At 33.9% G+C, this 121,896-nt stretch overlaps 6 protein-coding genes across 13 annotated transcripts; 2 read left to right on the top strand and 4 right to left on the bottom strand.

The window, feature by feature from the left end:
* Positions 1–2,697: 2,697 nt before the first annotated feature.
* On the bottom strand, positions 2,698–3,936 carry LOC138322273 (potassium voltage-gated channel subfamily B member 2-like). Its single transcript, XM_069266312.1, has one exon. It carries the CDS (start codon positions 3,895–3,897, stop codon positions 2,698–2,700), a length of 1,200 nt encoding a protein of 399 aa, XP_069122413.1. The 5' UTR covers positions 3,898–3,936.
* A 4,114-nt stretch (positions 3,937–8,050) lies between these two features.
* On the bottom strand, positions 8,051–21,478 carry LOC138321563 (potassium voltage-gated channel protein Shaw-like). The gene is made up of 2 exons (XM_069265319.1): positions 20,873–21,478; positions 8,051–10,007 (listed from the first exon to the last, which is right to left on the bottom strand). The coding sequence occupies exons 1-2, from the start codon at positions 21,368–21,370 to the stop codon at positions 8,904–8,906; spliced, it is 1,602 nt and encodes a 533-aa protein (XP_069121420.1). The 5' UTR covers positions 21,371–21,478; the 3' UTR covers positions 8,051–8,903.
* Positions 21,479–27,262: 5,784 nt separating this feature from the next.
* LOC138321562 (exonuclease mut-7 homolog) lies at positions 27,263–42,164 on the bottom strand. Of its 2 annotated transcripts, none has more exons than XM_069265317.1 (18): positions 41,904–42,164; positions 39,917–40,677; positions 39,488–39,541; positions 38,823–38,962; positions 38,176–38,273; positions 37,641–37,714; positions 37,173–37,211; positions 35,906–36,063; positions 35,412–35,577; positions 34,878–34,939; positions 34,106–34,242; positions 33,619–33,728; positions 32,030–32,255; positions 31,057–31,247; positions 29,351–29,521; positions 28,781–28,834; positions 28,380–28,508; positions 27,263–27,900 (listed from the first exon to the last, which is right to left on the bottom strand). In XM_069265317.1, the coding sequence occupies exons 1-18, from the start codon at positions 42,034–42,036 to the stop codon at positions 27,532–27,534; spliced, it is 3,072 nt and encodes a 1,023-aa protein (XP_069121418.1). In that variant the 5' UTR covers positions 42,037–42,164; the 3' UTR covers positions 27,263–27,531. The 2 variants fall into 2 exon arrangements, with proteins under 2 accessions (XP_069121418.1, XP_069121419.1); XM_069265318.1 differs by having other exon boundaries at positions 27,761–27,900; positions 28,370–28,508.
* Positions 42,165–51,299: 9,135 nt separating this feature from the next.
* Positions 51,300–63,841, bottom strand: LOC138321561 (kinetochore-associated protein DSN1 homolog). 3 transcript variants are annotated; one of them, XM_069265316.1, is made up of 11 exons: positions 63,730–63,841; positions 62,067–62,183; positions 60,886–60,959; positions 59,950–60,016; positions 57,697–57,772; positions 57,019–57,087; positions 55,940–56,005; positions 55,587–55,728; positions 54,786–54,873; positions 52,869–52,971; positions 51,300–51,507 (listed from the first exon to the last, which is right to left on the bottom strand). In XM_069265316.1, the coding sequence occupies exons 2-10, from the start codon at positions 62,161–62,163 to the stop codon at positions 52,889–52,891; spliced, it is 762 nt and encodes a 253-aa protein (XP_069121417.1). In that variant the 5' UTR covers positions 62,164–62,183; positions 63,730–63,841; the 3' UTR covers positions 51,300–51,507; positions 52,869–52,888. The 3 variants fall into 3 exon arrangements, with proteins under 3 accessions (XP_069121417.1, XP_069121415.1, XP_069121416.1); XM_069265314.1 differs by having other exon boundaries at positions 51,300–52,971; XM_069265315.1 differs by having other exon boundaries at positions 51,300–52,971; positions 63,726–63,745.
* Positions 63,842–63,865: 24 nt separating this feature from the next.
* LOC138321560 (multivesicular body subunit 12B-like) lies at positions 63,866–77,165 on the top strand. 5 transcript variants are annotated; one of them, XM_069265308.1, is made up of 12 exons: positions 63,866–64,019; positions 65,823–65,938; positions 66,322–66,429; positions 67,853–67,943; positions 68,236–68,368; positions 68,969–69,097; positions 69,515–69,621; positions 71,399–71,434; positions 72,468–72,518; positions 74,000–74,061; positions 74,490–74,540; positions 74,962–77,165. In XM_069265308.1, the coding sequence occupies exons 2-12, from the start codon at positions 65,861–65,863 to the stop codon at positions 75,019–75,021; spliced, it is 906 nt and encodes a 301-aa protein (XP_069121409.1). In that variant the 5' UTR covers positions 63,866–64,019; positions 65,823–65,860; the 3' UTR covers positions 75,022–77,165. The 5 variants fall into 5 exon arrangements, with proteins under 5 accessions (XP_069121409.1, XP_069121412.1, XP_069121413.1 ...); XM_069265309.1 differs by lacking the exon at positions 63,866–64,019 and adding an exon at positions 64,082–64,143; XM_069265311.1 differs by lacking the exon at positions 71,399–71,434.
* A 3,297-nt stretch (positions 77,166–80,462) lies between these two features.
* On the top strand, positions 80,463–107,288 carry LOC138321559 (large neutral amino acids transporter small subunit 1-like). Its single transcript, XM_069265307.1, has 11 exons — positions 80,463–81,350; positions 86,165–86,290; positions 87,266–87,365; positions 87,612–87,656; positions 95,031–95,154; positions 95,516–95,619; positions 95,950–96,046; positions 96,427–96,576; positions 98,836–98,920; positions 99,399–99,491; positions 101,694–107,288. The coding sequence occupies exons 1-11, from the start codon at positions 80,846–80,848 to the stop codon at positions 101,762–101,764; spliced, it is 1,500 nt and encodes a 499-aa protein (XP_069121408.1). The 5' UTR covers positions 80,463–80,845; the 3' UTR covers positions 101,765–107,288.
* Positions 107,289–121,896: the final 14,608 nt, after the last annotated feature.

Raw genomic sequence — 121,896 nt, 5'->3', positions numbered from 1 at the left:
AACAAATGACTAATTTTCTCGGTGTTATTTTCAGAAACTAGATTTGCGTTACTTTAAAGATCGTACACAAATGAATTTACATTAGCAAATATCACGCAATTTTCATGTATGAAAATTGACTTGCAGTCGCGGTTTTATTTGAACTTATTTCATAATGGCGGAATGTCATATTTATCGCAATTTGTAGCAAAAACGTCCAGTTTTGAAACAAAAACGTGCATGAGAAGGAATGGGATATTCCATCCTCAGGATCACAAAATGTTGCAACATTTCGTGATCGCTTGAAAATATTATAGAGGCTATTTCATATGTGCATATGACGGATAGGGATATTTTATCCAAGGGTCACAAACTGTTGTTTTATAACATTTTGTAATCCCGAGGGTAAAATATCCCTATTCTTCATATCCACAAATGAAAGAGTATTTCTATCTCCTACCTCGACGTTTTATTGCATATTTTATTTTAAAACAATGATATCCGCGACTTTGAAATACTTTTTTTTTATATTAAAACCAGCCTTGTTTCTGAAAAAAAATGTTTCACAGAGAAAATACTTATTACCTCTGTTCGATTCGTCAAGAGCGGGCGGCCGCCGGCAAGGCGGCTAAGTCACTCGATTCAAAGAAAAAGTGCGCCGGTGGCGCGACCGGCGTACGCCGAATCAGCCGGTTTTGATTCACCGGCTACTACCGGAGCAAGATGGCGGAATAAAAGTTAGATATTTTTTTGACGAAACTCTCTTTAAGCAAAACTCATTCTGTTCAGACATAAATTCTCCAGACATTATGATTTTCTTGTTGTATTCATTAACGGACAGGAATTGAAACCTCTTTTGATACGCTAAGGTATGTAGATATCCTTTTATGAAGCGAACACATCGAAACGAGCGGTGATGTATAGACTTAGATATATGTATCCTAGGCGTTTGGCTCTATAGATAATTTTTTTCTATATAATGTAATACGTACGATGTCACAGCATTTTATAGAAGCAAATGCCTGTGCATATACATTTTATTAGTCTGATAATAATATTTGTTAATGTAATGCATATAAGAATTGACTGATTTAAGTATGTGAAATTTCAATGACTTCTCTTGGACTGTTTATCAATAACAATAAAGACAGATTTTTAAGGTTTATTCTGAGGTTTTACACTTTCGAAAACAACACATATAAAGTTTTAATGAGTTGTTTTCGTCAAACACATAAAATTCAGAGTGTAACATAAGAAAATAGATTTATATGTACAGTATTATACCTACATGTGCATTTTACATATATAATTCAGAAAGAATGCTCAAAAGTGAATATGATTTTACGGGCATTCTGTTAATTCCTTTGTCAAGACACGAGAAAAAGAATTCTACTGGTGACATGTAGTAAGAAATTAATAAAATAGTTTACTTAAAGTTACAACATTGCCACTCCAGGGTATCAATTTAAACCCAGTTTATTAAAGTGCTTGGTGTCGCTCTGTCACATAAGCGAGAAAATAAAATTTGTCGCACCGACAGTGTATTTTTGTTGCAGTATCACTCCGCGCATCATCTCACTGTTGCTTCGCGTACTCTCTTGTGATATGTAATTAAATTCCAAGCTGTAATGATAGAAAATTATCTCATATTATATGCATATATTTCTACAACACAAATTACAATGCACCATACATTACATCAAATGTGCATTACAACAGGAACGCGCAGAGCGATTTTGTGAGGTGCGACATTGCCGAAATAGGCCACCATATATTTTTCCTATTTCATAAGAAACCTCAACACTAGAGATTAATGCAGTATGAGGCAATTTCATATATTTGGTCTTTTGGAATAAAACAGCATACACGTACGTGTATATCATATAGAGTAAAGAATGGGGAGGGGGAGGGTGTGTGTTCATTTTCCAAAAGGCGAAACAACAAAATGATATTAGCCAGTCACGGTATCCTATTAATATTAAACTCTAATGATTGATGAATTTGAGCTAAATTTCTTATCGGCATATCGCTTTTTTCCCCAAATACAAATTAAATCATTAACTCTGCCATTACTATCTGAATAACTATCACTCATTTATTACCAAACAGAGACAACCACGCACATGTGTCGACTATTAAATTGCTTGTAATTTGTCAAATATGAAAGTTGTGAACGTATACGTAGAAGTATTTTTCTTACTCGTGCTAACGGTAAGTTTAGCGTAATTAATTTTTACCATAACTTAATATTTACCAAATTAGGATATCATGCTATTTATTAGATCAACTTAAATTCAGTCTTTGATTTGTTTGATGCAAAAATCAAAATGTTACTAAAGCTCTGAAGAAATGTCCGTCATGATGGAATACGCCGGTTATGCTTGTTTTGCCAGGTCGCCCGGTCACGTGACAGGCGTACGCCCGGTAGCCGCTTTTCAGAACGAATCGAGCAGGGGTATTGTTTTAACGGTGTGACGCCACGTGGCTGTATTGCATGGGTAGCCATAGTAAAGATACCAGCCAACATTGCACCGGTTGGCATGATACCAGCCAACATTGCACCGGTAGGCATGATACCAGCCAACACTGCACCGGTAGGCATGATACCAGCCAACATTGCACCGGTAGGTACGAGAGAAGTCTTTATCCATCACATCAAAATTCTTACAGTACATGTATATTACTTCAGATTTCATTTGGTACCAGTGAGTTGTTCTATCAATTGTTCACTGGTTTCACACGAATGCCAACAAATGACTGAACTTTCTCTTTGGTTCCATATTCGGATATACACTCATCTTCATGGTGGCTACTTTCTACGTATTTTTGAACAGATAAATTAATCTTCTCTTCTGATTTACGTTTCAAATTTTTTTCGTAAATATTGGAAAAATCGTACAGAGAAATGAATGTGTTGACAAATATAGGGATTGTGAGTGACAAGCATATGACGCCGGACAGCGCACACAGACTTCCCACGATTTTACCCAGACTTGTCATGGGGACAATATCACCATAGCCGACGGTCGTCATGGTGATTAGCCCCCACCACCAGGAGGTAGGGATGTCGGTAAATTCTAAGTGATCATCGACAAAATAGACAAAATTTCCAAATAGTAGCACGCCAATGAGGATGAAAATGATGATAACGCCTAAATCTTTGTATTTCGTCCTTACAGTGAAAACTAGTACTTGAACAGCAGGAACATGCTGTATGTACCTTAGCACCCTCAAAACTCTAAACATCTGCAAATATAGCAGTATCTTAACCCCTTTCTCACTAAAGCGAAATTTAGCGAAGCGCAGTTCCAGTAAAAGCCCTAAGTATACTGAGGCGAGGATGATGATGTCCAACACGTTCATCCAGGAGGTGAAGAAGCGCCTGTAATTTGGACATGTTGCTAGAAGCAGGAACATCTCGATGGTGAACACAATCACGGGAGCAATATCCAAATATATCAGGATCTTATAAGGTTTTGTTATATCCGGCAGTTTTGAAATCTCTGTCAGTGCCTGCAAAAGCCGAGGTTTTTCTATTTCTTCATCATAGTAGTCATAGTGGTCATAAAGAAAAGCATCGAGTAGTTCCTCGATGGACTGTATTTCATCGTCTTTATTCTCAGGCGTAGCGTTGTACACATTTGTAGGCTTATTGTTAATATGATGGTCGCGGTCTATAATCCGAGTCAAACCTTGCGCCATTTCCCTGACTTTGTTCATACCACTGTTGCAGGAGACGTTCTTCATCAGCACAATAGCAGATCCGTAGTAATCAAATTCTTCAGTGTCTCCCTGTGTGATAAGCTCTAGTAAGTGGTTCCGGTACTGGCAGACGCGCAGAGGCACCCTGAGGTTACTCAGTGTCCCTAGGGACAGCGTTAGGATGGACATCACCACGATGAATATCATCGTCCACATATAAACCTGAAAGGGAAAGAAACAATCAGGAATATTGACGATCAAATCTGCTATATCGTTAATGCTGTCAACCAATTTGTTTTCGCGACGTCATTCGTAAAATCAAACCTGTCCAATACTTTTTCATATCGACTGATTTCGGGATTTAGAGTAATATGTTTATACCGTTTCTGGTTTAATTTACTTTCCACGATGTGTAATCGCCCGTGAAGTTTAGATGCACGCAGTTACAGATTGCTTTTTATTATTGTTTAACAGCCTCCGATACTTCAGGGGTTACTATCACTGTCGTAATATCCATCCATGGACTCATAGGAAATCTAGAGGCAGTTTAGGAGAAAAAAGGACTAATCAAAGACCTGCAGATACTTCTATTGAAGTTTACAAAGACCCAAACTTCAAAGTCAACCACAGTGTAAATACTAATATACTGAACATCAAAAGACTAAATTATACCTGCTCATCTAGTGTTGAATCAGAGCCTTCCGTTTCCACGGGTATAAATAACGAAAGTGATAGTAACCCCTTGAGTATAAAGTATGATCACCTACCAGGAAATATATGAATTATAGAAGTTTAGTTTTTTTCACTGAGAAATCATTAACTGTTACATAATACAGAAAATTCTTCATTGATGTAAGCCAGTCTTATAGTAAACAAAATACAAATTCATCAGTATATACCAAATCAATAATCCTGATACTCTCAAGAACGACTGAGTTAAAATACTTACTGAATGACCGTAACAGACAGTTATCTATATCATATAAGATTCCCCAACGCCGCATAAACGATACTCATCATTTGAACAACAGTTGGTGTTTGCTCATTTAAATAAATTGTTTGTCGTCTCTTTTGTAACTTATGTTATTAAAGAAAAATACTTATTCGTCTGACTCTGTTCTTGATGGAGAAAAATACCATTCGTAACTGTGTAGCATCTTTAAGACTTTTTTTTATGTCATTGTTTTGACCTTAAGGTGATTGCTTGCACGCATATGTGAACACTCGCTTTTTCCACGCCAAAGTTAGACCAGAGTCTCTATTTTTGGTTAGAGCCTGCTTTCGCTGGAACTTGTCCAGCATTTTGGAATTGATACGGCTTCTGGTTAATTGTGATTGTAATGCTACAGCTGGAGTTAGCTATATATTCCTATTTGCCAAACAAAACATACCACAGCCTCCCAAAACACATGCACTTGCCATTCATTATGAATGCCTACAGAGGTTGGCTAGTGCCATTTAAGGACGGCCTCCCTGTAAGTTATAGTGCAGTAAGTGAATGTGGCCTTTTGGCAAATTTCGGTTATGTTCGTGTTGTATCTTAACGTATTGGCGGAACTCTTGTAAATCTAATAGTGCTATCTCAGTGGTCTGTATGATTGGTTGTTTCTACAAGGAACAACCAGCTATTGTTAAGGAATGTAATTTGTGCTTGATCCTAAGTGTATCTATATATAAATATTAAGATTTATAAAAGTTACGAATTTTGTGAGAACATAGTAAACAAATAAATATGAAAGTTAAATTATCTTTTCAAAAATATTGTCTTAAATAAGACAAACTAATTTTGTTTATATTGCATTATTAAAAGAAGTATCACTTTCACCAGCGATGTTTAAGAGCCTCGTTGAAACCTGTTAGAAGTCCTTCTCTTGGCAATTTACAGAAAACTCTCAACTGCACGAATGGTGTTATCTGACTGGAAGTGGGTGCCGGAAATAGATGTTTTCAGTTCGAAAAATATATTGAAATAAACTGAACGATTGCGCAATCAAGTTAAGTCATGACAGTTGTAGTCTGGTGAACAGAGGTATTGATCTGATGATATAAAACACCTTTCCTGAGTCCGCTGCGCTTGAGAATTGTATAACACTTTCGGAGATCATCTAGGTACAATCAGAATAGCGCCAGTATCCTCTAAAAAACCGAGGCCAGAATTTATGCAGCTAATAAAACAGTCCTTGCTTTCTTTGGTGGGAATGAATCAGTGTGCAGTATGGTCCTATAGAATGAAATGATGAATCCACGTTTCATTGACAAAGAAACAATAGTCTAACCTTCCTGCGTAAAATCAAGCCGAACTCCAAAAAAATTACAAAAGAAACTTTCTTATTCATTATCATCATTAGTGTATGGTTAAACACACATACAAATTCGAAAACACATGGATATTGGGAAAGGTCAAATTTAGAAGGTCAAAGGTCACACTAGTTCTTTGAAGGAAATTTAAACAATGTTTACACGATATCAATAGTAAAATCTGGGACGAATAGTCCCATAATTATGACATTATAGGAACGGCGCTGAAGATCAAAATCCTGACTGAACTATACATTTACATATTTTCATGGAACACTCACGAAACACCTTTTAATCATCTTAATATATTAACCATATAAATAGATTATTAGTTCAAGAATAATACCATATTGACGTTTCTTAATCAAGTTACTGTCAGTAATTGGAAAATGATAAAAAAGTAGTTGTATGTATTATCACGTCTTATGATCGTACATGTTAATGGACCTTACTAAGCCTCATCTTCCATTTGTCTGGATGAGTTGGAGCAACTTTTCCCTTTACATTTCTTACAGACTATGTACAGAACACTCTAGTCCGTGTTTCATACAACTACAGCGTCTTGAGTCACAGTCCATTTTGCAATGGCAGCTGATGACCTGAAGCACCCATTCAGGAGCCGCGGGTTTATTTTCCTTTGTAGGCAATAACAGTCCTTTGCCAACTTACCAACCCCAATCACATGGGTTCACATTGACATAATTTGTCCATGCTTGCACTTGAAAGTATGTTCTCATGCTATGAAAACTAGCAGCAGTCAACGTAGACGGTATCGTATGTATTTGGACACAGGTTTTATTCGTTAAAACGCGATGTACAAATTTGACTTTTGAGCCATTCTCATCATACCAGATGTTTCAAATATTGAACTTGGAAAGCTACACAGTTCAAAGGTAAATATTTCAGATCTATCATCTTTGAAATTGTCAGCAGCAGCCATAGATCTCTAGATCAACAGTTGAGGATCTTTTGCTATACTTTCGTCTCTCAACTTGAAATAGACATCCTCGTTCATTCTAATGGCTTGATTGCTTCTCTTAAAGGTAAAATCAGCAACGCTTACGTTGTTCATGGACTCTAAAATTTAATTTGCAATGTCGACATTAATCTTAGAGTCTGCACTAACACCAGTTTCGAAATTCCTCAGCTTTTCGTCTTCAATGAATGGGTCACTTACAGAAATGAAATTGGCAAGCTTGGATATATCTGTAGAGTCGCGCCATTTCATCGACACACCCTCTTCTGTTTGCTGTTCACTGGTTCGGAAATTTATCTGCATTGCTAAGGTCATTTCTGCACAGCCTGACATCGCTAAGATCCATTCAGACATCTGACTCTCTATTGTGCCTCTGCCTGTTGTTCAACCACCAGATATTTTCATGCTCTTTATGAGAATCTGTTATATGGCTTAATCTGTCGAAAGGCCGCACCAATATTTGTCAGATCTTCTGGTGACATGATGTCCACGATTTAAGAAAGAACATACTTCTGAGTAAGATTCGGACATGCCTTGCATATATATCCTTACTGATTTTGCATATAGGTTGTGGCCAGCAGCTGCGAGGTATGGGAGCATTTCTTTCAATGATTAAAGATGAAGCTTCGAACTTCCTGTTCTTTCTGCTCTAATGAAATCTCTAAGGATCTGTACAATACCAATAAATTAGAACCACAGGTTTGACGTTCTGAAGCCATTGTGTGATATCGTGAACTCGTCAATCTTTGAAATGATAAATTGATATTGACAGTGGCGTTGCTGGCACATACCTCCTAGATTGACATCGTACCATTCATTAGAAACATCTAAAAGATTCATGGCCTCTGATAGCTCTTTTTCCGTGGCTTCTGAATGTGAAGCAACAACTCTCGGTGGGTCTGAGGATTGTTGGCTAAAACGTGTCAATACTTACGGCGATACAGGAACGATGGGCTTTAAAGAAACAGAAACAAAGCTACAACTTTAACTTTATTAAGAAGCAACAATTAAACATAATTATGTACATACATTTGTAAAAAACAACTTTTAAATGTAACAATGACAAAGCACATCTATTCTGTGAAAAACTCCATTCTGTGAAAAACTCCATTTGCATATCGATATTGTGACCTTCTCCTCGAGAGTCCAGCCCTCATAGACCAATAAAAGCACATCATGGTTATGATCTCATAGCATAAGATATGACATCACCGTTCGTAACATTGTACATGTAGTTAATAAAACAGCGTAATAACTTCGTAGTAATGGCATCACAAAATATTTAATGGATTATAAGGATTAACTTGAATACATTTTTAATGTTACTGAGGTGTGACAAAATGATACTCTAAATAAACCACGAAGCGGTTTATGATAAGAGTAATTTTTGTGCTTTGTATCTCCATAACAAAACAATCTACATTTAATCCTTTTATAGTATTGTTTAATGTCTTAATCTCTTATGTCACTATGTAACATGATCTGTAATGGACGTTATGGCATACACTACAGTATATGTCGGTTTTTATGTTTTGTACCAGAATGACCGAAGCTACTTGCGTTGCCTACTGTAAAATTTGTATAATGAAGCGGAAGGGAAACGGATAAAACAGCCTCTGTGCTATTATTTTAGGTTGTCGCTCATTCGTCCTGACATGACACAGAAGAGTGAAATTCAAACGGTAACAATATACCATGAAATTGGGATGGCGTTATTTCCATATTCATCAAGATATCTTTACATGACATCTAAATATTTCTTGAATGATATCCATTTCATTTGCAGTTATTGCTCTTTTGTTTGCTCTTTTCAACTTTTCAAGAAACGGATAACAAATGTAAATAAACAACATTATATGCTATTTGAATTTTTGAATATTATTTCCGAAGAAATATATTTTGTAAGCAGATATTCTACAATCACTTCAAATGAACATTATACAAACGCTTATGTAACCTTTTCCGTGGCTATAGCTCTGCTGTTAATTTCACTACTATTTTGTTTGTCAGACTGCTGTGTTACTATGGTAACTGTAGTTGGACTGACCTGGTTCTGTTTTGGTTTTAAATACCTGTTGTGGATATTAGAGATCTGATAAAGAGTAACAAATGTATTTACAAATACTGGAACTGTGATAGAAAGTGAGAGAACTCCACACAACGCGCAAATACAACCCAAAATCCTTCCTATAGCGGTTTTTGGTACGACATCTCCGTATCCAACCGTTGTCATGGTGATGATGCCCCACCACCAGGACTCCGGCATATCTGTAAACGTGCTCTTATCCTCAGCAAAGTAGGCAAAGTTTGATATAATCACGACACCAACCAGGACGTAAAGCAATAAAACCACAAGGTCAGTAAAATTTGATCTCACAGTGTACCCGAGAACTTGAACAGAGGGCACCTTATTTACAAATCGCAGAATCCTGAGCACGCGCAGCATCTGTAGGTAGTAGAGAACGCGGATACCTTTGTCAGAATACCTAAATTTAGCGTACCAGTTCTCGATAACGATGTCAATAAAAGCAGTTACTAATATCAGAATGTCAATGTTATTCTGTGGGCTCATAAAATATCGCTTAAAACTAGGGCACGTACAGAGACGGACAAGGAGTTCAACACTGAAAATCACCATCAAAACAATATCTATAACAACCATCACGTCACTTCGTTTCTTATGTTGTGTAAGACTTTGGAACTTTTTCATAGCGCTTTCGAGTTGTTTTGGATCTTGTAATATAGGGTAATCATCGTAGTCTTGATTACTGCGGTTACCGGGTGTGCCGTTCGGTTTATGTCTGAATTGATCTTCAGCGTCCATGATATATCCAGTGACCTCCTCTACAACACACTCCCAGTCATCGCCACACCCTGTCACTTGAAGAATTTCGATGATATCGTCATAATCCCCACCCTCTTGTGTCATCAGATCTTGGAGGTGGTTACGTAGAGAACTGAGACCAATCCGTTGTTTCAGCGAATCGACAGTTCCCAGTGACAGGTTAAGGATGGAAACGGTGACACATGTCACTAAAAACAACATCACAATCTGAAACAAACAACATTTTGTAGTTATACCAATGTTATACGGTATCACTAAAACAACATCACAATCTGAAAAACAGCACTTCAAAATTATACCAATCACATATGGTATTAATTGCGATTATTCATTGATAACTAAAATTAAAGCGACATGAGTCTTTTTGTGGATTTACCAATTTGCTTAAAGCGTTCATATATTTAGATAAAAAAGAGCACTCAATGAGAGTGCAAAATTTTTATTTACTTTTATATGAAACTTATTACTTTGACAATGTAAACATATAATTAGCTGTATTCGCTCATTTTTTTATGAAAATGCAACATAGGAGATTTTTGCAGACAACAGAAGAACAATAATTATCTGAGAGGAATATTATTTTGTGTATGCCTGTATATATAATATATATCAAACAATAATATGAATGGTAGTGATATTAAAGAAATTGTTGTAAGGATCGGTGATAAACGCATGCAAGGGATAAAATGACCCGCTAATAACAACATATAGGCTTTCAAACATATCAATAAACATGTGAAATATCGAAGCAAAATCAAAGCATGCAATATAATAAAAATATGCAATCTTTATAGATGCTCCATCGCCGACAGAGCATAAACGATACTCATCTTTTGAACAATAACAGATGTATAATCGTGTGTATATATGTCTAACTAACACAAAAAATAATATGAAATAATTTATTTTGCTTTTGGTGCATGTGCAATGAGTTCTTCATTCCATATAGAACATAGAGCTACGGATTTTTTTCGAGATGCAATTAATTATTTTTAATATTTTATCTTGAAGTAAAAGTAGAATCTCAAACTTTTCAATGGTGGTAATGGTGTAAAGTAAGTAAATTTTGTAACTGAAGAAAAATACTAATTAGTCTGCTCCTGATTTTGATAGAGAAAACATACCATTTGTCAGCGGTGGAGCATCTTTAAGTTAAAGTTATATATGCCGTAATTTTATACTCACGAATCAAGAAAAGTCTATGATATGTTATTCACAATGCATAAGTTTTAATTTTACAAAGTTAGATAAGAGCTCAAAATGAACCTTGGCAGTACCGCTAATATCAATATATTTACGGTAAAATAAAAATGACTCCACAAGTTAAACCTAGAAGCCACGTTGTGGTCTACCATTTCATTTAACATCTTTACGATGAAATTAGTAATTATTACTTCATCGGATGCTTTCATCTGAACAACGTACAGTAGGACTCGTACGTATATTCGTTCTAGGTGTTCAATGTATTACTGAAGGAAAATTAGGATATAAAAGTTTGTCCAGTTACGACACAATGGATAATGATAATATAAGTTTATAATATAAGTTTATATTATTCTGTATTTGCATGTTATCTGAATAGGTACTGATTACATAATGTTTTTATGACTGGAACGTCATTTTTGAGAAAACAATGCATAATTTTGCAAACAAAGTAATAATTATTTTTTCTTTGTTTTCATACTAAGTTCGAATTTTCGATTTTTTTTTATATCATTCTGAAAAAGAAAGTTGACATTGCATACTGATTTAAAAGATTTAAAAAAAAATCTTAAAACGTATCCTGACGGAACAATCAAATACCAGGTATTTCATTTGTAATACTGAAATTCACGAACATAAATCGTCGCGAACATGTTTAAAGTATGGGTACAGTGACACTTTTAAACTATAAATCGAGAAATTAATGAGTGGTAAAGAAATCGTTAACGTGATAATATGTTGGTTTACAGAATGTGTCGTAATTAGCTACCAGTACATTACAATGGTAACGTATCCAGAGATTTAAAAATGAAAGTCCCCAGTAAAAAGACCATACTATGATGGCATATTGCTGTCATCGTGCAATGTAAGATCGTGTTTCGGTAACTCGACTATATAATTATGGCGAGTTGTATAACACGACTTGTTGAGAAATGTGTCACCATATAATTGTCCCTTAAAAATAGCATGGTTAAATGGTGTTCCAACTCAATATATACCAAAGTTATACCAAAACGAAATAGACTGGAAATTTGTTTTCATGAAGTCAGGCAGAGCAATGTCGACAACTCCAATAAGTATGAACAAAGGGACTAGCTAACGACCTGAGGTAACAACTTTTTGTTATTCACTCGAACGAACTACATTGAATATGTCTGTATCCCATTGTGTTCATATACCACCTTTAACGCATTCAAAACACTGTTCAATCTCTATGTACAAATGAAATGAAGGAATGTTTTAACCAGTATAACAATATACATGTTGTTAAATTTCATAACATTTATATACATGATATTCTTAAGTAATGATAATACCAGATGTAATATTAATGTAAGGATAGAAATATAGTTTTTTGTAAGAAGTATAATAATAAAGAAATTAGAACACATCAACCATGAAGGAATTACTTTCAACCACAGGATACAGACCAGAAAGTCTATGTTGGCTAATAAGCCGGCGGTCATCCATCTGTGGGATTCAGTAATTCTCCATGACTGCGGCATTCATGATGATGTTTATGATTGATGAAGACAAATCTTTGCAAAAAATTGATATAACAATTTATCTAAATTTACACTTGTCATTACTTCTGTGTAAATAAAGAGTAATATTAAAAATACTATAGATATGTAGATAAGTGAATCAATGTTATACATATATTCTCAATAGTATGATAAATATTATAATACATAATGATAATGATGAAATTTCACGATGAAGATATTTAGTATGATTCGGATAAAGCAAGGATAACATCAAGCAAGGACGGAAGGTTATATTTAGAAATCCTTGGAATTAATTAGGAAATATCAATAGACTGTTATTAAGGATATACTATGCAAAGCACATAAATAACAATGGATTTACACGAATATATGTTTCAGCTGTAGATAAAGGATAATCGTCACATGTATATATCATTACATAATAGGAGGGTACCTTTGGGTGTCTCCTCTTCTGAACGCTTGGAAATGTCATGAATCGAACTGGCAATGATACCCAGTTCATTCTTGTAACCGACAAAAACCATTCATTCCAATGTCGCAGATTGTATCCCCCAATATAGTATTAACTAAAGTTTTGGAATTTATCTTAGAACACTGGAGGGGTCAGTCAGATTACCTAGCTAGTGATCCATCGGGTTGGGGAGGATTGCTCAAGCTCATACATAGTATTCTACGGTTTTGAGTGAAATTACCATGAAGCTACTTAATTTCGAGATTTCCATTTAAATAAAAGTTAGAGAAGGTAATAACATTCATTTACGGATTTAATAATTAAATGCTAATTCCTATCAATATAGATGACGCAGATATTAATTAGCGGAGATAAACTTTCGCGGATTTATTTGGATCGCGGAATCGAATCACACATGAAAGAAAGTTGGTTTGAAGTTAAAAAAAAGAAAATAATTTACTGCTGACGCAGGCTTAATGTGTTATAGATTATTAGCATTTACCATGATAAAGCATTCGGCATTGCTACTATTCTAGAAATAGTTTTCATAATGATATTTTTATTATGATAACTAACTCCCAGCTTCAACCTTAACTCCAGCCTCAACATTTTTTCAGAAAGTAATTTATATGTTTCAAGGTATTCGCATACAGTGTATTCATGTTTGTTTGTTAGGCTCAAAGTTCAACCTATATTTTCTACGATGAACAGTCTTTATTTTTCTTTTTATTGCCCCCAGTCAATTATTTTGTAAGTTTGCTATTGTGCTGATAATTCGGTCTGGAATTTTAAATCTTGTTCCTAGCAGGTTCTATACTGTCAACGCACCAACAATGTCTTGCCTATTTTTTGCCAATGTTTGAATTTCATTCCGGACGACGATTTTATTAAGAGCGAATGCTTCCAAATCTTTGGTGCATGTATAGTAACCAAAGCATAATAATTTCAAACCAAGTGAAACACGTCCTTGATACCCCAGGGGTTATCCATCATATATAAAATGGGCAATTATCTCATACTTACATGTGTATCTCTGGCTGGTCTATGGCAATACACCCATGTCGCCTGAGGCTGTATTACTTGGCTACCCATGCAATACAGCATCGAATTCATTTCAAAATGGCGTATCATAGTAGTAAAATTGCAATAAAATGTTTAGGTATGAGAGAAAAATACTGTTTCATATATGGATATGAAGGATAAGGATATTCTACCCTCGGGATCCCAAAATGTTTTGGATGTTTAAAAACATTTCGATACCATCGGGTAGAATATCCATATCCTTCATATCCCTGTATGAAAGAGTCTCATAATCATAATAGAAAAAACAAGAAGAAAATGATGGTGCCTGAATGCGGATAAACGTGAAACCAATAAAATTTCACTTATGGCATGCGAAATTAAAAACAGGTTTACACTATCTATGGTCTTTTGTTCTTGGTACGTTTATTATCTGTCATGACCATCAACATTTTATTTATGTTTGTTTTCCATATCTAATTGTAATACAAATCTAAATTACAAATCTATTATTTTCTCCTCGACCTGAATAAAAACATTAAATATTTATATATAAATTACAATGTATCTAGATGGTATCCATGTTTTCGATTACCATTGTACTCCTATCATTGGTATATCATCAATATTGTCTGTGTTACATAAACAATTGTTTGTGTTTGGCAAATGGTTTTGCGGTTCACATTCGTTTTTTTTTCTGTTTGTGGAGCATATTGAACGCATCCAAGCGCATCGATATCTACATCACTCATATTTAGTACACTGAACTTTGATAAAATCTATTGAGAAAATCAAGTATTATTATCAGGATTATATAATCTAACATGGATCTGACAAGAGGACATTGGTATCTCAGTCTATATTTAGTAGAAACATGGTGAAATGTCCAGCTTTTTTATAACAGGAAGGTCGTTATGCGTCAAAATTGATTACGTCATCGACAATGCATGCAGCAATTATGCCACGTGTATTGATGACGTCGCTTAACTGTCTAGTGCGTGTGAGCCTTCTTACACCCCTAGTGTAAAATCTTTTCCTTAATAACCACGGAATATCCCTGAGCAGTAAGGGAGGGAAATGACATGATTCGTGTCTTACGATTCCATTCCTTAAACTTCCATAAACAAGAATAAAATAATATCGAAGCGTGTTGGAAGTGTACCATTGCATAATATGGGGAATCAAACTAACTTCCAATAATTGTTGGTAATGAATCGAATACTGCAGATAGTGTCATGTAAATCACGAAGTGAGAATTATCAGTGTCACAAAGTCAATACATATCCCGCTAATGAAAAGACTGTATTATAACGATAACCACTGTCTGTCTGGAATTGGTTCCAGTGTAATTGATTCGGTTCAGTGATTACAGTAAACAGGCATGCCATTGATTTCCCATATTTTAGTTTAGTCCCCATTGGGATCCCCAGTGCTTACCTGGATAATGGCTCTTTAAACTGCAGTTACCTCATATAAATTATACCACATACATACGTAGCGTGATACATTTCCACGTGTGAATAATGAGAATGTGAGTATATGATTCTAATATGGAAACTGGTGTGAGAGGCCTTTTACGAAAGGTTCGTGGGTTGGTTTAACTTCCTATAAACATCTAAGTTCATTTAAGGACAGTGTCTCCTGTATGCAGTGTGTAACATGCGTAAATGTCTATGCATCGGCAAGCTGTGATATATTCGTGTTGTGTTTCTTGACATTAATAGAAACTCCTTTAAAGTGTTATCTCACAGAAACACACTCCGGTCATATCATACTGCCTATGGGCAAACCAGTCGTCCCACTCCCTTTATGTTTAACGCTTGCAGGAGCAGAACTAACACGTTTACTGACGATGGTGTGTCTCGGCAGAACTTCCTGACACGAAAGGATAATTACGATTTACAAAATTATTTACTGGATAAAATAGTTTTATGAAGACAGTATTCAAACGGTTGATGTGAATTTCATAAACTTACCAAGCAACAAATATTTTAGTAAACGTTTGTCTTAATAAGGAAATAAGAAGGGTATCAGTATCAAAACAGTCCATAACGCTGAGGTGATTTGGGAGTTCCACAAGAGAGTCTCTTTGATCCCCACTAACGGGCTACTTTATTCGAGGACATATCTTGTTAAATACCAGATTAAGACAAAATAAGCCATCCCACTTTCTTTGTCTGTGTAACTGCCAGTACATCAATGTATGACTACATAATACTTTCAAATGAACAAAACTACATGTCTCCAAAATAAATGTGTAACAATAGGGTCATTGGGCATAACATTTGAGAAATTACATCGATTTGTGAAATACATTAAATATAATAAGATATTGCTGAATATTAGAATATCAATACAAAGCGTAACTTTATTATCGTAGTGCCTTTCTTTTAGATTAACGCCGAGTGCCATCTAATGGACTGCATTCCATTAATGCAGTGTGTTGCGTGTATGGAATACGTGCGTTGGTGTTGTGACTATTTGTAATAGTGGAACTCTTCCTGTTTTTATAGTGCTATCTGACTGAAACATACTGCCGGAGACACAGAACAGGCTAGAACACCCCTCCCGGAACTATGGTCCATATTACAGAATCATTATTGGTGTAGCACAATCTGAAATTATATACAATAGTTCATTACGAATCCATTAACTATTGATATGGAATTGATTATCTATATCCGATGACTACATCAGATAGCAGATGACAGTACTGTGTGTGTTGTCAGTATCATCGATCCTTATTTATATCCATATTATTCTTAGAAATCATATCTAAATATTTACACAACAAATTGATAAAACAACTTTCGGTTTTATCAGAAGGTCATGATCAATCCAAATTGAGACGACACAGTTGAGGTTGTGTCGAGTAAGGACAACATTTTTTAACCTATGTCCTGTAAACCAATCTATTTTCGTGCCAATTTAATTTCGCGGTTTTTACGCTGAACTACTTTTTCATGATAATATCATTTCACGTTTTTATTCTGAACTACTTTTTGATGACGATTTAATTTTGCGTTTTTGTACCGAACTACTTTTTCATGACGATTTAATTTCGCTTTCATACTGAACAACATTTTTCATGAAGATTTAATTTCGCGTTCATACTGAACTACTTTTCATGACGATTTAACTTCGCAATCGTACTGAGCTACTTTTTCATGACGATTTAATTTCGCGTTTTCATGCCGAATGACCTTTTCACAACGATTTAATAGCTCGTGAAGTACTGAAAATCAAACAACAAACCGACCGCGAAAATATAATGCTCGTCAAAATAAGTTGGTTTTACAGCATTAGCTCATTTCTCAGAATACCTTGGACTGATCTGGGTGGTCCAAAACGAGATTAGACTTATCACAGTGTAACGGCAATTTTCAAATCTAGATAAAATAATGCAAATTTTACAAAAATTTTTAATCACTCCAAATTAAAAAATAATAATTCTTAAACACTCCACTCTTAACTTATTTGCTGATTTCAGTTATAATCACAAATTTTCCAGCAAATGAGAAATTAAAATTTCACTAATTATATCATTAAGCTAAGCATCATTTGAACAACCAGGCCCTGATGTATATTGTGCAACACTTCTCATCCTACAAATGCAAAATTCCCAACAAGCTTGTGTGAAAAGCTTCCATACAACAGATCATGAATTTAATGCAACTAATATACGCATGGGATCGTCACTCTTCATAACGACATTACTATGAGAAACACGACATAATTGATACATGAAGTGCCCATCTGATGTGTTTCAATGTATATCGTGTCCATTAACAAATCCATTAGCGTAGATTTAGTGTTCGAAGGACACACTGTTAGTTTTAAATAACATAATTACAAAAAAAAAAGAATCATCCGCATCACTTGGGATTCTTTTAAATGCCGACCATCACTAAAACTACTGACATTAATGACAGAACGAAATAACAGAGGTGTGTTTAGCACAAATTATTGATTCCAAGAGCAAAACGTTACAATAATATTATGTATTCTTTTTAATCCGAAATCTAATTTAGAAATAAGCAGAGGTGGTTCAGGTATATGTGTAAGTATACTTGTGGCAAGTTTCATGTTTTTTACTAATCCGCTTGCACTATAGTTTTAAATATGGAAATCGATGTATCCAGGATCTTCTTTTATCAGTTGAATGTGAATACTCTATATAAACTCATTATTTTGAAAGACTACTGATATACAAATGCACCATCTTGATACTCCAGGAATGACTTTCATAGTCGTTATATCCCTTCTGTCATAGTGAAGCTGACCAATTAAAGGCATGTAGAGGCGTCCTATGAAGATTATAGAGACAGCGACGCCCAACTACAAAGCCACACAGTCAACCACAGTTACATGTACATCAAAGGACAAGACTATACCTGTCCATCTGATGTCGCACGCAGAGCCTTCCGTTTTGCTATGACATTATCCAGGAGTAAATGTAACGACAGTGATGGTAACGTCAGGAGTATCTTAAATATTGATATAATGAAGGTACACAGATTGAAAATATAGGTAGGGACATTATCGAAACATCTGATACTTGTACAACGTAAGTTATGAATAACATTAACGATAATTCCTCTTTTTAACAGTAACTTCCTATTGCATTTAAAATAGCACTCCAGTAGTTTATTAAGTCCAAATCAAAATCAATAAAGAGCAAGTTAGCGCAATAATCGTGATCCGGTTTCCATAAAAAACACGAGTGAAATGTAGATAATGCAATGATGCGTAAGGACGAAATCGTTGACATCAAAAAAGATATAAGATTACCGTTATCATGTCAAATGTTGACAGGACACCATTACATAATGTAACTTCCTTTATCCAACATCAGCCATACTAAGGTATATCATGCAATCTCTTTTAAATACCGAATTTCTTTTTTATAGAACTCACTTGACTAAGTTTAACCTTAATATGTTTAAAAGGTTTATACCTGTCGAACTCGCTTGACTAAGTTTTACCTTAAAATGTTTTAAAGGTTTATACCTGTCGAACTCGCTTGACTAAGTTTTACCTTGATATGTTTTAAAGGTTTATACCTGTTTAACTCGCTTGACTAAGTTTTACTTAATATGCTTTAGAGGTTTATACTTGTTGAACTTGCTTGACTAAGTTTTACCTTAATATGTTTTAAAGGTTTATACCTCTCTTTTGATCTTAAAAGTTTGGTCCTAAATAATCCTGGCTGTCCATAGACCATTAAACGTAAAACAAACTCACCATATAATATTAAAAATAACTTGACATACCGTAGATATGTAGTCGGTTATTCCGCAAAAAGAATATTTTTCGCGATTTCGCGGCACAAAGTTTTGATCGCGAAATGTTGTGAAATGGTTGAATAATATATTTTTTATTTGCATATTACAGACTTATCTGCCCTTGCGGGTAGATATTGATTGTGACGCCATATGTTTGCGAGCGCAACGTCATACTTTTCGGAGAAAACGGCGTGAATTGAGCTCACAAAATAATGACGTAACAATCGATACCTACCCACTATGGAACTAACTCTGTAATATGCAAAGACGGATATCTTTACAGTCAGATCGCGAAAATCCAAATCCGCTAAAACTTAACGTTCTTGCTTCTACCTAACATCGTGAAAATTTTGACCCGAAAAATAACCGGTTATGGCATAACGTGGAAATTCATTGTTTGTTTCATTACCTAGTGAACAAAACTTCAAATCCGCGAATTGATGAATAGAATACATTTTGTATTCAAAGTTACTGTGTAGGACAAAGGAACTGGAATTTTAAGTACTGATATACCCACAATCAATACGCACTTTAGCAAAATCCAAATGCACTGGTAAAATAAAGGTGAAACATATCGGTGCGGGTTACTGTTGAGTAAATATAAATACGATATAGAATCTGTCTAACAATATCTCATTAAATGAGAAATTACGTCAATAAAAATCTAAGTTACATAATAGCAAACTATGTACTCTATGTTTCTAAATAAATAAAAATAATTCTCATGTCCTTAGTGTTTTTCGCTCTTGGAGATGTACATGCCGTTTGTATCATAAGAGAGTTTATGGTTTACAAAGAATTGAACTAAAACTGTGCAGCTATTCTAAATCCATCGTGGAATATAAAGTAAATACGTACTTATGAAGCATTGAAATATAGCTAAAAAGGCAATCATGTGGTAAAACTAACATACATCAAAACAAGAGACGCATGGGCCTTTACGGTCACCTGATATTTGATACAAATTAGTTGTTATTTACTAGCCAACTGATGTCTTTTGTTCACGTAATAGGAACATAGATCTAATAGGTCTATATACAAAGTTCCATAAAGTTTGGTGCATATTAACTCACATTAACATGTTCAAAAGGTTCAATAATCAATATTGCAAAGGGCAATAACTATGTAAGTTACGATATAACCAGGCTGATTTTCGAGCTCCTTCCAGATCTTTCCAATGTTAGTCTACATAAAAAGTTTCATTAAGCTAAGTTTATATTTATTAAAGTTATCTCGTTCAAAAGATCCAGTAATAATTATTAGTGCAAAGGGTAATAACTCTGTATATTACTGTCGAATCGCGGTGATTTTCAAACTCGTCTGAGATCTTTCCAATATTAGTCTACATACAAAGTTTCATTATGCTCAGTTTTTATTAACTCAAGTTATAGCGTTCAAAAGGAAATATTAACGGACGTCGCACGACGGACGACTATCGAAATAGGTCACCATGACCTATTGTCAGGTGACCTAAAAACTACAAATCTATGTATTTTCATTATACGGCGGAAAACCCACATCTAGTAAAAACGTGTATATAATCATATTCTACAAAGAAATTCCACATCTAACAAAATAACACAAGTATATGGTTAATGAACCTACCTTTGAAATGACGGTCGATTCCTCGTGCTCAATGACAGACCATACTCGAGCCCGAAATCTTTTTACGGAGGATGTCGTAGATGTGACAGCTGCCGTCGTTATATTTGCTTTTTCAATACTGGCCTGGAAGGAAGAGATTGTTTCGAACTCGTCCAGAAACGCCAAATATTTAAATCGACAACAATACTGCATTTCATCTGGGTCTAACTCCCAAAAATCCAACTCCCGTTTGTAAGCTTTCGGACAGATGTTTATTGGCATATGAAGTTCACCTGTTTGATAGTATGCTAATATTTCGTCGAAGGGCGTGTTTGGACGGCTGAAAAACAGCGTCTTCTTAGCGTCTGTTCCCGAAGATGAAGACTCGATGGCGAGTTTTCCAAGTCGGGATTTCGGAAGCCGTGCCAAGACGTCCCCGGTTACCTCAAACAACTTCCCAGATATGTTCAACTCAAACACCTGTGGCGGAGTATCCATGTTTTCCAACTGTAGATGCATTTAGTCTGTGAATGCTGTAATTTTGACGGAAATATGAAGTCGCATGTCTATACACATCCGCTGTTATTATAGTAGAAGGCAAAACTTTACTGGCGCTACAGGTACGCCTTTACCTATTAAACCACAAAGGTAAGTATCGATTGTGCGAACTGTTGTGCTATAGGGCTGATACCACACCGATACACAGGGAGGATGTTTAATGAAGATACTTTAAACCAACTTTATTTTCGTGTGTAATATATTTCCACGAATTTCTTGAAATCGGTAATTTCGCGAAAGTTCATCTCCGCGAAATGTTTTCTAATTTCCACAATTCTTGTACAAATAAGTTCAAATGTATTTGTATTCAATTTCAATTCCGCGAAACTTAACCTCCTCGAACATGTTTTAAAATGGAAATTGCGAAATTTGATGACATCAAATACATGGAAACGTATCAATCTTAAGAACTTATACTGGTGCTGTTCATCCGAATTATCAAATGGCAAAACTATGCAAGCTAGATTGCCATCAAATACCAACCCTCCTTCAATCCCAAGTTTTCGGAAAAAAGGCTCCGAGAATATTAGATGAAACATTATTCAAACCATTAAGTACAGCCCCACCAATTGCCTATTACGCCACACAAGTTACTGAAACAGAATTCGATTATTATCAGGCGTGTTAAGGCGCATACCATTGTAAGAAAAATATTACGGATTGAACTAATGTTCATCCCGACAAAGTCATGACGATGTTATTATGCCTACTATAGAAATAACACTGATATGGGGTTCTACGATGGATTGTACTTTTGTAAATTTCAAAATAAGCATTTTTTTTAGTTATTTAGTATATCAATAACATCAATTATGGAATGAAAGGGCTATTTGCGGTTTTTGCAACAGAGCAAATATTAGATCAAAGATCTCTAATTATATTTTCATGCCAATCAGGCGATCACTTTCCCGATAGTATCTCTCATTACTTTTATTTTATACATTTTATGTACTATGGAACTTACATTCGCCATTCAAAGCTATACATTACTCACGTTTTTTGAGACAGCATATTCCAAAGATCAATAAATAACAATGCTAGCTAATGAGTTGACAATCATTCCAATTCGATTTCACATCAAAGCACTTGTATGGGTATAGCTTGCCATTGGGTTTTATTTTTAAGAAATAAAAATTGATGAAAACATTGTACTAATTGGGAAGATTCATGGTAAACATTCATTGTATCCTTTATTATAAATTCTGGCTTTTCTTTTTGAGGAAAAAATAAAATTACTTCATTAATATCCATCGTATTAACAGCTAACGTCATTATATGCGTTGGGTGTGTAAATATCTGTATGTTTAGAGAAAGTGCAGTTATTTCTTTTTGTTATAGGACGTTTGCCTTTTTATAGTGCTTATCTCACTGAATCATGCCGCCCAAGATAACGCAGAGCACACCCCACCAACCCGTCACATTATAAAACTATCACTTTTATAGACTATCGCCCAAGATAACGCAGAGCACACCCCACCAACCCGTCACATTATAAAACTATCACTTTTATAGACTATGTTGTGCCTCGGCCATGGGACAGATCCCGAAGCCTTTCTCACAGTGGCGATCGCTCATCCCATGGCAAAATTGCGGCGGGTTCTATGGAAACGTTAGGAAAAACAGATAGAATTCCAAATTCAATAGCCTTTAACAATCATGCAATGGGGCAGTAAGAACAATTATAACGCCGTAAATTTGATAAATTTTATTACGAATTCCAAGTTGGCTTCCATTGCTCAATCTATCGTCAAAGCTTTTAGGTTTTTTTCCAGCGTACCTTTGATTGACAACAAAGGGGTTGCCTATGACACGAATATTACTAGTGAATAGCGTGAGTATATGAAATAAGTTAAGGAAATAATTGATCGATTATTGGCTCCATGGTTCTGAGAATAAGATGGATTTAAAACAAAATATGAATATAGGTCAATATATTCGATTTAAGCACACAGCAGATTGGTTGTGGTACATCCAAAATAGTCCAGGGGTTACTATCACTAACCCTTGAAATTACTAGCATGTTTTTGGTAATGCAGGGAAAATGTATACACACGCATCGTGCTGTAAATTAAGCTTTTAAGTAATGCGACACTTTAAGCCCGGTTTGTCTAGTGAAATCTATAACCAATAAATAATTGATACCTGTATTTCAAACAGGTAGAATTCAGGTATTCATAACTGCAGTACCATAATAGGTGATTAATAGCTGACATCCAGGATACAGAACTATACAAATGGGCATTCTAATTGATACCGTACGGTACCGTTGATTCCACGGAAACCTTATTCCAATATGAGATATAATAACAAGCATCCAGTTCAGACTGAAATCAATCATTGTATATAAGCACGGAGTTGCGATCAGAAATGTAAATAACGAAATTAATGATTAATTTAATCCATTGGACATATTTTCAATTATCGAGTAGTTTCCTGAGCATATTAACCGTTATGGCTCTCACTGCTCTATAGTTTCCAGTATATTAACCTGGATTTGCAATTGCATCGAGATCGTTGTCAATAAATCAATGGGTTTAAAAGTACCATGACCTGCTTTTAATATTAACACTCTATGCCCTTTATAAATCCACAGGGAGGCGTTTTATACATAAAGCGAACAATGGAACTCATTTTTTTTAACATAATCTGTCTGATATCCAATGACTTCGTCAAAGTAATATTTTTACATGTCACTAGACTAATTGTAATATAACTTCGAGCGTTTTCCATTGGCTGGGAAACTATTGAGGCGTCATGGCTGTCAGTAAATAATGGCATGACAATGAATGTGATTCACTACTCCAACAAAATGGTAATATTATTTTAAAAGACATACGACGTCACATGGCAAAACAGGGAAATGAGCATACACAGCTTTACAAAAGAAATCCTGTATTTGCTTAATGCCATAAATTTATCACATGTAATCAATACAGATGTTCAGGATCCATATCTGTTAGTGCTATAACCCTTTTTTTATTTTTATCGAAAATAAATCGGTCTTTCATGTAAGAGTACACGTTATTTAGTGATAAAATGATGTTTTTCATGAATATAAACCGATTTGAACGGCTTTTATATCAGCATCAATTTAGAATAGATATTCCATTCCACTATAAGATTGAGTACCACTATCAATTTGGTTTATCTTCTCCCATCAACACGCCATGTCAACACCATGACACGTCATTCTCAAGGGAAAACGAGCTCGAGGGACAGTTCCAACATCCATATCTATTGTTTAATTCCCAATGGAATCAATATTAATGTACCTGGCCTGTATCGCGGTCTTTGATATACCTAACTTGTGTTTACATTTTACCGACCGACAGAGAAGATAATTATAAACGTTTCACATGATCATCTTCCATAATGTAACCGACTCTGTTCAGATCTAATGATAATTTCACAGCCGGAAGTACCAATCAGTTCTAGGGAATCAGTTACACAAGTTATCTATTGTACACGTTTGCAATATCAAATTACCGAAAAAGAACATTGACCTGCTTTTTAATTGGTGAAAACATAGACTATTATAATTCATTATAAAAATCAAAACTACCGTCAGTCTCCGTTAATCATTGAGAACAGCAAGAATATCCTCCCTCTGGCAGTCTTTACCGGTAATAACAAGAATTTTATTCAATTAGATTTGGGGACATTGAGTCTTCTCAAATTGTAAAAAGTCTGTGCTTTCTCTTGTCCATATACAAAACCACACATTCACAAATACAGTCCTACATATAAATACATCCTCGATACCCCATGGGCTACTATCACCGTCGTTATATCCACTCTGGAATATGTAAAGGAGGGAACCTTAGCGTTTAAAGGGGTTGTTTAGTGATGTTTCAGACTACATTTGACATTATTTGTTTCTCAAAAATATTGTTCAATCACATGAAAATCTCTGTGACTACTTTGTTTATATGGCGATGGTACTCCATGAGAGAGGCGATGTTCAGTGTTTGTACAAAATGTGCCTTTGTCTAGTAGAGTAGTATATACTATCCATTTCCTCTTATTGGAGTTTTAAGAAAACACTGAAGATTTTTTCCGCTTGTTTCTGAAAAACAAACTTTTGTTTGAGCAGCAACTTCAAAGGAAAACGGGATATCTTCTAGGTTCTAGTCCTTCTACATTGATGCCACGGAGGATCTTAAACCAATCCCAACCGCGTAGAAAATTCTTGTCCACATGAGAATATTACAGAATTCAAAAATTTTCTTAACTTTTGTAATTCTTTTCTATGGAGGATTTTCAGTAAACGAATAAATAAGTAGATGGAACCGGAACAAGGAACGTTTCCGGCCTGGACAATTTAACATGGTTATTCATTCATAGATTTCATTATAACTTATCATATTGATCACTCTATTTTCATAAAGGCCTTCTACCTTTCCGAAACAAAAAACGAAAGTTTCTTAAAAACAACAATAACATAGGAAAATGTATATTGATGACCTAAGATGAGGTTACAAAACCAAATAAATGCGAGATTCCCTCCGTAATCTACGTCTGGTGTACTGATTAGTCAACTTATCCGCGGTCATTTAGATGACGGCGGGAAACATAAGACGATCCGCGTTATGGAAATTCACATTTAAATGATTTTAATTAAATCGTTCAGGATTATCGAGAATGATAATGACTGTAGTATTAATGGTGAGCTAATAACTGTTGCGACTCTTAAAAATTATCAATCTCGTTTTATATTTCCATTTTAACAATTCAAAGCCGTTTCGGAAAAGGTAGTGGGCCTTTAAGTTAAGAATTTACTTTTAAGCAAGGAACTCTGATGAAATTGGGCTTAGTATAATAGTCCTTTCAGTGATCACTTTCTGCTGTTCTAGTTTTCCACTGTTGTCAGTATCCTTCAAACTACCAATAAACCATATACCAAGATACATTTCGGGTTTCCCATAATAGAAGGTACCTCCTCTCACTGGAAGGTGGGCTAGTGTTGTTGCCCGTTTTCAGAATAAGACGTACAGATTTGTCTTGTCTATAACACATCCTCGTCCAGGATACCATACCACCCAGTCCTTCCAAAGACCTTCCTGATAGGACATTCATCTAATGCGACCATTAGATCATGATTAAATCCGACGTGCCAGATGGCTGTTCTGTTATTCGTTAATAACCTCTCGTGCCCTCCTCAATGTTTATTGTTTATTATCATAATAAACGATACTACATATATTGTGCAAACTCTCTCTATTCTCTTCTCCAGCTTTTGACTTATATAATCGGTTATTAGTGTTATCTGGAACTAGGACATCTCATCATTCAATCTAAGGTGACTTATTCACATTGTACTTGCCAGTGAATTGCAAACGCTCTCTGCCACAGCAACTTCATACGATGCCCTCCGCCTACCCTGGGATGGAACATGGTCCAGCGTCTTTTTCATAGGGCTAAGCTGAACGGTATTATAGACCATCACCAGATCCGCTCATACAACCGTCACCAGCGATTCATTTTTTGCCTCATGTTCAACTGATTAATCATAGGGCAACATCCTGTAACATCGCTCTCTGGCACTGAATTACTAAAAACCTTTTTAATTTGTTGATACATGTCATTGTGCTGACACCAATAGAAATGGAACTTTCCACATTCAGAAATAATATGCAGTTCTCTAGATCTGATAATGTGTTGATCTTGCTATTTTTCATTCCTATAACCTGTGTGTCACAGTACCTTCAAAAACCTCCCAGAGTTACCTTTAGCTATGGAACAGTTCGTTTACAGTGTAAACTGGACCTCAGTGTTTTCAGGTCCGCTTTGCATTCCTCATACACTCTTTGTGTATTGTTCCTAGGCGACATAAAATAGTTCCAACTATATAAATGTGTTGTATTTTTTCTGAAAATTTATTTACATATTTTCATACATAAATTTACATTTCATTTATACATAATCGCCACCAAAAATGGCATTAACCACAGTCTTGCCTTCAACATATTGCACCAAAAAGCAGTTCCGGTAACATGTAATATAACTGATGGTTTTGATGAATGAAACATTAAAGACAAATTAACAATACAAACAGGTAACGTTTACCTTCACAAGGCGAAACCTTCAATTTTCCAGAGAGGATTCTGAACAGGACTTCAATATCACTCACCCAACGTCAACACATGTGCAAACTGTTCCTTGACTCTTGCGAAGTGAGATCCTTCCCAGAAAACTTTGCCACATTTCTGACATACATAAAATAAGTCGACCTTTTTCAGTACACCTTCGGGTACTGTTTCAATTTGAATAGGAGCACCATTTGCAGCGATGGACACATTGGCCCAGTTCACACCATATTTGGCTAGGTCCTTAGCATATGAGGTATCTGTTTCTGATGTTGATGTAGGGTTACCTGTGTCCGCTAAGGTCTGTACCCGTGACCCTGTCCCTGACAACTGTTGTCGCCTCCTGTGCCACAGCTGTTTGGTCAGGGTCTGTGGTATCTTCAGGTACTGGTCACAGTTACACACCTATCAACATAACCACATTCCTAGTTAAAACTTCTAATATATATAAGTTCAAAACTTCTACTATTAACACCAGGTAGTCGAAATGATAATCCAAATCTTTAATTTTTTTTTTCAAAAATTACATATTCAAAAATTTCAATTTGAATACAAGAAGATGAATACATAAAAATTCCTTAACCATTTTGTCTTCATAAAGGATGGTTTGTACTCCTAAATAATGGCAAATTGTGTTATCTTAGAACATTGGAAGTAGTGTAACTGTAGCATGCTGATATTAGTAATAATTAATCATGTAATCTTAGTGATAAGTTATGATGCAAACTATTAATAATCAATATTATGAAATGTAAACAAGTTTTAATCTAATGATCAATCATGATTATGAAATGTAAACAAGCTTTAATCTAATGATCAACCTTTAACAAAATTATCAAGACAAGAATGTGCACCAAGTAATGTTGACACTGACCGTCACTGACCTGACAGCGACTGAAGATGTCCTCGGTTTTGACCTTGACCCCGAAGTGTCCCATGACCTCCATCACCTGTTCCCTAGCTGTCACACTCTGTACACAGTAACACATATGTTCTCCCACATGTGATCGCACCTTCAGCATAAAGTAATGTAGAAGTTTACCATATTTTATCTAATATGTGGCCAGGGCACTTAAATATTTAGACAATTGACAGAATAATTATTCAGCATGTGTATTAGTTTATGTATATGATGATTATTATACAATTTATTTGAAAACAAAGCTCAAATCTTTTACAATTATAAAGCAAACTTTTCTGTTTTTTTTTAAGAACTATTGGTAAATATTTGAGCTAATGAAATTACAGGTAAGATAATTTAGTTGACTAGATATTGGATAACTACCATGATATATGGGTTTCCACTGGTCAACACTATTCGATTCTGTAATCTGCATATCTGTATAAAGTAAAAGGAGAATATCTATAAGTAATGCAGAAACTAGAAATGCTTGTAAGACATTCGATCTATTCAGGAGAAATGACTGTAATCACACATGGAAGAATGGAACACGATGTATGTCTGTAATCCTACTTACCCCCATCCTCCATTTCAATTATAATTATAAACAATGTGATTGTAAAATGACAAACAGAATGTACATCAGAAAGTGTCTATCTAAGTTTCCTTTTTAATAAATGTAATCATATCGTATCTTTAGAAACAAGAAAAAACTGATTACTTTTTTAATTTGACTTAAATTCATCACAATTTGTATTTGAATATTCCAAATAAACTGTACTTAAAATACAGGGATACTCTAATTGTTACATCAAGAGAGTACAACGCTATATTTATGTGAGGAAATATGGTAATCAATGCTCACAAACTAATTAATTGATACCTACCTCCATGGGAGATTATTCTGTAATATGCAAAAACGAAATAATGGCTATCACAAAAGTATTTACTGACCTCTATGGTTCTATCATGGTCCTCATGGTTCTCCAGGATATAGACGTCTACCCCACAACTCCTTAGCTGGCGTCCTAGTCCCTGTAACATGGAGTCCACTACCACCTTGAGCTGCCCGGGGGACATCTGACTGGGCCGAGCTCCTCCCTGGGGATGTGGCGAGGTATTATACTACAAACAAAACAATATTCAGGAATCAGGATTGCTGGTCTTTGTGACTAAATTTTGTAATTTCCTTTTCAAAACAAGTTTCTGGATATTAACATTTGCAAAATAAGGTAAAAGCACCTTCCAAAGTATGTGTGATATTTATTAATTCTCTTAGGCGAAACTGTTGCAGGAAAAAAAGACCCATTGTTCAGAGTACGCATAAAAAAATAATTTAAGGTTCACAGTAATGTTGATAGATTAAGTCCTAACTCGAACAGCATACTTTTATTCATTTCCCTATTCTATTACTTGATAAATAAGTGTATTGCATTTAGTAAGTTAAATGATTATTATCGCACCTCGGACAGAAATGTCCCCAAATGATTGGCGGAGAGCCGTCACGTGGTGACCCCCTAACACTTTATAGGGGGTCAGTAAATTTTATTATGGTGCAATATGGCGGCTGTCGCCCTCACTTCAAAATTTAAACACATTCTCTTCAACTAAATATACCACTTCATTACCGTAAAACTATATATTACTTGTTAATTTTTGTGTAAAAATAATTTTAATCGTTTTAATACTTCAAATTAAATGAAATGCATTTTTTAAATACGAGTTGCTTCCCCTACTTCAGTTTGAAAGTTGATGACGCGGCGAAAGTCAAACGTAGCAATTCAAGCATTTTCTAGACTGTGATTATAAACAAATGGAGGTGTTCGGACCCACAGATCAATCCTCACTCTACAACCAATTTTTCGGCATAACTTTTCAGTGATTATCTCAGCAAGAATGCACAGATGATCAAGGAGATTGTGCTTAAAATGTTAGATGGATGTTTGTGTCACTCTTGTTTGTGATGCTTTCAATATACAGACGGTCTGGTGTAGTATTGAGGTAGGCCTACTGTGTACATAGGAATGTCGAACTTATTGTTGATTTATGAATTATTCAGTATTATTTTGCAGGTTCCTTATACAGTGTATTTGAAAATTCTTGAAATTAATAAATGAATAAATAAATGTATAGCCTACTGAAGAAGGCCAATTATTTTAAAAGTGTCGATTGTTCGCCAGTATGATTGAAGTTTGATTTCATATTCTTGACCAAACAAATACTATGAAATAGGAAAAAAAGAATTAATGAAACAATTAAATGGTCCTCGATGCGATAAATTCGTTATATAGTCAGTTACTGACCCCCTATAAAGGCATAGAGGGTCAGTAAGAAGTATAGGAGGCTCGGGCTACGCCCTCGCCCCCTATAAATCTTACTGACCCTCTATGCCTTTATAGGGGGTCAGTAACTGACTATATAACTAATATTCTATTGATTATTTATCAATGCCCAGTAATTTAGGTTGATAGACAACTGTATACCAACTGCCTTCCGTGTGCGATCTACTTTCACGGTTCCCACGATCAATGTTAATTCACAATTTAAAGTGTATCACTGTGAATCATTTTTTTTCTATTATGATATTATGGTACTTTTTTAATCGATGAAAGATAATTGCCACAAACTTAATTTGAAACAACAGTATATCCCATACATACCTGTGCAGTTTTTGGAGGTTTATTCTTATACGTAAACTTATGGCCTTTAGCCTTCGCCTTCAACTTTTCTCGCTTGCTTGCCTTCATCCACTTCATGCTTACAGGTGGTTCCAAATCAAAACTCATCTTTAACTTCTGTGCTCTTCTGACAAGTTCATCATACACTTCCAGCAGTACATGAGCATCCAGTGCTGAAACACATACATACTACACATCAACCTCGCAATTTACCAGTCACATACACATCAATCTAGTAATGTACTCGAGGAAGTTTCCATCACTGACAGTAATAGGAGAAATGTGTTGAAGTATTTGCATATTACAGAGTTGTCTGCCCTTGTGTGAAAGTATTGTTTATTATGTCATGTTTTTGTGAGCATAATGACTTCATGGTTTTTTAAAGAAAACATCATTTTTGCTTACACAGAATATGACGTCACAATCCATACCTACCAATAAGGGCAAATAACTCTGTGAATACAAAGATGGAATAGTCCTATATACTATGCATTAACAGAAACTTATCACCATTGACATAAGTTTAACATTGGTCATACTGGTGTTGTACACCAGTACAGTCACACAGTTACTGTATACTTAAACCAAATACCTTACATTTCATAAAGGTTATATTAAATTGGTTTGCTTTTATAATGTCCTTTCAACCACTAAGGTCATCTAATGGGGAGCCTCACTAAGTCCAAAAGTCAAATACACCATCAAATTCAGTACATCCAATGGTTACACTTCAAGTGATCAGAGTATTGAGTTCAGATAACTTAAATGAGTAATAAATTATGTAGTGAAAATTTTTACAGAACCCGGCAGTATACTTCTTATTAAACAAGAGTATTCAAGTTATGATTACTTTAATACATCAATTTTAACTGTGTATCAATAATATACAATATACTGATAATAAGCAATTACAGGTAGATAATTAACGCTATACTAGTTATACATAATGCCATACCAGCGTAAGTGACCTGGGCTGGCCGTAATGGTCTTCGTTCCCAGTCAGACATCTGTTCCGTTTTACTGAGCGGTTTCCCTAATGTTTGTCTCACTAACTCACTCAGGCCCCGGGCTTCCTTCTGAGGAAACTTTATATTTACACCACTATCACAGTCTTCTAACGGCGCGTCTTCCTCGTCTGACTGTCCCGTGTCGGGGAGTAGGTTCACAGTTTTATCAATAACCTATAAAAGAAAGAGTCATTTTATACATACAAGACAAGGTCAGTTCCCATCAAATATATGATGGAACATCCCCACAACTCCAGGGGTTACTATCAATGTCATTATATTCACCTCTGGACTATATTATAACCAAACTGAAGGCTCTATGTTCGACAAGAAATCAGCAGATAATTTGGTCCTTTGTTGTACAGAGGACTTCGCTTATTTCAATAAATCATTTTCCATAAGAAAATATTCGAATAACCGGAGTATTCGAATAGGCAGAGGGCATTTTGCACCTCCGTTTGACCCCCCACATATATGTGAACAGGCAAATAGATATCGTTTCGTTTATTTATAAATATGTAAATTCTTTACACTTAAAACTTAAAAATATTCTAATTTATTTTTAGAATTTCCTAGATATTTTATTCGAATAACCGGAGGTCATGTAAAAAGTATATGCAAATACACGGAGCTGAAAAACAAAGATAAAGAAGGAAAATCATCTGGACCGCAGAATTTTATACAAATAACCGAAATATTCGAATAACCGTTATTCGATTATGTGTAGTCCTCTGTACATCAAAAAAATCAAATAGAATGTGGTTGACTGTATTGCTTTGAATTTGGGTGCCGCACTCCCTGTAATCTTCTAAGGAAATTTCTGTAGACCTGTAATTGGTCAGTGTTTTTTTCTCTGGAACTGCCTACAGATCGTTCAGAGGTAGATATAACTAATGATAGTAACCCCTGGAGTAATGAGAATGCTGATGCAATACATTTAGATACTCTTGATTTTAATGCTAATATTATACATCAGTAACAAGAGGCCCAGTGAGTCTGCTTTGCTCACCAAGCCCATTAGGCCTAACAGTGGATTTTTGCACTTTGCAGGTTAAAGATGCTCCACCGCTGACAAATGGTAAATTTCCACTATCAAAAACAGGAGCAGACGATTTAGTATTTTTCTTTAGCTACAAAAGTTATTTACTTTCCACCATTACCACCATTGAAAAGTTTGAGCTTCTAATTTTACTTCAAGTTAAAAATATGAAAAATAATTAATTGCATCCCGAAAAAAATCCATGTCACTATATCCTGTTTGGAATGAAGTACTGATTGCACATGCATATTTTTTTTATTATCTTTTTGTGTTAATTTGACATATATATACACAATTACACATCAATTATTGTTCAAATGAAGAATATCATTTATGCTCTATCGGCGGTGGAGCATCTTTAATCTAAAACCTATTCTAAAGTTCAGTTTAGTTTCATATTACAAAATACTTAATTGATCTTTTCCTATGTTATGGTCATTCTTCAATTTGTTATACTGGCTTAAGTCGAAATGTCTCAGGAATCACATTTGTTTGTACCTTCTGTGCCACTTTCTCTAGCTCCACAACACGAACCATGTGTGACAGACTATCTTTTAGGAAGGGGAACATCTTCACAAACATTTGGAAATCAGAGTCTAGTCCATAACCTGAAAATGAAAAATAACAAAATCAGAATATTTACCAGAGTCAACTACATATGTGTGTACATGTAATCCCCCTGCCTCCATACATAATTGATATACTACTTGCAATAAGCACTCCCATTCTCGGATAACAATTAGGATGTTTAGGGAGGACAATGGACCAATGGGAGAAGACAGAACGGACCATGGATAGACCTAGTAAACTGTATCTCTGCTCCCCACCCCACAATTTCATGGTGGGACATAAAATATTTCTGTACATAAACACAAGGTAAGTTATATCACTCTGAAATGCCCATAAATATAGCAACAGATGCTTGAACATTTCATAAGATCCAAAGTGAAAAAACAGACATGCACATCTCCGAGATACTATTTACCTAGCTTGAGAATGGCTGGGTTACAGAAGATCCGAGCCACAAACTGCTGCCAGTCATCCTCCTGTAGGTTTTTGGACAGATAAATAATATCCAGTAGGTAGATATGGTCCACCACTGCCAGCTGCATCAAGGCCACTCTGTAAGTTAATGTAACAAATACTTACATTCTGTATCGAGAAAATATACTGTTATCATAGAAATGGACTGTTACCATGGAAGCACTTTTAGCTATGTTTCCCTGCTGTTTCTGCTTTGTACTAATCACCACACAGAAGTTGACCATCACTACAACATGTGGCAAAACAGCAAAATAAACCGATTTCTTTTAGTTTACTGTAAACGTGGATTTTTTCACAATTGTTCAATTTCAAGAATTGCATGCATTAACATTTCACGGTGTTGTTGTTTTCGCAATAAAGCTACCTTCGTGTAATTAGGGTCAATTTCGCCCTCATATATATCCACGTTTATAGTACTAAATTATGATTAGTCTTACACATGGATTGTTGCAGAAAATTCATCTTAGATCAATGTGAATAATTTGACATTAATTGTTATGTATAGATTTAATTTCACATGTTTTTTTATCCAGAGTAAACCTGGGAGTATTAGACCCAATATACCTCTTGGCTAGGGAAAACTTCTCATTAACTTGATCAATTGAGTGTCAGACAAGTAAACCAGAGGTCCAAAGTTCAATCCCCAGGGGAGGCACTTATTATATTTATATAGAATAATGCACACTGTTACAAGAGATCACAATTACACTAACCTTTGTATAGTGTTTCCAAAACCTGGTTTCCATTCCGAATCAATCCCGACTGTTGTTCCTGGCTGAAACATCAACACAGACTATGCGTGAATATATCATTCTTTCTTTGTCAATACTGTTAAGCAATTTCATTTGGCACAGTGAAATTTTAGCACTAGGGGAAGAATTAGTGAATATGTAAATTCTTGCAATCATGAACTATCAATTAATAATGTGACACATTTCCTTTGATAAGTCTGATCTGCATGCATTTTACCATGATGATTTAAAAGGTATTTAAAGTTAAAAATAATTTTTCCAAGAACATTTTTAAAATTACGGAATTTCTTCTTTGCCTATTAAAAGTGTTATCCTTACCTTGCGTGTAGGTATAGATTGTGATGACATGTGTATTTGAGTGTGCTTGTTTCACTCACAATGAACAATTTTACAATTGATACCTTCCCACAAGGGAGATAACTCAAAGACTGTTTTTACTTGTCAAACAAATTGACACCGTCAGTCATAAAACCCTGACATTATATTTCTATCTACCTTGGATAATCGTTGTAGACATGCCCAGTAGCTTTCCTTGGTATCCACCATAGTGATGGCATCCTGAGGGATCTTTAACGGGTACCACGATGTTTTGATGTTATCCTCGGAAAAGCAGTCAGCATCCCAGTCCTCATCATTTTCTTCCGAGACAGGAGCAGGGTTGCTAATAAAAACACAACAAATCATTAGAAACACTTTTTAAAATAAACACTATAATTTTTTAAACATTTTTTATATATATATTAACATTTTTGCCATTTGTGGAACATATCTTTTATATAACTAAAATATTATATGCCATTTTTGGAACACATTTCCTTCAGCTTCATATCATGAAAATTGGGATTGGTTTGTGATGATGGAAAATTTGGTTTATTTCTGGTATAATTAGATTTAAAAATCATGCTTTGGCACCAAAAAAAATTTCCACAGAAAAAAAACCCTGCCAACTACCCCAATACTTGGTGACTTTGCGTAATGTTGGGACTTACTCTTTCAAACTTTTCCTGTGTTGGGCCACCAAAGGAGGTACACATTCATCAGACAGCTGATAGTGATCTGCCCATTTTGCTGCCGCTGTTGTCTCATTGTAACACATCAACTGCTCTATCAACTGTTCCTTCAGAAAGATACTATCACCAATCGCACTCTGTATGGATAGTAAAAAGAGAGAAATATAAGATAGGCTATGTCTGATGTCCAATCCTATTGAAAGTAAATAGAGAGAAATATAAGATAGGCTATGTCTGATGTCCAATCCTATTGAAAGTAAAAAGAGAGAAATATAAGATAGGCTATGTCTGATGTCCAATCCAATTGAAAGTAAAAAGAGAGAAATATAAGATAGGCTATGTCTGATGTCCAATCCTATTGAAAGTAAAAAGAGAGAAATATAAGATAGGCTATGTCTGATGTCCAATCCTATTGAAAGTAAAAAGAGAGAAATATAAGATAGGCTATGTCTGATGTCCAATCCTATTGAAAGTAAAAAGAGAGAAATATAAGATAGGCAAAGAGAGAAATATAAGTTAGGCTATGTCTGATGTCTAATCCCATTGAAAGTAAAAAGAGAGAAATATAAGATAGGCTATGTCTGATGTCCAATCCTATTGAAAGTAAAAAGAGAGAAATATAAGATAGGCTATGTCTGATGTCAAATCCCATTGAACGTAAAAAGAGAGAAACATAAGATAGGCTATGTCTGATGTCCAACCCTATTCAAAGTAAAAAGAGAGAAATATAAGATAGGCTATGTCTGATGTCCAATCCTATTGAAAGTAAAAAGAGAGAAATATAAGATAGGCTATGTCTGATGTCCAATCCCATTGAAAGTAAAAAGAGAGAAATATAAGATAGGCTATGTCTGATGTCCAACCCTATTGAAAGTAAAAAGAGAGAAATATAAGATAGGCTATGTCTGATGTCCAATCCTATTGAAAGTAAAAAGAGAGAAATATAAGTTAGGCCATGTCTGATGTAGAATCCTATTAAAAGTAAAAATAACAAAATGCTGACAAGCAAACGAAATTCTAATTTTTTATGTAATTATACTTAAATATAAGTTTCAATAAAATGCAAGGTAAGAAGAGCACTTTTAACTTGATCAGTTGAGCGCTTGATAAGTAATAATTATTAAAGTGGCCTGGGGTTTAATAACTATCAGAAGCAGTGTTTCATAATAGACTGGTCTAGTCTTTGGTTTAGAAAAGTCTAAATGTGGCTACAGGTGTGAATGAGTTAATTACTATAAAGACATACCTGTACCATTTCCTCCCAGCTTCCTGCTCCCATTGATCCCTGCAATACGTTAAACAAGCCAACTACTACAGACTTCCTGATAACGTCGTCTCATGTTAACATTTGTATTTAAAAGTTTCATTTAAAGTCGAGCAAAGGAAGGTTAAAGTCGGTAAAAATGGTGTTGATATATCTTGAATAATTTCTTATGAAATGGAAAAATATAAATTCCCATCAAAATCACTCTGCATGCGAAGAAACTAATTTATATTATATGAATCCTAAAACATCCGGTTTATAAAGTGGAGGTAATACTATGAAGCATGGACTAGGCAATGTATGTAACATCAATCAACTCTTTGTCTTGACATTTACCCTCAATAACCACAGAATCACGATTTATTTTATTCATTTTTCTTTTTATATGTGAATAATATATACATGGAACATTTCATTTATTTGGCTATAGAGTATAGTTGCTATACCTACCTCTACATATCTTTTATACAAAAGGTATTTCACAGCTCCCAGACCTCTGGCATTACTGATGTTAGGACACATATCTATAGGGAAAAGGTCATAAATGATTAATAACAACATCAGTTTCTTGGTGATTGGTGAAACAACAGGACCAAAGGGCCTGTATTCCTCACCTGGATATTGCAACAGTTATGGCAAAACATTTCTGCAAGGAAAGATTTCAAAGAATTTACTTTATTTTGTACTGCTTTCCTTTCCCCTAGAGGTGACAACAAAATTCTTGAACCCTAAAGAGGTGGCTTGCATATGACCTGTAGGTGACGTACCTGCTGCTATCACAGTACAATCAAACCTGTCTATAGAGACCATTCATTGGACAGAGGAAATATGGTCTTTATAGCCAGGTGTTCTTTATACACAGGTTGACTTGTGTTGAAATAGGTCATTTTGAACCTAAGAAAAGTGGTCATTATTACACAGGTGGTCATTATACAGAGGTGGTCGCTAGGGTCTTACTGTATTATCTATATCCTAGGTAACTGACCTGATGGTATGTCGTAGAGTTTCATCAAGCGGGCGGCCAGCTTACTTAGTGGTTTCCAATGCATCTTGTCTCGTTTTACATTAGGCACACCTGATGAGCTACAAACAATGTAATGGTAACATAAATCTCCACAAACTCAATCATCATCAGTCTTCATGGATCAAACAATGCCGTTTTTGTTATTAGCTAACACCTTATTGTATCAATATTAAGACTACCCGGTAGATCAAGTATTTGCAGAACAAATTAAGCAAATCTACATTTTAATCAAACTTGGTTACACACATGAATGAAACAAAACCATGAAAAAAGGCTATCACAATATTAGTCTTTGATAGAAAAATTGCCCCTTTCCCTTTTTAAGGCCTCAATATCACTTAAATTAAAAGCAGACTAAAACTATGAAAACTGTGCAGGTTTCTTTATTTCATTTCTTTTGCAAATTGATTAATGACTTACTCTGTGTGCAATAATTTTGTGAAATGTTAACCCAAATTTGGTTCTTTTAAGCACCCGTCGATTCTTTTCAATTTTTTAAGCGACCTGGATGCTTATTGGGTGTAATTAAGTACATAACCATGCTTGTCAGGTGAACCAAAGATATTAATCCTCTACCACAACTCAATATGAACTACCGATATACTGACCTGATAATTGTTGCCATGTCGACAGATCTATCACAGAGTCTATCCAACATCTGAGCCACAAGTAACTGTTGGCCGGGGTTACCCATTAAATAGGTTTCTATCAAGTTCACCTTGTCTTGTAGAATCAAAGGTAGGACAATCTGAAATAGTGTAAAAGGATTTAGTCTGAGTTATCAGGTAATTAATCAGAGCCTCACAGGGCAGTAGTACTAGTTGGATGGTAATCCGACACTAGCACTAGTACTACTCCTCCATCTACGAGTTTGAAATGTGGAGTTTTTGCCAAAGCTGATCAAAAGTCTTCGATTTTTACCCTTGAAATTCTGTCTTTTCTTCATTTTCCTAACCAGACATGTCCTTAAACTACCAAGGATGACAACTGGATGTTAAAGGATGTTTACTCATTCACCCCTGGAGACACATTTAAGCTCTTCTTAAATCAAAGGCTAGACCAGTCCATTATGGAATTTCAGGGGTAAATGAGTTGAACCTATAATTAAGCAGCCATATGCATGAGTATTTTTGAGAAGATATCATTGGCTTTGGTTTAAACCCTTCATTTGGGACAAAACTGTACTGTCACTTATTTACCAAAGATGTAATATCTATTACGCACCAATGCAATTTGGATTACACAAACCATATTATGATAAGATATTTCTTACCTCCTCCACAGAGAAATGGTCTTGTAAACCTAGTTTACCACCACAAACAGCAGCCTGAAACACAATCATATGTAGTATGCTACGCATATTCTGTTATAATTGTACCGGTTACGATAACTAGTACGATTTTTCTTAGTTACAGCAAAATAAACATATTTTAGCATCAATAATATTTTAGTGGGGTTTTTTTTCACCAGAAATTTTGCACTAAAAATAGATTCTGTTTTAGTAATATTTTTGTATATTAAAATTATAACAATTATTTTTGAATGTGCAAATATAACTTTGTGTTAACCAGCTGTTCAAAATAAATATTTTACGCTAAAATTTGATTATGCAAAAATAAGACATTTACATTGAGATTTTAATATGCATATGATTTTCCTTCAGAGGTAGATTTCAAACCATTGTTTACATGATATCACTTACTTCTTTGAATTTGTGCTTCTCCAGAAAGCATCTCAACACAGGCACTAGGAAGCTGTTCTCAGGGTGGTCAAGCTGGAACGCTTTTATAGCAAAACCAACCATGGTCATATGATAGCGAGTACATATATGTAACACATGTAATTTCAACTCCTGTGTGAGCAGGAACTGTGAATATTTAGGAACGTTGTCTTTAGAACTGCACCAGTTGTCAAACTCTTTCATAATGTAATAAGCCAGAGTTGAAGTCTTTGGTAAATGATAATCTTTACTCTTCTCCACAAGGAAGGCAACAAGGCTGTAAGGATTTGTACATTTTGATAGATAGTGTCTCAACGTCCTATACACATCTGTCTTGTCCTTTTTAGTATCATCACCCCACTTGTATTCCAGTTCCTCTAAAATTTGCCTCATTTCACCTACAGTTGTCTCCCTTTGGGCTTTGTCTATATTTGCTGCCATCCACTTGGATGTATTGGCGACAGGAATCTGTTTGAAACTTAATTCCTTATTTGAGCTGGAGGAGTGTGATGCTTTATTAGAATCCTCTTTCTGAAGAGGTGGGAAATGAGCTGCATAGAAATGATCGGATTCTTCAGCTTCAGCACCCCCAGGTACTAAATCAAAATCACCAGACTTCGCCATACTGTACTTAGGTATCTCTCTTTTCTTTCTGGTCTTTAAGGACGGCTTGGATTTGGTATTCCCTCTGTTTGTTGACTTTTGTATTATCTTAATAGATACATTTTCTTCAGCTGGCAATGCTGAAAAAAAAATATACATTGAAATAATTGATAAGATCAAGCGTGGTTCATAAGGAGTAAATAATTATATCCAGATCTCCAAGAAAATGTTTCAAGTTTCATGATCAACAATTACAAGATAAATATTCATGGATTTTAAATTTCGAGAAAGACTGAAACAATGCAATATGATACAAACATTTCATCACTTTTTTATGGATATGGATCCAAATATTTTTTTTTTAGAAATTGTTTCTCAATCAAGTTTCTTGTTTTACATGTAATTTGTATTGCCATATGAAACAAAGATTATATAAAAGGCATCATTTAATTTTGAATGTTTGATCCTTCAATATGTGATGTTCAATCATCTATCATGCTATCCCACACATGTTAATTCAACAATTATTGTCTCCCCTTTTACAACTCTAATTATATATAAAGTTTATAAAGATATATAAAAGACAAAAAGAAACATTTGGTTGTGTAGGAATATACTAAACTAATACCAGTAATAGTAACTTTGCTTCTCAAAAAGTCAATATAGATTATAAATTCTGATTTTTTAAGACTGATCCACTATCAATGAATTCGAAATGTAATAGTTTTTTTTATCTTATCTTTTTATACAAAATGTACTCATTAGGGAAGCATATGTGTTTGAAGTTTTGACCAAATTAACTATAAATTAAAATTAATATATATATATATATAAATTGATATTTTTAATATAGATTTCAGAAGAATAAATAGAATATATAATATGCTACTTCTATTTGCATGTGGAGTAGATGTTTAAAGCACCAACTCAAAAAATATATATGCTTCGTGTTATGACAAAATAACCATATCACTATTTTCAAAATAATTCAATTTTTAAATTAACTTTAATGAATATACTGTAAATCCTGTCTATAAAGGACACCAAAAGGATATAGTAAAATGCCTTTATACAGAGGTCAATTCTACAGTAAAATGCACCTAATGGGGATGATGAGTCTGTCCTTTATAGACAAGTGTTCTTTATAGCAGATCTGACTGTAGGATAGTAATAAAATATTTACTAGCCTAGTCGGACCTGCTTTAAATTATTTTAACTTGAAGATTGTCAGCGAAAATTTCATGTGTGTCGAGATACAAACTGGCATGTTTATTGTATCATTTTAGATGCATTTAAACAATACAGTTTGTAAATTAATTATTTTGATAACTGCTGTCAAAATTAACACGCGACACGATTATTACACCTTTCAATAAACTTGTGTAAATACACTGCTCCTCTTCATTGGTCTGCGTCCCCCTTTCTTCTGTTTTCTTGTAGAAAAGCGAGTTATATATATATCTGCATATTTCCCAAACAGTTCCAACTACAACTAGCATACTACAGTGAGGTTATTACAATCGGCTGATTTAACGCCCTGTCATGCCATTTAAACATTTCTTTTACTCTAGTACACGTTTTAAAAACATGTGCCATAAGTTGAAGATTTCACTGCGGACACACTAAACTTAGGACCGTTAGGAAACCGAGCGGACCGGATCGATGAAAATGCCATATAGTTTTTACAAAATAATAAGACGATTGAAATTAAATATATTTCTCTTTATAAAGAAATAACAAAATTTTTGAGCTTGAAAAGCCACAATTTACTTCTATATTCTCTATGGTCAAAATTATTCCATTTCGTAATTCCGCTTACTCCTCTCCGTGTTTGTTTTTAATATTAGAAAGAAAACGTAAACTTCCGGGTACCTGTTTTTAGACACCGTTTTTGGATTGTGGATTTTAAAAAGATCGAGAAATGGTATGCCACATGCACTATATCGAGTAATAACCTATGTTAAGACACAGAGAGTACTTTACTGATAATAAGCAGTGGTAATTTTAGTTTGGTAACACATGTCACAATTTGTGTGATGATGCGGAAACTAAAAAAATGTAGCTTTACGTCTAGTTTTTCTGTCTGTCGTATTAACTTAATATCTGTTATTTTATATAATATAGGAAACGTGTTATCATCCACGATAAAACCATGGTACACAAGACACCCAATATGACATTGTTTACATTAACTTGAGTTATCTCCCCTTTGTTTAAAGCATAAATCGTCATTTAGGCCTATATACAGTATAGGGTTATGGATTTTAGACTAGTTCCAAAAGTAAATGATTGTTAATTGATAAAAAACGTGTTGCATATTAACAGAATTATACACCTACTAGTTAATTTCTAAAGCTTTATGTTATCTACCTGGTGACATATACTGTATTTTATGACAGTAAATTGTAAATGCTGTGAAGAATTAATCATAATGCCAATTTTGTATTTAGGGTAAGAGAGCTTTAACTGTAGCGCTGCATCTGTGCGACATAAACTCCCCTCCTTAGATAACTTCTTCCTAACAACTAATTAAGAGACCCAAATCTTATATTTGGCTTGAGCTGTCGCACTGGAATGAATATAAATGGCTTTAAAGTTTTTTCAAAATAAAAACCTTGACCTTTCAATTTAAAGGCAAACAGATTCAAATTAAAAAAAAACCATCTTCTCAAAAACAAAGCAGCCTAGAGACCTTCATCCTCGATACTCCAGGGGTTCCAATCACTTTCGATCTCTACACTCCTGGACTATCTCATAGTGAAATTGAAGGCAGCTCAGCGGAAAACATTTGACCAATCACAGGCTAGCAAAGATTTCCTTTGAAGACTACAGAGAGAGAGACGCCTAACATCAAAGCCACACAGTCAACCACAATGTACTGTTATACGACTCTTTTGATGTACATCAAATGACTAAATTACCTAATCTATTGTGTTGCCTCCAGTTTTACTATGAGATAGTCTAGGGGTGTAGAGATCGTTAGTGATCGGAACCCCTGGAATATCGAGGATGAGGGACCTTATATTGGGCCTGAACTGTAGAACTAGAAGATAAAGGGCTACAAATTGTTTTTTTCTTCATTTGAATATTATGATCACCTTGACTTTTATATTTAAAGGCTACAATGGACAAATAGGCCATATGACTAAGATTGTTAATTCTTGTCAATAACTAAAAATACTAGGCCTATGGCATGTGGATCAAGATGAAAGGGTTAAACAAAATTTGATTTTGATCAAATGACTGAATGATATGGGAGATCAAAGATTTACATTTATAATTAACTTCTGAATATTTAGCCTGTAGCATGATAGGATGAACTGCTACAAAGTTTGTTTTATATCACGGGATTGATATTCATTCAAGATCACCTGGGTTAATTATGGAAAAATCTTAAAATTTTTACAATAAAAGGTCTATTGAGTCTTAGTTCTAATTTATTGCAAATGCAATATGTGTAGGATTTTATTGGTAATGAATTTTCTCTTTTCTTTAATAGGCAACTGGGAGTGACCAGGCATTTGGTTGGGGCTTGGTAGGCTTAAGCATGTCAATATTTCTGTATTACACGGCTTGGATTATCATTTTGGTATGTATTCTTTTCTTTTTTTATTGGTTTATAATTAATACAATGACAAAAATAGCCACTTTTAAGAAATTCTACAAATGTAGATTTATGTTGCTGAATGGTTTATTGTATGTATTGATATTTTCCTACTAAATCTTGCATTTTAGGTCACCTGAGACGAAGTCTCAAGTGACCTATTCTAATCGCCTTTTGTCCGTCGTCGTGCGTCGTCTGTCATATGTCCGTAAACAATTTACATTTTCGACTTCTTCTCCAAAACTGCTGAAGCAATTTCAATGAAATTTTGCACAAACCTTCTAAGGCATAAGGCCAATCAAAATTGTGAATTATATGGTCCCCACCCCCCAGGGGGCTGTGGGAGGGGCCAAAAGGGGTAAAAATGAGTAAAATTTCAAAAATCTTCTTCTCTACTCACAGATGTGGTAGAATCAAATACTCTTCATAGATAGAAAGGTCTTAAGGTCCTTTACAAAAATTGTGAATTATATGACCCTGGGGTCTCTAGTTTCCCCCTGGGGAAGGGGTTAAGTTTACTATACTTTATATTGAGAAAACACATTTTTGCGCATTATTTGGTCATTTGTAATAGGAAATGAGTCAAATGTTGTCAGAATTATCAGTATGAGATGGCCATATAATCCTATTAACAAATTTTCTATGACTGACCCCCAGGGGCCTTAGGGGCGGGGTCAAAAGGGGTCAAATAGGCTAAAACTTCAAAAATCTTCTTCTGAAATTCTGGAAATGGTAGAATCAAATACTTTTCATAAATAGAAAGGTCTTAAGGTCCTTTACAAAAATTGTGAATTATATGACCCTGGGGTCTCACATTTCCCCCTGGGGAGGGGGTCAAGTTTACTATAGTTTATATAGGGAAAACACATTTATGAGCATTTTTTGCTCAATTTTCATTGGAAACGAGTCAAACTTATTTAGAATTATTAGCCTGAGATAGCATTTGAATATCATATCCACATTGGTTCTGGCCGACCCCCTGGGGGCAGAGGGGCGGGGCTACAAAAGGGTCAAATAGGCTAAAACTTCAAAAATCTTCTTCTGAAATTCTGGAACTGGTAGAAACAAATACCGGTACTTTTCATAAATAGAAAGGTCTTAAGGTCCTTTACAAAAATTGTGAATTATATGACCCTGGGGTCTCACATTCCCCCCTGGGGAGGGGGTCAAGTTTACTATAGTTTATATAGGGAAAACACATTTATGAGCATTTTTTGCTCAATTTTCATTGGAAACGAGTAAAACTTGGTTAGAATTATTAGCCTGAGATAGCATTTTAATATCATATTCATATTATATCCATATTGGTCCAGGCCAACCCCCTGGGGGCAGGGGGGCGGGGCCAAAAAAGGTCAAATAGGCTAAAACTTCAAAAATATTCTTTTAACATTCTGGAAATGGTATAATCAAATACACTTTATAGATGAAAAGATCTTAAAGTTTGTTTATAAAAATTGTAAATTATATGACCCTGGGATCTCCTGTTTCCCCTTGGGGAGGGGGTCAAGTTTACTATAGTTTATAGAGGAAAAACACATTAATGAGTATTTTTTGCTCAATTCTTATAGGAAATGAGTCAAACTTGGTTAGAATTATTAGCCTTAGATAGCATTTTAATATCATATCCACATTGGTCCTGGCCGACCCCCGGGGGGCAGAGGGGCGGGGCTAAAAAAGGGTCAAATAGGCTAAAACTTCAAAAATCTTCTAAAATTCTGGATATTGTAGAATCAAATAATTATAGATGGAAAGATCTTCATGTGTTTTATAAAAACTGTGAATTATATGACCTTGGGGTCTCACGTTACCCACGGGGAGGGGTCAAGTTTTCTTTAGTTTATATTGGAAAAACATAATTATTTGTGAACATTATTTGCCCAATTTTCGTAGGAAATTAGTCAAACTTGATTAGAATTATTAGCCTAAGATATAGCATTTTAACATCCACACCCGTCCTCGATGACCCCCGGGGGACCAGAGGTGCAGGACCAAACACATTCAAATTGATTAAAATTTCAAAAAATACCTCTAAGTTGACAGGTTTGATGGAAGCAAATACTCTTCATAGTCTAAAAAGGTCAAATTTATAAATCACTGACCAACTTCAAGGCCCAGCATATAGTGTTTATATGTCTTTAATTTGTTTCATAATTTGTTTCATTATATATTCTAACTCAGGTGACCCTTAAGGCCCATGGGCCTCTTGTCTTATTTTCATGTTTTATGACTATACGTGTGATCTGTTTTGATAAAAGGATCAAATGCTTTAAAATTTCACAATCTTCGTTGTCCACACTGTAGAAATTATTCTAGTTATTTCAAAGTAATCACTGTATCATGTAAGAATCCAGTGTTAAAGGGACATGAACCTCAAAATAATGTGTTCTGTATGCTTAGATATGGTTTTCAGACGTTTATTGAATATTTTATAACAATGATTGGTGATCTAAAACGACAGGAAAACGTGGGGAATACCTACCTCAAAAATGATGAAAATAGACCGTCATATTCTATTTTTGGAACACAAAACGAAACCTGGCCAAAAGCGAGGTTATAATGAACAACAAACTCGCCGACATGACGAGGTATATTAGTTTTCAACATTTTAAGATTATTTTTAGGTCATCTGACCCGAAGGGTCAGGATGACCTTTTGTCATCATGCACCGTCCGTCGTCGTGCGCCGTGCGCCGTGCGCCGTCCGCCGTGCGCCGTGCGCCGTGCGTAAACTTTTCATTCAAACAACTTCTTCTCAATAACCGGAAGGCCCAGGGTACTCATATTTGGCCTGTAGGTTGCTGGGATGGAGGGCTACCAAGTTTGTTCAAATGAATGACCTTGACCTTCATTCAAGGTCACAGGGGTCAAAAAGGCCAAAATCTTTAAACGACTTCTTCTCAAGAACCAGAATGCCCAGGGTACTGATATTTGGTCTGTAGGTTGCTGGGATGAAGGGCTACCAAGTTTGTTCAAATAAATGACCTTGACCTTCATTCAAGGTCACAGGGGTCAAATAGGCTAACATTCTTTAAACAACTTCTTGTGAATAACTAAGAGGCCTAGAGACCTGATATTAGGCCTGTAGCATGCTGGGATGAAGGGCTACAAAGTTTGTTTGGATAAATGACCTTGACCTTCATTCAAGGTCACAGGGGTCAAATAGGCTAAAATTCTTTAAACAACTTCTTATGAATAACTAAGATGCCTAGAGACCTGATATTAGGCCTGTGGCATGCTGGGATGAAGGGCTACCAAGTTTGTTCGGATAAATGACCTTGACCTTCATTCAAGGTCACAGGGGTCAAATAGGCTAAAATTCTTTAAACAACTTCTTGTGAATAACTAAGATGCCTAGAGACCTGATATTAGGCCTGTAGCATGCTGGTATGAAGGGCTACCATGTTTGTTCAAATTAATGACCTTGACCTTCATTCAAGGTCACAGGGGTCAAATAGGCTAAAATTCTTTAAACAACTTCTTGTGAATAACTAAGAGGCCTAGAGACCTGATATTAGGCCTGTGGCATGCTGGGATGAAGGGCTACCAAGTTTGTTAAAAAAATGACCTTGACCTACATTCAAGGTCACGGGGGTCAAATAGGCTAAAATCTTTAAAGGACTTCTTCTCAAGAACCAGAAGGCTCAGGGTACTGATATTAGACCTGTGACATGCTTGGATGAAGGGCTACCAAGTTTGTTCAAATGAATGACCTTAACCTTCATTCAAGGTCAAAGGGAACAAAAAGGCTAAAATCTTTAAACGACTTCTTCTCAAGAACCAGAAGGCTCAGGGTACTGATATTGGACCTGTGACATGCTGGGATGAAGGGCCACCAAGTTTGTTCAAATGAATGACCTTGACCTTCATTCAAGGTCACAGGGGTCAAAAAGGCCAAAATCTTTAAACGACTTCTTCTCAAGAACCAGAAGGCCCAGGGTAGTGGTATTTGGCCTGTAGGATGCTGGGATGAAGGGTTACCAAGTTTGTTCAAATGAATGACCTTGACCTTCATTCAAGGTCACAGGGGTCAAAAAGGCTAAAATCTTTAAACGACTTCTTCTCAAGAACCAGAAGGCTCAGGGTACTGATATTGGACCTGGTACATGCTGGGATGAAGGGCTATCAAGTTTGTTCAAATGAATGACCTTGACCTTCATTCAAGGTCACAGGCGGCAAATAGGCTAAAATCTTTAAACAACTATGTTGTACTAATAGTCAGATGACCGTTAAGGCCCATGGGCCTCTTGTCTAATTTACGATGGTTGACAAATGAACTTTAAGCCATATTTGTTGATACAGATTTTTTATAAAACAATTTGTATTTTGTGTAAGAATGATAAGTCAAAAGTCAAACAAGACTTTTCATTTGATGGGGCACAGCGAAGGGAGGTTCTTGACTTATTGCACATATATGTACATCACGCAAGTATAAAGTGGGAAGTTGCCCCCGTCTCTTGCATTTCAGCGATCCATTTACATTTACCTACTTTAACAATCGCGCATGTTACTGACTCTTTGACATACTCTTGTTTTCTATCGGAATTAGTTTGTGTTCACTTCACCCACGTTTTTGACCCTATATTTTGTTTACATTCATTTAATTTGCGCAGTGCATTGTGGGAGGTCACTAAAGTTCAACACTACTATTCAACTGGGCCGTTTCAAAATACAGAAAGATGGAATTTCCATTATAATTATTTTATTTGACACATTTTCACAAAAACTGATATATATTACTTAGTAAGGTATCTGACACGTCTTAAATATGTATTTTACTCAAATTTACATGGTTTATTTAGGTTCATGTCCCTTTAATACTGTGTAATTTCTTGTCCAATACGTTTGTACTTTATATATTTACTTTCCTTGTTTTTTACCTCTCCAGCGTTTCATTGACGAGTTTACAATTGCCTTTACTATTTTTTACCTGTCCATATGCAGCCTTTCATCGACGAGAGCCAGATGATCCACCACTTCTTCATGCCCAGAGTCTATGCCGTTGTAATACCATTGTCTTCTGGTGTTCTTGGGTTGCTTGTTATAGGTAATTTTACTATTCAAATAATGTCCTTGGAACAACTCGATATTGATGTATCTAATCAGGACACTTGTTATGTAATCTTTGTTCCATCCAGTTTATGAAATCAATTGATTATTTGAATAAATTAATGTGGCATACCGTATTGTCAATTATTTTTGTGGGGCAGAATTTTCGAGAAAATTAAATTTTATCAGTTTTGAAATTTCGTGATTTGGCTATAAAGGAATATCATTCATTCAATTCTCAATTTTTCGCAGATCAAATTTCTGTGACTGAACCAATGTCTCGCAAAACTTTATAAATAATTTTCCAGCGAAAATAACCAGCTATGCAGTAATATAAATTTCAGTGTATTCTCTTTTCTTTGCAATATATATTATATTTTGAAATGGTTTTAGTTTGTGTTTTTCAAGAATATTTTGAATACACTAGAACACATTATGTCTAGTTTTAACTTTTAGCAACTTGAAGTAAATCAACTTCCACCTATGTCTAGTTTTAACTTTTACCAACTTGAAGTAAATCAACTTCCACCTATGTCTAGTTTTAACTTTTACCAACTTGAAGTAAATCAACTTCCACCTATGTATTATTCTAACTCCTGCATCCTCAGTAACCCATGTGATACTGTATCCTTAACTCAATCATCACTGAATACAGATTTGAACTCTTCTAATTCAAAGGCCGGTAGAGTTCATTCCGAATGTTTAGGGGTGAATGAGTTAATAATGACATTGGGTTACTGAGGATCAATTCTTGATAACTTACCAATTTTTTTGCATTTCAATATTATTTTTTTTGTAGGTTTGTTTGTTGGAAACACAATGCTGAAATCAACAGATAACAAAAAGAAAAATCAATGAACATGTATGTTTTAGAAGTGATGTAGTAAGGAGGAAAAATTGATGTGGTGTGCCTTTTTGATAATACTGAATTAAAGTGTTCATTTTATTTCCATACATAAATTCTGGTATTTAAGAAATGAAATACCATATTTAACCCAGTAAATTCTGGTACAGCGTGTATTTTAGAAATGAAATACCTTATTTAAAGGCCCACTACCTTTCCGAAACGGCTTTTAATTTTTAAAATGGGAATGTAAAACAAGATCGATAATTTTGTAGAGTCCTAAAAATTATTAACTTACCGTTAATACTACATTTATCATCACCTTCTGAACGATTTGATTAAAATAAATAAAATGTTTATTTTCATAACGCGGGTCGTATTATGTTTCCTGCCGTCGTCCTAAATACCGCGCGGTAGTTGACTATTACTGCGCCAGACGGCAAAACAGCGAATTGACTCTCTACGGTTTTCATATATTACGCAGGCAATCTTGCATATGTTTGGTGTCGTAACCTTATTTTAGATCATCGGTATGCATTTTCTGGTGTTATTAATGTTTTTTAAGAAACCTTTATATTTTGCTCCGGAAAGGTAATGGGCCTTTAACCCTGTAAGTTCTGGAATTTTTGAAATTATATACCATTTTTAACCCAGTTAATTCTGGCATTTTAGAAATGAAATACCATATTTAAACCAGTAAATTCTGGTATTTTGGAAAAGAAATAACGTATTTAAGCCAGTAAACTCTGGTATTTAAGAAATGAAATACCGTATTTAACCCAGTAAATTCTGGTATTTAAGAAATGAAATACCGTATTTAACCCAGTAGGTTCTGGTATTCTAGAAATTATATACCATATTTAAACCAGTTAATTATGGTATTTAGAAATGATATATTCTATTTAACCCAGTAAATTCTGGTATATAGGAAATTAAATACCGTATTTAAAACCAGTAAATTTTGGTATTTTAGAAATGAAATACCATATTTAACCCAGTTAATTAGAAAAACAATTGAAAGCTCAAATTTATCATTGTGTTAACCAGCTGTTCATAATCAATTTTGTGCTAAAATTTGATTGCACTAAACTTTGCACCAATCTAAGTACAATTACTGTGTCCATGTCAGCATCCTGGGTTTTTTTTTAAGGTTTTTTGGACTAGCATAACATTTTGATATTGTTATATTCATGTAGCACATTTGAGAAAAATTTTAGCAAGGAAGATGATTTTTTTTTTATAATATTTGGAAAAATAATGCAAAACATCTTTTTTACTTGTAATGCTAAAATTTTTATTCAATTCCTGAAGACATTCATATTGGATATGAATAACTTTACAATGTCAAGGACAATGTACATGGTGCATTATTTACTCGGAACAACCAGGTTAAAGTGCTTGGTAATAATTTCAAGTATAAATCCTGATGGACCTGAGGTTTTTGATACAGGCTTGTGAGGACTGTGTCAAAGCTCGTCTGAAAACAATATAAAATCACCAGATCTATCTTTAATTCATAAACGAACAACACGGTCCAACCAGTCAAACTGTATAATCGAAAACAGCCTAAAATATAATGTTGATATATATCCGTCCAGCCTGTACATTTTACTTATATTAGCTATTTTCAATGTAGAATACTTTAAAATATTATAATTGTAATATGATGCATTTTATTCTTTTGCAAATTATTGAAAAATCAATTGTGTTACCTTTTCCTTTATACCATATCCAACATAGTGTGTAATTTTAAATTCCATTATTTAAAGTTTTATACATGTATATGGGACTGTATTGTAGTTAGGAAAATTTATTTTGTGCAATAATAAATGACAGATAAATATATACATGTATTATCTTTTAACCTGATCACAAATTTATCAAAATTGAAATCTGATGTTTTAGGTCAAAGTTGTTATTTTTTAACCGATGAAAAGATGCAGTATTCATTTAGGATGTGCCGGAATTTTGTGTTGAAAGAAAACTGAAAAGAAATCATCTGACATTGCATTTTGAAACCTGTACATGTATAGTAAAATTATATGCAATATTACACCATCAGTGTTCAAATATGCTATATAGCTGAATATCCATGTGTGTGAAAATTTTTGTGATTATAGGTAAAAGAGAGTAAATAAAATTTGAGCAATTTAAAATTTCACAATCTGGCTCTAATGGTGTAGTCACTGTTTTGTTATATGCATAAGTTATGTGATATGCTTAAGTTTGCACTGTTATTGTCTTTGCTACATATATGAATATTGTTGTTCTTCCACTTCAGAAACGCTTTAAAATTTATCATTGTGTATGAATGATATAAAAGGCTTACAGTATATATAATTATCTAGTCTGGTCTTTTTTTGTATGAATATTTCATGTAGGATAATGCTGCCTGTGCTGCTGATACTTTTAAAGCATCTTTATACAATGATAGAAGCTTGCATACACATGTTGACATTTTATTTTTCTTAATTTTTTATACAAGGGTAAAACAGAATGTCGTGGTACATTTACTTGTGATTTTAGTTTATTTACTGGTGATTTAAGTTTAAATCATTTTTTTTTTCTATTTAAAGGAACATTGAAATTCTGTTACAATATTTGAATCTCACACTGTACATTTATGTATTTCTGACATTCCAATTTTCTGACTTATATGAATATATATGAATATATATATGAATTCAAATAACTAATTAACAAACCTGAAGTTTGGCATGTTAAAACCCTGTTTATGTTCAACTTGTAAATGAAATATGAGGAAAATGTTTCGGACAAATTGTCAACCAACAGAAACTTATGCACAATGAGGTGTTAAAAGTTTATATAGCCACATACAATGCATGACACTTCACACTTCATCTGCTAGGAAAGGTAGTCATCCGTTCTATCAGTCTTCGTGGAGTATCTTCTGAAGCTGTACCATGAAACACTTCCTTGTCTGTGATAAAATGAATAACATAGTCAAAGTTAGTTTTTTTGTGACAATTCTACAATCTGTACTTAACTTACAAATATATACATGTACATACATACTCAACCATCAATTTCTTTCTTCAAAATATTAAGAAGAGGAACATACATGTATTAAAATTTAAATTTTGGCCATTTTTAATTGGAAATGATAAAAGGTATATTTACCTTATACACAGAGCATACATTATGTTGACCAAATTGTTTAACAATGGACTTCAATATGTATGATTAATGTGACAATGCTATCATTTTACTTGTGTTTGTGCCATGGATATACATACTGTGTCATATATATTAACTATTATATTTTAATTGTGTGTTTGTTTTTTTGATTACTTTGTTTATGTTATCAATTGTGTAACTTAATCTGTTGCATTGACAATTAATAAATATTGATGTAAATTTTGATTGTTTGTTTTTAATATTTTTGTTTATGTCTTATTAACAGCCAGTCACTTAGTATGTGCCATTTAGAAGATGGAGGAAAGTCCAGAGAAAAAACAGTGGACCTTTAATCAATATTATTATGAAAGTGACGACTGTCCAATGTGGATTTCAAACTCACAACAAAGAGTTGGAGGAGTTGTGGTAATATGTCCAGATACTGATTCCTTGAGTAAAAGGGGCATTATCAATAATCTAACAATCAACTGATTGCAATTGTATGCCTCTCAATTTAATCACTCGATGACAAATTCAACCAATTGATTATAATCGCAGTTAATATGGCATAATTAAATTTTATTTTTCCCATCCCATTTGATAAAACCAAACACAGATAATTACATTGTAATGTTCTTGATCCCAATCCCCAGTGTGTTTGAATTGCTACTGATGATAGCAGATAAAGAGAAGTAATTCAAACCAACACTATACTTGAAAGACAGCATGGCAGCAAAGTAAGAATTCTATTCGGAAACCAGTTTTTACTGATAAGAAGATTTGCCTATGACAAGATTTTTTTCCATTGTTCTCAGATGAGGTTAATAGAATATTTCAACCCCTTTGTGGTGAGAAAGAAGAATCTCTTACCCCAGACAGCAATATCAACAGTTTTACCGATGTGAGATTTTTCTATCTCACCCTAGGGTAAAAACAAGCTACACAAGATCTTTGCATGTGCTCAACAAATGTATGGCGTCACAATAACAGTATCATGATGTCACGGTAAAAGTATTATAACAACACCACAATAATGAAATGACGTCACAAAGACGACGATTCATTGAGTTTACGTCATCTTTGCTTGCATAAGTGATACGTGACACGTTTATTAAAGTGAACAGTCGGGCAAGGATGGCTAAAGTTGGTAAAAATGGTGTGAATGTATCCAGAATTATTTCTTATGAAATAGAAAAATAAAATCTCTCGTCAAAATCTGTTTGCGTACGAAGAAATTAATTTAAAGTATGGGAATTCTAAATCGTCCTCCTGCCTCACTATGTCTGTGGTTACATTTCCATGTAGCCTCGCTTTCAATGCTTTCAACTTTTCTTTACTTTAATGGTCAGAATTGGGAAACCAAGCAGAACTTGACCGTCCTATTAATATGTGAGAACTTTTGGAAGGCCAATGAACGCATTTAGACTGGTTTTCTTTGCCCGACTATTCACTTTAAAGACACAAAATGGTGCAACCTAAAGTTACCCATGATGTAAGATTGCTTTAAAGTTGTCATACACAAGGCTTTGAGAGTTAAGATCCCTCGTCTCATTCCTGTCCAGGAAAAGAGAAATCTATATCTAAAGCAAAAACCATTAATTATCCTCAGTTACTTACGCAATTTTGGCATTTGTTTTTCAAGGATTTTGGTAGCAGTGTCACTAGCTCTTTGTATAGTCTTTGTGGCTGTGCAGAGTTGGTTTATCTGGAGAGAAAATAAACTACATATCAATATACAGGGGGACTAACAGATACAAGTACAATACCATAGCATTTCTGAACTCATTTATCTGACAAAGAAATAAATAAACTACATATCAATACACAGGGGGACTAACAGATACAAGTGCAATATCATAGCATTTCAGAGCTCTGAGCTTATTAATCTGACAAAGAAGTAAATGACTAATATATCTGATGGACATTGAATTCTCTCTTTGCATATTACAGAGTTTGCTTCCTTGCGGGTAGGTATTGATTGTTACATCATTATTTTGTGAACACAATTCACATCGTTCTCTCTGAAAAGTATGTCATTACACTTGCATACATGATGTCACAATCAATATCTACTCACAAGGACAGATAATCTGTAATCTGCAAATACAGAATGGCTAGAAGTGCCTATGTGAGCATGATATGTGGCTACATTTAACTGCCAATCGGTCAATAAACTACCAAACCATGTGATAATTTAAAAAAAAAAAAAATGATAAGAGCAAATTTATACGTTTTTTAATGTGCTTGGTTTATGAGGAGATGGAAAGCCAGTCCAGAGTATCCAGAGAAAAACCACTGACCTGCAGTTTAACTGCCAGTTAGTACCTAGTCACAGCCTGAAAGAGATGCAGGGCTTGAGATAATATATTTTGACTTCTACATTGGATCAAATACTGTATATAAAACATAGACACTAACATAAAACTTGGTTTCTTTCATGTCTTTGTCCAAATCTGACAGCATGCTGTTGTAATCCATTTTGGGTGCCATGAAATCTTCTGATTGTTTCTTTATGTAAAACGGAACATCACAGTCAGCAATATCTTGTTCTTTGTTAGAACTGTAAAAGGTAGAAAAGAAAATAGGTGGAATGTATCCCCTTTCCAAAGAAGTCAAATTCTTATGTATTTCAAGGACACTTAGGAGTTTGAAAATCTCAGACTACAGTCTCAGATAATATGAATTTTAGTCTTATATCTTTCCTTCTTTTATAAAATATCTAATATTGAAGAAAACGTGATTTTCTTTGAATTCCTAATTGTAGTACTTACAAATCATCTAATTCTTTATCCAATCTGTTGAAAAGTTCATCCCATGCTACCAACTCCTCCTGCATTCTGAATATGAAAGAATTATATTTTTTGAAAAATTGCAAAATATTGCGATTTTTACCGAAATTACATCCCCTCCAGATATAATTTTATTCTTGACTACGGTTTTAAAACAAACATCACTGTACGTCTGCTTGTAATTTATTACTAAATGATTTTTGATTTAAACAAAAAAAATAAAATCATTTTTTAGTTGTTGTTTTTTTTCCATTTTTTTTTTTCATTGTTGATTTAAAAAAAAAAAAAAGCTTAATTGATATATTGCATATTACAGAATTATCTGCACTTGCCGGTAGGTTTTGATTGTGACATCATGTGTAAGTCATAATTTTCAGAGAAAATGATGTGAATCGCGCTCACGAAATAATGATGTCACAATGGATACTACCAACAAGGAAACTAACTGACTCCCTGTCTTATGTGACTATTTTGTAATGGTCCCTTGGAAAGACACATAAGACGGTCTTAACTGTGGAATGAAAACATCCAGATTTATTTGAGGACTATGCAAATGTAATCATTATATGACTGAGTAGAAAAATTGATAGCAGATCTATATCACAACAAATAATTTTAACAATTTTTTTCCCTCAGACTGGGACATTACTTATACACTATGTATACATCTCCAAAATAAGCTTGTGCAACTGATTTGATATAATATTTAAAAAAAACCACAGTGATTACAAATTGACAACATTTTACAAGAACCCTTTTTGCCTCCTATAATGGAATTCAATGTACATGATTTCATTGTAAAGATTTGAGTTGAGATTATTTCAGTTTTTTTAGTAAGTTTAAATAACTAGTATAAAGCTTGGTCTGGACCAAGATAACAGGAAAAAATTCAACATGGTCAAACAGTTCAAGTCAACCCATTCACCTCTGAAGATGCATTTAGCTTCTTCTAGGTCAAAGCCTGGAATAGTCAATTTTGGAATTTCAGGGGTGCATGAGTAAACACGAAACAACAGTCCATGAGAGATATCATTAAAACTTCAATCTATCATAAAATGTACCGTTTGATTTTATCCTCCATTTCCACAATCGTCTGGTCCATCTCTAAGTTGATGGGATTAGGTGCACGTCTGCAAACACATGAATACTTAACTCGTCAAAACAGATAAAAGAGTCCATGATGGTGAAGTTAACATACCGTATTCTACCCAATAAGCGCTCAGGGAGTTAAAAATTTCAAAATTTGTCTGGGCAATTGAAATTGAGGCCTCAGAAGGGTGAAGGGCGCTTATAGGGACATGGGCACTTATTGGGTCTAATACAGTATTATTAACATCTTTGTGTTGTGAGTTAAAACTACACAGTTACCAGGTATTGACCATAGACCAGTGGCAGTTCACCAGATACTATCTATAACTTGCCATGTCCTTAAATAAACTTAGCTGGTGATGGGACGTAAAACAAACTACACCAAAATTTTAAAAAAACTTCAGTAACTGCTAGTTGAAGTTGATCAAGAAGTAAATTAATTTCCCTTTCCATAGTATCAGTATAATTTGTTTACTAATGTTTAAACCTAATGTTGAAAGAAAATCAAGTGATATGTACTGACATGCATTTTTATTCTATTTATATCAAAGAAGCGAGTGACTTGAATTTCATAATTTCACAGGTTATAAACATACAAGTATCTATCTCTTTTTTTTTTAAATAAATTTATATATTTATGTAAGACCTACTTCTTTTCTTGAGTAGCTCTTTTGAACACATCTTTCTCTTCCAATGCCGCTACCTTCCTCAAAACTGCCTCTTCCACTGTAGGTACAATAAATGTTGTATAATAGTATCAAATACATGTACATCCCTGAACAAAATGTACTAGGACAATATGGAGACTGCCATTCAACTTCCACTGTAGGTACAATAGATGTTGTATAATAGTATCAAATACATGTACATCCCTGAACAAAATGTACTAGGACAATATGGAGGCTGCCATTCAACTTCCACTGTAGGTACAATAGATGTTGTATAATAGTATCAAATACATGTACACCCCTGAACAAAATGTACTAGGACAATATGGAGGCTGCCATTCAACTTCCACTGTAGGTACAATAGATGTTGTATATAGTATCTAATATATGTACATCCCTGGACAAAATGTACTAGGACAATATGGAGGCTGCCATTCAACTTCCACTGTAGGTACAATAGATGTTGTATAATAGTATCAAATACATGTACATCCCTGGACAAAATGTACTAGGACAATATGGAGGCTGCCATTCAACTTCCACTGTAGGTACAATAGATGTTGTATAATAGTATCAAATACATGTACATCCCTGAACAAAATGTACTAGGACAATATGGAGGCTGCCATTCAACTTCCACTGTAGGTACAATAGATGTTGTATAATAGTATCAAATTCATGTACACCCCTGAACAAAATGTACTAGGACAATATGGAGGCTACCATTCAACTTCCACTATAGGTACAATAGTTGTTGTATAATAGTATCAAATACATGTACATCCCTGAACAAAATGTACTAGGACAATATGGAGGCTGCCATTCAACTTCCACTGTAGGTACAATAGATGTTGTATAATAGTATCAAATACATGTACATCCCTGGACAAAATGTACTAGGACAATATGGAGGCTGCCATTCAACTTCCACTGTAGGTACAATAGATGTTGTATAATAGTATCAAATACATGTACACCCCTGAACAAAATGTACTAGGACAATATGGAGACTGCCATTCAACTTCCACTGTAGATACAATAGATGTTGTATAATAGTATCAAATTCATGTACACCCCTGAACAAAATGTACTAGGACAATATGGAGGCTACCATTCAACTTCCACTGTAGGGGCAATAGTTGTTGTATAATAGTATCAAATACATGTACATCCCTGAACAAAATGTACTAGGACAATATGGAGACTGCCATTCAACTTCCACTGTAGGTACAATAGATGTTGTATAATAGTATCAAATACATGTACACCCCTGAACAAAATGTACTAGGACAATATGGAGGCTACCATTCAACTTTCACTGTAGGTACAATAGATGTTGTATAATAATATCAAATACATGTACATCCCTGAACAAAATGTACTAGGACAATATGGAGACTGCCATTCAACTTCCACTGTAGGTACAATAGATGTTGTATAATAGTATCAAATACATGTACATCCCTGAACAAAATGTACTAGGACAATATGGAGACTGCCATTCAACTTCCACTGTAGGTACAATAGATGTTGTATAATAGTATCAAATACATGTACATCCCTGAACAAAATGTACTAGGACAATATGGAGGCTACCATTCAACTTCCACTGTAGGTACAATAGATGTTGTATAATAGTATCAAATACATGTACATCCCTGAACAAAATGTACTAGGACAATATGGAGGCTGCCATTCAACTTCCACTGTAGGTACAATAGATGTTGTATAATAGTATCAAATTCATGTACACCCCTGAACAAAATGTACTAGGACAATATTGAGGCTGCCATTCAACTTCCACTGTAGGGGCAATAGTTGTAAAACCGGTATATTACATATTATTAAATAAACATCCAATTTCTACCGTAGGGACAACCAATTTATTATTTATATATTTTATAATTTCAAGTCTTAGTTGTTGACTGAAGTGATTTATTACAATCAAAATCTATTATCTTAGAATATTTCATGTACAGTAATGAGTTTAGTGTTAATGATATAGAAGCGGCTATGTTATCATGTACCAGAAATCTTTATCATTAACTATCATTTAATCACAATAAATGTTTTACACTATGTGGAATTGATCCTCGCTTATATACTGTATAACTGGTATATGTGGTTTAACAATATCATCCTTTATCACTTCAATATTACTAAAACACATAAAAGATGATAAGTCTGAATATGTCCGCATGTTACAATATCTCTTATTGAATAAAAATAACTTACATTCCTTTTTCAAAGACTGGAAATCATCAATATCTGTCATTTCCTCTTCCATTTTCTGTAGAGTGTACTACAACATAATTTGTTAAAACATAAACATTACTGATCTACATACAGTCAACACAAACATTTATAAAATACAAATATGATATTAACACATTGTAGACATTTTGGTACTTATTAAACTAAAGATTTGTATTTACAGTAGACTCCACCTAAACGCATAATGGTTATTCAAATAATTCCGTTATTTACATTAAATTATATGGTCCCGATTTTTTGTTCGAATAAAATATCTGGGAGATTCTAAAGGCAAAATCAAAATATTTTTCCATTTTGCAATGTACATATATTTTCAGCCACATTCACTGACACGCTCACTAGAAATCAGCATGGTGACACAATAAATTTATTGTACAGCTTGTTATTTTATGCATGAATTGAGAAAGGGATTCAAAGCTGATACAATTTGGATAAGCAGCTGTAGTGATGGGAAATTGGTTTGAAATCATAATTGATTATCAGTTTGTAATCATAAAGTCATAAACTGATCGATAATCAATTAGTTTCTGGTAAATAATATTTTGGAAATAAAAATATGCTGTTGTTCTTCTTTTCCTTGATATTTTCTTCAGTATGGATTGGAATATTTACACAAACGCTTCAAGTCTTAATTAAGATACTCATAAAATGTTTCATTTTCTGTTGAGAGTAGAAAGTAGATTTAAAAGTGACCCAGCACCAATTGAAAAGATATTTCTGTTAAACTTCTTGTCAAAGTTAAAACTACTTGCATACACTGTACCAATTTGATAATCAATTTTCGATTCTGGATTTTCATGATCAATAATCAGAATCGAAAAGGACATATCTACCAGTTTTTGTTTATAATCGATAATCAGTCCACCACTAATATATGCATAGCACTACTGTACTTACTTGTAGACATGATTTGGTTAACAAAGCCAATCTCTCATCAGCTGGTTTGTCGGTATCTATTGACTTATATAGATCTGCAAAAAGAAAGAAATGTTATAATTCCAGTCGTACATGAAATTGAACATGAATATATCATTTCAACTGTTGTCTTGATAATGATTGGGGTAATAACTATAAGACTGTTCAATAAACTGGTACTAATAAAATGTATTGTATCTTTCAAAATATTAGAGGGTCACCTCCCTTACAGGTAGGTATCTATTGTGACATCATTTTTATGTGAGCGAAATTTACACCTGCCATTTCTCTAAAAAAGTATGATGTTAAGTTTGCAAACAAATGATGTCACAATCAATGAACAGCTACCTGCAAGGGCAACTAACAAATACAGAATACCATGGCAGTAATGAGCTAAATCTAAGACCTCATGGCTGCCCTCAATATTTATTTCTTCTGACCTTTCAAGATCCATGAAACTGTGTGTTAAGGAGTTAACATTGAATTTTCTTCTAAAAATAGACTTGTACCAAGGTATATATATAGGTATTGAACAATTGTTTAATTAACCAGTATAATTAAAGCAAAATACAAAGTTTATAAAGTAATGCATGATAATAATAAATCTCCCCTTTCCCGGAGAAGGGGTTAAAGTTGTATAAACACCCCCATTCCCATGGATTTAATTGTGTTTTACTACATAAGATGCCTCTGACATCAGCATTGTATCCCATATTACAAGGACTTTAGAATCTTTAACATATGAATCACGACATAATAATATGTCTCCAAGGTTAAAATGCATATATCGGGTATGCATGTTTACTATAAAAGATATTGTGTGTCATGAGTACAGAAAGACTTCAAATATGGCTGCAAGATTTCCTGTTCACAATTTTCATTTCAATTCACTAATAAGTGTCTTGGGCTAATTACAGCGAATATGATAACAAAAAAAAAAAACAAAAAAACATTGAGTGATTGATAAAACCATGGTATGGACTCTATGAATTCTGTAGCTAAAGTGGTTAAGTTCATATACCTGTTATGGTAGCCTTATAGTTAAATAGTATTTCCTGATTTTTCCAATTGTTATTCAGTCTAACATTAAAAAACTTTCATGTAGGAAAAATCTGAATATACATTGTAATTTCCTTTTCATTGAAAAAAAATGGTTGTTACACCTCCTCCAGAGACGCCAGACTGCTGTAGCTTGACACGACTTGCAGCAAAACTGGACCTCCTCTTACTGGCTCGCCTCTTCTTAGCACTCTCGTTCATTTTCTTTTTATTTCTGAAACCTAAAAAAGAATCATAATTATATTAGCTAAATACTTCTATTTGTACCCTTGCATTTTTTATGATCACATATACCCTTATTTTTTTCCTTTGTATGCAAAAAATAACTTATTTTTGCGCTCAACTTTGACAACAAATTACAGTAACACATAATTATCATATTTAACCGAGTAAGCGCCTAAATGTTCATGGCAATTGATGGGGATGATACATACGATACTGTACACAACTCAAAAGGGCCTCAATCCCTAACCTTTTTCAGACCTCATTAAATATAACTTAAATATATATAGACGAAATCCATATAGATGATTTCATTATTTACTGTATTCGACCTAATTAGCTCAGGACGCTTAAAAAATTGAAAAAAATGAAAAGGTGCTAATAAGACGAAATTATTGCAAATCTATACAGTTGAGTGTAGTTTTGGTCTTCATTAATATATATGCCTGGACAATTGAAATTGAGGCCTCAAAAAAAGGGGGATGGGCGCTTATTGGGTCGAATACAGTATTTATTTTTTAATTGATTTATGGCTTACCAGTGTTTTATGCAATAACTTTATACCCGATACCTTTTCCTAGACGTCAATCAGCTAATTCTGGCGTATTTTGTGTTGATAACTCACTGTTATCCGGTTGCACAGAATAAAAACTATAGCTAGGATAAAACTTAAGGGGCACTTTACACCGATTAATGCTAATTTAAGCTATTTTTAAAAGCATTTAAGGATGGGACTTCAGCTACAGAATGAATATTGGGGAGGGATTTCCACAGATCCACCATTCGCTGACTAAAGATCCCTTGTGCTGCTACTCTTGTTCTAGTGAGTGACTAGCTATGTAAATAACTTTTTCTTTTCTAATTTTGACATGTCATTTAAAAAAAATATTTTACACACTTACAATACTCTTATGTAAGTAATGCTTTGTAGTATGCTAAGTATTACGTGGTATGGAAGGCTAATTCAAATTTGGTTCTATTAATTAATTGCCCCTAATTTGATTTTGTGTTGCAAAGGGCACAATGATTTTTTTTGCCTGATTATGTAATTTTTTTATGACTTTGGTTGCAAAACCTACACTATGGTTTATTGTATATTGCAAGCAGATAAGCTAAACTTGCATCTGAACACTCAAAATAAAATATTCTAACAGTTATTATAGCAGAAACATACACTGACATCTATTTCTGTTAATAGTTGGCAGATTCCTGCATGGATCCTCGAGCTCAATTCCTCTTTAGGAAGCAACCGATGGTGTACATTTCCAATAATCTCTATTACCAATAAAATTAGTTAAGTTAGTAGTTCTTATCATGACCGAAAAAAAGTTGTTTACAAACTAAATGACGTAAATTCGAATTTCCCGCTAACAATATCGTGACAGAGAAAGAAATCATGTACGCAAGTAGAAAATCTATATAAATTTATACCACTAGCTTAACGACACACTTGGCATGGAAGAAAACGACGGATTTTATCGATTGGTTAAAAATAAATATATAGGCAACAGAAGTTGAAGAAATAACAAATAAGTTTATACCTACATGAAAATTGAATAATTGACTGGTTCCCGCATCGTACTACTTTTACCTCTAAGAGAAAAGAGTTCGTATGATTTCCAAATTCAGAGTCTCTATAATGCTTGACAGATACGACCTACGTATTTTGTGCCAAGCGTGTTTATTACCTTGAATGTAAAAAATAATCGAGACACTGGAATTTTTGATCCTCTTCGCGAAAGTGATAACCATTTCACCCAGGACCTGTGTTCAATGATTTATTGGACGAAAAATTCAAACTCAATATTTCTGTGAAGGGAACGTTCCGGCGACAGGTATAACAATTTCGTCTTTATATCGATATTTATTTAATTTTACTTCCTTGTTTATGTCCATCAGCCTGTCAGCTGTTATATTTAGTCTGACATTCACTTTGTCAACAAAGCAGTCGGCACGATGGTAAAGGGTTATCTTCTACTTTCGTATGTAAACGATCCGTCTTCTTTTCCATGTCTCCTCAACTGTATGGCATATCCAGAGTACATCTACATTTAAGTTTAAAAACTACAACAGTCATCAACTCAAATAACTGTCGCATATATTTATTTACATGAGTCATGTACCCTTGAAGGACCAATATTTGTCAGGGTAATCAGATATTCCGTATATCAACAAACCAGCAAGAAATAAAATGTACTAATTTTATCAACACAAATATATAATATTATTTCTTACTTTTACAACAAGTTGTCTATCAATTTGTTATTTATCTATCGCAATACAGAAGATTTCTACCTGTCGGTCGCTAGGTGATAGCTGACACAATAGGGACCTATTTTCGTCAGGGGGGCTTATTATGAAAATTGACGTAATTCCAAAAAAATATTGAGCAGCAGACGCTTGTGAGATCGTGTTTAAGCTGAAAATTTCTTTTTGTTCATCGCTTTTAAGCCTTTAAACCTCTTGGTCGTGGAAAGTAGAGAACACCTCTGTTTACATAGAATAACGTTATGTTTTCAACAGTATCGCACCAAAAATTTCGGGTAAGTTGAATCGCTCAAATAATTTGTAATAACCCAAAATCTGGGCTATGAATCACATGATCAGACATCTGACTTCCGATACATTGTTGACATTCTGCTGATCAGTGCACATGGACAGTCAAACACTGACGGTAGGGTTTTAAAGTTTCATTTAAAATGGACTTAAGAAAATACCTTTATTTTGGGTTATTATGCTACATAATAATTTTTATAAAATCACTTGGTTATAGCACACAATCTTTTTAAGCAAGACAAATCTTCCTTTATCAAATCTGATTTGGCAGACGACACTCTTTATGAAATCACACAATAGTTCATGATATATAAGCAAAATTGAAAACATGACGAAAACAGGTCCCTGATGAATTTAAGGCACTTGACCATGTTGGTATTTATTTGAGCAACACTACTGAAACAGTGAGATTCACTGGGGTGCGATTCTGTGTAAAGTTTGGCTACATACGGGCGCAATTCTGGTGCAATATACATGCATAATGCTTTAATTGCATGTGTAATTCCGGCGTAAACATGGCCATAAACCAAAGTGGTGACTCAGTACAGCACCATCGTCACATTCCTTATGTCCTTGAAGCTGTTCTGGTTGCTCTGGCAACCCTATGCCAACCCAGCGCCTGATGTCTTATACAGCTCCTATATGTATGTTGCTAAACCCCTGTGGCTGGTGTACATGCATGTGTCCACTGGCGATGGCCTCGCCAATCTGGCAAAAGTGTCTTTATAATTGTATTATGCCAATATGGTATAGAAGTTATATTCTCTGGCTCTGTAACCATAAACGTACAGCAACTGCAAGTTGTATAGTACATATACAAAGTGAACATTACAGATTCTAATTACAAACCATTAAAAGATGGAGGAACAATTCACAGAAGTGAATGAGTTAATTTGAATTTTTCTTTTTTATATTAAACCATATATGCGAGCTGAAGTTCGAGCCTATTATATATTCATGAGTTGCTTCTTAATGATCAAAATCAAAATTAAAAACTGCCATATTTTGAATTTAGGTAACAGAAATTAATGTTTGATAATAAAATATGCTACATTTATTATAGTGTATTATATTTTTTTCAGTATTTACAATAAGAAATTACTAGGAGCAAATTTTAAAGATGTCAAACAGTGATTGGCCAATCACTGCGGTTACTGTGGTAACAGAACCCTCAAAGTGTCCTGCGGGATTTACCATTGTAAGTATATTAATGATGATATAGGCGACACCTGATATAAAGCAATGCAACATTATGGTGATTTAATTTCCTGAAATCAAGCTTCAGCAATATTTGAAAAATATTTTATTGAAAGATATATACATTTGTGGCTCACATATTTAGAAAATGTCCTGTATAATGGAAGTAATTCATGCAGCATGATGATGTCATGTAACACTTTATAATATTTGTACGGTACTAGTATCTCCAGTGGTGATGGAATGATGCAACTCTTTAGTAATTTTCTTGCAGAAATGATTTTATCATGGGACATTCTCTTTTAGTGTCATTCCATCAATGATGATATATTTGTTTTCCTTCTCAGATTGACAATAAATATTATATAAACATATATTTCTCAGATTGACAAGACTTATGATAAAAGGGATGATGCAGACCTGTGGAGGGATGGCTACTTTGGCAAGCGTATCTGTCGCTACATGTGTGTGGAGAGGTCAGCCCCCTCTGTAGTAAGTTATTTAAGCGGATTCATTTATGGCCATACACATATATATATATGATCAGGGATCAATCTAGCTCTGATTTATTACCGTTTATGGGTAAATTTCCCCTTAAGGAATGAATTCCCCTCTGGCCTAAAATTCCCCTGAAGATTTAAAAATTCCCCATTTGGAGCTAAAAAATTACCGTTTTTGTAACAAAATTTCCCCTGTGACTTATTTTTCATTAATTTTTTTTATACTATTGTTTGCAGATTTCTTCATATTTATCATACAGCTACTGCATATTTTATGATTAACTAAAAATTTTCATTATTGAGCTTAAAATCTTGCTTTACTAAATATAAAAAATAAAATTAGTTGTTTTACAGTACTTTTTCGTCAAAATGCATATAATTTTGGACCTAAATAAGAAGATTGAAATTCCCCTATATTTCGCCAAACTTTTCCCCTATTTTGAAAAAGGGTAGTTTCCCCCAAAACCTAGATTGATCCCTGATATGGAAAAATCTTGTTACGAAATTGCTATATTTCCCAATAAGATGGGGGTTGGGTGGTGAAGTGGTTAAGCTGTTCACCTTCACCTAGACAGCCGGGGTTCGATCCTAGGCAAGGACACGAAAAGGTCAGGAGTCACCTGCATGATCACATGGGTTTTTTATGGGTTACTCTGGTATATCCAACCCTGAAACCTTTCACATGCTTACATCACGGCCATAAAAATGATTTGATAAATATGTTCCTTAATAAACAGCACCATTGTCTGGCATTGAAGCAGTACTATTTAAATATGTTCCATGATGTGGATATAAGACAATGTTGCTGAGTCTTTGCTGAATGTCCAATTTAAAACAGGTAACATCCATCATTTTAAGATACAAATGTACCTGCCCCGTATTATTATGTGATTACAGTTCTTGTAGTCTGAAGTATAATTGTGTGATCTCAATGGAAAGAATTTTTCACTGCTGTCTCACTGAAAAACTCAAGACACCGGTACCTCAACCATTTACATTAGCCTGAAACACATGTACATAAACCAATAGACAAACTCCTGCAGAGTGAAAGTTGTAAAATTGAAAAATTTTCACTTATTTCACTAACTTTAAATCTCCATGAATAAAAGTTTGCAAAATAAAATACGTTCCCATTTAAATTAAATAATTAATAACATACGTACAGGGCAAAATTTAGCATGATACAAACAGTTTGCATGAATGTTGACTTAGCAGAGAATGTCCATGTTTACAGATCCAGGCTCCGATTTCTCGAAACAAAAATTCAGACAAATCAGGGCTAGGTAAACAGAATTAGGAACTTACGGCATTACAGACATCACTTGTAATTGTAATGAATATGACCTTGTTATATTTTAGGGTAGAGATGTACTTGTGGATGTAGTTGTAATAAATATGACCTTGTTATATTTTAGGGTAGAGATGTACTTGTGGATGTAGCAGTTATAAATGAGAAGGATCCCATTCCGGCTGGCTTTACATGTGTAGATTTTACAAGTGACACACGTGAGTGTTACAATACATTAACCATTACAGCAAAAACATAATCGAGAAATTCTTAATTGAGATAGTTAAAGAGTAAATCATGATCTTTTTAACTGTTTCATTCTATAGTGCACAGTTGTATAATAACATGTTCATTAAGAAATATTTTATATAGAAAAATGAGGTAGATTCTAATTTTTCATTTAACAAAAAAAAACACAAAAAACCAACATATTATGACTTCAAAAAGTGATAACTCAAGAATGCCTTTTGTATTAAAAGGAAAATTTCTTCTATTGTATTTATCCTTCAGGCGAGAAGGCAATGAAGAAGAAAATGCTGTGTGTACGATACATGTCTTGCACACTTACTAAAGATGCTATCGCTGAACTCATTATCCTGTCCAAGGGCGTGCGACGACCGCCAAATGGTTATAATCTTGTAGGGTAAGTTTGAGATTTCGTTATCAGAATTGCATAAGTTAAATATAGAAAATACAGAATTTTAATGAGAATCTGTAATATGTAATTGATTAAACTAGTTCAGTAAGATTACAATTATATATTCATCACTTACTAAATAACTCATTCACCCCTGAAGACATATTGGACCTTTCAAAATTAAAGGCTAGACCAGTCCATTGTGAAATTTCAGGGGTGACTAAATTAATATCTATTGAAAATATTCCAATTAGTTTCTAAATAAGACCAATGAAATATACCTGGGCTGGAATGTTTCTGCATACATTCATTGATTATACCATAATTATCATATCTAGCATCACAATAGTTTTATACCTGTGTTTTACAATATTAATAACTCCTTTATATAGCATTTCTTAACAGGGAAGTTATGTGATAAAATAAAAAAATCTATTGAATTATAACATCAGTAATATCTACCATGCAATTCATATACACAGACATAACAACAGAATTTCTTGTCTAAATTTCCTGAACATATGTAAATGAACTTTTTGACCATGGTGAAATATAACTACATGTAATTCCCTTGAATGTGACTATATAATGTTTTCTATCTTCCAGGGAGTTGAACAACATGGCACTTTGTTTTAAGATGGCTGGTTTTCGTTCTCCTAATGCCGAACCCCAACAGAACACCGTTAATCCACCGTATTCGCCAAACTACACGACAGAAACTCCGCTCAATAACATGTAAGTACTAGGTATAAAAAAAATTATTAACGCTCCTTCTTACATGATTGATTCCTAATACTAATTAATATTATTGATAATTAAGATAATGTCTGTTAGGGGTATAAGAATACTTTAAAGTTCACCTATACATACATTTGTAGATGTAATTGACAAGTTAAGGGCTCTCAGGATAATGCGTTTTTTTCTATTTTCTTTTACAATTATTCATAGCATTTAGAGAATGGTAGGGGACAACAATACTAAATGCACTTGTTTACTTTACCGGTATATAATGGGAAAATGGGAAATGAGTCTCTATTAATGGAAATACCCCAATTTTCCTGAAAAATGTGAAGTTGGAATAGATAGCACCATTGCTATGGTATTCTTATTATGAATATACCATTCTGTTAATCAAAGTTGTTCTGTGTTTAGGTCAAATGTTGGGTCTGCTCTTCCATACGCCATCAACCCAACAGCAAATCACACGAGACCGGGACTCGACAGAGCCAACAGTTTAGCAGGGATAGGCAGTAACCATCGTAAGTTCTATATGATAACAGTTTTGCCAGTATATTAGATTAATATATGCAGAAACTGTTGTAAGAGCTGGTACCATATATATATCTGTGTATGCCTATAACGGAATAGGACTGGGTCAATCAATGGTGATCAGGAAGCTCATTCAGTAGAGCATCTGATCTGGTACCCTCGGAACTGGCCAATATTATGGCAAAATATGCATGTAGTACTTTGTAGTTCTTGTATTTTAATGTTGTTTTTTCGTGTCTTTGTGTTTAAATATCTCGCCATTTTAAAGGAACTTCATTATTTGAGTTTTGTTATTGTTTTTGAGGTGTTTTCAGTGTGTCTTGGTGTATAATACTGCCCTGTTGTTATATTATTTACCAAATGCATGCAAAACGTCTTTGGTTCCTGTGTTAATTACACAAAAATTGTCAATACAGTGTACAACTTTGGTTCCTGTGTTAATTACACAAAAATTGTCAATACAGTGTACATATTTTCAAAATCTTCAGTCAAGATGCAATTTACATTGAAAAAGAATAACCTTGATTTTATAAAAGTTATATCATATAAATGTAAATAAAGGGTATAATTGACTTAGATATTTTACTGTGTGCCAAGTTGAATGCAATATGAAATAATTTGATATGTAAAAGGCTACAACAGCATGTTAAATTTGTATTAGTTTAATGTTGTTTCACTGCTTATCATTGCCAAGTTGTTGTCTTTTTATCCCACCATCATCAGATGGTGGGCTATTCAAATCGCTTTTCGTCCGTTGTCTGTCCTTCCGACCGTTAAAAATTCTTGTTACCATGATTTCTCATGAAGTACTGAAGAGATCTTTCCAAAATTTCATATATATGTCCCCCTAAAGCCCTAGTTGTGCATATTGCATTTTAGGACCGATCGATCAACAAGATGGCTGACAGGCCGCCATTTTGGATTTTGACAATTGAAGATTGTTACCAATATTTCTCAAAAAGTACTGAAGGGAGCTGTCTCAAATTTCATGTGCATGGTTCCCTAGGTCCCTGGTTATGCATATTGCATTTTGGTACAGATCAGTGAACAAGATGGCTGACAGGATGCCATCTTGGATTTTGACAATTGAAGTTTGTTACCTCTATTTCTCAGAAAGTACTAAAGGGATCTGTGTCTAATTTCATGTGCAGGTCCCCCAAGGTCCCTGGTTATGCATATTGCATGTTTGTACCGATCAGTTAACAAGATGGCAGACAGGACGCCATCTTGGATTTTGACAATTGAAGTTTGTTACTGCTATTTCTCAGAAAGTACTGAAGTGATCTGTCTCAAATTGCATTTGCAGGTTCCCTTAGGTTCTAGTTGTGCTTATTTCATTTTGGGACTGATTGGTAAAAAAAATTGCCGACAGGTAGCAATCTTGGATTTTGATGTAAAAGTTTGAAAAGAAGAGAAAAGATCCCTCTTTCGTTTGTCAAACATAGATCATTCTTTGGTGGGCGCCAAGATCCCTCTGGAATCTCTTGTTTATTTATTTATTTTAATTTTTTTTGTTTTGTTAGACACAATTTATTTTTAGATAACTGATGTCAGTGTCATTTAATTTAATGTTTTAGACAACCCGGCCGCGAGCTAAATCATTAAATTATATATGGAACTATAAGATAGAAATTAATAACAATGTATTTATAATTAACAAGTGCATGTTTACAATCCTGTATCAGTTGTTATATATTTATCTATGGTGATACCTTGTTAAGGCTAACATGCTACGACTGTATATCAAAATAACTTTTGTTTCCCCAGAACATACTTCCCATGGTCCACAGCAGGTGGTACAAGGTACCAGTATTAATATTAGTTGTAGAATTGACGACTATTTCCCTTGCCTCTACCAGCTATCAATGTCTAGCTGTGTGATATAACTTACTGTTTAACTATAGCTGCCATCACTTACATGAACATGATACTTCTGTTGAATTGTTCAATCTCTGTTATATTCAAAGATAAAAAAAAAACTTTAAATGTGCATTTAAATTAATTTATATGAATTGAATTTTACGGAAGCTTCTTCTATATTTCTTCTTAATATAATCTGAATGTCTTGTATTATCTTTCAATTTGAATATCAAAACCTTATCAAAATTACTGCTTGAAAAACATATTTATCCCTATCTACATATTACAATGTAATTTCGTTATAAGGGCTTAACCAAATTACGATAATCTTATCTGCTTGAGGTTGATTTTATACTAACACTTGATGATGCTTATAATATACTCGTATACTGGTCGTTCTGTAGGATATATATAATTACTTGAGCTTGAACGTCCTGGTACTTATGCACTTTCAATTTGAATTGAATAAAGGGTATATCTAAATTCATTAACTGGATTTCAAGGTGAAGAAATAATATATGTGTGAGCCAGCTGATTCAATTTGTCCTTTTTAATCCACTTTTATTACTGGTAAATAACTTTCAATCGCTCGATTTGTACCTCTTCAATTCTGTTTCTGAATGCTCTTCCATCTATATAAGCTGGAGGATCTTCTGAGAAGGCACAAATGATGTTTGGCTTCATTTTCAGCTTTGCTTAAGATGCCTTAATCATCAAATAATAGTATTATGGTTGTTAAAATTTTTCAACTATATGAGCAGGGCAGAGCTTATGACACAGAATGCAGCTGTATTCTATCTATCTTTTTCCCTACATCAACTTCATGATACACAAAGAGCTAAAATTCATGCAATACTGGTTATGTAGATTGATATGCATTAACTTAGACATATGCTTATTTTTGTTTCATTTTTCATATTTTTGCCTTGTAACTTCCCTCCTACCCTAAAGTTATGGATTTGGTTTTTATCTTCAGAGTCTAACCCCATGCTGTGCACCATTGTGGCTTTAAGCCACCAAATGCAAGGTATATATAGAGGGGCATCTTTTCTCTTTCTTCGTTGTTGCCTGTTTGACTGTAAAAAAAAAATCCCATCAGCTCTTTCAACACTTTATATTCTTTTTGGATTTTGTACCGGATGTAGTTACTAGTCTTGCCCCTGAATGTTTTGAGAAAATTCCCCCACAATTTCTCCATTTCTTGTGTGCTGATTCATTTAATTTAAAAATGCTAAGGCTAGCGCAATTATTTAAACTTACTTAGAAATAATTTTATGAATTATTTAAAACCTGCATCAAGATTTTGTTTTGATTTTGCAAACTAGACCGAATGTGCATCGAAACTCCATTTTGTTAATGATGATAAAGTGTTTTATTCATCTTGTTCCTCTGCCATAAAAACAATAGGCATGGTCAAAATGAAATAAACTGAAAACACATTCTATATATCACTGCATTGCAATTTGAATATAAATAGCAAATGAATTATGGAAAAAGAACACCAATATTGAGGAATAACAGGAAAGAAGAAACTTTAGGTAAAATAAAGAGAGAGGGTAAAATTCTGTTGACAAAAGTTGACAACCGTACTGAAAAATGAACCGAAAATAAAAAAAATGTTACTAGGGAAAATAAATACTGATAACACTTCTGCTTATGCCTGTAAACATAAAAAGTTAATGCTTTGCCTTCTTCAAGTGATAAATTTGATTTTCATACAGTTATATTTCTGGAATCGTATTTTTAACCTTTTCACTTTCACCTCTAACATCATATACCTGTAGATGTCCACATGATAAATATATTTGAACTTAGAAAATAAGGAAATAAGGATATTTTTATTAATAACACCACACTGATTGAGTTTGTCACACTCACCAACTATTCACGGGTCCAGGTGTTCTGATGTCTAACCAAAGTATGTAGGGACTAGTTGTTGTGACTGCAGCTGCTGAATCACTCTTATCATGAATTATGTAGGAAAACATGAAAATGAAAATTAAGATGGAGGAGTTTAATGTCCTGAAAGTGCAAAGTTGAAGAAGATTTATTGACGTAATCTTCATATACATATTAACTTACTGGTATTAATTATTTATCTTTATATGATTGATTTTATGTGAAAGGGGTTTTCTTACTGATATTATTGACACAATACATATGTTGCTTTGTGGTTCAATGTTTTGTTGCTACTAGCACTATTGCTCCACAATATTTCTTTGCATTTCAGCATAATATTGCTACAAGTACCAGTAATATTACTTGGTGTTTTAGCGTTGTCGCTACTTGTACTATTTAGTCCATGATGTTACTTTTAGTTTTAGCTTTGTTGCAGCTATACTATAGCTACAAGTAGTATTTAGTAGTCCATGATGTTACTTTTAGTTTTAGCTTTGTTGCAGCTATACTATAGCTACAAGTAGTATTTAGTAGTCCATGATGTTACTTTTAGTTTTAGCTTTGTTGCTACTAGTACTAATTTTCTAAGGTAATGTTACTTTGTTTTAGCGCTATCAGGTGTGCCGTGGCAGATCAACCCACGCTACACAGAAATGAGCCGGTTACAGGATGTAAGTACGGTAGATTGCAATATAATTGGAATGAAAGTTTTGGTGAGCTATCAATAAACTTGGTTTTACTTGGAAGACCAGACAACTACGGTACATATAATTATAGCTACCAATCACTACATAAAAAAAAATAAAGTATCAATAAATCTAGTTTCAGAGAAATTTCCAGATACAGATGACCTATTTAGAATGCCTTTAAAACCAGAGTCCCAGGGTTAAGACATATTTGACCATAAGCATGCTGTTCAGATCAGCTGTCACCGGTTTAATTTCTAGTAAAACTATCTCATTTTGAAAAAGTTACCACTAAAGCCATAATTATCTGGAATATTGATTAATACTTGTGTGATCACTTGAAACAGCCAGTTTTTACAGGTCTGTTGCAATACAAATCTAACTTCATGTATTTTCTCGTCTTTCTTCCTCAGATAATGATTCCCCAGATTGGATACAAGTCCATCATGGACATTGAAAATGAGGTAGGACTGATGCATTCAATTATTATTTATCATTTAAAGAAAAATTTGATGTTGTATAGAGCTTAACTTTGCATGCACCCAAGAATTGTACATTTTGAGGAAGGCCCTAAACTATTACGGGTTTTTTGAAATCCTAAAAAAATATAGGTAAAGTACAATTTACCATTGATTAGTCACACCCTAATTCCAGAGATTATGATGTCATAACATTCATGCCAAAAGATGACGTCACAATCACCAAAAAAAAATGGAATAATCCATAGTAAATAATACTTAACCCATGTCTTTTTGGGATATCGAAACCTCTTATTAATCAATGTGTCCTCTGTTGCTTATCTTGGAATTATTTGCTCTGAATGATGGATAAACTTGTGCCACAAAGTAGTACAGAGCATATATGTTGTTTTCTATTCTTTTCCAGTATTCCTATTCTTTCAACATAGAGAGATCAGTTTCCACAAATGCAGGCACCTACAACTGAATGTGATTGGCCGTCATAGAAGGTTAGAGGTCATCTGTGCTATTTTTGACAACAGCATTAGTAACACACAGACTGATCAAAGATTTAGTGACTGAAGACTCACTATGTCGACGACTTTCATCAACCAAAATGAAATCAAACACTTTGCTTTTGCTTGTTCGATGAATTTAGACATAAAAAACTAGCCATGTTTGATGATCCGACCGTCACTGATCTGGTTATGGAGAAATCTTTAGGGGATACAGAGTGTCCAAGGAAGTGTATGAACACTGTCAAAGTGTCAGAGATACACAAAGACAATCAAATCTGTGATTTGACAGTGTTATTTAGAGGACACAAATATTTTCTGTCTTTACATGATTTCTGGAGAACATTCTGGATGAATAGTGCTGCCTGTTCCTGTAGTTTTCAAGTGTGTGTAGGACCACATGCTGCACTGCCTCCTGTAGAAGGCACAAACTTTGTAAAGACATGTGTGCATGTTTATCTATTAAATAAATAGGATCTTCTCATCTTTTACTGGTAATGAGCACTTCCCTGTCATCACATTTATACAGAAATGGATCTGTGAACTGAGTCATTAATCTAACTCCTTTGTGGAAGGCATAGTCTCTTCTCTTGTGTGACAGGATTTAGTGAATTCATATGAATTATATTCTGTTCCAAATGTAAATATAAAGGATAGGGATATTCTACCCAAGGGGTCACAAAATGTTGTAAAAATTTTGTGATTCCGAGGGCAGATTATCCCTAGATCCTTCGTATCCACATATGAAACTTTTCTCTCATACCTTGACATTATTATTACCTGGTACCAATATTCCATTATTTTGAATTTTTACAGTACAGTACGAACACCTGTGGGTATGAGAGAAATAATGTGTACATTTACATTATCATCTAAATGCATTTTATGTTAGTGAGATCATTCATACAAAACTGTGCGTAGAAACACTAGCTGTCGTCAATGAAAATATGAACTTTAAATAGATTTTCAATTATCTGAATAGTTATTTTAATGGTGAAGGACATGTTATGATAAATTGAGCAAATGTGAGTGTTTTCCATGACAAATACTTCAGCAGGTCAATGGAAGTGTAATTATTATGGGTTTCATCAGATATTGTTGACTAAATTATTTTTGCATGCGGTTAAAGTTTGAGTGCGATAAAAATTCACAAAAACATAACACCAGTTTTAACTGCAAATTGCAAAAAAATATCACTGTGAAAGTCATTCGACTTAAATTAAATCAATGTGAAAGTCATTCAACTTGAATTAAATCGCCACAAAAATAAGTTGGTTTATAATAAGATGTAATTTACTTATGTATTTTTATACCTGTACAGTTTTTACTTCCAAATTTGTGACTCCCTGTCCTCAGCATACTTAGGTATACTTCACGGTCATTTCCTGTATACACGTAGTTGATAATATTCATGAGGGTTTTAATTTCGCTAAATTCACAGATTCTATTTTGTGATTAAAACTTCCAGAAATTTATCAAAATCAGAGTTTTACATAGGTATTATAGTTCATCATATGAATTACGCTTACATGGGTTCAAAGATAATTATGGTACATATCAAGCTTCTTGACAGTCACATTTTTTAATATAATTAAAATTGTAACACCTGTGCTTTTTTTAGCTCAAATCATTTGCTAAATAGAATAAGATTTAGTTTATTTTAGCTTCTTTAGCTCAAATCATTTGCTTAATAGAATAAGATTTAGTTTATTTCAGCTTGAGTTTCAGTCTTTCTTTTGATTTAATGAGCTAAAAATATGAATTGTGATTTGCTTAATAATTTTTTTTCGCTCAAAGAATGAAGCTACCGGTAGATGTTAATGATTCCCTTCTAATTCTACTTTTTATACTGGAGGACATTACCTAGATTAAGTGATGTAGACAAATCCTTGAGCAATACCACATTTGTATTTTACATGTAACAAGTTGTTACCATAGGCTTGCATGCTTTAGTTTAGTCAGTTACAATGAATGAAAATAGACAAATGCAAGTAGATAGCCTATTTGTGTGTTAGAAAGAGGAGATTTGTTTACAGAAATTTCATGAAAGATGGTACAATTGTTTTGAATGTTATTTATTAAAATGTTAACATAAATAAATAAAATGTCAATGGAATTTTTATGTTTTTATCTTATTTTATTAGCTATTGTTGATTTATGTGGCTGCCATTTTCAAAAACCTTTGTTCTCCTGAACTGCCTTCAGTTTTACTATGAGATAGTCTATAGTGTATATAATGTCAATGATAGTAACCCATGTAGTATCAAGGGTGATAAGCTTGTGGCAGGGCAATTAATAAGTCAAATACAACGTTGATATAGGATATATTCGGAGCAATGATTAATTTGATGTAAATACGATACATGTATATCTAGTTATTAATTAAAGATTAATTATGCCATATGAAATCACCTTGTCTTATTCCTTTTGGAATATCAAAAGCATTTTACATGTCCAACAGAGTATTGATATTTTCAATGCTGAGAAAATCACAACTGATTAAACAAATAAGGCAGTATATAACAGTTTTAACTGGAGCAATCTTCCTCAACACATCAGGAATAAACCCACTTTTAACTATGTTTCCCCATCACTAAAAAAACTTTCAATGCCAAAATCAAATGCATTAGATACACATGAACACGGAAAAGGGAAATTAATCAATGTCGATTAAGAATGGAGTGCCCTCATTAAACATAGGTTTTCTTGCAAATTGACACCGAATAAACATTGTGATTTCTGTGCAGTTCCCCTGAGAAAGAAACGCATTCAGGTGCTAGCCAGGTTTACACTGTAAAACAATGTGGATGCAATGGCATAGGTCTTCCCCTGCCTGGTACGGGCCAGGCGCGCAGCTACCATAGACTCCGGTACTCCCTTACATCCACATCATTTTAATATTCATATTAGAATACTTATTACTTTTCTACACGAAATATAAGAACCAAGATTTCTCTTTACTTGTATGGTAAGTTAACAATAATTCCCATGAGTATCTATACTCCCCACCAGATTAATTGATGTACAATCAATTTTATTTAAACGTTAGCGTTACCCTTGTGACATTCTATTGTTGGAAATCTAAATGTTGTGTTAGTACTCATCTATATTAGATAAAATGTTCCACTATCTTATGGTCAAGTGGAGGTCAATATATGAGGTTTGGACATGGGTTACCATTTTTTTAGAAACATCAACGAATATTAGTTTTGTGACATTATAGTCGCATTGATATATTGCACTTTTGAACTCAACTGTGCAAAATGTCCGATTTTCACACGGATAGTGTTATATGTTTTATTCTTTTTGTCATGTCCAAGATTTAGCATCCTACGTATAAAACTGATTCAAAACCTCTTCTATAGATGTAAAGTAGTTCAGAAGGAAGAATGGAAAGTTAAAGATGCAGAAGAAAGCAGAGCGGAACGAAAGGGATAAGTTTATTCATGGTTTTCATACCTACATTGCATCAAGTATTATCAACGAAAATAACATCAGATTTGACATTAAAAAGGGAAACTTCAGTAGGAAGGAACAAGCCAGATAAAAACGGTCATTAGAAAGATTCATACATAGCAGATTTCACATTATTTTCTCAAAATGCAGCTTTTAGATTGTAGAAATAAGCTATTTCAAATAGTAAACTTTAAAAAAACTATAAAGAGGAATATTATCTTTGTTTGCAAAATTTTGAATATCATAAATTGCTGGCAAAACTGTCTTATCTAATTACAAAAAATAATTCTATGTTCACAGACTATGGCGTCATTTTGTACTGTTTGTTTTACTTGACAATGACAGTGTGTCAAAGGACTGACGACGTCCGGTCAGTAGACAATTTGGCAAGTGTAATTAATTCAGTCTCTTAAAAAATTCTCTTTTGGCCTATGTTGAGCGTATGGTTCTGTCCCTTTGCCAAGACACATCGGCCGTTTTCGATTATGCGGTTTGACTGGTTGGACTTAGTTGTTCGTTTATGAATTAAAGACGGACCTGGTGGTTTTACATGTATATTGTTTTCAGACGAGCCTTGACAAAGCCCTCACAGGCCTGTATCATAAACTGCAGGTCCGTCAGGATTTATACTTGAAATAAAGACTTTTACAAATGGTCGAACCGGTTGTTCCGAATAAACGAAAACGGCCCAGATGTCATTACACCATTGATATAAAAGTACAGCTTACAAAGTGTGTGTAAGCATCTTCGGGTTGTTTTTTTGTCCGGACGGAGTTTAATGTTTGGTATCTTCTCAGCAGTGTGATTCAATATCGTAGATAACACTATAAAATATATAGACAATAGTTTCACTATTACATTACACGAACATACCGAAGTCTAAAAAAAATCACAAGCATCCATTGCATACAGCGAGGTATTAATTAACTGTGAATATGGTATTAATTAGAAATTAATATTAAAGTGATATTAGTAATTCTGTGGCCGTTATAATGTAATGGTGGTCGTGAAAATATCTTCTGAATTAAAACTTCTTTTCACTGTAGACACATAATAACGTAAGCGGTGGCTTTATCTCTCTTTAAAGGTTTTCGTCAGAAATTGGAAATTTTCTGAGTGGAGAAAATAGGAATTTAATGTTATCTCATAAAAAGTTTATGCTTTTAATTAGTACAACGTGTATTTCAACAGATTTTGGCTACAGACAGACAAACTATTGCTTTAGATATAAATATCACTAAATTAAAGGAACTAAAATATATTTTTATGAAAATAGCTAGTCATGCTGAGATGCTATATGGTTCCGTTATTGGTCCCTACAATTTCCATAATAATTGAGAATTAACATAAATAGTTTCCGTTATATCAGAAACATATACATATACAAAGAATTAGTAGCTATCTTTAGTCTCATTGTCCGAAAAAATGACAACACGGTCGCTTTACAGAGAAAATGTTTTATTGTAAATGCAGTGCGACAATAAATTAATTGATACGTATTGGTACTATTGTTGCTACTTAGCGTCATCAAAATAATACAAAACATTCACAGTCTTCTTCTTATTTCGTAATTCACAAACTACGCACATGGGCTTGTTGTTGTGTATTGCGACACGCCCACGCGTCAAATCGAAAGTTGCACACGTGGTGAAGTCAGCCTCGCTTTGACCTATAAAAATCTGGTTGATACCGGTTTTTGGCTGAGGCTTACATGTAGACTAGCTGGTGTAAAATAACACCAGTTATTCTGATAATAAGAACCGCTTTAACGGAACAACTGTTTGAAACTGACTGTGATATCGAATTGATCAGGTTATCATAACATATAAAGATTGCTAAATAGGTCAGGAGTGTCTAGTATGTTGCATCATCAAAACAAAGCAAAAATTGGACTGCTTTCTTTTAGTGCGTCCTAGCGGTATGACTGGTTATAAGAGGGTCATATGTTTGTAAATAGTATAATAATTTACTGTATTGTCTAGTTCTAACAAAAATGCATGCTAAATTGTTAATATTTTTGAATATCTGCAAATTTAATCGAGATTGATGCGTGATTACACGATGTAAGAAATAGACTGTCCGAGTCGGTTTGCCCACATAAACGAAAAAGATCCTTTTCACAAGTTCGACCTTGACCTTTTTGTCACGCTTCCATATTTGTTTCACTAACCACGTTGTCGCTACCAACAGGAGTGAAAAGTTGATTTCATCATTCTGTACCGAACAATCCTGGATTATCAGTCACAACACGGATAAATATCAACGGATAGTTTATTTTAAATAACAGAAACTTTATGATTTAATCGAGGAGAAGGAGAAACGTTGATAAAAGAACAAAACATGGCATCAAGTGAACGATATGATTCTGTACCAATAGAAATGAAAGACAGATCACAGAATTCGAGTGAATCATCAGATCAGGACAAAGATGAAGCGGTAAAACTAAAACAGAAGATCACACTATTAAATGGTGTCACTGTGATAGTTGGTAGTATTATAGGGTCGGGTATTTTTGTGAGTCCCAAGGGGGTTTTGCAGGACGCTGGGAGTGTGGGAGTTTCACTCATAATTTGGGTGTTATGTGGACTTTTCTCAATGGTAGGAGCTTATTGTTATTCAGAACTTGGTACATCGATTCGCCGATCGGGTGCTGATTATGCCTATATGTATGAAGCTTTTGGACCTGTTGTGGCATTTCTAAGACTTTGGATCGAGTGCATGATTGTGAGGCCCTGCTCTCAGGCAATTGTTGCACTCACCTTCGCATATTATGTCATCGAACCACTGTTTCCAGACTGTGAACAACCTTTAATAGCAGTTCGATTATTAGCAGCAGTTTGTATTTGTAAGTATGAACAGCATCACTGAGCAGTTTAACATGTAATTCAATTCCAATGTTGTAATCATATTGTATGTGAATGTATTAAAATTACTCGTGTAAAAAGATTTAGCTTAGAACATTTATTTCAGCATTTCATTCAAACTCTTATTTAGTTACCGGGTATGTAACAGGAAGAGAGTAGTGTACATGTGCTACCAGTCGGGCTCGAACCTGCGACCCCAGACTTACTGGTCTGCCACTCTACCAACTGATGAGCTAAAGGGAAATTCCCCTAGCGTGAAGCTAGAAGGCAACTGTATGATCTCAATATGGGCAATTAAAACCTGCTACACTTCTTCCTTTTCCAAATGTGTTTGCCCTCGAACACAAATCATCTTAGATTTTCTCTCAGAAGAAGCCTCCAATTCTTCCATTTGGACTTGCAGTTGTCAACGGCACTAAATGTAACAGGACAAGTGTAGGGTGCCGCATGCCGGACTCGAATCCGCAACCCCATGACTTACTGGTCCGTCGCTCAGCTCTACTGACTGAGCTTAAGGGAAGTTCCCTCTAGCATGAAGCTAGAAGGCGACCGTATCGCTATGTACAATGTTCACCTGCTACAGTTATAAATAAATATAATAGATGTAAAGACTTGGAGGACTAATATATAAAGTTCTCAGTAAGGGCAAATCTGGATACTTCAACGTGAACAATGGCATTTAAATTCCATTTTTTTTATGTCCACCCCAAGTGTCCATATGTATGTTTACTTAAGGAAAAAGGTGTTGGATTCTTACCCCAAGGGTGTTTGTGTCTCTGGAGAATTGTCCTGTGCTATTGTAATGTACGTGTCTGAATTGTGTTCTTTGGCAAGATATACTTTGCTTTAAAGACATAGAATGTGTTTTTGATAAGGTTAGTCTACATATTTTCAGAATAGGTGAGCATGCAATGACCCTGGTTGTCAGCTGATAAACCAAATGAACAATCATGATCAGATGGTGTACTTTGTATCATTTGGAAAAATATGTCCATGACTGGGTTATTGACTCCAAACATGACCTTCAGGCTTCAGTCATGATCAGCTGTGTAGCTATAGTAATTGAAATTTGGCATGACACGTGTTCTAGTAGTGTTATTGTACTTACAGTAATTGTTAATTTCCGTACATATGTACTGTACTGTATCACTATTTTTGTAAGGGGCCAAGAGTACTAGTGGTCAAGATGTTTGAAATTCTACTGGTGATATGCTACATATATGGCTTTTCATCCAAGCTTGAAAACTGTTATATGTAGTTGCTGAATACAACCCCAGTCCCTAGCAAAATGTTTTATCTATTTATGTACTGGTTTACTGTCCGGTAGAATTTTTTAAGGTTGGTCCAGAACACTTATTTTCAAATTTTGATACAAAAAGAGGCAGGGTTCTTCTAGACGAGTCCCATAAATCAGTGCGCCCCCATCAAATCTTCATCAGCATTCTTCCATCAACAAAACCTCACATGTCCAAGTATAGGTTTATGTCATTGTGGCTGTCGGGCTATTAGTTATATTTGATAGGAAACTTCGAGGTTAAACCAAGGTTATTGCATGTTGTATATGTGTTTACCTGAAATTCCAAACTATGCAAATTTAACTTATATTTCAAGAATTTTTAAGTCATGCATGCAGTATCCCTGAAGACGCATTAGAACTCTTTCATTTCAAAAGTTGGAATATAGCTCATTATGAATTTTCAGGGGTGAATGAATTATCTTAGATTATAGGAGGCCTCTTGAAAGTTTCAGCAGACAGGTGCATACAAGGTCATTTAAGGATTTAGCAGGTGGAAGAAAGTCTGCAGAGTGGAAGAAACCAGTGGTCAATACCTGGCAAATTTTTGGGCAGGGAAGTGGTGGCATTGCCACATGGATTTTGTACTTAGATTGCAACCTAGAGGTGGAGGGTTAGTGGTAACACTTAAGCACTTCATGGCCACCACATTCTGGGGCCCCAGGATAACCTTATATGGAACTTTAATCCTTTTGTGGACTTCCACAACTCCTCGAGATACGTTTGTTTATGATAATAGTAAACTAACAGTTCAGGTTGTAGGTGCAGTAATCTGGGATTTAAAATGCACTTCTGAATTAACGTTGACAGTTGCTCTCCCTTAAATTATTAATTTAATAGTAATTTTTATGGAAATTGTTTTTATGTCAAGAGGAGAAGGAAACTCTTATCTAAAATGTAAACACACATTTATTATCTGTTTGTACTCCTAACTTAGGCTTACCGGATGTAGAGGTATTTTATTTGTTTGAGGATTTCATTTTAAATCACTTGGTACAGGATGTGATGAATTAATATTATAATAAATTATATAACGTTTCAAAGTAATTGTCAGATGGTCAAGCATCAAGAAATGAACAATTTGGTTTGAATACTTTTTGAAGTAAGCCATTATAATTTTCTGTCTAACCTTAAGTGAACATGCTTTTTATTTTGGTTTGATACATTAGGCCAGACATGTTTTTGTTTGGATGTGTTGTATTCAAACAACTTTGATAAAATAAATGATGGAATATAGCTTTAGGTAGCTTTTGTTATTTAGATTATTATTTATTTTTTTTTACCAAAATTTACACATTAGATAGAAATATAGTGTAGACTTGCTGGCAGACATCCAATCAAGCCACCATATCTTTAGTTAATTAGTCTCCAGTCTTGTGTCAAGGGCCAGGAGACGGGAATACATGCAAACAATATTTTACACAAAAAATCCCTGTTGTTTGTTACATTCAACTTGTTTTGTTATTCATTGACCCTAATAAGACTGGGTATATATATATATTATTACCGTGGTTTGACAGTGCAGGGAATACCCGCAGGAAGATGCTTTAAGACTAGTATATCATCTAATTGATATGTCATTTCTTCGATGAATTGTAAGGTTTGTCCATTTTTGGAAGATCACAAATACAGATAAAAGTTGTTCTTGTAACACATGGTAAAATTGATCTTTATTAGGATGTTCATGTACCAGTATACATATACTAGATTATGCAGACTTCAATTAGTAATGTCACAGTATGTTTTACTTTACTTTGAAACCTGTCTATAAAGGCTGCCCAAAGGACACATAAAAAGTGACTTTAATGGCTAAAGAGTTGAATAGTGTTATAAATTGAAATTTGGACCCTAAATGTGGTCTTTATACAGAGGTGGCCATTCAGGCAGATTTCACAGTATATGAATGATCATGATATTTGTAAACTTTGAAAATTAAACTTCACATATAAGTACAATGTACTGGCTTATTCTATAGTATCTTCAATAATTATAAGCTATAGTTGGCAGACGATCATTAACTCTATGACCGTTTAATTATTCATAAATGGTTAAAATTGTTCCTTCCTTTTTAAAGCAACAATATACATGTATATCCAAAGTTGTTCAAATATACCTGTAGGCCATCCAATACTGTGCAATATAACAACAGCTGTGATTCAATGTTTTTCAAGTATTTTAATATACCATATTAAATGTTTTTCACATTTTTAATATACCATATTAAATGTACATTTTTTAAAGTACATTTTGATAAAAATTCACATGTTTTTTATAAAAGGACTGTCAACTAATGGTCTGCAGATAAAAAAAAAATAAAATGAAAAGATGACACATCTGAAGTTGTATGATCAGGTGCGACAATATTAATTCTAACTTGGTTGTAACAGTTATCAAGATATGATTTGTGGCAATTTTCATATAATATTGAAATAATGACACATCATCAAATTCTGCACCTGGTTTTCTCTAATAGTTTAAAGGTCAAAGATAAATTCACTTTCAGAATTTAAAAACAAATATGTACAATCGAGACATTTGGCAAAATATATGGGCCCAGTGAGGCAAAAAAATAGTTATACACATTAAATACTAATATATAGCCTTATCAAAAGTCTTGATAGCATCAATTTTAGATCTTATTTTTACACATATGTTCTTGAAATTGAAAAAGATGTCTACATATACACTGTATGTGCATATAGTTCCTACTTTTAGATATGATACACGAACTTTCTTTAGATCCACATTGAATGTTAGCTAATCAATCTATTAAAACTGCCAATGGTTATAAATACAATGTCCATCACAAGAGTCCTAAGTAATTATGATGTCACAATGCTATGTATCTATAACGTTACAATGTTAACTTAACAACTGTAACCAATTTGAACCGCAAATGTGTACTTCAGGGTAGATAAAATTTGTTAAAGTCGTCCTGATGACGACCGCCTAGCGGTCGAAACATGTCGACCACATTAATATCCTGACCAAAATAAAGGAAAAAGAACACTTCTTGGATGTACATTAAATACTAATATAAAATTAAAATATGAAGAAAAATGTGCAGTTACGGTATTAGGGGAGAGGTGGGTTGTAGGGGAGAAAGTTTATAGAATACGAGGCTTTTTGAGATCCCAAAACAATGTGGGTTAAGTACAATTTACCATCAATTACTCCCACATTCCACATCATTTTGGGATCTCAAAACCCATGACGTATTGGGACTTATTCAATGTAAGTCATAATTGAGCTATTAATTCATTCAAGGTATAGACTAAACCTGAAACTAATTGATTGTTTATATAAATGTAATTTTATATGTGTGACTGTGAAGTATAGTTCAAAGTACCTGCATGCGCACCCATGATTGAAAAATCATGAAAAGTTCTGTAAATACCAGGTAAATCAAGAGGAATGCTTAATTAGCTGGAATAAGGCATCTCTTTAATGAAAGATAAGTCTTATACATGCTTTTAATATATCTTTTGTTTTATTTTTCAGTAATTTTGATGTTTGTGAACTGTATGAGTGTACGATGGGCCACTCGAGTACAAGATGTGTTCACTTATGCCAAAGTTCTTGCCCTTATCCTCATCATAGTTACTGGATTTGTACAGCTCGGCAGAGGTAAGCACCTTCTTTCTGAACAATTAATTGTCATTTTTCACATAAAACACATATTAAAACATTTTCTGATAAGGCCTTTTATTTACTGATAATGGAACTCTATAATTGTACTCCTATGCATACAACACCATACCTGACCGCCACCTTTCACTATAATGGCTCTGGATCAGATGGAGGGTAACCAGGTAGCACAATTGTAGCTAGAGCATTGGCTTTGGCACATTGGGTGCTATATGATGTAGTGCTAGAGGTCCCAGGTTTAAACCTCAGTCTGACCATGCATTTTCCCATTCCTACAGCTTGTGACATGGTTTTGTTTCAAATGAGGTGAATACGGGGATATATATTTAAATGTGTTTAGTCGTTAGGAAATCACAAAAAAGAGATAAGAGTGTAATATATTAATTCCACACCTGTTGATTACTGGGACCAGGTAGCTTACAATTTACATTAGAAATTATTAGTCTGTTTTCCAGAGCTCTGGTAGTACAGAAAGAAATTAAACCCCCAGTCGTGAGATTGTTTGACAGGATGATGCAACGAGATTAATTAACTTGACAGGATGATGCAACTAGTTAAATAAACTTGACAGGATGATGCAACAAGTTAAATAAACTTACATGATGCTTATGCACCAAAGCTGTAGATTCATGCAATAAAAGATCACAAAATTTTTTGAATGGTTGTAAGATACTGCATTTCAACTGATAATAAATTTGAATAGTTGTAGAAACTGACACACCCTTTCGACCGTTACTTTAATTTTCATATTATTAAATTCAAAGCTGTTTTTATGGCCACCCAAGGGACACAAAAAAGTTGTCTTTTCAATAGCTAAGTGATGTTGAAATTGGCCGTTTGACATAAGGAAGTGGTCTTATTAGACAGGTGGTCTTTATACAGAGGTGGTCACTAAGACAGGTTTTACTGTACACATGATTATCATTAATGGATGTCTTTGTATTTTGGTTGCAGGAGAAGTTGAGTATTTCCAGAATCCCTGGGAACATACGGAGACTGACATTACAAAGGTGGCTCTCTCATTCTACTCGGGTCTCTTCGCCTACAATGGATGGTACAAACCTCTACTTTTAACTTTGTTTCGATAAATCAACTTTCAATTTTGAATTATTTGAACAAACTCTAACCAAACCCTTTAAATACACAAAGGGTATATTTACTTCTGTAGCAGCTACTGATCAAGTTTCTACTAGAAAGAGATTAATTATTTTAACTTTTTTTTTCAAGCTCAGTAAAATGTATAAAACAGCTGAAAGTATGTGTATTAAATAATTAATACATTTCTATTTTTCCTCAATAGGAACTACTTGAACTTTGTAATTGAAGAACTGAAGGAACCCAAAAAGTAAGTTTGAAAATTGTTCATTAAGATGTACGTCACTTGCTGTTCAGCAAATAATATATAGTAAGCCATTGTCAAGTCCTGGTACATGTTTTGTATACCTAAATAGAAGATTTACATAGCAGCTGATTTATCTGTGATCAAGATGTGCCACGATGATGTATGTGGGTGAAAAAGTTTTTGTACTGTCCTCCAGCTCATTGATAAGTCTCAATAAGTTTAGACCTGGGTGTATACGTACATACTGTCTGTGATTTCATGATTGTTGGGGTGACAGATGCCACTGTGTATGTTTACCTGCACCAGATGTTCAACTGGAGGGGAGGGGTTGATCAATATCAAATGTCGCGTTTCTGTACGTCAGCGGCCAAAACCAGATGCATCAAAATGTCAGTGAAAAAATCATACAAGCAATGCATGTAGTCTGACTGGTGTTTTATGAGTGTTTTAAAAGTAATTTGCATACAACTCATCTTTTGATGTTTGTTTTTGTTTCATTAATTAGTTAAGGTTGACAAAAGATGACTTTATGAGTGACAGATTGACGAGGAAACGTAACCAAGTAAACATGTTGTTTACAAATATATATACCAGTATAGATTTAACACAAATATACAAGCACAGTTTTATCTTGAAGTAGATTATCTGTGAAACAAAACTTGTGATAAAGTCTTTGCAACATTTTATAATGTGGAAATATAGAATAGTTCAATATATGTATTTCTATACTTATATTATTCAGGCTAGTAAGTTATGAAATAGGATTTAACTGCTCTTTGGATATTATGATAATCGGTTCTCATTAAAGTTTGTTAAATCATGTTCCAAGTAATGCAGACTTTACCTAAACACTCTGTGTTCATTCATGTGTGTCTCAGGTATATATATGTACAAGACTCGTAGACATTACTTCATGTTACAAACTGAGGCTTAACTGTCTGGATTTGTTTTTGCACATTTTGTGTAATATTGCATCATTGCCACCTAACATTAACCTACTTCGCCCGTCATGATTTAGCAATTACCAAAATTTGAGCTAGCTGAAGTGGGGTTTTAATACCTTGGGCCTCACAAAACATGCTATGCATGAAATAGAAAATTTTTGACATCATTTGAGTGAGAGAAAAAAACCACCAATAGTCTGTTTCAAAATTCATTCCATTTTAATAGTAAATTCACAAAAGTTGTTTTTTGTGGAAAGGTATATTCTCAAAGATTTAATCACCTTGATGGCCCCAAATTTATCAATGTTCTTTAACTTTGAAGAATCCCTTTACTTAAATTCTTCATTGGAATGTTGATAAAACTGGATATAAAAGGGCATTGTGTTGTTGACCTGAAGGTTTAAAAAGACAAAGGGCTATGTATGGATTTGGCCCTTTTTGGCTCCCAAATCCGTCAAATTTTCACAACTGTTATTTAGTACCTGTATATTTAGATGGGTGGATTTGACATATTTAGTAGTAGAACATCCTGTATTTAATTGTTTTCTTATTTTACAGCTTCAGTTGTCATGGTTACTACTCGAAAAATGCATAAATTGTGAAAATATGGTCATTGTAACTGAATCAAGGATGTACTCAGTATTTAAAATGCGACAATATTATCACTAAATAACAGTTTGGAAAATTTGATGGATTTGAGAGCCATAAAGGCTCAAACCATACATAGTCCTTCCTGTTGAAACAGTCCTCCATTGATATGAGAATGTACAATTTGTATCCATGTTTAGTTAGTGTGATCCAGGTATTCAAGTCATTTAATTGACGATTTGTCATCAAAATCAGAATATCAGACATCACTTTACAACTGAATTATCCTTTTTTTAGGAAGTGAATATGGTGCTATGTTGTAATTAAACCACACATATATGCTTTAAAGATGCTCCACCGCTGACATATAGTATTTTTCATTATCAAAAACAGGAGCAGACGATTAAGTATTTTTCTTAAGTTACAAAAGTTACTTACTTTACACCGTTACCACCACTGAAAGTTTGAGCTTTTAATTTGACTTCAAGTTAAATATATGAAAAATAATTAATTGCATCCCGAAAAATTTCCATGGCACTATATCCTATATAGAATGAAGTACTGATTGCGCATGCACCAAAGGCGAAATAAATCATTTTATATTATTTTTGTGTTAATTAGGCACAAATATACACGATTAAACACCAATTATTGTTCAAATGATGAATATCATTTATGCTCTGTCGGCGGTGGAGCATCTTTAAAAATAGCATAGTGTTGGGTACTGACAATGGAGAATTTGAAGCCCGGATAGGGCGTAGATCATAAATGTCTTCTTTCATTGAATGTGTTTCTGGGGTATGCATTGTATAACAATACATTAGATGTGTTGCTAACTTGCTTATACATGATAAAGATTTTAATACACAGAACAGCAATGGCACATTGACATGATAATCATGCCTCATTTAATATGCTTCGTTTCTCAAGAATAACCCCATTCATTACATTTGTGTCTGTATTTAAAGGTAAAGGTCATACTTTAGTTACTTTTATGTGCCATAGGTAATGTTTTAATGTCGCAGAAGTAATAAACATTGTCTTTATATGAACAGTAGTGTAGATATTTGAAGTTCAATAACGCATTAAACTAGAAGGATAGCATATACTAATTGCTTCCAAAGTGCTATATAAAACCAATGGAGATATCTAGGGTTTATTTTGCCCTGACAACTGGAATTGAGGAATCAAAAGGGGGAGGGGCGCTAATAAGGACATGGGTAGATAACTATTTATAAAACTGATTATCTTTCGGAATATTCAACTGAAACGTGTTATCAGAGAATAATACTTATGTTTTTGTAATGTGTCGAGGAGGCCGAAATAAGGAAGAGAAATAAGGAAGTACTTATAGGGATGTGTATGATCTGGGTGGATACACACAATTATACATTATGTGTATGCATCAGTAGTGTTTTGGTCCACCTTATTGAAAATTTACTTTGAAAACAGCTAGACCTCAGGGAAATATATTTGGCACTAAAAAAACTTATTTCTGGCAGCTTCAACATACATAATTATATTACAGCAGGTTATTATTATGGGGATAAGAGTTGTTACTTTCATGATCTTTGTATTACACATGTGGTTATAATTACAAAAAAATTGTATTTTCAAAATAGTAAGTGTAATAATAAGTCACACCTTTTATAGCACAAACATGAAATTGGGATTCATTTAGTTTTACTTTTTTCAGTAAATAACAGTTTAAGAATATCATTTATATGGCATACCATATTTGACCCAAAAAGTGCCCAGTGGTTACTGGATGATAGGATCAAATTTAGGCTATTGCACAGATAAAGTCATGATCAATTTGCAATTAACAAAATCAATAGAAAACCTAGACAGTTTTAAGTCTGCATTTAGTAGAACTTTAGAGATATCTAAGGCCTAAATAAGGGGGAGAGGTGTTTATAAGGACAGGGGCATTTATCAGGTCGAATACTGTAACATTACTGATACTATATAACAATAGACTTTTGGAGGACATGTAATGGTTATGATTTAGTTGTCAGCTATTATCAGATCAGTTTTAACTGTGCGTATTGGAGGAATTATATGACATCCAAAAACATCTGAACATTATTCTTACAACAGAATGAAACTATCTGCCACAAACTTGACATATATAACATTGACGACAGATTCCATAGGTCTACACAACAAGTGGATCATAGAAGTTATATTCATTTTCAAGACATGTTTATTTTAACCCAGACAACATCTAATGACAGTTAATTATCTGTAAAAAGATATTATCTGAGGCTCTTGATCTATATAAAATAAAGTTTCTAGAGTTTACCTGGGTACCTGAAATATTGTATTCATTTTTATGAGGATGTTGATTTTAATTTTCTTGTTGCTAATGCATGTTAATTATTATTCACGGGAAGAATTTACTGAATTATACATTATACAATTCAGACATATATAGATATATGCCAGGTACATGCATGGAATAATGAAATGATAGATTAAGACTTCAAACTTAAAAACATGAGGGTTAAAATGACACTGCATTGACATGCTCCACGCACTCAGTGGTAGTCCTATACTAAAGCATTGAACAAAGATTTACTAATATAGAGTGTATTTTGTTTGAATTGTACATCAATGTCAGTGTTAGAAATAGATAAATAAAGCCCTTGTCAATTTTGGATCATTTACATACTTCATACATTCATTGAAGTTATACAGTTTATCATCATTGTTGAATTGATGCAATGTGAATTATAAAATACAAATGATATGGAAATGTTCTTGGTAAAAGCAATATATTCTTAAAGCAGAGTTAACAAGGCAGAAAAAATTAAAACTTATTTTAATCTGTTTACTGCAAATAGGTACACATTAAGTATCTTTTTCATAAAAGTTCGTCAAAGAGGATATTATGAAAATACATGTACAACAAAAAAAACTTTCATGATTATAGCTCACTGTTCGTCAATTATGTGGTAATGCTCATACACTAGTTTGGGCATATACAGTTACATGAACATTTAGGTTAAAAATAGGTTTTAGTAATCATGAATATTTAAACTAAAGTGAAGGTTACAGTGTAGATTTTAGGGTGCAATATTCAAGTTCATTGGGAAATAACCTTGTCTAAATGAGATTTGTTGGTTTAGGAAGTCTTTAATTTAAAAAGCATTCCTGTAAGTGGAAGCAATACAAGTGTTGTAATAATTAAAATCCATATCCTTCTGAAGGGAAGAGATGTGGATATAGTATGTATTGTAGGATTTATATTGACTGATTCACCCCAGAATTTCATAATGGACTGTTCTTGTCCTTGATTTAGAAGAGTCTAAAAGTGCATTCAGGGATGAATGAGTTATAGGGTAATAGGTGAGCCGAACATCCTTCTCTTTGTACAGAATATTGCTAGTGTGTATGGAGCAGATCAGTTTGTGAATCACAAATGAAACAGGAAAGTGCAAAAAAAAAAAATGAAAGAATTTATTGCATACCTGCTTTAATATTTCTTAAATTGACTGGTTATAGCAACGGTTACTATGAAGTATTTTTTTATCAATGTTTTAACTAATAATATGGTTATCTTCCTACATCAATTTGAGTGATTCTGTGTATAGTTCACAGTCCATTTGTACATACTAAGCGTGCGTGTTATTAGCATATATAGACTATAGCAATTCATCTAGATAGGATATCCGCCTGCAAATACACAAAATATACACAACAGGACCTACCAGTATTATAACTAAAATATATTGTCCATTTACTGAACGTTTGTGGCTTCTAATGTGTAGCACTAGCCTTTAAAGTATTTAGGAACTTTTTTGGTTATGGCAGAACATGGATTATAGGGTTTTAAGGTATAGATTAACTGCGTGTAATGTCAGCCAATAACGCCGGGGTCATTTAAGGAACACCAGACTTAGGATTTGAATGTTAAAAATAAAAGCTTATCAATGAGTACCCAAAGAAAACTACCAAACTCAGTATATGGTTAGAACCTGGCAACTGTCCCAGTTGTGTGTCTCGAACTCACAACCAAGAGTGGAGCCCTAGTTGTGTACATGTAATTCAGATCACCTTAAACCAGTTGACCGCTACAGCAGAGTACAAACAACAAAAATACATTAAATATCTGGCTTAACTGTTGAAATGTGCTTTATTTAACAGCTGTTAGAATCATTTTTTCAACAGTATGTGTTATTTAGGCTGGCTATATATCAGTCATTTCATCAGATGGCTTGTTTTCATATCTCTGTCCTAGTTTTAATGTTCAGTACATCCAGTCTGCAGGCATTAATGTTTAATGAAATCAGATAAGAGCAGTTCTTTCATTAGTGAGTCACTTGAACAGCTATATACATAGCCTCATTGTGACGTAGGGCCATAGCGCAGTTGCACCAGTTAATAATGGAACAAAGTACTCAATTCAAATTTTAAGTTGAAACGTTAAATGAATATTATTTGAAATTGAGGACATACTGGTCTTAGACTCTTGGTAAATCACACGATACTTTTGTCCTGGTATGTGTGTACAACAGCAGGATTGGACTGGACCGATCATTGGTGACCAGGTAGCTCAATTGGTAACTAGTGTTTGGGGGTCCTGGTTTCATTTTTGTCCTCTCCTATGGATATACACGTTAGATATCGTGTGCAGCCTCAGTACCAGCTATCAGCAGTACTGTAGTACTGTGTTCTAGTCGGGTTATTGATCTCAAGTGCACTTGTTGGATGTGAATCCGATTAAAAATGCAATCAGCAGTAAACATGCATCAAACCATTGGTGCTAACTATGTATATGAACATGTTCATCTTGTATATAACTATAAAAGATTATTAAAAACCACAACAGTAAAATAGTTCAGCTTCTTCAAAGTGCTTTAACGGCTCTTGCCGTTCTTCAGGAGATTTATAAAATTTATTAAAGGTTATATTTATTATACCGGTACTGTTTGCATGGCTTTTGATGAATTGCAAAAAGGAAATTTATGCAATTTGTACAAAATTTTCTACTCATGACCTAAATGAATGTTACAACTACAAAAAATACATATATATATTTTAGTTAAATTGTCTCTTTCCCAGAATTCCCCTTAATGCAACCTTGATCGCCATCCTAGTTAAAAAATACCTGCATGCCCGCTAATGACCCATCACTCACACATATAATCCCGCCTGCCCTACACTGTTCCTTTACACATGCTAAATACATGTATACACATTTTTCTGTTGAATTATCTCCCAGAAATCCCTCTCAATGAAATCGACTTCCACTCTATTTACCATGGTTTATGTATTGTTATATAAATTATACCCTTTACAGAAATCTTCCCAAGTAGACTGGTTCCCGCCTCAGTTACCTCCCTTGCGTACGCTTCACTGAGGACCGGTAGCGAGTAGCCATCTTGAGTGAGAATTCCAACTCCAGAGTAGTGCGCATCATTTCTGCGCATCATGGAGACGGCTACTTCCGTTAAGAGAAAATAACGTCATTAACGTCGTTCCTATGAACACACTAAACTCTGTTAGCACGAAATGATTTCAAAACTTAAGATCTTATTTAATTTTGTTTATATATCGTTCAAATAAATTATTTATTCTTTACGTTAAGATCCGTCGCTTCGTGCGTAAAGGGATTTCCCACGTCTAAAAAAAGTGATACCAGCGAACCGGATATGTAGATTGACCAATCAAAAAAAATCATCATGGTTACCCGCTACCGGTCCCTAGTGAGCGGAGCGCAGCCTGGCGGAGAGTAGAGAACTAAGGGAAGGGAACCAGTCTATACTTCTATCTTCCACTTAGACCTGGATCCCCATCATCTTGATTACTTATTCTAATGTTGAATTATCTCCCTTTACAGAAATCTTCCCAAGGCTATCTGGATCTCCATCATCCTGGTTACCGTAGTCTATGTCCTGTCCAATGTAGCCTACCTGACTACAGTCAGTCGCGAGGAGATCCTGAGTGGCGCTGCTGTCGCTGTGGTAAGCATTAAATACTTTCTCAGAAATTTTCTTGTCAACATTTTAATTTCATACTACCAGTCATGTTTTGTCAGTGTATGTATATGGTATGGAAATTTCAGTTGAGATTTATGCTAAAATTTGTGTAATAAAAAACTTAAATTTAGCAAGAGAGTACCAGTATATTGTACATATATTAAAATTATGAATATACAGCAAAAATGAAGTCATGGCCAACAAAATACTTCTATTATAATATCTATTATAATTTCTAAAAGTGCCTATATATGAGGTACTTGGTACATGAGATCAAGTTAACAAAATTTGACTTATTTCTCTGATTGCTGTCTTGACTAATTACTGTCCACTGTTTGTATTGTAGATGTTCTCCAGGCGACTTTACGGCGTGATGTGGTGGGTCATGCCTGTCTTTGTGTCACTCTCCACCTTTGGAGGTGTGAATGGCATCCTTTTCACTACGGCCAGGTAAGTGTGATAAAAGTGATTGTATATGCACATGTCTTCAGATACAGTCAAGCTATGGAAACAATTTAAGTTATGATTTATCACAGGGTTGGAGTTCAATGAGTACAAAACAAAATCTAGTGAGGATCAACAAAATCCTGGACTAATTCACCCAAATTTCATAATGGACTGGTCTATTCTTTGATTTAGAAGAACCTAAATGTGTTTTGAGGGATGAATGTGATTAACAAGGTATTTGAGTTATAAAAGTTCTTGTACAAGATTCAACTTTTGACCTTGTTATTTCAGTGTTGGAGGTTGTGGCCCTATATTTTGACTTTGTCATTTCAGATTATTCTATGTTGGAGGTCGTGAAGGTCACATGCCCCAGATTCTCAGTATGGTACAGATACAGAGGCTGACCCCTATGCCTGCTGTACTCTTCATGGTAATGTTCTATCTACGATTTGTACTGACTCAAATAGTTCATTGGTTATAGCACACAGTAGCTTTTCACTTCCTTGCTATATGTACTGTATTTGACCCAATAACTTCCAATAAGCACTCCCTTTCCTATGTATAGTGCCCTCCATCCATTTTCGAGGTCAAGTTCACTTTCATTGAATGAAATCCATATTAAAAATATTTATACAATAGAGTTTCTATATTATTATATATACATCTTTTGCAAATTGATTTATGGCGTACTTAATCATCACAATTTTTTAAGCAGCCTTATTGGGTCAAATTCTGTGTTACATAATATCTGTTAATATCGTGTAGTGATTATATTGTAACTGTGGTAACACTATTGATGTTATTCTGTAGGGTCTGACCTCACTACTTTACCTAGTATCGGCGGACATGTTCGCACTCATCAAATACGTGAGCTTCGTCAACTGGATGTCTATCGGCCTGTCCGTTGTGGTTCTCCTTTACTTCCGCAAGACGCGGCCTAATATGGAAAGGCCAATTAAGGTGAGTTTGATGGGTTGGGTTTGGGTTTATTAGTTTAACCTGCTATTAACAGCCAGGGACATGTAAGGATGTGCCAGGTTTGTTAGTGAGGAAAGCCGGAGTACCCGGAGAAAAACCACCAACCAGCAGTCAGTACCTGGCAACTGGTCGGTGGTTTGATGGTGTTCTGTTACATGTAGTCATGTATAATCATTATTTCAGATAATTGATCAGTATTTCCCATTTAATGTGTAAGATACTGTATAACTGAAAAGAAATAATTCTATGTTCTATTGAAATCCCTGTAATATCTAATAAACTAATGTATTGATATTGTCTGAACTTAAGTTCACCAGCTGTAGTACTCAGTAAGAATGTAGACAAGAACAATTTCCCATAATGAAATTGGCAAAAGAATGATAGTAAGCAACAGAGATATGGTACAAAGGTTAAAAAAAATTAGAAAAAGCAACAACAACCACAAACCTCAGAACTGTATAGAAAGATATTTTTGGTGCACTATGACATTTTTCGGAAAAAATGCAGCTGACATGCAAACAATGGGATAGAAGAAAGTTTTGAGGTACATTTAAACTGGGCTAGCTGTGGTCGGTAACCATGGGAACATGACAGATGTGGTTCACACTACATACTGATGATAATACGAGAAATAAGGCCATTGGTGTATGACATGTTGTGGCCGGGGTTATTGTTTACAAGAAATGCTGTACACCTGGTATTTAGATAAAACATTGTCCTTGAAATGACCTCTATAAACTTGTTATAGTCCAACTTACAGAAGTCTGTGTGTAAAGGTCTTCTGGCCCTCCGTGTCTGTTTCCGTGGCTGCATGGTTGAGGTTTTGACATTTCTTTAATACTTCTACATCCATAGGGTGCATATGTTAGGCCTACAGATATTGGTTCAATTACTACTCAAATAAAATGTTACAGGTATAGGACGACGAGACACTTTTTAAACATTGTATCATGTCTAATTGTTGTTGATGGCTTAAATCAGAAAGAAAAAACAAAGCCAGTGACTTTACGATTATTTGAAATAAGTCAATTACCAGCTACTGATTGTAGGTTTGTGGTTTTTTTCTGGGATCTTGGGCTTTCTAAAACACCATCAAAACCTGACACATCCTTGAAGGACAATAGCTGTTAAAAGAGAGTCATCCCTTAAATTCCATAATAGACTGGTCTAGTCTTTGATTTAGACAAGCCTAAATGTTTCTTCAGGGGTGAATGAGTTAATTGTTATCATTAGACCACAGAGTAATAGAAAAATTCTTGGAAGGATTATATAATGTTAGTGTATAGAAACAGGTGCTCTCTACTGCCTTCCTTAACGGGCCTGACATTTGTTTTATACTGCTGTAAATGTTGGAGTGGGAAGGGGTCACAGGTCAAGTAGAGGGCACAGGTCGGCTAAATACAGACAGTTATTGTTTGTTTATAGACACAAGGGCCTTGCTTATCATGTTTACAATCTCCTTGTTTTGTTTGTGGTTATTGTTCAAAAACATAACGGCTTCCTGCAGATACTCAACATTATCGGTATTTAGTTTTGTGAAGTTGTGCTTGAGAACCTTACATATTGTGACATGGTAACAGATATAGTCTCCGTGAAACATAACATATGTTGGTTTCATTGCCTGCCCTTTTATCTTGTGCATGATTTCTGAAGGACCAAAGTTTACCATTATATGTATTATTGTGGTACAGCTACAAATATTAAGCAAATTGTTGTCATACACTATTACATATCTTCAATAAATTCATCAAGTACCCCCAAAAAAAAAAAAAAAAAAAAGAAAGAAAAAAGACCAAATTAACTTACAAACAGAATGACAACAAAAAATGAATGACGAATAAAATAAAAGAATGAAGTCGAAGAGCAAAGGTTATATTAAAAGATCATTCAATGTTCCTCCTCAGATGAGATGACGATTTTTCCCAACTTAACTTTAAACATGATAAATTGAAAGCCTTCTCCAGTAGAACCACAATGAACCTGAAGCCAATTGACTGCTATTGCCATTCATGTTCTTACACCCAATACAGATCCAGAATACTATTTCGAAAATAACTACTATGTGTTTAAAGATCATAGAACTTTTCCTTTTTAACAGCTTCTTTATTCTGGTCTATCCTTTACATTAGCCAGAGCAGACTTATGAGAGTTTTGTATTTTTGTTTTCAGGTTTCTTTATTCTGGTCTATCCTTTACATTAACCAGAGCAGACTTATGAGAGTTTTGTATCTTTGTTTTCAGGTTTCTTTATTCTGGCCTATCCTTTACGTTACCATTACTTTCTTCCTGGTCCTGCTTCCAATCATCGCTAGTCCTGTAGAAACTGGTGAGTGACATTTGAACTTAATTGTTTTATACTAATTGGTTTTAATTGAGGCATAGTCTTAAATGTTGTAATTGATATTGATTAAAATTATTGAGTGAGAGGAATTCAACATCAGATTTTGATTTCAATCTGGTCCACCAACAACTCATTAAAAGTATCAAGATGAGAATATTATCATGGTATATGTAAATAGCAAGTTGAGTACAGTAAAGCACAGGTATCACACATTTCTTATGAATTTCTTTGATTTTAAGGCAAAATAGGACATTTATATCAGTTCGTGTCAATGTTTATAACACTTGTTGGTCTGGTTATAAAGATTAAATGAAAATCACATTGTCCAAGGGCTCAACTGAGGAATGTGCAGGAAAAATTACACAAAGAGAGTCAACTCTACACAGATAAAAACTAAAATACATGATGTACAATACCTGAAACAAATCTAACACCTTCTTAATTCACGCTTTTTATTTTGCAGGTTTTGGAATGCTCATCATTGCCAGTGGTATCCCTGTATATATAATATTTGTCTACTGGGAAAGCAAACCAAAAACCTTTTATGAATTTTTAGGTAAATATTCTCAATAATGATCCAGATATAGCTGGCTGGCATTTAAAAAATTTAGCTGAACATTTTGAATGAATAGCAATTTTTAGGTCACCTGAGACGAAGTCTCAAGTGACCTATTCTAATCGCCTTTTGTCCGTCGTCGTCCGTCGTCCGTCGTGCGTCGTGCGTCGTCCGTCGTGCGTCGTATGTCCGTAAACAATTTACATTTTCGACTTCTTCTCAAAAACTGTTGAAGCAATTTCAATGAAATTTTGCACAAACCTTCTAAGGCATAAAGGCCCAATCAAAATTGTGAATTATACGGTCCCCACCCCCCAGGGAGCTATGGGAGGGGCCAAAAGAGGTTAAATTGACTATAATTTCAAAAATCTTCTTCTCCACTCACAGATGTGATGGAATTAAATACTCTTCATAGATAGAAAGGTCATAAGGTCATTTACAAAAATTGTGAATTATATGACCCTGGGGTCTCGGGTTTCCCCCTGGGGAGGGGGTTAAGTTTACTATAGTTTATATAGGGAAAACACATTTTTGAGTATTATTTGATCATTTGTAATAGGAAATGAGTCAAATATTGTCAGAATTATCAGTATGAGATTGCCATTGAATCCTATTAACCAATTTTCCATGACTGACCCCCAGGGGCCTTAGGGGCGGGGTCAAAAGGGGTCAAATAGGCTATATCTTCAAAAATCTTCTTCTGAAATTCTGGAAATGGTAGAATCACATACTCTTCATAGATTAAAAGGTCTTGAGGTCCTTTACCAAAATTGTGAATTATATGACCCTGGGGTCTCACGTTTCCCCCTGGGGAAGGGGTCAAGTTTACTATAGTTTATATAGTGAAAACACATTTATGAGCATTTTTTGCTCAATTTTAATACGAAATGAGTCAAACTTGTTTAGAATTATAAGCATGAGATAACATTTTAATATCCTGGTCAACCCCCTCGGGGCAGAGGGGCGGGGCCGAAAGGGGCAAATAGGCTAAAACTTTAAAAATCTTCTTAAATACTGGAAATGGTAGAATCAAATACTCTTCATAGATGGACAGGTCTTAAGGTGTTTTATGAAAATTGTGAATTATATGACCCTTGGGTCTCAGGTTTCCCCCTAGGGAGGGGGTTAAGTTTACTACATATAAGTTTTTATATGGAAAACACATTTTTGAGCATTATTTAGTCATTATAATAGGAAATTAGTCAATTGTAGTCAGAATTATCTCTATGTGATGGCCATTGAATCTTATTACCAAATTTTCCATGACTGATCCCCAGGGGCCTTAGGGGCGGTCCCAAAACCGGTCAAATACCGGTAGGCTAAAACTTCAAAAATCTTCTTCTGAAATTCTGGAACTGGTAGAACCTGAGATAGCATTTAACATCATATCCATATTGGTCCTGGCCGACCCCCAGGGGCGAGAGGGGTGGGGCCAAAAGGGGTCAAAATGGATAACATTTCAAAAATCTTTCTCCTGAATTCACTGATTTGATGGAACCAAATAATCTTCATAGATTAAAAAGTCAAATTTATAAAATCACTGACTGACTTCAAGGGCCTGATGGGCCAATATATATTTATAGTGTTTATATGCATGTCTTTGTTTCATTCTGTGTCTGAATTCAGGTGACCGCTAAGAATGAATAGCAATTTTATTTCCAGAGAATATTTTATTTGTATAAAATATATTTGAAATAGAAAACAATGAACTTGATTCATTTTGATCTTGTGAGATAAAAACAACAGCTGTATGAATTCTCTGCATATTGGAATATAAAAACTTCTTTATGAGATCAGACGAAGGGAGATAATCCTCAATTGTTTTTTTCATATAACAGTGGAAATGTCCATATATATATATGCCGTCCTAAAAAGAATCATAGAAGGAACAAACAAAACAATACTGTAAAACCTCATCAAATTCGAGTCAGCAGTATCATTAATGAAACATCAGAGATACAAGTTTATATGTTTGTTTGATTATATTCTGAAAAAAAAATTTAGTCAGGAACAAGATAGTTAGACATGGTCCTTAAGTTAACTACTTACCCATAAAGACAGCTTTGGACTCATCTAAATCAAAGACCGGAACAGTCCAATATGAATTTTCAGGTGGGAATGAGATGATAAATTTCCGTATACAAGTATCATTTACGATCACTTAACATACAATGTTGTCAGTTTTTTACTTTGTGTTTACAGACAAAGCTACCCTAGCTCTACAGAAGTTCTTCATGGTTATACCAGAGGAGACAGCCTCGAAAGAGGAGTAACCATGGAAATGGGTAAATAACACATCAGATTAGAGACTGAGCTAGGAGACAACCATCAGAACGGGACACAATTATTAATCTACATCAACACATGAAAATCCTTACAGATCGGCTCGGCAGCAATGGAAACTAAACCAGCTTTCTTTTGCAAATGATTTACTTTCATGAATTTTCGTCATTGAAGTCATTGAGGGGAAGTTCATATCTTTCTCACCAATATTGAGAGGTATTTTCATTCAGTTTTAAAGGTATTAAAGGAAAGGAAATTGGTTTACTGTACAATCTTACATATTTCATACATGTTGGATTCAAACATTTTTGTGGAATTTGAGTTATTTTCCTCGGTATGGTATTTGTAGGCATTAGAATGAAAACTTGTAGAAATAGATTATAGTTCTTTTATATAGGTTAGTTGAAGTATAATTAGTTTGTTGTCTAGCTAGAAATGAACGGAGTGTTACTGAAGTGAATTGATTTTGATTTTAAAAAGTGTTAGGGTTTCTGAAAAATGACTTTGGAAGAAACCCAATACAACTATTCTAATGAAAATGCAAATAACCTACCTATCACAAAAATTGAGTCCAACAAGAAAGATACTGCAATATATTCATGATTCTGTTCTCAACTGACATGTTTAATAACTTCTCTGGAACAAAATGGTCTTGTTTGGCATTCCTCCATTATTCCTAATCTAACAGGCCTTGTATATAATATAAACACATCAACTAATACTATCATATTACACATATATTGCGAGATTCTATCTAAATGGTTCGAGTCAAATATAAGCTAGGCAGTTATGTTAAAAACAAATTTTGAGGTACAGAAATTGTAAAACACATGTGTTTATGCATGTACATGTAGGTACATTTTGCATGTGTTAAACCTAAATCCATCCTTGACACTCCAGGGGTTCCGATCACTTGATTTGGAGTATCGAGGATGACCTACACCTGATAGACCCACTATTAGACTAATTTTTGTAGTGCTTTAATGATTGTTTTAACAATGGAAAATCAGTTTGATGCTGGATAAATTTTATGAAAAGTATCGACAGTTTTGATATTTTGAGATGATCAAACCATCAATATTTTTCCTGTTTAAGTAATATGCCTTGTTTGTAGTGTTACGATTTAATAAAAGTAATTTCTAGATGTATAACTCTAAAAGTCACATTGGCGGGTAATGTATTTTAGTGGTAAAATCTGTGAATGTGGCTATATACATTAGAATGATTTTGAAAATCCTATTTCTGGTTTTGAATGATTACAAAGGGAATGGTTTTCTTTTTTTCTTTTAATTTTATTGACCACACTAATTGTATCATTGGAATGTTCTGTGAAATAATATTGAAGTGTGATGAACATAATGTGATTTATCAATCTTAGTAAAACTAATAACATTTTCCAGCCGTTCATAAAACATACATCAATATAAAATTATAAACATAATAGACAACAGGCATATTGTATAGCCGATTTAATTGAGCAGTTGAAAACTTTCGCAATTTGAATTTTGGAGAAAATTAAATTAAAATTGTTGGTAGTTCCTTAGTGTTTTATTTTACAAAATGAATCATCACATTCAATAGACATACAGTTTTTAATGTAATGTCTCCTTATATGAACACACACTTAGGGGAAAAACAGGTGGCAGTTCTTTTGTTGCCTTTATATGTTAACATATTTTAAGTACATGTATATGAACTTGAACTAACGTTACTGAGCTAAAGAGCTTAACATCATCATAACTTTATTTAACATCACTCTATGTGTACAATTCATCCAACAGATTATGTGTAAAATCACTCTAAAATGATACACCACCAATAGATACATACTGACAGTATATACTTGTATTTCATAACAATGCTGCACGATTTTTTCAGACAATGAAATCACAGACTCTACAATCTTCATAACAGAATGATGTATGTGTTCCTTGATTTTCATTTCTATAACAAAGAATTTATAAAATGCTATAATATTTTTCAGATATTTTAAATCTTGCACGTTTTATTTGTCAGGAATGAAGATCTCATCATGTTCCATATCGTACATATAACAAAATATCCTTTGAGGGAACTCATTCACCCCCGAATATTCTTAATGGACACTTCCAGTGTTTGAATTGGAACAGTTCATTTATGTCTTCATGGGTGATTGAGTTAAATGAATCTCGTTTGTCACTGCCAGTCTGTTTTATCAATGTTCTGTTGGTATGTTTACAATGTGTAAAATATTTGTTGTAATTAAAATTGTTATAGTCATTGTTTCTGACATCTTATTGTTAATTGTGTTGTCAGTTTAAGCTGTTTAGTTTTAGAATTAAGATTTGTTTTAGAGACATATTCTTAGGAATAAATATTATGTTTGGCCTTGTCGTTGTTAACATTTTTGGGATGATAAAGCTGAAAGCCTTCGAAACTTATGTTTATGACTGAAATCTGAATATCTCGATAACTACTGAAGACAGCATTACTAATCTGATTATAATTGGAAAAAATCCCTTTCGTTTAACTTGAATAATTGTACTGGTTTTAAAACTAGATAATTATATTGTTTATCCTATTCACCCCTGAAGACACATTTAGATTCTTCTAGTACAAAGGCTGGAATGGTCCATATTGGAATAACAGGGATGAATGAGTGAAGGAAGTGGGGCGTGATTATAAAGATTCCAAAGGGTAAATAATGTCATTGAAATGTTGAAATGTCTCTCATTATCAATAGATGAATTTGATAATTGACGTGAATTCACCTGTAGCTTTCATTATCAGATCGTTTTCTGTCATTACAGATGATGATTGTAGCATCAGGTTCTCATCTTATTTGTTTTGATGTGCGTCAACATCAAATTCATTATTCAGTTATCACTTTAATTAGTTCGTGTCTATATTGTATGATGTGTCTTGATGCTATGTTGAAGGCTATTTACAGAATTACATTGCACCATTGAAAACCCAGAAAATCGTGATATTTTGTATATATTATATATTTAATATATGGGGCAATTTATAGATAATGAGGATGGAAGAATTGTCCTAAACCTATAAAGTACTTGCTGAATATGTTAATTATGGCCCCTAATCTTTAGGTGTACAAGAGGGTACCCCATGACCCAGGTTTGTAATAACGTGTCTCATTGTATTTTCGTGGGCGAAAAATCGCGAAATATCCGCCCAATTTCTCTGGATATTTGGTATCAATATTGCCTTTGATTAAAATTGGAATCCGAGGCTTTTTACCTATAATATAATTATATAATTTCATTGATTGTAAACCCCATGTAAGAGAAATATCTAGATCACATGATTTCTAGTAAGCTTTTTAAATCATTCTGCTAGGTGTTTCTGGTAAAGTATGAGGGCTTTTGAAGTTATAGGTTTTATAACAACTAATCATAAAAAATATATTGATTAAGTTAATAATGTATATATACTGAAATCTCTGCATGTAAGAAATTGAAATCCGAAAGTTCAATTAAAATCATCAGATTTGAAGCGTGCTATTATTCGTCAATTTTACATCACGATTTTCACATTTTTTCAACATCATTTTATTATTAAAATTTGCATAATAAGCATACATCTGTATTAGCTATAAGCTTAACGTTCACATTTAAAAACACATTTTGACAATGGACTAAAGTGCTTCTCAACAATCATGAATTTTGACAAATATTTGTTTTTCTTCATATGAATTGTGAAAGTGGATACCGCACTATTACAAATTTGTACTTACCGGATAAGTTAGGCTTGCTATTTCTCAGGTGTTTGGAAGGCATTCCTGATATATAAACCTCTGTGAGAGTCTATTCAAAAGAGGAAGTGAAAGAGGGAGTGAAAGTGGTTCTTGCTCTTGTTTATTGATCATTCATATTATTACCATTTGAATTGAAAGTTAACCTTTGTAAAATTAGGTGCCCAGGAAATTTATTTTTGATGCTTTATTACAAGTTTGAGTTTCCTGAAGGATACTTTCAAGTTGTGCATTCTTTTTAATTATAAGTTAAAGACAATTTTGTTGTTTGTGTTTCTTTTTTTTTGTTCGTATATACGTTCGGGTGGCTTACAAATCATGAATGAAATGTTTTAAAGTACCATTTAGTCTCGCTGTCACTTTCTCCCCTAATAACATAGCTGATAGAACACTGATTTACCAATGGCTATAGTAAATGACAACAATAAATAGTAATGTATGCGGCAAACCAGTAACTGATTAACATGACAAAATGTTCCCGTTGTTGAAGACAACTACTAATATAAGTAAGCTAGAAAATTGTGTTGTCTTAACTGAAAGATTTCTTCATTTGTGAAGTATTTTTTGATAAACTCCTTGGCAACTTAACAAAAGCAGAAGTACCTTTAGTTCACACCAACAGACGGTAAGAATGTTTCAAAGAATTATACAAATGTGTTTTTATGTAGTGTTATGATCTGCATTGAATGATCTGTATATGTATAAATATTGTTTAAACGAATAGTGTTATAGTGTTGTTTTCAGTGGATTTTTAAACTCAAAAGTGTACTTTATAAATATATATATGAGTAACATGCGGATGGCAAGTACAATATCGGAGAAATAAATTTTCGTAAATTTACCTGTTTTTGCAGAGTAAACAATTTAATTAAAAATTCTGTGTTAATCATCAACTCTTATATTCCTATTGAAGTTTATATAGAATAGATATTGAACATTAAATTTAAATTAGATTGATCTGTTAAGTGACTTTTCTACAGTCATTATAAGTGTAATAAATTGTTAATCATACTTGCGGATATAAGAAATGAATTTCTTGTCGTCATAACCATGATGTTTGAGATGCTGTGGAGAGCTGATCATCAATGACATTACACGTGTCTAAGTGGAAAAAAGAAAACCAATTCAGGAAATTTCGATAGGTAGAATAGAGATCAATTTAGAATGTTGGTGCCGAATAATCAAATAAATGATTATTTGCATTTGAAATTTATTTTAATTGATAAAATACAATATCATTTTAATCATAATTAATATTCACACAGGTCTTTTATGTATTTGCGACCAAATTATTTACGGTCACCACCATATTTTTGTAATACAGATTTATTTACCAGGGTATCTACTTTTGGGAACAGGTATTTATTGTTACAATATTAATTATATCACATTTTTTTCTCACATAATGCATTTAAAAAATACTTTACTTTTATATTCTTGCAACGTAGCAATTAATACCTACTTGCAAGAGCGGATATCTCTGTGTTATGAAAAAAAGACTTAATTGTTTCGTTTCTTGTTTTGTTTATGAAATAACAACTTAATTTAAGTCATCATATTGTTGTTGATTGTGTGTTATAATTTATGACTTTATAGAATACAATTTTGAATTATGAAGACTTATAGCTTTGCTTGAGAATTTAGTTAAGTGCGTACGTGTGTGTAGAGAGAGGTGAATAGCGCGAGAGACAGGGTATATATTTAGTTTGTGGAGAAAATCTATTTTGCGTGATTATAAAAAAATAAAACATTTTTCGAACCGAGCTTTCTTGTGTTTTTTAAGTGGTTAATTATGGTAAAATATGAGACAATAACTATATCAGTCAAGATAACATAATAATTTTTTTCAAGTCTTTACACAGTTTCACATCCTCTCAATTTAGTTTTGAATAAATGTCATATGCCTACTAGGATATTCACATTATATGGACTTACTAAATCTCGAGGCCGCTTTGATTTCAATAAATGGTTATGTTTTCTCGGAATGAAAAAAAAATTAAAAATAATAGTTTCAATTAATGGTGATATTGTCTCAGAAGACAAAAAATGAAATTAACACTTTGAATTAATGGTCATGCTTTCTCAAAAGAGAATATAAAATAAACAAGAGATGATAAAAAGAAAATAATCTAGAAACTTCTAAAAAAATGAATTGAAGCCTATGAAACTACTGTAGACTAAATTATTCGCCTCGACTTACAATGAATAAACAACTTTAGACGTTTTATTGGTTTTGCAGCTATCCATTCATTTTAATTGAACGCAAAATACACACGAAAATAAGTTGGTTTCCAGTAAACGAAAATAATACTACTGTTGATACGCTTTTCATACCATTAAGTGTATAGCAAGCCTTATTGAGTGAAGCTGTAATCTTTCGGTTCTTTTATGCTTTAGTCACTTTTGAATCACATTGAAAATTAATGATAATGAATTAAAATGACGGCATGATACTGATATGTAACCTGTTGTTTATTACGGAGAGGAAACATACTTACCGTTACTGTTCCGTAGCTGTAGAATGTACAGCAGTTGATCTATCGAACTGCAGCCGCCAACTTTTCCAATTTCACAAAGCCAAGTCCAGCCATCAGCAAAACGAATAACGATAGGAATACCTGCTATATATAGTAATGAAGAAGACATGATTATTTGATGTTGGTTGTATATAAAACCATGAACTACATTTTCTCGTACGTTTTGCAAAATAAAAATACAATAACAAAAGCAGTTAAAAAAATTAACACTCAAACTGTAAAATGATAATTAAGGAAGTATAAAAAAACTCTTACGATAGACTTTTACACTACAGTATTACATTTATTTAGTATGTGTTATGGTAAGTATAAAACATATTAACAATTTATCAAGTAACCTATGCTGAATTCACAAATTTAGTATTTTTAGCCCACCATCATCAGATGGTGGGCTATTCAAATCGCTTTTTGTCCGTGGTCCGTCGTCCGTCCTTCCGTCCGTCCGTCCGTCCTTCCGTCCGTCCGTCCGTCCGTCCGTTAACAATTCTTGTTATCGCTATTTCTCAGAAAGTACTGAAGGGATCTGTCTCGTATTTCATATGTAGGTTCCCCTAGGGCCCTTGTTGTGCATATTGAATTTTGGGACCAATCGGTCAACAAGATGGCCGCCAGGCAGCCATCTTGGATTTTGATACTTAAAGTTTGTTATCGCTATTTCTCAGAAAGTACTGAAGGGATCTGTCTCAAATTTCATATGTAGGTTCCCCTAGGGCCCTAGTTGTGCATATTGCATTTTGGGGACCAATCGGTCAACAAGATGGCCGCCAGGCAGCCATCTTGGATTTTGATAGTTAAAGTTTGTTATCGCTATTTCTCAGAAAGTACTGACGGGATCTGTCTCAAATTTCATATGTAGGTTCCCCTAGGGTCCTAGTTGTGCATGTTGCGTTTTGGGACCGATCGGTCAACAAGATGGCCGCCAGGCAGCCATCTTGGATTTTGATAGTTAAAGTTTGTTGTCGCTATTTTCTCAGAAAGTACTGAAGAGATCTGTCTCAAATTTTATATATAGGTTCCCCTAGGGTCCTAGTTGTGCATGTTGCGTTTTGGGACCGATCGGTCAACAGGATGGCCGCCAGGCAGCCATCTTGGATTTTGATAGTTAAAGATTGTTATCGCTATATCTCACAAAGTACTGAAGGGATCTTTCTCAAATTTCATATGTAGGTGCCCCTAGGGCTCTAGTTGTACATAATGCGTTTTTGGATCGATCGGTCAACAAAATGGCCGACAGGCTGCCATCTTGGATTTTGATAGTTAAGATTGTTATCGCTATTTCTCAGAAAGTATTGAATGAATCTGTCTCAAATTTCATATATAGGTTCCCCTAGGGCCCTAGTTGTGCATATTTCGATTTGGGACCGATCAATCATCAAGATGGCCGCCAAGGAGCCATCTTGGATTTTGATAGTTGAAGTTTGTTACTGCTGTTTCTCAGGAAGTACTGAAGCGATCTGTCTCAAATTTTTATATATAGTATGTTTGCAAAAGTTTGAAAAGCAGAGAAAAGATCCCTCTTTCCATTGTCAGACATAGATCATTCTTTGGTGGGCGCCAAGATCCCTCTGGGATCTCTTGTTATCATACCACGAGCAAATACAAACCTTAAAGGGGCAATTCAGATTTCATCAAAATTTGCAAATATATTGGAAACAAACCACTTCTAATTTTGCTTCGTGGTTATGTAACAGAATTAGCCTCACTGAATTGTCCCTTTAAGGTGACAGTGAATTGGCTCGTCACGTACATTTTGGCAGACCATGACCTTAACTGTGCCATGAAGAACCAACCTACTGATAATTACTAAGTACGTTAGTAGACACCGCCAATTGCTAAGTAGACTCGTGCACCATCGGTGAGTGACTAGATGTTGGATAAGTTGGTTCTCGGCGTCAGTGTCTGCTGTTATACGTCGTATAACTGTCCTTAGCCAGCCCCACGTCTGTTTTAGCAATGCATCCCTATGTATGAGGCGTCAACTGCAGACGGTAGAAGTGATATTGCATGAATCTTTGTACGGATCGTCTGTAAACATAAAAATCTTCTCATGTCAAATGCTCTGTTAGGTAAACTGTTAGGTTTATACGGATCGTCTGTAAACATAAAAAATCTCATGTCCTATGCTCTGTTATGTAAACTTTTTACTGGTGTGAAATTGGCGAAAGTTTAACTTACATATGTTTATAGTTATAAATGAGATAAAAGCGTGCACTGCGACAGTAGTACTTAATGATGGGTTCTCGAATATTTGTTCAATATGCATTTTTCAGAAAGATATATCATTTTTTACTTCTTTTCCCCCTCGTCTGATGGTAGTTTTATATGAATACAAGGTTTGTAAAAATAAATTGCGTTATAAGTAATTAATTATAATTTGTATCATTAAAGACTCGAAATATTTCTGAGAAAAAGATAAATATTTTTAATAATTAATACTTCGACTTACTTTATGAATATGGTATTAGTTAATGCAAAGCTAACCACTAATACAACACTGGAAGAAACTATATACCGAACTAGGTTTTACGAGAAACAAAATTTTAAAGCAACTAAGTGGGAACTTATCGTTTTTAATACTGAGAAACATCAGGTTTCAAAGATAAATGTTTGATGTTTTGTGATAAAATATGCCTCCTTATGCAATGAGTAAATACATGGTCACATTAGCCCTCTAAGTTAAGATACTGAAGATAACTCGATTTATGTTTTATCAAAATAAAAGTCTCTTATGTACTAATCGAAAATAATATATTTTTCATTTTTGTGAATACATATTATGTATTCTGAGTTTTAACACGTTACTTATTGTGTCATTGTTCTCATGAGCTCTTCTTGAAGTAGTCTAAATCTCTCCTTGTTTGAGACGATGCTAGTTTACGTAGGTTGTAACTTGAATGACACTTCATCTTCAATATATGATATAAATTCTTCGACCTTCCACCATTTACTCTTTTTGTACTTGACCCTGGGTGTCAACTTTTAATCCAGACATCCCTAAATTTCCACGAGACAGTAACATCCCAACTTAAATGATATTTGCTTTTGCCAATCGGAGTATTATGCTCGTTAGTTTTTCAGAGATGGCCCAGAATCAGCTAGATACAGACGTAGATATTTGGTTTGATAAAGTTAGGTCTCGTCCATTTGTTTGATAAACTGTTTATCATCTTTTGTTTGCATAAGTCTGGACCTCGATAGTTTCGTCCATTTATAACTATCATTTTCTACTATAACATGCCGCATAATTCATTGCAAGAATAATAACATGAATTGTAATTAAATATATTTTGTTTACATTCACATTGTAAAATAAACATGTTGACTTTCAACGAAGACCATGACGTAACTGGAATCAATTTATAACACAGTCTGGATTCCTCTGTATTCCTCTTTACTATTCCTCATGTCAGGCTGCAAGCTTGTTTCATATCTATAGGTAAATAATTCCATCTCGCTTGTAACGAGAATTTCTTCTGGCTTTATTGTTTCGTTCGTTATCCAGTATCATTAAAATCACGTCGCCTTTTGGAAACGTTGTCTCCGTTTGACTTATAAACACAGCGAAACGATTTCTAAGAGAAATTTGAAAATTCACAGCAGTCGACTTTTAAAGACGATTTAAATAAAAAAAAGATCAATAATATCTTTAGGAGCTATACCACACTTACATTAGAACCCTACCTTAATGTCTTTGATATAAAGCCTACAGGAAAATATAATATTACATTGCTGATCTGATATGTAATCCCCAAGGCCATCATGCCAGTTTGTACCTCAATCCAAAGCTTTCTCAACCAACTGTTTAGATCAAAGTGACCATGAGTCTTAGTGGAGGTATTTAGCAGATCTAGAACAAATCTGTGAATGTAACAAACAATGATAATGAGGATTTGGTCTGAAATATATGGCTAAAACCTCAATATAGAGTGGATGTGTGTGTGTCCAATGAATAGAAATAACGTTCATTGGGTATAAGACTAATGAAATCATCGATACATAGAATTGTTTTTTATTTTTATCTTCTCTAACCAAGAGACCTTTAACAGGTGGTAACAGTAAACAAAATATAAAAAAAAAAAAAACGACAAATCCAAGAGAGGTGGAGATAGAGTGTGACCGAGCATAATATAAAATATAAAAACTTCGAACAGTCGGGTAGTTTTCCCCGCACGTAGATGAAGTTTTACGTATCAAATTTTGCTCGGAACATACTCTATGATACTCCATATTGTAAACTCCCTTCATTAGTTTCCATTCCCCTCTAAACGGCCTTCCGCCTCATAAGCGCACCTTTCTCTTCTAGATCTCTTTTCTCCCCTCTAAGCTCCCTTTTCCTCTAAGCTTCCACATTGATGTTGTTTTCGTAGCAATTTTTTCGGGACTTATTTATGATATCAAAAATATACATACTCGAATTTTTTGAGACACGGTTCAATCATAACTATAATCCCTTAAAGCCAGATCGCAAAATTCAAAACAGGCATTTTTTTCCTTTTTAGCTAAAGTCGTGAAGATTTTGATCCACGTTTAATATCCGACTATAAGGTATGTATTTTGACTTTTACCATTACCTCTATAATTTAAAAAAAAATGTGTTACGTTTCACAGTTATGAGTCCAGCACACACAATGATGTTCCTCTATTCCCATTGGCTTATGCATGGTTTATCTGGGGTTCAATATAAAGTTAAAAATATTTCGATAGATCGATTCAAAATTTCTTCTGTGACGTCATTACTCAATTGTTGAGTTATTCAGGGTGACGTCATATTGTCATCGTTCTTATAATTATCAGAGTCAAAGGAACTTTTGTAACATATATGAAACAAATAAGGATCCTTGATTCGGTTCAGGATGGTGTTATACCGGCTTGGTAGAATATACAACAATTATCTATTTCTACCAAAGCGATATAATACCTTCGGACATCAACAGAGGTCCATAAATTGATTAATTATTTTAATATATTTATATAAATTGTCTCTACAGCGACATTATACAAATACTCACACAATCATTTTACCGATCATTTCTCTAAACAATAATTATTTAGTTTATTGTCAAAGTTACCACTCAACATAAAATGATATTAACTAATAATTTTACATATTACATATTAAGTTATCATTCAGTAACATTATATTATAAATACTCACTTGTTCATTTGACCAGCTTCACCACAGTCATTAACTATGGACACATTATATCAATAATTAGTTTACCTATTACATAGCCAATATTTCCTAACCAGAATTTCAGGTCAAGAAATCTTGACCTGAAAATTCACCTGAAATTGACCAGAAATTCTGGTTAATTTCAGGTCAATTTCAGGTCAAAATTTCTTGACCCTGAAATTCTGGTCAATTTCAGGTTAGGAAGTATTGGCCGTGTACCTAAATGACTAATGCAACAATATTGTGTAACTTTTCGCAAAACCATTTTACCACAGTTTTTACTATGGATATATTATATAATTGATGATTTTACCTATTATCTCTAGCGATATTATATTATTATCGCATTGTCATTACTCTAGAAACTTAATAATAATTATTTTTCTTAACTTTCTTTTGCGCGTGATTTACTTTCACGAATTTCGCGATCCCAGTACATTTGCGAACGTTTATCTCCACAAATTACTAAAGTCAATTTTCAAATCCGGGAATTTTATTTTCGCGTATTTGTTTTTTTAATGGAAGTCGCGAAATTTAGTAGCCGCGAAAGAAATATGGTTTACATACAGTATTATCGAAGTGACCACCAACTGCCATTGCTACATTAAGTGACATATTATGACAGACGAGGGACGTTCTCCGGACACACCCCTACTCATATGCCGGCTGTATGACCAAGAGAGTGACCCTAAGGTAGTGTATAAAACACTCGATGCTGACCTATTAAACAGAGACGTGGATTAAACTCGTTAATACCCCAGTTTGGTGGGTGGTATTAGTGATGTTTGATCTCCATTAAAGTCTCTTTAGTCGTCAAAGTGATGGGTTGTTTTGGTGATGACCCAAATTCCAGACAGTGTTTTATATGGTACGGTGTGAAAAGTTATATGGGGTATATTTCTGTATAAAACAAACTGTACTAACAATGGGCAATATGGATCCAGAGCCTGGCTCCAATGTTTATTTGTTACAAAGGAATGATGTCTTTGTTTGCTTGCTATCAAATCTAGAACACGCGTGTCAACTAAATCTGCATCATCAAATGAAAAGCAAAATTTTACTATAATCTGTATCAAACATAAATGCATAACTCTTAATTAAGAGTAATGCATAATTTAATTTATTTTTCAATATTTCGTAACCAAAGAGGATTTTTATCACGTTATTTCACCTATTCCCACTTTCGTACTTTCATAAGGATGAGGCTTAGAATGAAACTTCTGGAAACGTGTGTTCGAAGGAGTAAGCGTTGTATAGAAACCTTGTTTAGAAGAATGTATTTCTAAGCAATAAACGTTGCCTACTACAGTGACAAAACGAGCCTTACAAATCATAAGCATGTTAAGCTAAATTTCCAAATAAGAATTGCGACCATGGAACCACATGACACATAATTGTATAAGCTCTGAGAAAATCTAACTATATATCTTCAAGGGAACACACTTTTCTCGATGAGATGATCACTTTGACCTAAAAGTTCACCATAGTCTTTTTGAACCATCATCTCTCAAAACATCTAAGATATACTTTCCTCTTAAAGATTTTTTCCGTGAAGTGAAGTTTATCTATTAAAAGCATACATCATCGTTTTATTGAAATATACGGTCTATATAGATGCGTTTTGTAGAAGAAAACCGTTAACAACGACAATTTAACCCATATATTGGAACAGCCATTTTTACATTGATACGTTGACGTGTCCTCGTCAATGACGTCATAAAGGTCACGTTTTGTACTTCACTTAGATGGGATAGTTTTATATAGTAATTGTGACAGACAAATGTAATATATATATCGTTGTAAGTACATAACGTTTTTGTGTTCGTTATTTCTGGTCCACGCCCTAATAACCAATGCGTATTTATTGAAAATATTAGCACTGTGCTGGGGTAATTCATCTAGATACAATGACAACGGATGTGTTAATATAATGGTAACGAACATCGACAGTAGCAACCCTTCCATTGATAATTTCAAGTCTACGAAGGCGTGTTTCTTTATATTGAGTTATTTTTTCTATTGAACATTTAAATTAACACCGAAATTCAGTAGTGTCTTGTCGGTAGTAAGCAAGTTCTCCCTCGGTCACTAAGCATTTAGATAGTGCTAGTTTACTTGCGTTTATCAAATAAATGTATTTTTACAAATAAACGCCCCTCTTGTGACAAATTAACAAAGTGACATATATGTTGACGACACCCGTTATCAGATGCCGAATTATATCCACCCACGAGCTTGGTGACGTACCCGGAATCGTAGATATAACCCGCGGTCTGACCAAGATAAACAGGACTGACACAACCATGGGGACATACATAGCACTTCTCTGTCTTCTCGCAGGTACGATATCAAATGGAAACGTTTTACTGATAATATTTAATGCTTTGAATAATATAATCTTTTCATCGCTCGGATTTAATGCTTTGAATTATATTATCTTTTTATTGCTCGGATTTAATGCTTTGAATTATATCATATTTTATTACTTGCTGGGATTAAACTGAATTAGGAAATATAACAACTTTTTTAATATTAACTATAATTTAAATGCTTTGAGTGAAATCTTTTATTATGTCATTTGACAAACTGGTAAAACCAACAATCATATTTCCAGGTAACCCAAATCAATTTATGTTTACAATTTTCCAAAACAAAAATTTAAGAAAATGCTTACCGATTGAATTACTTCTTCGATAAGGTAACGTTTTTGAAAATTGAATAGAAAAGCTGAAATATAATTTCTAGCGAATATTTACTTAGCACAGATAAAGCATTCGAGAACTATACATTCAAATTCATATACAGAGGTCATATACGAAAGAAAGGTGGTTTTCAGTTTTTAGATTATTCCTTGTCATTCTATGACATATCCTTATAATATGATGAAAACGTCGTCGTTGGCAAGCAGGCTTTCTTATTATTTCTGTGTTTTTCCTTGCTAATAGAACCTAACATCATGTTTCTGTAAATTATTATTTCACCAGGTAGTGCGCAGGATCGCGTGTGCCATAGTAGACATGACATCATCGTTGCTATATAAACCATAACAACATTACAATTCATTAATCATTGAACATTCCTGAGAACCACTTACAACAAGCAATGATTTTCACTTTTAAATGTTTGATTGACAACATGTTTGTCATAAATTATGAGATTATATAACGTATTTGAGAGGACCGCTTGTTTATATCATATCCAAGATTTCTTTTCATTTAAAACTATCCAAAATATCGGTCAAGTCAATCAGTAATTTTAAGTAGAAATAACACTTATTTCTATAAAAATTTATATAATAAATTTATATTTTAATTACGAGTTTTGTAAGAATGACGACATTATGAATCTAGTCGAGAATTACAAGCTTTTTAGGAAACATTATTCTGCCTTACCTTTCAGACACTTTCTTGTGTTTATATAAAAAAATCACAAATTGTTTGAAAATCTTTATTATTACATTGATGGCAGATATGATTGGGTTATTTGCAAATTTAAAATAGATTGTGTTTTAAACTATTGTGTCGCTCTAAAATAAACACTATTGCAGTGATGTATATTACACTTAAAAGTGGCATCTTGTTTTATTCTTCTTGTGCATTTAAGAGACTTACAAACAATAAAGCCTTTGTTTAAATTTATTATTATTCATTCGATTTACGGTTTATATCATTTTGTCGATATTAGACATTATTTTTTCTCTCTTGGAAGTGCATGTGCAATAGGGTTATTAAGGGGATAATCGCCAAAATGAATGTTTAAGAATCGTCTTTGTAAAGAACTTCAAATTTTCCTATGACTACCTTTTTTCTTCTATATAAAAAACAGTATAGTACAGTCAACCCACATAATTTTCTCGAAATAGCAGCATATGCAACCCTGTAAATTTTTGCGATGATCAAAACTACCTAATTTTGCGACAGATTCAATGCTTGGTCGTAAAACTTTAACTTTTCTGCACTGATTTTTTCTTGGTGAATAAAATTTCTCTTAAACGTACTTTAAACAATGCTGGAACTTCTTTTTGATCAATTTTGTTTTCGATGCATTGTATGTCAATTTCGTAAAATTAATTATTTGATGGCAGTTTTTAAGAGCCAGATATAAATCCATATTATATCCAATATTCCTAATTAGCTTGACAATAGTTGAGAACGTTTACCAATATCGTGAAATTGTTTCGTCTTCCATGTAGACATATCTCTTCGTGAAAAAATGACACCGAAAACCGTAAACCTCCCGCCAAAATCGTGAGAGTTGTCAAAAAAGTCCAGATACCTTTTTTTGCTGACAACTGCCTTACGTATAAATCCTCATGATCCTCCCGTTAAAGATTCTAGCATTACTTTCTATGTCCTTTACTGAGATCAATAATGATTCTATTATAAAGGTATTTTACAGGTAATATGTCCTCACCTGTCATCACACCCAATACAATATCATATATCGAGTGTTTGTGATGGGCATGGCTGGTACCAGCGCTACTTAGTTGGAATGCATTACTTCAAATATAATCATTCATATGTTATCTCCCTCGACATACTGGCAATTTAATCACTATCATGAAGTATTGGGTGTTTTCAATTCAATTTTTGTTGATGTTTACATGTTAAGACGCTTATATTAATATAAAAAAAAAGAAAATAAAAAAATGGTTTTATTTTTTTTCAATGTATCAATACAAATTGTTTATCTTTTGACCCGATTTCATTCAAAAATTAATTTCATTTTAGTACGACAGTTTGTAATTTTTCGATTTTTTTTCCTAGTTGAAATGTTGAATGTCTTTATATTTAAAAGTATTTATGTTAGAAATCCTTTAATACAATTGCACTATCATCTTCTCTTATATTTTAATTTAAATCGGAAAAAATCGGTTCACTAGTGTAACATTTAGAGTTTTGTATTCTAGGATCATCGAAAATTGGCTCACTAGTATAATATTTAGAGAGACTTTTTTGGTCCACTGCTATTGTGATAAATTCTTAATATTAATGCTGATGTAATGAAAGTTTGGTGTTATTCCATCATTTTCCACACGAAAACGTACACTTAAACCATAAATAATTAGTTGCTGGTTGAACAGGAACAGAAGCAAAGACTTATTAAACGAAAGTCCATACACAAAATCTGTAGTTCTGGTTCGACGTAAGGTTTTTGACAGACAGATATATAAAAATTGACCTTAAATACACTTAAATTTAAGAATACATGCCCTTTTCACAAAATTGCTCCGTTCAACATTAAACCTTTTCCCCATATCGATATTCGACATGCATCTTCAACAAATAAATGTGGTGATGTTTTATCATTTTTGTCAATCGAGGATCTACATATTTGATACGTTATCATACTATCAGACAATTAAGTTGGCGAAGGTATTGTTTTTGATTTGTCGTGTATATGGTCAAAAGATTTGAGCAACACATAACTCGTATAGGTATTTTTTGAGTATATCTCCAAAAACGAGCGTATCACCAAATTATTTTTATCCATTAAAAAAAACCCGCTTGTTCAAAATTCTATATGTAAAAAGGTTCATTTCAGAAAAAAGAACATGTTCTGAAGTTATTTTTATCATTTCATTATTATATTTTGTGCAACATATCGTCGAATGTATCTAATTTTCCAATTCCTTGTAATGTTCTTTTTGTCCTTCATTATAGTCATTTTATATCGGTACCAGTATTATACTGTCCACCGCAAATTATGATAATCACCCTCTTCATAGTATAAACGATAGACAGCAAAGGAAGTGAAAAACCTTTATAACGGATGGTCTAAAATGTATAATTCGAAAATTACTCTAAAGCAGACAAATAGCAACCACTGGTTGTAATAACTTAAAAAAAAATGTCCCCAATTCGATAGTATTGCATAAGTTTAATCCCCCATATTTAATAGCGAAGAGAGAGCTAAAGACGAAATAATGAAGATGTTACCAAAGCCAACATTTGTTAACATACGTGCTAAATGTTTTGTTTTTAGAAACCAGAACAGGGCCGGAACCCCGTCGTCCTGTGTAGATTTACAACACTCTAACCGTGTAAAAGCCTTGACTAAACTAAGTATGGGTAAATAGAGTCGTGCCTCTTCAGAATTAATAGATTAACGATACCAATGTACCTCCGTAAATACGGAACGACAGGATGCTTTCTCATCACACCAGGGTAAATACTATTCAAAAATTATATCACAATAAGTTTCATATCGTTGGAATTTTAATATTTATGCAACAACTCGATAGATAGATACATGCGATCCATTCTTCTTTAATCGCGGGCATGTAATATTTCGTATTTCCTCATGCATAACAACTTCTTCAACGGCGATTTTTATTTCGCTATTTACATAAATAATGTTTTTAGTAGTTGGGACGTTTTTCACTTGGATTTAGTTTCACAAAAAATTCAATCTCCCACCAAATACTCGAAACTCATTTTACAATAGTATGTGCGGCAATTGGATTATTGGTGTATTTTATATATGCTAAGGTCTAAAATGCCGGACAAACCATTTCTATAACAAGCAATTTCAGTAACTTTGTATGGTAGTATACGGGATAGCATACTTGGATCACAGGAGGGAATGGATGGCGTTTCCTTTAGAGATAATGATATCCTCCCTCTATATTTCCGATCTTGATACCTCTAAAGTCGTGTGTCAACAAGAGAGAAGACTTGCGTTGACTTTGTTTGTTAATTATTTACTCGCTCCGTTCTCCTCCTTGGCTACACCTGATTTTACAAAGTTATGGGCGACTCCAGGTGTATAGCAACGAAATATAAATCAGTTTGTCACTGCCTCATTCACTATTCGTTGGTTCAAAATACTATCTTCCAATTCAATGAATAAATCGATTCACTCAAAATATTTTTTCTGTAGAATCTGATAATGGTAAGACTAAAACATATCACAGTCTGGTAAATATCGAACATATAAAACTGTTATCTTTTTTCACAACAATGAATTGAGATCGCCCTTTACCATACAATATCAGTGTAGAATGGCTACTAGACCAAAAGGTTTTGTCAAAAAAAAAATCCAAAAAAAATCAGACTAATGTTAGAAGCTTTTAACTGAAAGTTTCTATTTAGTGAAATGATACAGCTGTATCAAAATGACAATTTTTAGTTCTTCAGAGACGACTTACAGTAATACTATAAAAAAGGGGTTAAAGGCGTGATTACTTGATTTTCTTCAAACAAAGCGTGTGGCCAATAAACCAATTACAAAATACATTTCTAAACTTTAAAGAAAAACGCTCAAGGAAAAGTATCCATACCCCGCCTTTCCCAAAGTCCCCTGTCAAATTAAGAACACAAATAAAATGCAAGATTTCTCTAAATCTCATGTTAATAATGGAAGTTCATTTTAACATGATTTGCGCATGTGGCTTAGTGATTGTATACTGGTGGTCCGCGTAAGCTAGGGCATCACCCGAGAAACCATAAGAGTTACCTATTAAAATAAGCATTTAATTGAAATTTGTCAAAGGAGTGAACAATATGTGTACTTTTGGAACTCGATTTGTACAGATCCAATTTCTAAAAAATACAAATAGCTATATTCGATTAATGGTATGTCTAGAACACAATCCAAAATGTTTTTAGTACATGTTAACATTTCATTGTAGATTTTGCGTCTAATTTATTCTGTCTTGTTTTCTATTAACATTGATGTTCAACTATCATTGACATAAATTGTGTTGATTATTTTAATGTGGTTTGAATAAATATTTTTGATTATATTGTTTTGGTTTTTGTAGTTTTTGGATTGAGTAAAGTACAAATTAATAATCTTAACCTCTCTATGATAATCAAAAGATCTGTACAATAATGAAAAACTTTCATTTCATTTATTTTTGTCCTATATCTGTTTTAAAAATGTGAATCAAATTATGTGAAACTCAAAAAAGTGAAAACCAATAATGAAACTAGCTAAAGTTGCATGGCCACTAGTTCATAGCTTTTTATTTTCCTTAATATAATTAGCAAAATAGATACGAAATTTGAATATCAGTGGTATCAATATTTTTACATTTTAAGTAGCTTCGAAATCGACGATTGATGGAGCCCGCATCAAACAGGATAGTCAGACCTTCAGCTTGCTAGCGCATGCGTGGATTTTAAAGGATGGCTAAAATGTGACACAGACATCAGTTTTGTCAGTACTGGTCATGTCGTAAGTCGTTTTACCTTTATCAAATGATCATCTCTCCGATACACATAAGGCAATAGATAATGTCTATTTTACGTTTCATTAATGTATAAGAAATATGTAGAAAAATAAAAATGTAAACAAATACAGCAGAATTTTTATATTTGACTTGCATCTTTTAACATAAATGTATCAGAAAATCCGAAACATTTGATCTGAACATGGCAGTAATAAGTAAATGGTAATATTGCTGAACATTATTTCAAAATTGATTGAAGATTTAGCGAGGATATTTCTAACCGTGCACTTCCTTTTGTCAGAAGCAAACTTTTCAGTAGTGTATTGTACACGAGGGTAACGTTACACCACATGAACATACTATAAAGCAATATTACATCATGAAAATACCCTCTTTGTATATATATGTATATAAAAAGTAAATTTAAAAACCACTTGAACTCAAAATCAAATGGAAACATTCACTGATAATATACAACACAATCA

The sequence above is a fragment of the Argopecten irradians genome, chromosome 4, assembly GCF_041381155.1.
Source record: "Argopecten irradians isolate NY chromosome 4, Ai_NY, whole genome shotgun sequence".
NCBI lineage: Eukaryota > Metazoa > Mollusca > Bivalvia > Pectinida > Pectinidae > Argopecten > Argopecten irradians.
The sequence above is the reverse complement of the archived record's forward strand: the minus strand, read 5'-3'. Positions and strand labels throughout refer to the sequence as shown.

What these genes read in the sequence shown, in the direction of transcription:
- LOC138322273 (XM_069266312.1), bottom strand. Translation starts at nt 3,897, where the DNA reads ATGTGGACGATGATATTCATCGTGGTGATGTCCATCCTAACGCTGTCC.
- LOC138321563 (XM_069265319.1), bottom strand. Translation starts at nt 21,370, where the DNA reads ATGCATCTACAGTTGGAAAACATGGATACTCCGCCACAGGTGTTTGAG. An exon ending in AATCGACCGTCATTTCAAAG is followed by an intron (nt 10,008 to 20,872) that starts GTAGGTTCATTA and finishes TGTTTGTTTCAG; the next exon opens with ATTGTGATGTTGTTTTTAGT.
- LOC138321562 (XM_069265317.1), bottom strand. Translation starts at nt 42,036, where the DNA reads ATGCTAGTTGTAGTTGGAACTGTTTGGGAAATATGCAGATATATATAT. An exon ending in TTACACAAGTTTATTGAAAG is followed by an intron (nt 40,678 to 41,903) that starts GTGTAATAATCG and finishes TTTTTTTTTCAG; the next exon opens with CATTGCCAGCTGAAGAAAAT. An exon ending in AACCTCCAAAAACTGCACAG is followed by an intron (nt 29,522 to 31,056) that starts GTATGTATGGGA and finishes TTTTGTTTGTAG; the next exon opens with TATAATACCTCGCCACATCC.
- LOC138321561 (XM_069265314.1), bottom strand. Translation starts at nt 62,163, where the DNA reads ATGAACGAGAGTGCTAAGAAGAGGCGAGCCAGTAAGAGGAGGTCCAGT. An exon ending in CCAGTCTTTGAAAAAGGAAT is followed by an intron (nt 57,773 to 59,949) that starts GTAAGTTATTTT and finishes TTGTACCTACAG; the next exon opens with TGGAAGAGGCAGTTTTGAGG. An exon ending in TGAAAGAAACCAAGTTTTAT is followed by an intron (nt 54,874 to 55,586) that starts GTTAGTGTCTAT and finishes TTTTCTCTCCAG; the next exon opens with ATAAACCAACTCTGCACAGC.
- LOC138321560 (XM_069265308.1), top strand. Translation starts at nt 65,861, where the DNA reads ATGTCAAACAGTGATTGGCCAATCACTGCGGTTACTGTGGTAACAGAA. An exon ending in AGATTTTACAAGTGACACAC is followed by an intron (nt 67,944 to 68,235) that starts GTGAGTGTTACA and finishes TTTATCCTTCAG; the next exon opens with GCGAGAAGGCAATGAAGAAG. An exon ending in TTTAAGCCACCAAATGCAAG is followed by an intron (nt 72,519 to 73,999) that starts GTATATATAGAG and finishes ACTTTGTTTTAG; the next exon opens with CGCTATCAGGTGTGCCGTGG.
- LOC138321559 (XM_069265307.1), top strand. Translation starts at nt 80,846, where the DNA reads ATGGCATCAAGTGAACGATATGATTCTGTACCAATAGAAATGAAAGAC. An exon ending in ATCCTTTTCACTACGGCCAG is followed by an intron (nt 95,620 to 95,949) that starts GTAAGTGTGATA and finishes TTGTCATTTCAG; the next exon opens with ATTATTCTATGTTGGAGGTC. An exon ending in TGCCTGCTGTACTCTTCATG is followed by an intron (nt 96,047 to 96,426) that starts GTAATGTTCTAT and finishes GTTATTCTGTAG; the next exon opens with GGTCTGACCTCACTACTTTA.